Source organism: Chrysemys picta, chromosome 3, assembly GCF_011386835.1.
Source record: "Chrysemys picta bellii isolate R12L10 chromosome 3, ASM1138683v2, whole genome shotgun sequence".
In the NCBI taxonomy this organism is placed as follows: domain Eukaryota; kingdom Metazoa; phylum Chordata; order Testudines; family Emydidae; genus Chrysemys; species Chrysemys picta.
Window position 1 is genome coordinate 101,567,999 of NC_088793.1, and position 144,179 is coordinate 101,712,177.

At 42.0% G+C, this 144,179-nt stretch overlaps 8 protein-coding genes, 1 long non-coding RNA gene and 1 pseudogene across 13 annotated transcripts in view; 3 read left to right on the forward strand and 7 right to left on the reverse strand.

Annotated features, from left to right (window-relative positions):
- Positions 1 to 2,540: 2,540 nt before the first annotated feature.
- STX7 (syntaxin 7) lies at positions 2,541 to 46,598 on the reverse strand. 3 transcript variants are annotated; one of them, XM_008176623.4, is made up of 10 exons: positions 46,459 to 46,598; positions 36,133 to 36,295; positions 17,634 to 17,703; positions 14,487 to 14,577; positions 13,083 to 13,220; positions 12,104 to 12,156; positions 10,297 to 10,387; positions 8,418 to 8,490; positions 6,377 to 6,459; positions 2,541 to 4,014 (listed from the first exon to the last, which is right to left on the reverse strand). In XM_008176623.4, the coding sequence occupies exons 2-10, from the start codon at positions 36,215 to 36,217 to the stop codon at positions 3,922 to 3,924; spliced, it is 777 nt and encodes a 258-aa protein (XP_008174845.1). In that variant the 5' UTR covers positions 36,218 to 36,295; positions 46,459 to 46,598; the 3' UTR covers positions 2,541 to 3,921. The 3 variants fall into 3 exon arrangements, with proteins under 3 accessions (XP_008174845.1, XP_065444723.1, XP_008174847.1); XM_065588651.1 differs by lacking the exon at positions 46,459 to 46,598 and adding an exon at positions 45,826 to 45,961; XM_008176625.4 differs by lacking the exon at positions 46,459 to 46,598 and adding an exon at positions 45,647 to 45,782.
- Positions 46,587 to 57,942, forward strand: LOC135982353 (uncharacterized). 3 transcript variants are annotated; one of them, XR_010599661.1, is made up of 3 exons: positions 46,590 to 46,720; positions 56,144 to 56,425; positions 57,423 to 57,942. It is a non-coding gene; the product is annotated as an uncharacterized LOC135982353 (long non-coding RNA). The 3 variants fall into 3 exon arrangements; XR_010599660.1 differs by lacking the exon at positions 46,590 to 46,720 and adding an exon at positions 46,866 to 49,702; XR_010599662.1 differs by lacking the exon at positions 56,144 to 56,425 and having other exon boundaries at positions 46,587 to 46,720.
- Positions 57,943 to 62,302: 4,360 nt separating this feature from the next.
- Positions 62,303 to 63,468, reverse strand: LOC101953162 (trace amine-associated receptor 7a-like). The gene has a single exon (XM_005280467.4). It carries the CDS (start codon positions 63,372 to 63,374, stop codon positions 62,349 to 62,351), a length of 1,026 nt encoding a protein of 341 aa, XP_005280524.2. The 5' UTR covers positions 63,375 to 63,468; the 3' UTR covers positions 62,303 to 62,348.
- Positions 63,469 to 79,005: 15,537 nt separating this feature from the next.
- LOC101953458 (trace amine-associated receptor 7a-like) lies at positions 79,006 to 80,034 on the reverse strand. The gene has a single exon (XM_005280468.1). It carries the CDS (start codon positions 80,032 to 80,034, stop codon positions 79,006 to 79,008), a length of 1,029 nt encoding a protein of 342 aa, XP_005280525.1.
- A 10,108-nt stretch (positions 80,035 to 90,142) lies between these two features.
- Positions 90,143 to 91,271, reverse strand: LOC101953741 (trace amine-associated receptor 7a-like). Its single transcript, XM_005280469.3, has one exon. It carries the CDS (start codon positions 91,157 to 91,159, stop codon positions 90,143 to 90,145), a length of 1,017 nt encoding a protein of 338 aa, XP_005280526.2. The 5' UTR covers positions 91,160 to 91,271.
- A 9,824-nt stretch (positions 91,272 to 101,095) lies between these two features.
- Positions 101,096 to 103,184, reverse strand: LOC101954027 (trace amine-associated receptor 7a-like). The gene is made up of 2 exons (XM_005280470.4): positions 103,008 to 103,184; positions 101,096 to 102,542 (listed from the first exon to the last, which is right to left on the reverse strand). Exon 2 carries the CDS (start codon positions 102,433 to 102,435, stop codon positions 101,410 to 101,412), a length of 1,026 nt encoding a protein of 341 aa, XP_005280527.1. The 5' UTR covers positions 102,436 to 102,542; positions 103,008 to 103,184; the 3' UTR covers positions 101,096 to 101,409.
- An 8,554-nt stretch (positions 103,185 to 111,738) lies between these two features.
- On the forward strand, positions 111,739 to 112,767 carry LOC101930854 (trace amine-associated receptor 9-like). Its single transcript, XM_005280471.2, has one exon. The coding sequence runs from the start codon at positions 111,739 to 111,741 to the stop codon at positions 112,765 to 112,767; it is 1,029 nt and encodes a 342-aa protein (XP_005280528.1).
- Positions 112,768 to 123,284: 10,517 nt separating this feature from the next.
- LOC101931144 (trace amine-associated receptor 9-like) lies at positions 123,285 to 124,330 on the forward strand (annotated as a pseudogene).
- Positions 124,331 to 129,048: 4,718 nt separating this feature from the next.
- On the reverse strand, positions 129,049 to 130,763 carry TAAR5 (trace amine associated receptor 5). The gene has a single exon (XM_005280288.3). The coding sequence runs from the start codon at positions 130,703 to 130,705 to the stop codon at positions 129,680 to 129,682; it is 1,026 nt and encodes a 341-aa protein (XP_005280345.2). The 5' UTR covers positions 130,706 to 130,763; the 3' UTR covers positions 129,049 to 129,679.
- Positions 130,764 to 143,693: 12,930 nt separating this feature from the next.
- LOC101931425 (trace amine-associated receptor 4-like) overlaps positions 143,694 to 144,179 on the reverse strand; it is a 2,462-nt gene continuing 1,976 nt past the window's right edge. The window contains exon 1 of the mRNA XM_065587263.1: positions 143,694 to 144,179. This exon is cut by the window's right edge and continues 1,976 nt beyond it. The gene's annotated coding sequence lies outside the window, so the exon portion shown is untranslated.

Sequence of the window (144,179 nt, forward strand, 5' to 3'; positions counted from 1 at the left end):
GATAGCTAGGGGATTCTTCATGATGGCTCCTCTCCCCCTTTGTTCTCTTTCGCCCCTTTATATATTTTTGCATAAGGCGGGAACCCTTTGTCCTTCTGGGTTTCCACCCCCCTCACTGGAAAAGCACCAGGTTAAAGATGAATTCCAGTTCAGGTGACATGATCACGTCATTGCAAGACTTCATTGCCCACTTGCCAGCACACACATCTACAGGAAGACTAACAGGTAAACACAGCCATCTGCAGACAATGGTCCTGGTTAATCGGAGTCATCAAGATTCCAAACCATCATTAATGGCCCACATTTTACATAATTACAATAGGCCCTCTGAGTTATGTTTTATATTTCTAGTTTTAGATACAAGAGTGGTACATTTCTACAAATAGGATGATCACACTCAGTAGATTATGAGCTTTGTAATGATACCTTACAAGAGACCTTTTGCATGAAGCATATCCCAGTTGCATTATATTCACTTATTATCATGCTTTTATAAAACCATATAGACTGCACAACGTCACAATGATCATGGTGTGCACAAAATAAAATTTAGTATTTAAGTTATACCCTGAAAAGTAACTACATCTCTACTTCAATATAATGCTGTCCTCGGGAGCCAAAAAAAAAAAAAACCACCACAAACTTACCGCATTATATTGAACTTGCTTTGATCCACCGGAGTGCGCAGCCCCAGCCCCTCGGAGCACTGCTTTACCGCGTTATATCCGAATTCGTGTTATATCGGGTTGCGTTATATTGAGATAGTGGTGTAAGTAAAAATGGCACGGTGCTATTCATCAGATCTGCCCAGTACAAGTATTCAGAATGCTGTTTGCTTACAGCTAACTCCTCCACACAAGAGTTAGATGGTATATAAGGTTTAAAGTACCCACACAGGGAACTGTAATGTGATAGCAGAAGGCTCTTCAATCTAGCAACCACAAGTATAAACAAGATCCCATAGATGGCAGTTGAACCTAGACATATACAGACTAGAAGTTAGGCACACTTCTTTTTTTTAAAGCGGTAAGTGTAATTAGCCACCAGAACAATATACCACGAATAGTGGAGGATTCTCGATCACTGGAAATTTTTCAGTCATGACTGGATGTTTTTCTAAAAGATATGCTCTAGTTCAGCCATCGCTATTGGACTTGAAATAAAATTAATTTTGGGAAGTCGTATGGCTTGATTGCCATATTTGGGGTCAGGAAGGAATTTTCCCTGGGTCAGATTGGCAGGGTCCCCTGCACCCCCAATGCATGACTTGCAGGTTTAAACTAATATAAATGGTGAATTCTCTAACTTGAAGTCAATGGGAGCTGCGATCAGCTGAACCTGCAGATGCAGCAGGTAAACAAACCGGCCCGGCTTGCATGCCAAAGGTTGCTGATCCCTGCCATAGAGTTTAAAATCATCAAATTTTGGTGTAGACCCGTTTATAAGCCAACCCTCGCTCTTTGATGCGACACTTTTTTACCAAAAATATTCGGCATATGAACGAGTATATATGGTATGTGCTTAAATATTTGTAGTGGGATTTAGCTGCTTATATCATGCCAATCTCCACTGTATCCAAACTAAAAGAGCAAACTGTATCTAGTTTTAGCTTGTGCAGCAACAAAATTATCAACTAAACTCCAATTGCAAGTCCAAGTTCTGCCCTCAATTACACCCACACAACTCCCTTTGAAGGCAATGATTTTGCATAGGTGTAACTGATGGCAGTATGTTCCTGCAGAATTTTCAATACCAGGGAGTGGCGGGTGAAGGGATGAGTCACAAGATGGAGGGGAAAGAAGAAAGCTACTTTCAGATCCTAAATTTGTATTTACAGTTCTAACATTTAGGGAACCACAAGTATTTTTGTTTTTTTACTTACTGTATCCAAGTAATTGTGTAACAAACCCACAGTGATATTGGTACAGAGTCACCATACTCAGTTCTAACCAAGATTGCAAATGGACAAAGAAATTGGCCCAAATTCTTTTAGAAAAGCTTTTATAAAAAAATTAAGAGCAACAGAAGAGTTCCACAATTAAAGAGATTCCAATCGCCCCACCCAAAAAACACACAACCACAGGGTTTAAATAAAAGAACATATCCTGCAGTGTTTGAAACTCAAATACATCAGCACAAAGAACCTGACATTAAAGCTTATTTCTTCCAAAATGTAAACACACATCTATAGGTGCCCATCCTGTAATTCTGGGCTCCTATCTTATATATTAAAAATTACAAAGAACTGGTAATGAATACATCCTCGTGAACAGCCAGACTTCAGAAAGAGATGAAAACCTTGACCTTAATTTGCATTATCCAAGGTTGGGTCTTGACCCTGCAATCTGATGCATCTGGCTGAACTCTTATACACATGGAGTCCCATTTAAGTCAACAGGCCCACACACAGATGTGAAATCCTTGTGTGGACCAGATTGCATATTTGCAGCTTACAATTTGAGTTTGTCCCCCTTTAAATGAGTTTTAATCACTTGGTAAGTGATGTGTGCTAGTACAGAAAAAAACATTCTGAAAAACCCTCACTTTTAAAACAACATCTTTATTTTGGCTTCATGGTTACAATTTTAAGTCCATAGATACTTACAGTTAAATAGTTCTCAATTAGTAAATCTCCGCTTGTTATGTAAATAGTGCATTCTCTATCAAACTGCTGTACAATAACTTTATAAAATACAGATTAAGAGACATTTTCATCTGCACAATATTCTTGATTAGTGCACTATCGCAATATCAATTACAAAGGCAAATACATTACCGTTCTAATTATGGATTAGTATAAAATAGCACAAAAAGGAAAAAAATTGGAAAGCTGTAAGCATGGCCAAGCTTCTGAGCAAGTTGAGTCAGGTCAACTGATTGGCATTTGGAAGTAGAGATCTTAATCAGTCCTGGACACTAAATTTAACGATTAGTTCTCCTCTCTCTGATTGCATAAGAAACAAAATACATTTTTTACAAACTGGGGTCTGTACTGTTCAAAGTATTTGTACCATAACAGCAGGTTCAGATCACTGGAGTTCAAGTGCAATTCGGAAACTACAAATTTTCACTATTCCCAATATCATACTTAAGAGTTCACAACTAAAATTAGACCCAGATTCAGTCAAACATGTTCAATTGTGCATAATCATTTATCAACACTTATTTTAGGCATGAAAATACCAGATGTGTGCATAAGTTAGGTGCATGAATGCTAAGTAAAAATATGGCCCAAAGTCTCATTTCTAAATTTAAGAGTTTAATCAAAAAGCCTATATTAATAAATTATTGCCATCCATTTTACCTATAAAATAGGCTTTGCCTGGCACACGGATACCTACTGCCACATAAAGACAAATGAAATCTATGAAAGATTTCCTAGTCAATCAGAAACTGAACACCTAATCCAAAGGCTTCAATAGTGAAGGATAGTTTTCTGACGTCAACATGGTTTTATGTTATAATCTTGAGTAATCCATAGGAGACAGCGAGTGGGAAGACCTATTCACCAGTTTAAAAATAATTTGTGACAATAAGTGTGTTGTCCCAATTAGAATAAGGAGTTCAGAAAACTCTGTTTAGATTTGGCAACACTTAGAAATATCAAAGCAGATTATGCCCCACTTTATCAAAAATTCTGATTAGCCCGAAATATTTAGAGGGGTTTATTAAGTAAGTTTACCAACAAAAAAGTAAGTTTATAAAACTGACTGATTGTTGTCTTGCCAGTACAGCCAATCTCAAATCCAAGAATGGAAGGAAGTTATACCAACTAGTGGTACCAACAGTCATTTCTCAGGTTTTAAAAAAAAGCAACAGTGATAAAGTATAGAACCATCATTTACTGAACAGCTTCAGAAGCAGACAAAAACGAGTGTAGGAGTTTTCTTGCATAATTTAAATAATGCTCTTTCAACAGTCTTATCTCACAGATGCCCATATGATGAGTCCAAGAACCACTGCTCCAATGACAAGTACAAGAATGATGATGCACATTTTCTTTCGGGACTTGCGCTGTTAATACAAAAATTTGATTGTTGTGCAGTGTTCAGAACTACTTAGCAACTGTTCTGTGGTTCTGTTATTTACACAACCTAAATGAACAGTGTACTTAAAAAAAGACAATTAAGATAGTAAATGGTTAACAGGCAAAAGTCGTTCAGGAAACAAACAAAAAAATTATAACTTCACCCCTTAGATTTCAAGGGTATTTGGAATTCACATTGGAAAAATACATTCTCCCTGGCATCTCACAGGAAATGTAATAAGTATATAGATTTTTTTTTGTCTGTAAGGGGAGGGGGAGGGACAGTGGAGAGAGTAGACTGGGACAGAGGCAGAGAGTATGGGTGGAGATCGGGGCGATGAGCTGGTTGGGGGTGCAGGAGCCTGGGACAAGGAGCCAAGGTGTGTTTTGGGAGGTGGGGAATTAGGATGAGGAGTCCAGGGAGGAAGACAGACTGGGACTGGAACTTGGACAAGGAAGCCTGGAGGGGATAACTGGGATGAAGAACCAGGAGATAGGCATCTCCTCCTGGTTCTAGTCTTCCACCCCTCCCCTCAGTAGAATCTCAGGGTTCTCCCCTGACACCCAGCTGGCTCCCAGCCCCCCACCGCTCACAACACACTTTCACTCAGTCTCCCAAGCTGACTCCCAGTTTCCTTGTCCAACCATTTCCACCATCCTCTCCCATCCCCAGCTTCCAGTCTACTTACTGAGCCAGTTCTAGTTTCTCCCCCTGCACCCCTTCCAATCCCAGTGTTGTCGGACTCCTTGTCCCAATCTACTCCTTTCCCACATGGCAATCTGGCTCCCTCATCTCCCACCCCACAGATGAATCTGATGGCTTCCTCCTCCATGCTGCCTGGGTGCCAGCAGGGAAGTCATTGTGAATGCAGGAGACAAGCTCTCCATTCCAGGGCCTGACTCCCAGAATAGCTGGGATCAGCCATTACAGGGAATGTCTGGCTTTACTCTCTCAGCTCTGAACTGGAGGGAGCATACTCAGTTGCTCTGTGGGGATGGCATATATGCAATATGCTCAGCACTAGGGAGCTATGAGAGGCTTGAGCATGGTCAGTAAGGATGGAATCAGAGATTTTAGCTGCTAAAAAACACCCACAACCAACCAACCAAGTCTCTACTAAGTATGTAGAAACTGATCTTTTCAAAGGCTTATAACTTGGCCAAATTTGCACGGATTTTCACAGGGATAACAAAAGGCCCATCCTGACACAAAGGCCATTCCTCAGCCAAATTTCAAGTCCCTCTCCAAAATCCATGGGATTTTAAAACTTTTCAAATAAAAAGGTCACCAGAATTTTTTTAGCATGGACAAAAATTATGTATTTTCCTCTGTATTGCCTCATTCTTTGAAACAGATCAATCATTTTGGCTGAAGTTTTCCAAAAAATTTCAGGCAGGTAGACACTGGAATGAAAATTTTTATCTCAAATGGTTAAAGTTTGGGGGGGGGGGGGGGGAAGGTGTAACAAAACTTTAAAAAAAACTTATAAGCAACTGAAAACAGGGTCTTATAATGGGAACTGTTGGGCAATCTTAATAAGTGGTGCTACCAGCCCTGCCTATATTTTAGAAAAAAGTTGGCCACCTTTTGTCCCTTACAAGCCAGCAGACAAATCTAGGTTTAATAAAATTTTCCCCACTGATTCGTTTGCCTGGCTATAACTGCAATATGACTTTAAATGAGAAGGTCAACTTCAGCAGAGAAGTGTTCAAGGAAGAGGATGTATTACTAATAAGATTATCTCTAACACAGGCCAAAATTTAAGACTCTCTAAATAGACTTGAAGAAAAAAGAAAAAAAAAAAAAAAAAAAGAAAAAAAGTCTTTCACAGGTTTCTAAAACTTTGCTCTTTCATTTTATTTTTTAAGTCCGTGAACATGGCAGAACTGGAAAGCAAAGTCTTCTATGCACAGAAGAGATTTATGCAGCCTGAGCAGTAGCACAAAACTTCCCTATACTGCCCTACCAATGAACCCCAATCTTGATTTAGGGAAATTATGAAGCAAAGGATAGGTTCATTCTCCATGCACATTCAATACGTCCCTTACTGCACTGGCAATGAGAAGATCAGTTATGATGTTTTTTCATAGTATGGGACACCAGCCAGTTAATTTCACATAAGGCTGCTAAACTTTCAGAGGGCATTGATTTTTTGTTACTACCAACCTGGGCTGAATTTGGATTAGTGACCCAAAGATGCTATGCTATGCCAGTCTTGGGTCTTTGAGTAAGTCTCCAAACCATTAAAACAATTATAAGGAAGAATTAAACTACCATAATAAAAATTAAGACAAACAAGTGAAAGGGACAATTATTGATAGATGACTGGCAGTTTGCACTGATATTACCTGGTAGTCTGCTGCTCTTGATAGCTGCTGGTTTCCTTGCTGGACATGTACGTCAGCATTTTCTACATTGGCTTCTATGCTGTCTTTTTAAAAGAAAGAAAAAAAAAAAGTCATTTTCTCAATTAAAGCCTGATGTAGTAAAAGCCTGTGTTTGCCACTGTTACTAATTAAATTACAGCTGCTGCAGTTCTGATCTTCCACATTCCCAGAGCAGACATTTAGTCTCAGAACATTAAATCCCAACAAGCCTACCCTTAGAATTTCTATGTACAATTGGATCAGATTAAGTATCTACTGCAAGACAAAAAACACCACCCTCCTAATGATTAATGGCTAAAAATCAACAACATGGTATAAATGGACCTATAGGTAATAGTTTACCATCACCTCATGATATTTATTTTCATCTTACTTTCCTGAATAAAAAGTTAAATCTCTATCCCCTAAAAATCATTCAAACTAACTTTGATAAACACAGTAGATAAAACACTCAAATACACAGAGCAAAGTGCAAGAACAATCACTTTTGACTTGCATTTACCTTCACTAACACGCAAACATTATCCTACTGCATTATGGAAGTTTCCTCCTTTGTCATTTTCCCTATATGTACTGTAACAGTGACCAGGCTAACTTCTGAAGCACCCAGAGTATGCCAAGGTTTACTTCAGATATCATAACTTCTAAGTTCAGGTATTTTAGAAGTGGAGGGTTGGCTTTGGACATGGACCACTAAGGATAGTTTCTCAGGAAGCTGGTGTTTGAGAATAAACGAGAGAGAGAGAGAGAGAGAGAGAGAGAGAGAGAGAAGGATGGATGAAGAGCACCGACTGCTCAGAGAAAGACATGAGAGAAAAGTGGTGATAAATAGATGAAATGAGTGACCCAGAACTTTTTAAGAATACCACTTAGTACGAAATTCAATTGATGGAAATTTTGTTTGAAAGGTTTGGTGGATCAGTAATTATTAAGAGAGAAGGCTTTGTGGGCACAAAACCAATCATGGCCAGTCTGTGAATGTTGGTTAGAAGAGTGTTATTTAGTTGTATTCTGAGAAAATGGTGTGCGCTTAAATTTGCATTTATTGAAGTAACTAAGGGCTTACTCAAGGTACTTTACTGGCATTATCAAACCAACATTGTTACAACAGTAACTCCCTGTGTGGATGATCTTTTTTGGAATAACAGTGTCTGTTTTTGGGTTTAGCTTAGGGCAGGTCTACAATATGGGGCTCAGTCGACCTAAGTTATGCAACTCCAGCTATGTGAATAACGTAGCTGGAGTCGACGTAGCTTAAGTCGACCTTTCGCAGTGTCTGTACCACGCTGGGTTGACAGGAGAGTTCCTCCCATCGACTTACCTTATGTTTCTCATTCCGGTGGAGTACTAGTGTCGACAGGAGAGTGATCAGCAGTCGATTTAGCAGGTCTTCACTAGACCCGCTATATCGACCCCCGGTGGATCGATCGCCACACCCGGTAAAGTGGAGACAAGCCCTTAATTTGCTTTGCCCAACATAAAGAACCAAGGAAATAACTTTCCTATTGTTTCCCCCCCAGTTTCTTTATACTTCGCATTTTTTCCCCCATTTTAGGTTGGTCGATCACTCAAATGGGGAGTGAAAGACATTTTACAAAATAAGAAAACTGCAATTAAAAACTCACAAAAATTGGAAGCAAAACTCAAAATGAAGGAGTAGAACCTGAAACTACATTTAAAGCCATTTTCCCCAAGTGTACTGATTTCCTGATTGCTTTAACAGATCACCCAATAATCTCTGCCGATATAGAACACAACAGATTAGAACCTCAATCAACTTAAATACAGACAGTCAGCAGAGAAGGTACTCAAAAAAGCACCATCAAAAACAAATCTTATCTGGCTAGTTTCTGGAGAATCATGATTTTGTGGTTTAAAATTAAGATCCAAGCATTATACAGCATGATAAATAATCTACATAAATCAATGGGATATTATTCTCTCCCCCCCTCCTCCTAAATTTCATGTAAATTTTCTAAAATATTTTATGATCTGTGCTTACCTATCACATCACCTTGTTCATGAATCATCATTCCTAAATCTTTAAATATTTCATTGATGTCCATAATATCTGCCTGCAAGAGAAAATAATTTAAAAAACAGTTACCAAATACCATTGGAAACTCCTGTAGTTAGCCAAACATTGTGCATTGTTTCAGACTAGATAGCTATGGTTTCCTGCACCAAGAAGCTAATATAAATTCTTTTGCAAGCTCAGGTTTTAATTTGGATTAAAAGAATACTATCATATTCATCTAAATATCCAAAATCAGTTGCACTGCACATCCTACTAGTTAAGAGGCCAATTTCTAAGGTCTTCTCTACACACAAACTTGCAATGGCAAAGGTGTTCTTACACTAGTTTAGGGCTTGTCTATACAGAGAGTTAATGCACAGCAAGTTGGGGTGGAAATCTAGAGTGCTAGAGTCTGCTGCATGTTCACTCTCCATATAAACATGGCCTTAGTTAAACTAGTGCAAAATTCCTTCTGTCAGTTTAAGAGTAGCTTATGTCAAAAAGGCTTAAATAATTTCTTTAGTGACTTAAACCAAACGGAAAGAAATATCCTCCCATAAGGTTTTGCAGCAGTTTAACCATGTCCGTTTAAGTTAAAAGTTAAACTTGTGTAACTCTTATTGACCAGCCCTTAGTTACCAAAAAACAGTTTCATCTAGTAGAGGGCAGCGGCACCTTCTTGTTTTGCTTATAATTCCTATTTATCCACCTCTGTTTAGTTTACCCACAAAAGTAAGTTCTTATACAATCAGTACTGCAAAGCCTATAAAGAAAAAAAAGAGGACTGGATTCTAGTTGTCTCATTCGTCAGCAAAATTGCCTGTTAAAGGTCCAGCTCCAGACTCTTAGTTGCTGGTGAAGTTTGTTGGAGCTCAAAATATATAATTTCAGTCAGTCTGGAATCCATCATTCATTTCCACTGGTGTTTTAAAAGTCAATTACTTTTTCAAAACCCACAACAGCCACAATGCTATTAATCCATAACCTACATTTCGGAGTCATTTAATATGTTCATTAGTACTTATTTTGTTTTAAAATATTGGAATTTTCCCTGCCTCTCCCATCCAAGTTTTTTGTTTTGCTATTGGTAGATGAATGCACGGACAGATGGATTGTCCTCAAGCATTTCTGTTCAATTCCAGAAAAATTTAGTCATTACTGGAGTCAATATTTCATATGCCCAACTATTGGTACTTTTTATGCATATATAGTATAAATAGGAGTTACCCATTTTTATTACATTTAATATGTTTATCCTGCATTTCCAGACAATGATATTAAAAACAGCTGACACCAGGAAGAACTGAAAAATACCCCACCTGGAAAATTCCGTGGAGGGGACGTTTTGCATTTTATTTAAAATTTGCTTTTGAACTTAATGGGGGAACAAGCCATGGACAAGAATGAATGGCAATACTGTGCTACACTGCATGGTCTATAAAAATGCTTTGGGATGAGGAGAAGTCTTGGGGGGGGGGGGGGGGGGAAGAGGGAGGGCTCAGCTGGTGCCTGGAGCCGGCCGGGGGGGAGAGAAAGAGAGAACATTGCTAGGGATATTTGCATGAAAACCCAAGTTCTATCTTACTTGGTAGTCACATGGGTGGCTATTTATTCCTCAAGTGAAGTCAGGAGAGCTTAGTAGACCATGACACTGCGTAATAGAACAGTGAAAAGTGGTTTTTGTGTAGGGAATTCCACGTGCAGTTCTTTACCTACTGCATAAAAACAATTTCTGCATTAAAAAAATATTTTCTAACCTTTGATGATGGATTCCTCCCACTAATGCTAATGCCTGCTGCTTTAGGAAGTATCAGAAAAATATTCTCAAGTTTGTTCTAATGCTGCACATAGCAGCACTGCTTACCTCAAGCTGCCTGATGGAGGACTCTCTCTCCTCAATAAGACGGAGATCATCTTCTGTAATGTCTTCATCTTGCACTTGTGCTTGAGGTTGACTGTAAAAAAACCAAGAATACTCGAACCGGCTGAACTGCTCTATACACAAGGTTGAAATGCACTTCATGTTAAAAAGACTAAAGTACAGAGAATACACATTAAACTTGCACAAGACATGATGTTTTTACCTTTGCAAAAATCGATGTACAGCTGATGTGAAGGCCTGAATCCTCAGGCCTCAATAAAGAAAGTTATACAAGCATGATATTGAACAGCTTTGACATATGAAACGCCTTAAAACCTAGTGTTTTGGCTCAGCATTTTCTAACTGAGCATGCAGATATCAAACATCTTTCTATTTGGATTCTGAACTACCCTGTTTCCCCCGAAAATAAGACAGTGTCTTATATTAATTTTTGCTCCCAAAGATGCGCTAGGTCTTATTTTCAGGGGATGTTCTTATTTTTCAGAAATGAAAAATGCCTTATTATCGGTGGATGCCTTATTATCGGGGAGGTCTTATTATCGGGGAGATGCCTTATATTACAACGAGAGGCAAAACTGTAAGTAGCCTTATTTTCGGAGGATGTCTTATTTTCGGGGAAACAGGGTAAGTGTCCATTTGGAGTCTGGCATTCATTTTGGCTTTCCTCGTTAGTGGAGTCTGAATTAGAAGCCACTTCAAGAAAAATGCAGGTATTCAGTCTTATGGATTAATAGTTAAATATTTTGATCCAAGTTTTTAGAGACCCAGCTGTCCTAATCTGGAAGGATAAAAGACAAAAGGCTGCATTGTTTTTATGTTGTCCTCTACAGGCATAGTTGGATGAAAGCTTCTTACCACATCTCTTTCCTTCAGAAGGTCCTAACAAACTAGAGGAAGCACATTCCATTTTAATGTTTATTAATTCATGAGAGGTTTTTAAAAGTCTTTTTTTAAATTCGTCTTATGGGTGTGCATTTTTTCTTAAGGTTGTTAAACATGCATACATCCATTTACTAGCCTGTTCCTCCTCCTTATCTTGTAGTTGGTGGTTTAGTCTCTGAAAATAATCAGGAGGGGAGCAGTGGTTGGGGTTAGCTAAATCTAACCTGACTCAAACACACAAAACCCTTAACTCTGAGTCCATTACACATGGAAATAAAGGTTAATTTGGTCGCAGCAACTCTGTTTAGTTTTGGTTTAGGTGGGGGGGGGGGGGGAGGGGAGATGAGGGGGGAGAAAGGAGAGTTTGGTACAATGCCTATCACAATTAGGCTGTTATCTCTGTTGAAGCCTCTGGGCTCTATTGTAATACAATTCTATTACATTTTTTTAACAACTAATTTTAGTTTTCTATTTCCTTCTGCAGGAAAACAAACAAACCAAAACCAAAACCAAAACCAAAACCAACCAATCAATTTCCACTGTTCCAGTTAAACAGATCACATTAAAGGCCAGGAGACCCAGAAACTGAGTTTGATAGTGTTAAAGCAGTAACTCAAACAAAATAAAAATAGAAATTGATATTTTCAGTTCTAATTTTAACTTGTGATCATTAGCTTTCAGAGGGTCACAAAAAGCCAACAAAAAAAAACCCGAACACACAGCATGCTTTAACAAATAGATTTTTTTTAAATGCACTGTATAAGTGATCTTAATGTTGTTTTACCACACAAGTTCTCTTAAAACCATGGACTACAGCACAGAGTGCATCTCAAATAAGTCCCCATTATTGGAGTCAACCAATCAATTTACAAGACAGCTTATAAGGTTTATGGCACACCCGTCCTACCTGTCCCAAGAGACAAGTGTTCCTTCTTTGTAACCGTCTTCTGAAGGACCAGCCTGTAGGAAAAGCAAAAATTACCATTTTATTTGAGTGATGGGTACATAGTAAAATGTTGGTCGAAATTCCCATAATGAATCAAGATTAAGGGGGTTTTAAACTTCGGTAGCTCTAAAACAACATGGTCAGTTATATTCTTGGTGTGGGGCTGGTGTGTGTGGATATATATACACAAATAAACTGAGCTTGGTAGCAGCCTACAATATATTTTATGCCAATACACATTGCTGTATTCATGGAGTCAAAGGTCAGGACTGAGCCTATACTACTACTACAACAAAAACCACACACACCACCAGCATAATTTTGCATTTCCAAACTATGTTAAAATTTTAGTTCTCTAAAAGTAACCAAAGTCCAATTTAAGACTGACATAAGTAAAGACACTTTAAATGAAGGCTACTACTTTACTCAATGTTTCCTGCTTCATAGCCCATGATAGCCTCAATCCTGCAAAGGGGTCTAGCAGATGGATCCTTATATCCAAAAAGAATCCCTGTTGATTTAGGGGACACTATACACATACAAAGATCTACCTCTGATTCCCATAGCAAGATCAGGGCATATGCACTATGCGGAGTACCTATGAACCCCTTTGTAAAACCATACATAGGCACAAGGACAGAGTAAGTCTTTTAATAAGGAATTACTATGAAGTTATTTTTTCCTTAATCAAACCATTAAACTGAAATGCAAGTTTTAAATTTAATACCTTGTGTTCAAAGGCAAGCAAAAGTTTAAAAAAAATAATAAAAAACCACACAACTATGCTGGCATTGTGCGCACATTCTACATGCGTGCATTTATTTTATTTATCTCCTGCAATGGTGACAATCCTGTAAGAATGCTGCTCTCAAGCTAATAAAAAGAAGCAGGTTTTATGTAAATAGTGTTTGAGTTGAATAATATATTTCTGGATACTTACAGATACCCTAGAGCTGGCTCTTACTCTGGCTACAAGATCTTTTTCTTTCTCAGCAGCTTGCCTTTGGATCCTCTGGAAGTTGGCCAGTGCAGTGCTGAACTCCGCCACAAGACGATCTTTCTGTATTTTTCTTTGACGCTATTGGAGGAAAGCAAGACTGATTTTTATAACAACAAGCAAGCTTGCTCTTGTTCAAGGCTTTACAAATAAGTTATTTCAAGGGTGGTTTGTTTGTGTGGTTCCCCCCTTCCCGTTAGCATGGGCCTCACACTTTAAATAGAGTGTCTCATGGCACGTTCCCGCTCATTTGAGATTGTATGGACTACCTCCCATTCGGGTTCACATAACAACCCCATCACTATTACAGCAATTGTGGAAAAGTAGTATTAGGAATGCAATGTATTTTCAACTGTCTTATTGGTATTTAACAATTGGAATTAAGGACGATCCAGCATCACACATCCAGACAGCTTTCAGTAAGCTACTAGTGAGACCTTCTGTCTTATTTATTAACTAGATTCACAATTGCTGAATATTTTGATATTGTAAAATTTAAACTGTGTAAAAACAGCCCAGAGCATCAGGGGAGGAGGGGAAACTCACTGATTTAATTATAAGACAGAAGCGCTGAAGGTATGCCCTGAACTGTACCTGAGAGGAGAAATGACCTTGTAATCATGTTTTTATAAAAACATCAATTTCCAATTTTTACTCCTATTGAGAATGGACACGGTCAGGTCATGAGAGAATTTCCTCTCTATTTCCCCATCCACATAGATCACATTGCAAATTCAAAGGGAGTGTCAAAGAGCTACAACTTGCCCTTAGTCAATCACCTCCACTTTTCCATCTTGGAGTCACGAACAAGGGTGGGAGGGAACTCACTGGTCAAACAACATGGTTGAGTTTCTTACCACAAACTTTCAAACTCCAGGGCCAAGCAAAAGAGGCACTTCAATTTTTTTTCCTTTTTTGGGTCTAGGAGGTATTTATGTACCAAGTGCAAAGTTTAAGCAAACATGAATGAGACAGAAGTGATTAAATAGTTATAATCTGTTGACCATACTCACTCATTTTAAATCTCTTAATCCTACAAGTCACAATAACATACCATCAGCAGCAATAGTAATTACCATGTTGGTAGCAATTCTTGTCAGAGTGCTTTAGTTCTGATACACTGTAGGAGCAATTGCTTACAGAAAACTATTCTGCATTTTACTGCACTTGAGGCCTATTAAGTGACTTCTACATAGCACTGAACATTTGTTTTGAACACAGACTTCACTTGGATGTTGTCAACATCTAGTAATGACAGCAATAATATGAATACGTAACTGAAGCCATTCAGATACTTTACATCAGCCAACATTATGTTCAAATGATCCATGTTCTTCATTTTTATACCTGTTCACTTGTTGCAGGCAGAGACCCAAACTCTTTAATGTTCTTGTCAGTTTCTTTGGCAAGCTGGTTTGTATGCTGCTGCTTCTGCTGCCTAAACCAAACACAAAGTCTGTATTATAGCCACTGGATTATTTTGCTGGAACAATTTCATGGACGCTCAGGAGCAGTATTTTAAGAAGAAAGTTATCAATTATCTTACTAAATATTTATTTATAGGCATTTCTATTCATCACTATAATATCTATCAACTGATCACTCAGAAGGGTGTTGGATGAGACACAGACTCTGAAAGAAATGATGTTAAATTAGTGATATAGCAGTGGAATTGGCCACAAGAGGGCCACTGGCTATTGTACAGAAAAAGTTACAAATACCAGAGCCATTTTTGGAAATATCTGTAGGCAAAAATATTTGTAGAAAAATAAAAAGTAAGTTGCAGCCTCGTCAATGAAATGAATCAAGATGCTTTTGCGGTGGCCCCTGAACAATGAAGTACCATATAGCAGACTTCAGACACCCTCTAAAAAGAGGGGATCAGAAAAACTTAGTTTCCTTTTTTGATAAATCAAGCAGTCAAACTTTCATTTTTTAAATTGTGGTCTTTGGCTCAGGTGTAAATTTAGGACCATGCCCACCCACTCAATCTATAGCAAATTTCCTCCCATTGACATCAGGAAATTTGTACCAGTAAAAGGGGAGGATATGTCTTATGTGGAAACTAAACTTTGTATTATTTGTTCAGTATCTTTTAGTGGAGAAACATACTCACTGTTAGCACAGCTATTTATGCCCTTTGTTACTCTGCCTTCCTCATATTCCTTTCCTGCGTTGCCTTTTCCATGCCTGTAACTCTCCTTACTTTCCTTTTCTATTTCCTTCCAATTCCAATGAGATAAGAGAGGCCAGGAGTTCCCACCTCTCAGGGTAGGTCTTCACCAGCAATGTCAAAGGGCTGCTGTGGCAGTGCTTTAATGTAGCTGTGTAGTCGTGGCACCAGCGCTGGCAGAGAGCTCTCCCAGCACCACCCACATGAGGGGAATAGCTACCAGTCCTGGGAGCACGACTCCTAGCGCAGGTGTACTGTCTACACTGGCGCTTTACAGCGCTGAAACTTGCAGTGCTTGGGGGGAGTTTTTTCACAGCCCCGAGCGAGAATGTTGTAGCGCTGGAAAGTGGCAGTGTAGACAAGGCCTCTGTCACAATTTCAGTCTATCTGGAGACTGAGGAAAACAGCACTGCTTACGTCAACCATTCAAATGTGACTGGAAAGTGATCTTCACAGTCACAATTTAAAAAAAAAAAAAAAAAGAAAGCTTAGATTCTGCAGAATGACTCACAAACAGGAAAACATGAAGCATGTCAGACCCATCCCAAAGAGCAGATATTTTAAACATCTGCCACAATATCATTTTCCTGGACATTTAGAAGCCGCCAGAGACCTAAATGTATTCCCAATTGCAAATCTGTACAACAAAAACCACATGGCTTTCCTAAAAACTGGGGAACAGAGCATGACTCCTCTAGTATACATTCAAATTCCCGCCCCCATACCGCACCAGATTAATGTTGGTTTTGTAGATGTAGTTGTAGTCAGTTTACCCTCAATCCAAACAAAACATTGCATAAGTAGAGGTCCCCAAAGTGTGGGACACTGTGCGTAGGGGTGTGGGGGGCGCACAGCTGGGGCCCAGGCCAATCCTCACAGCCCTGCCCTCAGCCAGGGCCCCAGCCTTGGCCACCTAACCCCGGTCCACTTCCCTTCCCTCCCAGAGCTGCGTCCCCGCTCCTGGCCCTGGCTTGGGGGGCACAGATAGGGATAAGGGGAGGGCACGAGGTAAAGAGTTTGGGGACCACTAGCATAATCTGATCAAACCATACTAGCCAGGAGCAGATTTTCAACTAGTGTAGGTATGCAATTATGTGCCTAATTTTCAATATACACCTCTACCTCGATATAACGCTGTCCTCGGAAGGCAAAAAAAAAATCTTACCGCATTATAGCAAACTTGCTTTGATCCGCCGGAGTGCACAGCCCTGCCCCTCCGGAGCACTGCTCTACCGCGTTATATCTGAATTCGTGTTATATCGGGTCATGTTATATCGAGGTAGAGGTGTATAATCACTGCAATCCTATGTGCAAATGGCTAAAGAACAGGAAGCAGCACTAGAATGCCTAGCAGCATTCCCCCCCCCCCCCCCGAATGATGCCAAGTGCAAGAGTTTAGTAAACTTTTGAGTTTAGTTACTGTATAAGTGCTAGAGTTTACTTTCAATCACGGTCATCAGTAGGAAATCCATTGTGGATCCAGGGTAGTAGGTCACCAATTTTGTAGTCCTAGTTCAGAGTAATTTGTCATCCTGCCCAGAATGAATGTGATAAGCCTGGTCTAATATACATTTCCCTCCTGCCATTCAATGGCTACTGTGCTATATTAACAGCCACAGAGAAAAGTCTGCCAACTTTCTCATTCAATGAGTTCGTGCAGCACATGCAGCCTGTGCATATCTGTGTTAGGATTAAAGAATAAAAGTGGTAGAAAAGAGTTTGGTCCAAGTTGAATGAGCCTCTGTATTGGGAAACAGAGCGGCTAGTAGTCTCCTTCAATAGGACACGAACGAAAGCCCACATTCAGAGGGCTGAACTACAGCGTAACTTCTGACAACTGGCCTTATTTCACTTCTGCTTTCTCTAGTATTTTTGGCATATGTTCATCTTGTAATTTCACTTGATACTGTAGCTAGCATTGTTTAACAGTCTCACTTTGCCTTCTTGCAGTACCCCACAAAGGCACCTCCCTCTCCAGACCATACCACGTTGAATGCCCTACAAAAAATGTTCTGGAGGTTTTTGAATCCCTAGAGCCAAATTAGTACCTTCCAGTGCTGTCAGTTTGTCTGTGTTTACATGTAACACAGCACATGTTCAGCAGAAGTACTGAGAACTGCCAGTCAGATAGGTTAACATGGCAAGATCCTGTAGGTTACAAAGATACCTCAGATAATTAATTTTTTCATGTTTAAGCTTTAATACTTCTTTTCTACTTCCACCATCCCAACAAAGCTGAGCACTTGGCTAAAATCACGGTCACCTATTGAGGCAGTATTTACAATATCGTGAAATGAGAGATCTTCATGTGAAGTACTTACAGCTGTTGCCTCAATTCAGGCGTGTCTTGTAGTGTTCCAAGTTGATGCAGTATTCTTTGTATTTCTGCAGCTGTTAGTGAAAAGGAAGAGATTTTAATGACCCAGTTAGATATATTTCCCCCTTTAGTTTTATGCATTTTTGCTTGACAACTCTAACATATACACTTTTTGTCAATAAGTGTATGTACAACTGTGATAGGCCAAGCAAAATGTGATTTTCAAGAAGCCTACATTAAATCCTAGGTTATATTAAAAAGGAACACAACATGCTGAAATATCTAGGCAGAAAGTGGTGATGTAAGGATGAAGGTAGTTTAAGCCAGACTCCTTAACTCAAATTTATCTACAATTAATTTCAAGAAGCAAAAAAAAAAAACTGTGTACTGGTTTATTCATCCTGTGTGTGCTATATCACACAAACATCTGAAAGACTGACACAATATTGACATGTGTATAAATATTCATAACTAGTATGTTACTGACAACATCTCACAAAAAAAATGCCTAAGCTTAAAGTAGTACTGATACAAAATGAATATTGAGGGTTACATTTGAAGTTCGATTTATACCTTTGGTTCAAATGCTTTAAAAATTCATTTTCTTATGGGATACAATGAGTAACTCAAAGCCCCATGCCAAGCTTGTTACATAAAATGTATCTCAGCTCTGAATTAGCAAAATGAAGATGCACCCAAGCTTTCCTTTTAAAGTTAATGTGTCGGGGGGAAGGGTGGAGGGGGAGAAAGAGGAGAGAATGAAATAAGAGCTTTAATTTAAAATGTTAATTATTTGCAATGTGATCACTAGTCCAATTCCACAGTGGCACATTTTTAGAAGGCCAAGACAGGGAGAGTATTTAATAGGGAGAATCTATATTTGCATATCCTCAGTCAACTGTTACTTGTCTCCCCAAAACACATTTATCCCCATGCAGTCTAGTGCAGCCATCTAGGCAGCAGAAAATATGATGTAGAAGAGCTCTGGATTTGATGATTTCATGATATGTAATTTAGTGTGTTTAAAGGAACTAAAGAAAAATTGCAAAATTTAGATAAAGTGAGTTTGAGAAAGATGCTTTACTGTTTCTTTTATTAGTGATTAAGAACAGGAAAAATAAAGATTCATGGCATTATACATTCAAAGTCTACAAGACATTTATTATATAAACTAAATATTATAGCAAGGTGTTTATCCAATCACATAAAATAAAAAGAATGATAATCCCTTACTGAAACATTTTAAAAATACATTAGCAGTTGAGTGATTTTTAAAAGATATTTTTAAGAGTCCTCAGTGAATCATTATATTGTATTTATATGTTTATCTTTAGCATTCAGTATTGTTATTCAGTATTGTTAATATTCAGTATTGTTAAAGTGACTGATAATATAGAAAGTACTTAAATATTTTGGAAAAAACTGATTGTGCAATTTTTTTTTAAAATAAAAAAACGCGCATAACACAAATAAGCTTTCGGGAAGTTTGAAAGCAAATTTAAATTACACAAAAATTCGAGTATATAAGCTACTGATATAAAAAAGAACTTAATGGTTTTAAAATTTAATCAAATTAAACAGAACAGATGTAGAGAAAGTTCTAAGAAAAAAAATCCTGAACCAACAGCATAATTTGTGAACAAATGCCACCTGGTGGCAAGTTTGAGAGAGACAGCTTCTGTGGCCCAAGTCACATTAAATATCCCCTTGAGAACATGGTGTCCTAAGACATACAGACAAGGTTTACTGAAAATGAATGTTAACTCAAGTGTTGAATAATGAACTACTAAGCTGAAATATATTGTACTAGAAATCCTCTTTATTGGTAGTTAACCACAATAGTTATTTTTGATGTCTATTTTTTGGGGTCTAATATAACGAACTTATTAACTAATTACTTTAAAGGTAAAATATCATTTAAATTGGTAACTCATGCAAACGACCCTGTGAAATTAATCAAGATGTTGGTTGATTGGCTGTTATAGACTATTAGGTTTTACTGGGTACTAAACTCTCAAAGTAAAACAAACAATTTCTGATATTCTACCTATAGAAAGATATCTTGGACATAAGAATCAAGGTGCTCATACATTTACTGATAATTCATCTCCAGCGTGAAACATGTATTTTGGACATATAAGCTTTTAAACACTCTACTATATCTACATCTATTTGACAGATGTTTGAAGATTTACCAGTTTGGATTACCTTACTGCCATCTGGAGGATGAATTTTCTAACTGCAACAGAAGATTAAAAGCGAATGAAGGTTTAAGCAAAGGCCATCATATGTAAGTTACTCTGAACAAAGTCTGCACTTTCACTATATTTATTTCCAAATGCCACAGGCATGACTCTCAGATATCTGTTGTACTGTAGTTTTAATGCTTCCTCCTGAATATTTTGGTGACTGGAAGGGGGAATAGAGAACATGATGGGGGCGGGGGAGGTAAAACTTAGTCCCTATAAAACAAGGGCTGTATGTAAAAATTTCAGTTTCTCAGATGGGCAACCAGACCCCTCCCCCAAACCCCTAGGGTCAAAATGGTTTGTTGCTCACAGTTAGGAACATAAGTAGTACAAGACCACACCAATCTTAAAAAAAAAAAAAAAAAAAAAAAAGGCCATCTGGTCCATTATCGCAGTTCTAAAACTGATCACTACTGTACAATTCAGAGGATGTTTAAAAACCCTACCAGGCAACCGGTCAATAGTGTTACACTAAGTCAAAGAGGTAAATCTGTTCCAGCTTTATCCTTAGCTAACAGGATTTTTCTAAGTTACATTAACATGAACCTTGGATGGGTCAAGAGATTGGTATAGGTTAGAAGTCCTTCTTGTAGTGTTCAGTCCAGTTTTCATAAATACAGCCAGAAGGTACCATTGTGATCATTTAGTCTGATATCCAAAGTGATCAAAATCTTTTATGATCATCTGGTAGCTATTTAGAAGCCTTTGGGAAGCAAGTTTAATTTCAGTCTAGTTTCCAGTGGGCAGATATTGACATCACAAAAGTAACAACCACAAACAATACTCGGTTAGGCCTAAAACATGTCCACTCCACACTTGCCTTTCAACAAACAAACAACTTTCTCCCAAGAACCGTGTTTTGACACAGTAAAGCAGAAAGGTGCTAATGCAACGTGAAGACTTCATTTAAAAAAACCACGCACCTGAGAAAAAGAGCCAAGGACTGAATGGACAAAGACTCCAGAACAGGATTACAGCACTTTGGTAAGCAGTCTGGGAAAGATTTTACTACTATTGTCTTTATTACGTAAGCTTTATGAAAAGAATGCTTCAGTACCCAGAGCTGCCAATCTAGCAACATGATAAGAGAGCAAGGTGGGCATGGAAAAGCATCCAATCCCCAAGTACATATGCAGGGGGGGGGAAAAAAAAAAAAAAAAAAAAAAAAAAAAGGAACAGGTACATCTAATTTTAGGCCTACTATCTTGGCAGCATCCTTTTCAATACAATATGCCTATGTATAAGCCAAGAGCTCATATTTTCTATGTAAGCTGAGCAAGTCAGCGTACCAAGAAAGCCCACAAGACTCCAGTGCAATACAAAAAGGCCAAATGCTTCCTTGAGTTGTAATGGAGATGCCTGGGGTATAAGTCAGTGTAGAATTTTCCTTTTAGAACTAAACGAGGTTGACTATACACCATATATTTATCAAAAAAAAAAAAATCTTCAGATACAAGTTAATCAGGGATTTAACCCACATTTAGTGAGGCAACTACCCCCAGACCTTTTAAATCTTAACAGGTTTGTCAAGTCGCAGGGGTTTATAGTGGGTTTGGCAAATACAGAAAGTGTGACGAAATAAAATAAACTTATTTTTATAAGAGAAGTGGGAAGATTCCTACCCACACCCCGATACCTTAAAAAGACTGAACTGGTTTTAAAACAACTACCAGTAGTTTAAATTTGTTAGACTACTCAAGGTAAAGACAAAACAATTCTCAATGGAACTTTAAGATGGTCTATTTCCTAGGAGCAGATGGACCTAAGCTTCTCTTCCCCAAGGAAACTGGTAAGAAAGCTACACAGGAACACCCGGATTTGCTACTTTTTGTCACCAATTTCCTTTGAACTAGGCAGGTGGTAAGGCATAGGAGAGCGGCATCTTGGAAGTGGGCAAAGAGAAAAAGGAAGATAATAGCACTGGAAAGTCTGGGACCAGTTTTCAGACAGATGGGGTGGCCACAAAGCTTCCTTATTTACAGCAGCTGTAATACTGCTGTCTTGTGCTGTTCTATAACATCGGTCCATCCCCCTCAGTCTCCCTGCCATGAATATTACGAGACACTGAATAAAGCCATTTGGTGCTTTACTTAGGTATAGTCAAGAAATCCAACACACAGTCCTAGTAATTTCATCAATACTCTACATCCTGAATACACTGGTAATAAAAACCAGAGACCAATTAACACAGCATGATTTATGCCTGGTCTACACTGGGCAGAGGGTAGGGGCGGGGGGGTTGATCTAAGTTACGCAACTTCAGCTACGTGAATAACATAGCTGAAGTCGACGTACTCAGATCTACTCACCGTGGTGTCTTCACTGCAGTGAGTTGACTGCTGACCCTCCCCCGTCAACTCCACCTGCGCCTCTCGCTCCGATGGAGTACCGGAGTCGATGGGAGAGTGCTCAGGGGTCGATTTACCACGTCTAGACTAGATGTGATAAGTCAACCCCCACTGGATCAATCCGGCAGGTAGCATAGACATACCCTTAGAGTGGTTTCTCGGTTGCCTCCAGTTTTCTCTCCCCTACGGCAATTGAGGTTGGGTCCCCCTCCCCATCATCCTAGTCAGGATATGAAGAGAGACATCAATTCCAGCACTTTCATACCCATAAAATTGAGACTTTGCTTCTGCAAGGTTGTCAGTCAATTTTAAAAACAAGACAAGCTTGAAAAATGCACACACTTTTTATAATGAAAGTCACTACTATGAGCTCAGAGGGCAAGGCGCTGTTTAGTGAGGACAGGAAACAGGACAAACTCGTATGGATTACAGAATGCATTTTTCCTAGCAACTGACAGCTCACGTGCAAAAAAATTACCCAAGCCTCATCCTTTCCATCCCCAGACTGAGTGCTGCATTAAGAAGAGCTAATACAATTTTAGCAGTTAGATTTCAGTTACTAGGCTAGGGATGCTGTGAAGAGAGTCTTGCAGCAGTACAAAGCTACTGGCTGATTAAAGCTACTCTCCATTCAGTTACATCTTTAAAACTAGCCTGACTTGTTTAACAGCATATATGAGCCGAAAAGAGAATTGCAGAATTCAGTCTGGTTTTCTGCTCATAAAGTTGGGAGAAAGTCACCGCATAATTATGTGGCCAAATACCGGTTCAGGCCTTGGCTACACTTGGGAATTCACAGCGCTGCCGCGGCAGCGCTGTGAAGCGCAAGTGTAGTCGCGCCGCGAGCGCTCTCGTGGCGCGGTATGTACTCCACCTCTCCGAGGCGAGTAGCTTGCAGCGCTGCAGGCACTGATTACACTGGCGCTTTACAGTGCTGCACTCGCTGTGCTCGGGGGGGGGGGGGGGAAGAGAGCAGGGGGCGTTTTCACACCCCTGAGCGCAGCAAGTTGCAGCACTGTACAGCGCCAGTGTAGCCAAGGTCTCAGCTAGTCAACAGGAGTTCCACCACTGATGGCAAAGGGGATCAGAACATGGCCCACAGAATACGGATTTAGTCTAGCATTAAGTCTCACATCTCCTACACAAGGTGCAACTGTTAAGAAGGCATCAAGCTCTATTCTGAATTTACTGCTCTTCAACTAATCCCATTATTCACTCTTGATACACCCTACCCATTTTAGTAACAATATAGTTCCAGCCACACCAGGAGGACAGATTATCTTGTGGGTCAGAAAGGTTTTAAATTCTGAATCACAGACTTTCCTTGTCATACAGCATATTATTTTGCATGGACCAAGAAAAACAGTTTTAAGTTATATTTCTGTAACAATTGCACAAATTGCATTCTGCAGCAGCAGTTAGAATACCACAGTTAAAACTATGCGGACGTAGTTGATAATAGTGCTTTTTGAACAAGGAAGGAAGGATTTTAAACTGCTTAAGGAAATAGGAGTTTTACAAAATTAAAAAAAGAAAAGGATCAAAGAAGTCAACAGGGAAATAGTTTTCAGCCTTTAAGAGCATTAAAGGGAGTATGAACAGAGGAATCTCCAGTTCAGACTTCAAGCAAGCATGACTGCTCTGCACAGTCTGCAATGCACTAAGAAATCTTGGATCAGACCTTGACCTGTGGCAGAGAAGCACGTGGGGAAAAAAAAAAAAATCACAATAGGGAGTGCAAAAGGTGATCTAAAGCCACCTTTGTTCTCTGCCAAGACTAAGGATGTCCATGCACTGCACTGATCCCGAGCAGAAGTTAGAACAGTAGTCATCAACCGGCAGATCGCAATTGACTGGTTGATCCTGAAGCCTCGGACAGTCGATTGCGATCTCCGGCTGCTAAAAGTCTAGTGGTGTAGCAGGACTAAGGCAGGCTCCCTGCCTGCCCTGGCCCCGTGCTGCTTCTGGAAGCGGCCAGCATGCCCCTGCGAGCCCTGGGGGGAGGGCAGGGGTCTCTATGCACTGCTCCTGCCTGCAAGCACCATCCCTGCAGCTCCCATTGGCCGGGAACAGGAAACTATGGTGGCATTGCCTACAGATGGGGCAGTGTGTGGACCCACATGCTGCCACCCCCCTAGGGACCGCAGGGGTGTGCTGTCTGCTTCCGGGAATGGCGTGGGGCCGGGGCAGGCAGGGAGCCTGCCTTAACCCCACTGCACCACGTCCCGAGGTAAGTGCCGCCCAGCTGGAGCCCGCACTCCAACCCCCAGCCCCCTCCCAGAGCCAGCACCCCATACCCCACTCCTGCATCTCAACCCTCTGCCACAGGCTCAGCCTGGAGCCCCTCCCACACTCCGAACCCCTTGGCCCCAGCCCAGAGCCCGCACCCCCTCCCCCTGCCCGAGCCTGGGCCAAGTGAGTGAGTGTGGGGGAGAGCAAGCGACAGAGGGAGGATAGAGTGAGTGGGGCGGGACCTCGGGGAAGGGGCAGGGTAGATCCTGGGTTGCATGTAAATTCAAAAAGAGTGAGCTTGTGCATAAGAAGGTTGGAGACCACTGAGTTAGAAGAACCTGAGAGTGAATCTAAATTTATGCCAACTGCCAATGGTCCATCAGCCAAAGATCAGCTGGCTGTAAGAAAGTCTGGCCATACTGTTTCCTCCAGCTCTGCCCCTTATGCCTGAGGCTGGCAATGGAGTGAAGTCAAATCATTATACTGGCTCTATGCCATCTGAGACTTTAGCACAGCTTTGCACATGGAGAGTGATGGGAAACAGCCCAAATAAAACAGAACCTTTAAGAAGGCCCACAACATGCAAGTGCATAAAAACAATGTGAGACCTTATTTCTGAGCACCATATTTATGACACATAGCCCAACTATGCTATAATTACAACTATGTTTCTGTAGCCAGATAATGACACTCATCTGACACGGTTACTGAGTTCTGTCGGCACAACAGTAGTTTCTACTTTGATTTTTTTAAAAACACCACCACATATCAGCCATGTTCTGAAAACTGCAACAACCACATTGCCTAACTGCATCTATGCAGCTATCCTATAATGTCTCAATGGGGAGACAGTGCCTAGTGGACATGCACACAAAGCAACACCAGCAGCAGACAGAGCAATGAACACAGATGTCATTGTGCCCTAACACCTGATCATTTGGGGGGGTGGGGAGAAAGGAGAGAGAGAATGAATGTGTCCATATTACAAAACAACAGTGTTATGACCACGTTACAGGAAGATAGCCTTATTGGAGCCTAGGCCACTGGCAAGGGTGACATGTGATTAGCGGTCACAGTTACTAGTTGAATATTAACCATGTGGAATAGGGACCCAAGCCATACTTAGAGCTAAGCATTTCAGTAACCGATTCAAACTCAGTTAAAAATTAAAGTGTGTAGACAGGGCACTGATGCAGGTCTAAGATTTCCCATTCTAAACACAGCATGGGGCCAGTGAAATTAGTGTTCGAGATTTAAAATTGTCAATTTCAGTCACTTATAGATCTTGAGTCCAAGCAGATTAAGTAGAAACTGCAAAGTGTACTCATGTACATACATAATATATTTTCCCTTTCATCTGCTTTAAGAAAGGTTTTCCCTAAGATAAATCAGCAGTATATAAAATGCCACTGCACACATCTTTCACAAAGATTTAGACATTTTACTGGCACTGGTTGGGTAACAGTGTGTGGAAATACTTAACTTGTTCAACTGGAAATAAGAATTTGAATAAGTGGAATATCCAACTACAGATGAAGATGAAATCTAATAGTTTAAGATGTCACTTGGGAGCAGTCTACTGAAAATACAGAATGATTCTTGAAGTGTTCCCCCCCTACCACCACCCACCCACATTTATTTCTTTGGATAAGGGGAGGTAAGGGTGCTGGTTTGCATTATTTGTATCAGATTCAAAACATTTTCCTACTATTCCCTAGACCTGACTACTTGATTAAATAGATAGATACAAGAAAATATAAACTAATCCAGTAGACTTGTGTAAGTCTCTTTTTAAACTGTGATATTTGGAGAAATTTACATACCCACAAAATTTAGTTAAATAGTGAATTTACACTAGAGCGTTCCCCTGAAGGATTTCAAAGCATCTCACACATGTCAAAGATGACTTAAGCTCAACACTGCTGTGAGGTAGGTAGGCATCATTTCTGTTTTTAAGGTGGTGAAACTAAGGCACAGAGGTTAAACAAATCGCTCAAGGTCACAGCATGCCTGACAGAATTCAGATTTCCTCCTTTCCTCAGCTAGGATAGGCTGGTAGATACCATACATTTCTTGAAGAAACTGGGGTTGAGGAATAGGAAGAACTTGAAGTGACAGAATAATATAGTTATACTAGCACTAAGGGATAAAAACCCACACACCCCACTACCACACACAACAGTATTTAGTACTTTTATAATTTAGTATACAAAATAGTTATACCTGCACGCTATAAGTGACGATGACATAAGGCAACAGTTGCCTTGACTTCATAACAGCCAAAGGAAGGGATGGCACAATCTCTAAATCAGTGGGCCAATGCAGTAGACCTGTATGTTTAAGGTCTGTGACTGAGGAAAGATAACATTTCTAAATATCCCTGGTAACAGGATAGCGGGCCCCTTAAATGGAATTGGGCCCAGCTCTCCTGTTCCAGTCCAGCTTCACCCTAGTTTGGTGTAATGTGGAGTGTGGGGCTGCCTCTGGGAGTTACACAGGGGAGAGAGCCCAAAGGCAAGGAGAGATCGGAACACAGAGTCTGGAGTGAGAATAACAGAGTTCAGAATAGCAGAGCTTCAAGGAAGTGATGCCCCTGACGGAGAGATAAGAAGTAGACAGTCCCGGGGGGACGGGTGGGGTCACCTACAGACCTCTCTAGGCCAGAGACCCAAAGGCTGAGAGCAGCAGAGGCAGATGTCTACTACCTCTGAGCTGGAGAGCAGAAGCTGAGGAACAATGGAGGGGTGAGCCCACGGATGCTTCCGGGCAGGAGTTGGAACCATATCTAGGAAGAAAATGGGGCAGAAAAGCATGCCAGCTAAAGGGTCTGGGACCAGAGATGCTGGAGTTGTACTGGAGTACCGGACTGTGGTGAGAGACGTCCAACCTGTACTGGACTGTCAGAATTTGAATGACTGAATGTACTGTTTGGTCTGTGCTGTGGAATTCTAGATTACGGTTGAGACTTTTGTAACAAATTAACCCTGAAAAGGGCTATTTATACTTGGAAAGCTAGCGTGGAGTTATTAGGGACTCCAGAACAAAAGGGGACACTGAGGCACATGCACTGGTAATGCCATGGCCTGCTGCAGCACAGCAACCCAGGAAGGGGCCACCATATCACACACCTCTTAAGATTGTCAACTCAAATACATAACAATGACTGTTAATGTCACTTGAGTCTAGTTTCTGACCTGGACTCGTTCTGGGCCACCATAAAAAGTATAGAATAAGTTTTGACAGAGTCTGCAGAAGTGTCAGGAATAGAAGAATTGCAGCTACCAAGAAGATTTTTTATCTTCTCAAGTGTGACTTTGGAAAGATGCACTGGCCCTCACAGCCAGGCACTTTTGTAAGTTAAGGCCTGATGCCCCCGGCAGGCTGCACATACAAAAAGAGTTTGCAGGACAGAAACTGGCCCCTTTCCAGCTTTGTTCCAGAATGCCCCCAAATCCCATTCTACTTCCTGTTCTGTTGTGGTGGTGACTTCATAGGTTTGCTTTACCGATACCAGTACACGACACTCTTAGCTCATCAGAACTCTGGATTCTTGTTTTGCCTTGCTGTTGGATCATGGTTTTTTTTTATTTTTTTTTTTTGGACAGTGAACCGTATGGTTCTGCTCAATCTCACTTGGCTTTGCTGGTCTGAAATGTTGCAAATGGAGCTACATGAAGACAGGCTGCTGACTTTACATCTCCCTATAAGTATTCAGGAGCAGGCCATGGTGGTTTTTCAATGGATCACAACTTTGGGCAGTAGGTCTCGGCAGCTGGGACACAGACTCCCCTCCCCATCCCACCTCTTCTTTAGGGTGTGGAAGAATTACCTATTTTTATTATGACGTGTCAGTAAACTCCATTTCAGTATACATGCACAAATTCACAAAAACATATTTCCAATAATCAAAATTTACAGCTAGGCTAAAAAGATATACTTAAGAACAGAGTTAGATTTAAAGATATTTACTTTATATATTTTGACATGTGATGTTGACAATTGGTGTTTTAAGCTTTAATTTTTTGAATCGTCATCTACAATCACTAAATAAATTACCATCTGACCACCTCAATTTCCTGAAACTGGATTTTTTTTTTTTAAAGTGAAAAAAGGTGTAAAAATAGACAATGATATCCATCAAAATTGCAAATAAATCAAAATTCAGTTTTGCCAAGCCTAGTTATGTGACGCTTAGAGTAGGGCCCAAGGGCAATGCTCAGTACTAGCCTATTAATTAGAATCAGCTCTCCCTCATCAAAGGTGGACAGGGCTGATCTGCAGAGATTCCCAGGCACTTATGAGACTTGGTGGTGTTCTCAGAGTAGTAGCGTAACCAGTTTTTTTGAGCAAATAAAAGGCCTGGAATAAGTTGGGCTCTCAAAAGCTTTGGTTTAAGTGGGTCAGTTATATCTAAGAGAGGCTCTGGATTTGAGTCTTTAGCAGCGGTGGGAGGACTGCGAAGACCCAGGATAGACACTGTCTACTTTCCTCTTCCATAATTGCTATTGTACTAGGACAAACTGCCCTGCAGAATTTTCCTGCTTACGTTAGTCTATTTACATTTGCTCAATCCATAAAATTAGCAACCATCTGGCCAAAATTCCAGATGACTGACTGACTGCTCTCATTGGTCCCCTTAATATTTACAGACGATATTGTGGCTCCATGTATATCACCTCAACAATTTCCAAACCCAAAGGGCTCAGTTTACAAGTAACAGATGCTTTTTTCCTGACTTGAGGGGCAAGGTTAAGCATGCAGGGCTGAAAAGTCACACAGGGATTGTCTCTTCTTTCAGGCATCACCACCACTAATAAGGAGTTATGTAGATCAAATTAGGACCTCATTTACACCTATGAACTTATGCCATTTGTGAATGAGATTGCACAAATGCACTGGAATTTATGTTTGTGAGGCACATGATGGAATAGAATTCTCAGATCACTACCACAATACCATAGACCAAACACTGATAAGAAATAGCAGGAATAAAAAGCAGCAGAGGTACACTTTTGCCACTAATGTGAACAGATAAGACTGAATTCACACAAGACAGACATCTGTTACATACAGAGGTGCCATTTTTACACAGACTTTTCAGAGCAGAACCACACTTTAAGAACAGTATGTAAATAATTTGTCACAGAAAAGCTTGGCTTTTCTCCAAGTCTAATTTTAAATACAGTTGTACAAAACTATAGATAAGATGGGGACAAGAGACAAGTAAACTGTTTTTTTGTACCGGCTTAGACTTCAAAACATCAGTGAACTGAAGTACAGTAACTCCTCGTTTAAAGTCGTCCCACTTAACGTTGTTTCATTGTTACGTTGCTGATCAATTAGGGAACACACTCATTTAAAGTTGTTCAATGCTCCACTCTTACATTGTTTGGCTGCCTGCTTTCTCCACAGCTGGCAGCCTCCCTACGCCCCCCTCCCCACCCAGCACCTCCCCCCCCGCCAGCAGACTCTGCGGATCAGCGCCTTCCCCCTCCTCCTGCCTGCGACAATCAGCTGGCTTGCAGCTTTCGGGAGACAGGGGAGGGAGGGGGAGCCTGTGCGCCGAGTCCTCGCTCCTTCCCCCTCCCTCCTGCTTCCAAAATGCCACAAGCCAGCTGATTGCCCTGGACATTAGGGAGGTGGGAGGAGCGAGGACTCGGCACACCTCCACTCCCTCCCCTGCCTCCTGCCGGTGACAATCAGCTGGCTTGTGGCATTTTGGAGGCGGGAGGGGAGGAGCGAGGACTCTGTGTGCCTCCCCCCTCCCTCCCCTACGCGGCAATCAGCTTGTGGCATTTAGAAGAGAGGGAGAGGAGCCAGGACACAGCGAGCAAAGTAAAGGGGGAGGAGGTGAGGGGGAGAAGAGGCGGGTCAAGGGCGGGGGCTTGTGGGAAGGAGTGGAGTGGGTGGGCTGAAGGTTGAACCCCCCGCCTCTGGTGCTTGCAGAGTAGGGGAAGCTTCCCTGGAACCTAACCCTCCCTTAATTCTTATGGGGAAATTGGATTCGCTTAACATCGTTTCACTTAAAGTCGCATTTTTCAGGAACATAACTACAACGTTAAGTGAGGAGTTACTGTACCTCTCACATTTATATTTGTATTCCCCTTAAGCTAAGAGCAATTCTGCCTATATCACATGGACATCTCTAATTATATCATTGACCTTATTTATAAGATGGTCAAAGTGGTTTCATAAGAAGCAGTCAACACACCATTTTAAAACAACAACTAAAAGCCAGACATTTTCTATATTCCAAGAATCAATTTTTGTAACTTTACACTTGTCAGGACTGAAGTCACGTGGCAAATATAGTCCTGATTCATCTCATTTTAACAACACTTAGCAAAAAAAAAAAAAAAAAAAAAAAAAAAAAAAAAAAAAAAAAAAGCTTACTCCCAGCACACATGGAATATAATAAAAATATCTGACAGACTTGACCTCTCAGGACAGAAAAATTAAACAAGCTAAAATTGACCTTTAAGTATGTGCAATATGTAGTGATGGCTGTATTGCCTCAAAATCAACAGTAAGTGACTGAGGTAGGAGAACTTCTCCTTCTGGGAAAAAAAATCAGTAATGCTTGTGAGATGTCAAGGATTGACAGTCTCATTTTTTCTTTTTACCCAAGCGAGGATTATGCCTGTCTGATTATTGTAATCAATTTATAGTATCCAAAAAGCATATGCTCCCCTAGCTATGTTTCCTTTTGTAATGTATGCAACAAGGTCAAATACTGTATCAGTCACCTTGTGAGTACTGAACAAATTTAGTTGCAAAGTCAATAAGAACCATATGATTCATAATCTGCTATGGGTCAGAAGCCTGACAATCTTTTTAAATGGAAAAATAAAAATACTATGTGAATGGTAAATTTGAGATTACACACAAGAATCAGGAAGTTAAAGTTAGAGCTTCCATACCAACTCCAGCTCAGCCACACCACACATTTTCTATTATTCTAGTGTGGTACACAGGGCTTTGCCCTGCACCTACAAGCTTTGGGCAGTATGTTATTGCCCTGCCCCTAAATCAAACCAGAAGGCTGAAGACTTAAGCCTGGTCTATACTGAAAAATTACATCGGCATGGTTGTGTCTCTCAAGGATGTGAAAAATCCATACCTGAGAGATGTACCTAACCTAACCCTCAGTGTAGCCAGCACTAGGTTGATGGAAGAATTCTTTCATCGGCCTAGCTACCGCCTCTTGGGGAGATGGATTAACTACCGTGAGATGAAGACCTTCCCTGTGCTGTAGTGTCTACCCTGAAGTGCTAGAGTGGCATACCTGCAGTGCTGTAGCTATTCCACTGTAGTGATTTATAGTCCACTAAGTCTGTCTCCCGGCTTCCCCGTGTTTGGGGGAGGGGGAGTGTCAGGGTACTCTGTGCCAATTCTATACATGGTACAGTTTACTTCTCCCAGCACATCAATCTAACCAGAGCTTTTCAATTGGGTGATGGCAGCTCCACTCCCATTCTACCCTGTCCTGCCCTCTCCCACAAGGGGTGGAAATAACTACCTCCCAATGGAGGCTGCTGTCCTTTCTATGCGTTTACCACCATCCAAGTTAGGCCACAGTCTGGCCCGATGGTATTAGTGTTAATATTTTATAAAAGGACACTACATTCTATTAGTTGTCACACAGAAGAAAGCATCACTTAAAAGTTTAAACACAATATTTTAAAATAAAATGAAATAGTATACTTATAAAAAATAAATATATTTAATGTCCAAAATGCTAGGTGCTTTACAGACATGTAAGAAGAATGGCCAAAAAGAGCTTGCAACTTAAATTAACAAAATGTGGAAAAGGGACAAGGGTAGTACAAATGAGGAAGGGATGCTACACAGAACATTTTAAAAAGCTTTTCCCCTTTTGTGTGTGCATGCATGTACATACATACACAGTTTGTTTTTTCAATCAGGGCATATTTAGTAAGTGTCCATCTAGTTGCAGCCAAAGTACAGCATTTTTCTATAATACTGTATAGATCTGGAAGAGTTACAGTCGCTGTGAGAGGCAACACTATCAATTTGCATACAACTGTCACTTATTTTGAAACCAAGACATTAGAAGGATTGTATGGTACAGGGTTTGGTAATGAATATAAAACCTTCCCGCTCTACATCATTTGTTCATAACTAGCTATGTCGGTAGTTATCTATAAATAATGATGATTTTTAGGTAACGAATGCAGAGAGGCTAAGAGGTAAGCAAGCATGCAGACTGCATTACTTCCTCAAGCCTAGAGGTGGTTGCTGCAGGAGATGGGCAAAGCACAGTGGTGTCTCAGGGTGGTGATGGCTTTCGCTGCTCTTGGCTATGATTACCAGTTCTGTGCTCAGATGGAAGACTGGAGAACCCTGCACTGTCAATCCAACACCTGACAGTAACATGAATTTGTTATCATGGAGGTAGCCCGTTTAAAAAAAAAAAAAAGAAAGTACTATGTATGTGACTTTTCTACTTCTATACACACACACACACACACACACCCTCCCCCCATAAAGGCTTGGATATTTATTTTTTAACCTAAATTTTTTTAAACTATTTTCCTACAGTTCATTTTTTTGGCTAGAGACTCCAGAAATGGAATGGGAGCTTTTTTCAGACCCCAACTGAAGAGATGGGGGTGTTATTCCTCTAACAGAAAAAAAAAAAAATCTGATTTTATCTCGTTCTCACATTTGTCAAAAATTTTACTTCAACAGATAAACAAGCAAGAGTTTTAAACAGACTCTCTTTCAGTTGCTCAGATTTCAGTTTCTTGTGGTGTCATAATCTCTTTATTTCTTTAGTCCATCATAGAGGGTTCTTCTGCGAGAGTGAGAAAGTGAAGACCTAATATTTTTCTCTCAATAGACATACTTCTAATGTAACAAAATGACCTTAGTAAAAATAAATACAAAATTAGAAAGACTCAAGCCCTTGTATGTGATAACGCAGCAGACCGGCACAGAATTTTTGCACATCTTGTTTTTGTGATTTAGAATTCAGTACTATACAAAAAATTCTCCCCATCCCTTTCAGTTACAATAGTTATACAAATAACACTCTACAAGTATTGAATTTTCCACGACTAAATAGTGCCAAAATCTCCCCTTCTAGCCCCCAAAATAAACTGTATATGCACCCACACACAACACATTCAGGCTCGTTCCCTATCCTGTCTCCAGCCCCCTATTTATCCCAACATCCCAAAATTTGGCTGAGGATAGTTTTGTGAAATGGTTCTTTAAATATGAGGCAAGGTGTTACACAGTACAACAATATGATTTTTGTTGCCCTCCAACATATGCAATGAAGAATGAATAAGATAGAGCTCATCTTGTCATAAGCAAAGAAGTCAATAAGAAAAACTTAAATCAACAGGGAATATTTTCTAACTTTGTTTTCTGAATGGATTAAGAGATTTCAGTCCAGATTCACTAAAGCAGTCATTCAATTAGCATGTAATTGAGCATGTGTGATCTCTGAAGCCACTGGTGTTTTAAAATGGCTGTTCCTTTAGTAAACACTGATTAATTAAAAATATCTTGATGCTGTGGTTTATTTGTAAGGCCAGTAAGCTACAGACTTACACTTAGTTTGAGCTATGTGATTCACATAACTCTTTGAAGAAAAGAGTAGGGACAAATCTCAACCACTTTTAATTTAAACTGCCCAGCAGCACATGCCCACACAAACAAAACAAAAAATACCCTTCTATCCAGAATTGAACCATAACTACCATCCTTACTCATGGTGAGTAGTATATGTAGCCCTACTGAGATCGAGGTAAAATTCTGGCCCCACTGAAGTTAAAGGGAAAACTCCCATTGACTTCACTGGGGCCAGGATTTCACCTAGTGTCTCGACTGCTAGTAAAGAGCTATTCAATGTGAAGAGGAGCAGAAGAACCTGGTCCTATGGATTTTCAGAAATACCTTGCCTACACAATTATTTGCCTCAGACTGAACTATTCTTCTCCCTACACACCCAGAACTTCCCTCAATATAATACTGAGGGAAGTTATGTGCTGGTGTGGAAGAACAAACGGATTCCTCACAGCTACTTCCACACAGATAGTTACTCCAGCAACAAAGCGGTTCTCACTTTTATTGTTTTCCCACCCTCAGGCTAGCCACCAAAAATTTTAACTTACCATCAAGTACTTAGTTACAAGGCTAACCAAAGAACCAGGGCTTCATTTCCCTCGCATCCTTTCCCCCCCCATACAGGACACAATTCCCTGAAGTCACAATGAGAACGATAGGTGTATAGCACCTCAGGAAACAAACATCTCAAACCACTTTTTTTTTTTTGTAAAGGTCGCTAAGTATAGCCATAAGCAACTATATTTGCAAGTTTTGGTCATAGTGTTAGTGCTTTAATTTCCACCATCAGCAGCAACTTCACCAGGAGGGTTACTCTACAATAATATTTTCTGCTTTATAGAGGGTCGGAAGTGTTGGTTGCTGTATGTGAGGAAGCACCTGAAAAACTGCTTGAGTTATTTATGGGAGTAAAGTATGTTTTACAGATCTGTGGTTTGAAAACAAAAGGAAGAATTTAACTTTCTTCCTTTTTCTCTCTCGTTTTTAAAAACAAGTCACCCGTATTAGATCATTGTCTGTATTACAAGCTCACTTGTTACTGCCATTACCATTACAACCATTTAAGAGTCTGTGAGCTAGAAACTGTTTCTAGGGGATTATTTTATTCTGTCATAAAAATCTGCTCCAGGCTAAAGCCCAACATACAGAGTTTCATCTTGGGAATAGCTGTCCCTCCATGGAACAAAAATAAATAATAAAATGCAAGTTATAGGAGGGGAAAGATGAATTCTATATTTGAAATAGTAACTCAAAAGGCTACTTTCACATAATTTTATGTTTAATATAAACTAGGCTCTTTACATGGAAAAAAAAGCAAGGACAGAGGTGCTGATGATTTAGAGTTTTGTAATGGTAATACAGAGTGGGTGAAAAAGATCACTCCCCCTTTCTCTGCCACTTTTAGGTTGCCTGACACTCCAGAGTGGCTAAAAGGTGATGACCTACATGAAATGAGTTGGTAATCCTAGTGAGCGGTGGTGCTTATCACAAAAGCCACTATCACAAGCTGGTACTTTTGTTGATGGCCTCTTTCCCGAGACAAAAACTGAAACAGCAGACTCTTATTGAGTCAATATCAAGAGTTAGCACATAAAGGCATTTTTAAAAGCTTGACACCCCCCCCCCCCCCCCACACACACACATTGCATGTGTGGTTTAATACCATTAAACTGACTGTTCTAATTTATTTTTAATCCAAATATGTAGAGTACCCTTTAAATAGTATGCCCCCAACTTTTAAAGTGTGTAGCATCTTTCTTTTCCCCTGATGACACTTATAGGGATCTTTCAGGAAGGGAGAAAATGTACAATGAATTGACAAAAAATAAGTGTTGTCAGATGTATGAAGTATGCAAACTAAAAACAAAAACAAAACCCACCATAAACAAAAATGATAATTTATTATTGTAATTTAAAAAGTGTTATGTGCAAGCACAGGAGGTACAAAGTTACACAGAAATGTGATTCTCTAACTGATAGCATTCCTTTAACATCAACACAATTTTGTTGCATAGCTACAGGCATGGAAGTATTTTTAATAGGTTAGTTTAAAAGAATGTGTATTAATTCAACTTACTGCATTGGGTGATCTTCTGGATATTAGAAGTTATATGTTGAGCTAGCTGGGTAGGATCCCCCACAATGCCTGTACTGTACGACATGGCTGAATAGACTGTCCACTAAGAAGATCAAAGGCGTGAGAAGGTCAATCAGACAACAATTTCATCAAGTGAAGGCACCTAAAAATAAAAAGAAAGTAGTTATACACTGGTAATTCTGCAAGTCCATAATGCATTTTATCAGCTTAGAGCACACAGAGACCGAAATAACTCCAGCAAGATGAAACTCCACCATACAATCCTATTTTGCCTTTACCAAACAAGTCTGTTTTGAAAAGGGCATTTTAGAGAATGCTTTCTCAAACTAAAGTAAGTATGTGAAGCCATTTCAGAACCTGTTACAATAATAAAATGTAACTGATTAACATACATGAGGTAGGCCTGAGATTGTGACTATGACTATCAATTAGATCAGACTAGATGATCACAATGGTCATATCTGGGCTTGGAATCTATGAATCGGCAAATCACAGAAACAGCTTCCTATGAGAACAATTAGGCCAAATCTGTTAAGCTTAATATAAAAGATTTTTCCTACCCATACAAATAAGGAAACTCACATAAATTATTGAAAAAAAACAAACTCTATCCAGAGACACTACATTGTTCATTTTCTTGAATTTCTAAATATAAAAGAAATATTTACACTTTACTCCCTGTGAAAATTGAAGTCTCTGTTGCAACTTTAACTATGGTCTTATGACTACTTGTCCATAACATGCATATTATGGGAATGAACAATATGACCTATTATTTTTTAGCCTTTTCTCTGAAGCGATCCTAACTCTTGTAGTCTTATCTGTAATCTGATTTTCCTTTTAATGCTCTGACAGGCCATTTTACCCTATGTAAATGACACTATTTTTCAATATAGGGAAGTTTTTGTGCAACCTAGGGATACTACTTGAATTTTTAGTTACAATAATTCTGAAAAAGTATAATCAAAACAAGCCTTATGAATCTTTTACAAGATGATAGTCGCTATACATAAAATCTTCTACAAGCGTAGACTGCTTCCCCTAGTGGCACAATCGTAAATACCTGATCACCTAGGTGACTACAGTGGCTTGTACAAGGGGGGTCCTAATTCCTGTTTGGAGCCCTTTAAACATAACTGAAACTACACTCAGAGAAGCAGAATATAGAGCAGAGGTCCCCAAACTGTGGGGTGCGCTCCCTGGGGGAGGGGGGGGCACAGAGGTATGTTTGGGGTGGGCAGTGGCCCCCAGCTCTGCTCCTGGCCCTGTGCCCCACCCCCACCCCTCAACATACCACCACACCCCCCAGCTTGGGGACCTCAAGGAAATACTCAACAGTTCAGTTTATAAGACTACAAATACCGTGAATTTTTCATTAGTGCAAAGTAAGCTACTGAATGATAGACTAAATGCATTTCTCACAGTGTATATACAAAAAGAAGAACAGGAGTACTTGTGGCACCTTAGAGACTAACAAATTTATTAGAGCATAAGCTTTCGTGGACTACAGCCCACTTCTTCGGATGCATCCGAAGAAGTGGGCTGTAGTCCACGAAAGCTTATGCTCTAATAAATTTGTTAGTCTCTAAGGTGCCACAAGTACTCCTGTTCTTCTTTTTGCGGATACAGACTAACACGGCTGCTACTCTGAAACCAGTGTATATACAATCCTCTATTTTAAGAGCTTTTGGCCCAAGTTTTCAGAAGTGAGTGCCCAACTGGAAACACCTTTAAAAGATCTGATTTCCAATAAGTGGTGGTCCCGCTCATACTTGGAGAGCAATGTCAGAGCAATGCTGGAAAGAACAGCTAATGAAAGTTTCTTCATCTTTACTCAATTTTGTAAGAGCAAGAAAAGCCTGATTGCATTAGTATAAATAAAGGGTACAAGTCATCACAATGTGAGAACAGGTTAAATGGTTATTTTATTGCAATGAACTTTTTATGCAGACTGGCTCCCTATACACTTAACATAAATCAAGAGATTAGCAATGAAGACAAGGAAGAAAAGCTAGGTTTTCAATCAAGATCTGAAATGAAACCGCAAATAAATGAGGTGGCAATACACAGGAATGACATCCTAGCTAGGTACGTGTGACTGAGAAGATTCTCACACCAACAACACTTAGATTATGTAAGCTATTTGGGACAGGCACCATCTTTTTGGTGTGTTTACACAGTGCCTAGTCTGCTTTAGCCCATCAGCTGAAACTGACAACTTTCAGAGGGGCCATTCAAAAAATTATCACCTCTCAGTCAGTATCACAAATTCCTCAAGAAATATCCCAAAGGAGCATAAGCCAAAATCTGCAAGGCCTGATGAAAATGGAAGCTTTATGGCCTGTTCTTTAGTTTATAAGAAATAAGAAACAGGAGAAAACAAAATTAAGACAAGGCCTGAGAGCAAATGAGGTTGCTGGACCGTAACTAAATACATTCTGCAACAAACCCAATTCCAATTCTTAGAGCTTGTGACTGATAAACAAGGACAAGAATAGATCCAGAAAAAGCCAAAGCCACAAGCACCACCTCTGAGTGCTTCTCCATTCAGTACCATCTCAACTTGTTAATTCTGGGTTGCTCAAGTCTGCCTGTGAACACAATGAGTGAAATCCTGGCTCCACTGAAGTCAATGGGAATTTTGCTATTGACCTTGATGCCAGGAGTTCACCCGCTAACACAGAGGTGGGCAAACTACGGTCCGCGGGCCACTCCTGCCCAGCCCCTGAGCTCCTGGCCCGGGAGGCTCGCCCCCAGCCCCTCCCCTGCTGTTCCCCCTCCCCGGGGACCTCAGCTCACTGCGTCGCCGGCGCAATGCTCTGGGCGACGGGGCAGCGCAGCTGCAGAGCTGCTGCCTGACCCGGTGCTCCAGGCAGCGCAGTAAGAAGGCAGGGGAGTTCGGGGTGGTGGTCAGGGAGTGGGGGTGCAGATAGGGGGCAGTCAGAGGGTTGGGAACTAGGGTGGTTGAATAGGGGCAAGGGTCCTGGGAGGGCAGTCAGGATGGAGGGGGGGGTTGGATGGGGCGGCGGGGGGTTCCAGGGGCAGTAAGGGAGAAGGGGTGGCTGGATGGGGCAGGAGTCCCAGAGGAGGCTGTCGGAGGGCGAGAAACGGGGGGGGGGGGTGGGTCAGATAGGGGTCGGGGGCCAGGCCACGCATGGCTGTTTGGGGAGGCACAGCCTCCCCTAACAGGCCCTCCATTCAATTTTGGAAACCCGATGTGGCCCTCAGGCCAAGAAGTTTGCCCACCCCGCACAAAACAAGAAGTCAAGAAATGACCAGTTTAAAGTAACATTTACATATGCACCAAGTTGAAGTCTTATACCTTACCACTCTAATATCACAATACCAATACTCATTCAGATACCTCATCTCTACAGCAAACACCTTTTCACTTCCTATGTACAATCATCCACAATAGTCCCTCCCCCCCCCACAAAAATCTCACACACACACACCTTAACTACAACTTCAGCAAGATCAAGATAAAACTAAATACGTTTTGAACTTCTTGTCTGCATAACTTTTTAAAGTAAGTTAATATGCTGTATATTGTTCTTTGAGAAGGCAAGGTTGGAGAAGGGCACTTTCCATTGAAACCAGAATGTAGCAATGTTTGCAATAGTCCTTAGTTTCCCTGAGATAGATCTCCCTCAGGAGCTGACCCCAGACTGTAGAACTGTCTCCTTTGCCTTCCAGCCTTATCTTTGGGATACATATTTTCATACCGTTACCCCGTATTGAGTTTCAATAACTTGTGTTTTACTAAAGCATACCTTTCTGGATGGCATCCAGTCTTGATTTGAAGACATCAAGAGATGGAGACTACCACCTCCCTTGGTAGTTTGTTGCAATGGTTAATCACCCTCCCTGTTAAAAATGTGCACCTTATTTCTAACTTTAATTTGTCTGGCTTCAGCTTCCATCCATTGGTTCTTGTTAGGACTTACATGCTAAAAACCGCCTTGTGCCTGGACTTCCTTCCCTTACATATGGCACAGGACTCCACATTTAATAGAAAATATTCACATTTGAAAGCTCACTATGACAGGCACTGATGTGAGAAGCACAGAGCAAGTTTTAGATTTCAGCTTTGACAACAAAAATATTTCCCCCCCCAAAAGCAATCAGTTTCAATTATTTAGCCTCATGCCTCATTTAGTGGTTTGCTACTTTGGACTATGTAGCAGAGGGGGTCTTTCTTCTTGAAAACTACCTTATGTATGACATAATCAGAACTATTTACCAAGGCCCTTACAGTTTAAGTGACATTTAGGCCCTGACCTCGCAAAAAATTTATCCACATACAATTTTAAATATACAAGCAGTCATTGAATTCAATGGAAATACTCACATGCTTAAAGTTAAGCATATCTGAGTCTTGCAGGATCAGAGTTTTACTCAGTAAGTAGCTCTAGAGAAGTCAGTGGGACTCCTTGCTGAGTAAGGTACTATTCAGTGTAAAGGTGGTAGAATCAGCTCCACTCCAAGCAATTTTGGGGTTGTAATTTGACTATTTTCAAAAATGTAAAGACAAGAGAGATACACACACACCAACACACACTTTTGACCAATTGTCAAATAAATGTCATTTTTAAGTTTCTTTAACTGGGAAAGTATTTTGCTCAACTTTCTTCAAATTTTCTAAAATAGTCCTCACTTTCAGTAACCATTAATATTTTTTAAACAGGTGCACAAAAATTTTTTTACAGAAAAATTTGCCTCAAGATGGAACCAGTTGCAATAGGGTTGCCAGCCCTCCAGGTTTGGCAGGGAGTCTCCTGGAATTGGCATAGATCTCCCGGTGACTACTGAAAGAGATTTTAGTAGGATATTTTAAGAAAATGACATTACGTCGTGTTGGGGGGGGGAAAAAAACGCTCTCTCGGAATAGCTTCAGTCAGAGTTGACAACCCTATATTGCAACCTTAGCTGTAGAAAGACTATTGTCTTGCTATACTCATGGTAAAGCAACAAAGCATTATTCAATCCTCCTCATTCATATAGATTTCACCATTGTCTGTATAATATTTTGATATATTAAAATAAAAGGCAACTGAGATGTTCTTGAACCTAACTGACAGTGACATCCATGCCAGCCCAGCACCTATTACTGCCTTTAATGGTCAGTTTGGAATAGGTAATTTTTGTTGTTGTTATTTTTGAAAAGAATACATAAATTCTTGTTAGGATGAGCTTAAATAAAAAGTAAGTGAAGGGTTGAGAGCAGTATGCTACACTGTACTACAAACATTCCCTAGGTCTAGGAGTGAGTCAGACATATCCTCACAATTGACTGCTAATATTTAGCAACAAGCAGTTATGAGTAAACATTTAACCTTATTAGAGATCAGTATTTTTTCCAGTGGGGGAGGGAGGGAGTATTCAACCCAAAGTTTATATGTAAACTAAAAATTGTTATTTTTCCCTTTAAAAATTAAAAACCAATTCCCTTTTTATGATCAGCTTTTGGATACAGAAGTGTTATCAGAAGTCACCCAGTGCGGTGCCTTACTCTGTTCAATGTTGATAACAGTCGGCTGCGCGCGTGTGTTCCCTCTGTGTGCTGCCCCGGCTCTGCAAATCGCTGACACAGCAGACCCCGAGAGAACCCCCAATGACCACAGACTCTGATAAGGTACGAAGGCACCCGGCCAGGTTTATTGCCAAACAAAACACAGTCTCTAGCTCCCCAGATCAAATGTCTACAGTTCTGCTAGTACATATGTGCTCCCTGACAATGGACCGGCTCAGTCAATGGCAGGATTTACCTCTGCCCCCCTAAGCCAAACAAAGACATCCATTCAGGGATGCATTCTTATACACATCACTCCTGACGCATAGGGGTGCAACCTCTCACAAAACAACTCTACCATATTACCCTCCTGCCCGTCTTTATTTCCTTTCAATTCAAATTTAAAACATATATCCTATTGTGTATTTTTAAAAAGGTCCTAATTACCTAAGACATCCAGGTAATTCAAATGACCCTCTTAACTTCAACACAGCTGAATGTATGAAGATTTAAAAAAGCTAAACTTGCTTGTTATCAGACTGTGCAATAGGTTAATTGATTTAGTAGGAGTGTCCTCCAAAATTAACACTGTTTAAACCAGGATGGAATTGGAATCAGTCACATTGGTTATGTAATATTTATTAAGCACTGGTGATTCATAACAAAAAATAAATACTGCCCTTACCATTATTTATTTTCTCCTCCCACCCTTCTGTCCCACTTTTCCCTTCTTTTGAGGTCATGCTGAATGGAGGAGACATTTAACTGTGTTAGCATTTGGAAGTCTCACAGAACAACTGAGTCTTTAGGATAGATTTGAACAAAACGAAACTGATTGGAGGCCTAGCTAAATAGGATCAGGAGTTCAGAGAGAGAGAGAGAGAGAGAGAGAGAACGAGAGCGCGTGCGCGCATGGAAGGTGGTGCAAAAATGGAGTAGAAAAAGAAAACAAAAAGGCAGTAAAGCTGGTATAGTTAGGGTGACCAGATGTCCCGATTTTATAGGGACTGTCCCGATTTTTGGGTCTTTTTCTTATATGGGATCCTATTACCCCCACCCCCATCCCAATTTTTCACACTTGCTGTCTGGTCACCCTAGGTATAGTTGACAGTGAAGACAAAGAAAGGGTGCAGGAAAATATGACATAAAACTGAAGTTTCTTATATCTTGCAGTATCAGATTTCTTATCTGTACCCATTTTGAGGCAGATAACATCTGTACATCTAGCATAGTTGGGCCCTGATCACAATTAGGGCCTCTAGGAAATACTATACACCTCTACCTCGATATAACGCGACCCGATATAACACAGATTCAGATATAATGTGGTAAAGCAGTGCTCCAGGAGGGCGGGACTGCGCACTCTGGTGGATCAAAGCAAGTTCAATATAGAGCTGTTTCATCTATAACGCAGTAAGATTTTTTTGGCTCCCGAGGACAGCATTATATCGAGGTAGAGGTGTACTAAAGTATAATAAGCTCTGTTTCTAAGAGCTCCTCCTCAGATTAAAGTTAGTTCTGCTAACATGTAAAACCCCACCTGTCCTCAATGTAAGTCATGGAAGTAACTGTTTATTGGAAATAGCTAAATATGAAAAACATGAGGCAAAATATTATTTTATGGAAGGATATGGTTTCCATTTTGTGCATTTAGGGGAAGCCTCACTATATTGTTTCAGAATAACTTACTTTCAGTTTTAGTTTAGGGTATTTATGATTTGATTATTTTTACTAGCAGCATTTGTTTATATAATACCAGGATCAGATGCATTAGTTGTTGAAGGAGAACAAAGTAATTGTGAAACATATGTCAGTAAACCTTGTCCAGAGATATACTGCAGCTCAATTGGTCAGTGTGTTGACTATTTTGCACTGTGTGTACACTTATCCTGGCAACCCTGCAATGTATGAATAGATCCATTTAATGAACATTTGCTCTGAGGTTTTCCCATTAAAAAAACAAAAACAAAAACAAAACCCCCCACACACACTTTGATTTTACTTATTTGCATTTCAGAATGGACAATAAAACCAGACACATCAATTTAACTTTTGTTTCTAGATACTGTCAATATTTTGTTCTCATATTGTAGCAAAGCAATATACAATTTTTTCAAAGGTCACATTAGCATCATGCCAGGAGCCTAAAAGATGCACCTAATTTGCACAGAAAAATTAAATAAAATAAGTTAACACACATATACCCATAAAATTATAATTAGGGCTCCATATTTGTCATGGAGGTCACAGAAATCACGGATTCGTGACTTTCTGCGACCTCCATGCCTTCTGCAGCCACCAGCATGGCTGACCCTAGGGTCCCCCGGTGCCAGCTGTTCAGGTGGCTCTGGGGACAGCCACACCAGCTGCTGCTGGAGGGGCTTTGCAGCCAGTCGCTGGGGCGGCCCCAAAGACAGCGGCACTGGCCACTGCTCAGGTAGTCCCCAGGACCAAGCGAGCAGAAGCTGGTGCGGCTGACCCCCTTTCCTCCTCAAGATTTAATCAGGGATATTTATAATGTAAGTCATGGACAGGTCACAGGCTGTGAATTTTTGTTTCCTGTCTGTGACCTGTCCATGACTTTAGTAAAAATACCTGTGACTAAATCATAACCTTAATTATAGTATTTCCATCTCCATTAATATGTTTTATTCAGAAACAGCACAGGACTGAAATAACAGGACTGATGCATGTAAGGAATTAGGCACTAACAAGGACCACTGGATATCATCTGTATTAAAATTCACCAAAAACTGTGCTAATTGTATAGCACCTAGAACAACTGGGCCCTGATGGGCCTCTGGAAATTACTACACTATAAATAAAGTACAATTCAACAGAAAACTGTCCTAAAAGTAAGCTATTTAAATAAAATGTGACACTAGCTTCTTCAAGAGGAAACTTTATAAACTTTGGGACAAACAACCCTAAGTAACAGAAGAGCAAAACCATTACTTTGAAAAGATAGTATTAAGGAAACAGTATACCCTCAGCACACTTTTAAGACTCCAGTCACAGAATTTAATCTATTTAGCTTAACAAAAGAGTAGGTTAAGGGGTGACCTGGTTACAGGCTGTAAGTACCTACATGGGGAAACAAGTATTTAATGATAGGGTCTTCAATCAAGCAAAGAAAACAACAACATGATCCAATGGAAATTCAGATGGGAAAAAGCCAATTTTTTTTTTTTTTACAGTGAGAATAATTACCATTGGAACAGTTTACCAAGGGCCATGGTGGATTTTCCCACCACTGACAATTTTAAAGTCAAGATTGGATGTTTTTCTAATTTAAAAGATATGTTCTAGGAATTATTTAGGGGGAATTCTATGGCCTGTGTTTATCTCTAGATGATCACAATTGTCTGCTTCTGGCACTGGAATCCATGAATGTATTCGAGACCCACATCTCTCTGTAAGAACATAGGATTTTTTTTTTTTTAATATGTTGCATGTGGCTATATGACAGCAGGCCAAGCAGACTTTGAGCATATTCACTTATTTACACAAAAATATATATGCTTCACAGCACAAATCTTGAATGTGATAATGAACACAACATGAAAGATTCACTTCCTCAGGCTTTCACATGCTAACTTTCTGCGCACAGAAAGTCCAGCAATTGCCCAAGAACACTACAATGCCTGCTTTTCAGAGAGTGAAAGAAGTATGGGAAAAGGGGAAAATGGGAAAAAAGACTTATCTACACTTATTTTGAAGCAAACTGGGGTGTAAACTCACACCATGCTAGCCTGCCATGCACAATGTGGACCCTGCTGCTGCATACTAAAAACTAAGTTGTACGCTTTCTTCTATCCCACTTTGAAATGGAAGCAGATTAAAGTACGCAAGGAACCCTTTAGTGCATGGTAGCAGTTTCCGCATAGACAGCTGGTGCACAGTAGGCTACTGCAAGACAGCTTTATGAGCCAGCTTGCAGAAAACTGTTTGTGTAGACAACCTCTAAAAAGGGATACATACACGGATGTGTGTGTGCTTTAAATCTATAGCAGGAAGCCAGGCAGCAGGAGAGCTGGGCAAGATTTAGGCAGAAGTTCCACGGTCAAGCAGAGAAATAGCAGCTTTGGGGTAGCAGTGATTTCATGATTCTAATGAAGTTCCTTGAGCAGTCAGAAGAAAGGAATGCCGCAATTCTTTACCATCGCAACACTGCAGGGCTGCCAAGGAAGACAGAAGGGGCCGGGGGCCTTTGGCTTGGCGTGTGTGAAGCCGGTCTCTCTGGAAGTATGAGGCGCACCTGCACACACAGGCGTCTGCACTTGACAAGCACTGCCTGCACCCGAACGCGTCTCTCGCCGAACACACTGGGCGTGCACGGCACGTTCCAGCCATGGGCCACTCCTAGCTCAGGGAAAACAGTCCAAGAGGTGGAGGACTGGCGTGTTGTCCCCCTTCACGCTCCCTGGGGCTGCCGGGGCGGGCAGCACCATGGGTGAGCGAGGGCTGCCCGCTCTCCAGCCGGCTGCGGGGAGATGCAGAGCGCACGGAACTGCAGCAACTCGGCTGAGGGCCCCGGGAATGCGGAACTAACCCCTTCCCGCGGGCACGGCCGCAGCGTCAGCACGGCCCCTCCCTCTTCCGCGGGCAGTCCTGGGGGCTCGGGACTCGGGGCACCCCCCCCCCCGTCGTCCCCGCCTCGCGGACAGGGCGGCCCCGGCTGCCCCCCTTGCCGCGGAGCAGCTGCGGCTCGGGAACAGGGCGACGTCCACCCGAAACACCCACAGGGAAAAGCGAATCCCGCTGCGCCCCAGACTCCTCAAAGCGCCTCTTACCAGGCCCCAGCGGCTCTGCCTCCCAGCACAGCTGGACTCCGGACCCCGCAGTGCCGCCGCTCAGCTGATCGGCTACTCCCCCTGCTGCTGCTGCTGCTGCAGAAGTCCCCGGGAAAAGAGGCGGGGCTGAGGACACCGGCCCCGCCCCCTCTCCTTGGCCCTATAGCGAGGAGTGACAACGAAAGCAGCTGCCTTCCGCCCCCTACTGTGCTGAGACTTGAGAGCCGGTGCCTGCGGCATGTAAGCAGGTGCCTCCCCACAGGTAGGGGCGGCAGGTTTGTATAACTTTTGGTGGTGCCCAGAACGGGTCCAAGTCCTGCCCTCATCCCACACCCGCCTAAGGCTGTGGGAGGGGTGCGGACTCTGGGAGGGAGTTTTGGTGCTGGGTGCAAGCTCTGGGCTGGGACACGGTTGGGGTGCGAGAGGGGGTTTGGGTGCTGGGTGTGGGCTCTGGGAGGCGGTTTGGGTGCTGGGTGCAGGCTCGGATGGGACAGAGGGTTGGGGTGCAGGAGAGGGTGTGAGGCTGAGGAGTTTGGGGTGCAGCAGGCAGGCTGCCCCGGGGCTGGGGTGAGGGGCCAGAGAGGAGGACTCCCCCCAAGCCCTCTATCTGCCGGCAGTAGTGAGCTCGGGGGGAGGGAGCCCCCCCCGGCCCAACACTCACTCAAGCTCTCCCCTCCCCCCCAGGCTGCTGCTTAGGAGGTCCAGCCAAGATAAGCCCCCACCCGCTGCCCAGGGCAGGCAGGGATGCTCAGGGAAGGGGGCATGCGGGGGCAGTAGGTGGGGCTGGGGAAGAGACCCAGCCCCGAACATTGGTGGAGCTGGGCCCCCTGGGCCCTGAATTTGCTGGAGCCCGGGCACCACGGGCCCATACAACTCGCCGCCCCTGCCCACGGGCAGGCATCATCATAAGGGATCCTGAGAGGATTACTTCCTCATGGTTTGGGATCTCTTACCCCTTTAACTACCCAGCCAGCGCTCTCTCAGTGGGGATGCTGCAGCTAAGAGTAGAGCACAGCCCTGCAGTATGGCCTGTGGCTCATCTTCTGCAGCAAATTTCCTGGCTGTGGAGTTGGGCTGATTATCGTCCCCCTTGGGCTAATTTGTCCCAGTGCAAAGGAGCCAGGGATACAAGATGATGTGGAACAAGACTCCCCCAGCAGGATGGCACAGTGAGGCACCAGCTGCAGAAGTCACGGAGGTCACGGAATCCATGACTTGTGTGACCTCTGTGACAGACTCCTAGCCTTAACCATAAACAACATTAGCTTTCTGCTTATTGCCCTCCCACGTTGTCTGCGCATAACCTTGACCCCTAGGGTTTAATCTCTGAATCTGTTACAAATCTTGATTTCTTCAGTCATTTCATTTTGAATAAATAATGAATAGAATCTGAGGATTTGGGGGGAAAAATCATTGGTGCAAAGCTCCAAGTCAGTTAACACTTAAGTCTTGAAAATAAACAGCAATATTGTCCATGAAAATACATGAAAATAAATTTGTAATCTTTCCTTGGTTATTTTAAAAATACAATGCCAGAAATGTTAGAGCTGGTAAAGATGCATTGGCAGAACTGTGGGAAACTAAAAGGTTTCATCTTGTGTGTTCTTTAAATCTGTGCTAAAGTGTTAAAAGTTTCAAGGAGCCTTTTTGTTGTTGTTAATCCTGTGCTTGCACCTTCTGAGTTTCACACCGACTTTAGAATTTGAATGAATAAATGAAATTCTCAGAGCTGAACTTGGCTTGTACCACAGTGTTTAACACCTCCCACGCCCAACCTACACACTTTTTAGAGAACTTCCCTAATACACACGGGGAAGGAAATGGTTCTTTATGAAACTCCATCAAGGTTTATGAAAAACTTATCCTCAGTTCTCATAAAAGTTTTGCAAACCTTAGTGAAGGTTTCAGTGAACATACTTTGACTTTCAGATTATTAACAAAAGATCTTGGGATTTGACTACAAAGATACAGCTAACGTGAACAGATTTTCAAATTGAAATATTGGGCCACTTCCCTTGAAGAGGAGATAGCAAAAAACAGTTTTGGTAGGAGACAGATATAGAATCATAGGACTGGAAGGGACCTCAAGAGGTCTTCTAGTCCAGTCTCCTGCACTCAAGGCAGGGCTAGGTATTTCCCTGACAGGTGTTTGTCTAACCCTGTTCTTAAAAACTTCCCATGATAGAGATTACACAATCTCCCTAAGCAATTTATTTCAGTGTTTAACTAGATATGTGCATAGAAGGGTTTTCACAGGTAGGGTGAAGTGTCTTCATCCCAGCATGCAGCATCAGAATTTGGGCCTCATTGTGCTGGGTACTGTACATATATAAAATAAAAGACCCTCTTTGTAAACTATTTGGGGCAATCTACTAGAAACACATAGCATACTGTTCCAGATGGCTTTCAGACACTGGCCAAATACACCCAGTTAGAGAGAGAAAATTGTTTGATAAGTGTTTGAGGCTGCAGAGGTTCATGAGATTATTTGCAGGGTCTTGATTTCATGCTTGTGACAGACCACAATTCAGTGGTGACAAATGCATGATAATGCATATTGGAAGTAGTAATTGGAACTAATCATGCACATTACCGGGTTCTAAGTTAATTGTATCCACTCAGGAAAAATACCAGGGTATACAAGTAGACAATGTAATGGAAACCTTTGCTCAATCAAAAAGCAAACATAATGTTAGAATACATAAGGAATAGGATTAAAAATAATACTGAAAAAGTGATAATGCCATTACATAAATAAATGTGATGCCCTTGCCTGGAATTCTGTGTTCAGTTCTGTCACCTCATCTCCAAAAGGATATAGCAAAAATACAGGGGGATTGGAGACAAGAGATACATTATTAGAGGTATGTGATGGGGCGCACTTGCCCCGCACCGGACGGGAAAGGGTTAATGCCACATTGTGGGCTGAGGAAGCCATGCCCCTTTCTCCCTACTGGGCATGCTCCAGCTGTACCAGTATAAAAGAGAGCAGCCCAGCTCAGTCAGGAGGAGACACTGATGGGGGAAGGTTGTGTGCTAGGAGTACCTGCTGAGAATAGTCTCCAGCCTGTGCCAGAGGGGAGTGGAGATGTGGACCACAGCCTTGGATCCCAGCAGCCCATCGAGCCTCAGGGAGTGGCCAGTGCTGGGGAACTAAGAGATCGCAAAGCCTCCTGGACTACAATGCCTGAGACTGCGGTAGGAAGTGACCCGGGGCAGTGTCGGAGTGGTATCTCCTGCCGAGGTAAGCTTGGTGTGTTTCGGTAGGACTACCCACTGAGCAGGTAGTTGGTTGTTCCACCACTACTAGGACCCTGGGTTGGGGTCTGGTGGAGTTGGGTGGGCCTGAGCCCCCCCTACCTGGGCTGCTGGCCCTCCTGCCAGTGGCCCCCATGAACTTTGGCCATTGGGCCACACTGCCCTGACATTAGGGGCATGTTTCATGAACTCTGGCCACTAGGCTGTACTACCCTGAATGTGCAGGGGGTTTGCATAGACTCTGGCCATTGGGCCACTCCATCCCACAGCTAAGCCCAGATGTGTGGACTTGTACCTGCCTCTATTCCCTGAGGAAGGCAGGTGCATTCGACCCGCACTGGATGGGGCTCACCTTAATTGTGTCACGAGGTACCAAAAGATGGACAAGATTGAGATTGTAGTTTAGAGAAGACACCCCCCCGTGACCCTCCCCTCCCCCCGGAGTCTGACCTGTACCTCATGGTGGTGGAGGGGGTGTAACATCTGAGGTAGGGGGTTGCTCGTTGGTGCTATGCAATCAGTATCTGGTGTTAGGCAGGGTTGAGTTCTGGCCCCTGCACTCTTTTGTCGAGCAATGGATTTCATAATGCAGCATTCTGTCAGGTCCATAGGCATTGAAATCAGTGATCTCTCGCTCACGGACCTTCATTATGCTGATGCTCTTCTTTTAGTAAAGAGCCCCGACAGGTTTTGTGAGGCACTCCAGCATATGGAGGAGGAGTCGGCTCAGATTGGCCTCCATGTTTCATGGTCAAAGACAAAACTGCAAAATCTAGGACCAGGTCCAGTGACTCCAATCTCTTTGAACAATGAATCCCTCTAATCAGTTTCCAGCTTTTGGTACCTGGGTTCTATACTTACCTGCTCCTCCAATTCTCACACAGTTTCTCCATCAGATTGGCATTGCAGCATCTGCCATGGGCTGTTTACAACAGATATGGAATCAACATCATCTTGGTATGACAACCAAGTTCAGGATTTATTTGAGTTGTATCCTTGCCATACTGTTATACGGCTGTGAAAAATGGACACTATGCCACTCAGACTGGACAAAGCTGGAGGCTTTCCACACAATGTCAATGTCCTATATTGGGCATAAATTGGAATGACTTCCTCTGTAATGCAGATGTTTATGGTCACTTGGGTCTACAGACTACTGGGGTCATTGTCCGCAGGTGGTGCCTTATGCTTTTCAGACGTGTCACAAGGGTGCCACAATATGTTCCAGCGAACGCCATTCCGGGTGGCTTGTAACATCCGGGATAAAATTCCACCAACCGAGAGGTGGAGGCGGCCCAGAGGCAGACTCCGTATTACATGAGTTCATCAAGTCTGTTCCGATGTTGGACTCTCAGGCCATCAAGCAGTAAACTGTTGCGCAGAAATGGACCAAATGGCAAATGATTGCTACAGCCGACTGTCTAGCTAAGCATTGAAGAAGAAGTTTAGAGAAGAGACACATATGAGGGGTCATGACAGAGGTATACAAAATAATGAAAAGTATATAATGCATTTCTAGTTATCAAAAAGAACAGGAGTACTTGTGGCACCTTAGAGACTAACAAATTGCTTAAAGCATAAGCTTTCGTGGGCTTCAGCATCCGAAGAAGTGGGCTGTAGCCCACGAAAGCTTACGCTCTAATAAATTTGTTAGTCTCTAAGGTGCCACAAGTACTCCTGTTCTTTTTGAGGATACAGACTAACACGGCTGCTACCCTGAAACCTTCTATTTATCCTTTCTCCCAAGAACAAAGGAACTTTCAGAAAAATTGAAAGGCAGATAATTTAAAATTGAAAAATAAATTTGTTACACAAATATAACTAACGAGTGGAACTTACTGCCACAAGGATATCATTAGTAGGATTCAAAAAACAATGAGATTCTATGGATAATGTGAATATCCTCATTTAAATTAGATATTTTAAAATGGAAGTTTATAAACTCTTGTGCTTTAAGGCATAAGACAACCACTAACTGACCGGTGTTAGGAAGTGTTATGGACCAGGGTGGGGCAGCCAGGCCGAGTAGTTGGAGCATTGGTTCTCAAGACTAGTGATCAAAGGTGGAGTCAGAGGCCAGGAACGGCACTGAGGGTCAGTGCTGGACTCAGGAGTCAGAGCCGAGGGTCAGAGACAGAGTTGGGAACCAGGAGTCCAAGCTCAGGTTCAGAGCCAGAGACGGGAATTATGCAGTGGAGTGGACTGGAACAGGGGAGGAATGAGGCTGGGAACGAGGTCTGAGCAGGACTGAAGCAAGGCAGGCACGGGAGCAATCCTAGCTGCAGGTGTAACTCTGAGCAGGCACTAGGTTGGTACTGCTGTTGGGCTTTGAACAGTCCTGGTGCATAGGACTGTCAATTAATTGCAGTTAATTCACATGATTAACTCAAACTTAATAATCATTAATCAGTTTTCATCATATTGTCAAATAGATTACCAATTGAAATTTATTGAATATTCTTGGATGTTTTTCTACATTTTCAAATATATTGATTTCAATTACAACACAGAATACTATTTGAAAATGTACAAAACATTCAAAACTATTTAAATGGTATTCTATTGTTTAACTGTGCAATTAATCGCACAATTAATCACAATTAAATTTTTTTATCACGCAATTATTTTTTTAATAGCTTGACAGCCCTACTGGTGATGCTTGTCAGCCAATCAGTGGGTCTGGTCAATTAGGGTGTTCAGCTGTAGGTCAACTAGCAGGTTCCAAGCTTACCTGCAGGCCCTGATTCCTGACAGTACCATCCCCACTTTGAGGGCACATCCTAGGGATCTAGGGGCCTGGCTTCTCTGGATATGTTAGATGGAAGTCCATAGCAGGTCCAAGACCTGGATGTTCTCCAGCAGCTCCCAGCTGTCTGAACAATAGTCCTCCCATTTTACCAGGTACTGGAGTTTCCCCCTAACTTGCTGGGAGTTAAGAATTCATTGGACCAAATGTTCTTCTAGCTCTTGAACGATTATGGGCGGTGGCAGTAGCCATTGACTGGGATGAGGGTGGTCTAGTTTTGGATCACAGCAGGCCTCATGGTTGGAGTGGGTGACGGGCCTCATGGTTGAGGTCAGAGACACTATCAGTAGTCAGGAGCCAAAGCCAAGGGTCTAACTGGAAGGCAGAAACTGGATACCATAGCTGAGGGTCGACCAGAGTCCATAGTCAGGAGCTCAAATTGAAGAGCAGGAACTGGAGCAAGCAGGGTATCAGGCTAGGAGGGGTTCAAGACATGGGCAGGACAGAGGCTCAGGCAAGGCTGGGTAGAAAGCAGCAGCAGCTGGAACAAGGTAACATCTTGGTTGTGAAGAACTGGATCATTGGAAAAAATGAAGATATCCTTGGGGTAAATAACCACAAATTGGTGTAGCATGTCCCTAAAGATATCTCGAGTGAGCTGTTGGAAAGTCACTGGAACATTACACAGGCCAAATGGCATATCGAAGTACTCCGTGTCTGTACTATGCCCAAAAGGCGGTCTTCTATTTGTTTCCTTCTTGAATCCAAACCAGGAATAAGCTCCACAAACGTCTAACTTGGTGAAGACCTTTGCAGAGTGGAGTCTTTTAAAGAGCTCATTGACAAGGGGTAATGGGTACCAATTCTGGGTAGTAATGCTTTTTAATGCCTGTTGTTCCACACAAAGCCACAGGGAGCCATCCTTCTTACCAACAAAGAAAGTAGGAGCCTCTTGGAGGAATGGATTAACCCCTTTTTTTCAGGCTTTCCTGTATATAGCTCTGGAGAGTCTGTAGCTCAGGTTCTGAGAGAGAATAGATGCACCCGGTAGATACACCTCTGCTCCAGGCTGAAGGTCAAAGGGACAGCCATAACTGTAGTGAGGTGGCATGATGTCAGCTTTCTTTTTGTCTAACATGTCAGCAAAGTCTCAGTATTTGGCGGGTACTACTGAAGCTGTTAGGGATGCCACAAGGGTTGCCAAGGATCCTGGGAGACAGGCAGAGCTGTAGAGGATTTCTGGTCTATGGTTGGATTTTTGAGAGGCAAGTCTTCTGGCAGTATGATGAACTAAAATGCAACATTCCAGACACGACAGTCTGCCACAGGATACGTGGGTCACAGGTATATACTGAGGTCAACTGGGGAATGGTGCATACAGATCAATCAAAATGGAAGGCTTTCTCAATGACATGGGACCTGGAAGTGTAGTGACTTCTAGGGGGGGCAGTTTGTTGAGTGACTGGGCCCAAAGAGAGGTCTGTCAATTGACTGTATCAAGTTGGGGTGGGGGGGACTTTGAACTGGGTGGGGACATTATGTGCTTGAGCAAATTCCAAGGCCATAAAATTGCTTAAGGCGCCAGAGTCCACTAGTGCTTCCTGGTTAACCTCCAACATCATGGGGTGCTGTAGCTGTAGTGGGAGTTGGGCCAAACACACTTCCTACAAGCCATCACCAAAGTACCAGCAAAAATATGTTGGTGTAGGGTCTTGGAGTGAGGAGGCAAATGCCAACCCAGCCCAGATCCCTCTCTTGTGGCTGGGGCTTGGAGTTTCCCAACCAGGATGCAGATTGTGTCCCAGTTCTTCACTGCATAAGCATAGGCTGTGATGTTATTGACATAAACTGGGACCATATAGATCATTGTTGCAACCAAGGTCCTGTAGTGGCACCCAAATCTTGTATAAAGGGGGGCAAATGGGGTGTGTAAGACAAGGTTATGGTTTACTGGTTATGATTATGCTGTCTAGATGTGTGTATCAGTTTTGTAGTTAAAGTTATGAATATTGGCTCTATACTGTATACTGTATGGCAAACTTATGCTATGCTTCTAGGTGACATCCCAGACAAGCTGGGATTAGCTCTGCCTAGCCAGCTTGATGGCCCATTAAGGACCATCAGCTATACAATGGACCCATTGAGAGAAGGCAAATATGCCTTCAGACTCAGCAAAGTATGCAAGAACTGGCCCATGTGACTCAAGACTCCATCTTGCTGTAACTTTCCACAGTAAGAACAAAGGTGTTCTTACACCTAGAAAAGACTATATAAGGCTGATGCCTCATCTCCATTTTGTCTTCAATCCTGCTTCTTACCTCTGGAGGGACTTTGCTACAAACTGAAGCTCTGAACAAAGGACTGAGGACCCATCCCAGCTGGGGATGTATTCCAGAGACTTGATTTGAACCTGCAGTTTATTCTATCGCGGCTGCAAGCCTGAACCAAGAACTTTGCCATTACTGTATGTAATTGATTCCATTTAACCAATTCTAACTCTCATCTCTATCTTTTTCCTTTTATGAATAAACCTTTAGATTTTAAAGGATTGGCAACAGCGTGATTTGTGGGTAAGATCTGATTTGTATATTGACCTGGGTCTGGGGCTTGGTCCTTTGGGATCAGGAGAACCTTTTTTCTTTTATTTGGGTATTGGTTTTCATAACCATTTGTCCCCATAACGAGTGGTACTGGTGGTGATACTGGGAAACTGGAGTGTCTAAGGAAATTGCTTGTGAGACTTACCGTTAGCCAGTGGAGTGGGACCGAAGTCCTCTTAGTCTGGCTGGTTTTGTTTGCCTTAGAGGTGGAAAAAACCCAGCCTTGGGCTGTAACTACCCTGTTTGAGCAATTTGTCCTGAGTTGGCACTCTGTTGGGTTCCGCCAGAACCGCATCGTCACATAGGCCCAACACTTGTTTTTCTCCAACTTGGAGAGGTGAGGCCAGGCTTGGTCGAGCTGCATGGGTTCAGGCTGTGGGGAGGGTGCAGATGGTTGGCGCACCAGAGACCGCAAGACTAGTAGGGGTCGGGAAGTTGACCTTCTTTCTTGGTTTCTTTCTATCAGGCAGTTGTCAATTTTAATGCACAGTTTAATTAGGGTGTCCAGAGTGGTTGGACGCTCCACCAGTGCCAGCTTCTCTTTGAACTCATCTAGGTCAAGCCAGTAGTGATAGTGCTGCATGGCCTCATTCCATTTGGTGTCTGTTCTCAGGCATTGAAATGCCATGGCATAACTAGCAGTTGGCTGGCACCCCTCCCGCAACATCTGGAGTGCAGCCACTGCTGTGTGCATGTGACTTGGGTCACCAAAAAGCAATGCTGTGGCTTGAACAAAATTCTCAGACTGGTCCAGGAGAGGGCTAGATTTCTCCAAGAGTGGACAGGCCTGGGCCAAGGCCTCCCCAGTCAGAGGGGTGATAAGTCCCACATGGGACTTGGTTCATGGGGAATGACTATGGATGCAACAGAAATAGGAGCCAGCACTAATTCAGCAACCCAAAGAATTTACCGCAGCTGCTGGCATACTTGTCCAGCTGGGGAATTTTGGGTTCTTGAGTGGCCTGTTGGAGTTGTGGGCAGCATAGCCTGTGTCCGTAGTGCCACACTTTGTGGCTGCAGGACCACAACCTGAGTCTGCAGGTTCTGCAAGAAGCCCACCTGTCCCTTCTCTCTTTCAAAGGGTTGCTGTTCAAACAGTCACAGACTGGGTTACGGGTGATGAGGCCTAGTGATCGGAGCAGTGGGAGTCATACCTAGTGGTCAGAGTCAGAAGCCAGGAACAGCACCAAGGGTCTGAGCTGGTGTCAGGAATCAGGAGTCAGAGCTGAAGGTCAGAGCCGGAGTCAGGAACCAAGCAGGGGTGGAGTGGGCTCACCATCGACTCCGGAACTCCACCAGAGCGAGCGGTGGTAGCGCAGTCGACGGAGCCGCGGCCATCAATCCCGCGCCATCTGGACCCCAGGTAATTCGATCCAAGATACTTTGACTTCAGCTACGGGAATTGCGTATCTTGGATCGATTTCACACACACCCCTCCCCCCCAGTGTAGACCAGCCAGTACTGTGGAGCTGTGACCCCAGAGCATGAGCCTGGGAACCCTACAGGACGGGTCCTGGAGCCTGGTAGTTAGCAGAGCAGTTCACACGTCCGCCCTCTTCTGTCTCCAGTATTTTTAATTAGAGTTGTCTTCTGTCTTCTCATCCTAGTCTTCTAGGCAGTTCTACAATTTTATTGTTTCCTAGGGGATATCAAGAATCTTAAGATTCTCAACACTACCTTATTCATTTTTACAATAAAGTGTTCATTAGAGTCTGAAATTAGAGTCTAATGTCTCTTGTATCAAAGATGAGAAAAAACCTTTCCAAATATGTTATGCTTATGTAAATACAGCAGAGTGACAATGTTACTTAACCTGTGAGCTCTTCAGGATAGACACTATTTTTTGTTAGGTGTTTGTGCCTAGCACTGTGGAGCCTTGATCCCTGATTGGAGCCCTTAGGTGCTACCACAATACAATCGTACTCAGAGGAAGTTCAAAAAATTTAGAAGAAAAACCCAAACGAAAAAAAATTAGCTGAAGTTCTGATATCAATACTCATTCCACATCACTCTTCCATCTTGTTGACTGTTTCAGACCCGGTGCCCTCTCTTCAATTAACTGAAACAATGTGATAGTGTTTAGTCTTATTTATTAAAGCATGCCAGAGAGGAGTCATCCCAGAGGTGGAACAAAGTAGATTGGCAGGGCTTAGGTGCGGTCTTTATGCCAGCTATTTGGAATTCAGTTGAACAGAGATAGGTGCTTTTTGATATTTTTATACATTAAAAATGGCACTCTCATGTATCTGCTATCATACGCTACATAAATTCTGTATGCATGCTGACTGTGGGTTTAATATTTCATTTTGATTAGCCATGATTTTAATGCTGCTATTTGTATTGTTTTATTTCTCTTACAGTTGAAATATTCAGGATGACCCAGTATTATCCACTAGATGGCACAACAGTGACATTTTACTGATCTCCTCTGCTAGCTGAAGATCTTGGGCTTGATTTTGATCTCACATTGGTTTTACACCAATATAACTCTACTGATTTCAGTACCATCACTCCTGATTCAGAGACTCAGCTGAGATCAGAACCCCTTCTCTCAAAGCAATATACCTACCAGTATTTTGTTTTGGATTTGTATTTATGATCAAAAATGTCCTTTTCAGAGAATAAACTTTGGAATTTGAGGGACAATTTACTTTGATTCACAGCATATGGACAGCTCTGTCTACTTTTCATGTCTTCTGATGGTAGTGTGTGATGCCTATGCTATAAAGCAGAGGCTCCTAAACTGTGGTTTCCAGGCTGTCAGTGGCCCATGGAGATCTTCCGAGTGAGCACAGGGTGCTGGCTTCTCCTCCTCCTTATCTCCAGCAGCTATTTTATGTTACAAGACTGATAAAGATACATTAAATATTTACCTAATATTATTCTTCCTTTTAACCAACTGTTGTTGTTGCCCCAATGATGTCACAGGATGGGAGGAGAGGTAGATCACAAAACAAACCCAATCGCCCCAAGAGGGGGGGGGGGGGGGGGAACAAATGCTTCTGAGCAATACCATCTGTCAGACTGTCTCATCAATTTATTGCTAGAGCTTCCAGCTGTGTAGCATTTGGGTGCTGAGTTCAGGGTTAATTAACTGTCTGATTATGTACCATTTTCACTGATCCTCTTGAGGCAAAATCATGTTTCATGTGCCCATATTAGGCAGAGAAAAACTAAGAGGAAAAACAAGGGGAGGGGGGCTGATTTTCAGAGGTACTAGTCCCCAAAATTCTTTTTGAAGTCAATGGACGGTGTGGGTACTCTGAATCTCTGAAATTCAGACCCTAGGCCATTCTGTATTCCTCCTTATTGTGGGAAAGGCTGCATGAAGAAGTGTGTCTTTCCCAGTGTCCAAAATGAGGATGATTATTCCATACATTATTCCATGTATGATGTTCTGAAAGTGAACTGGAAACAGAGTAATGTGCTTTTGAACTGATCAGACTCTGCTGCGCAGACTGGTCATGCAAAGTTTCATTGACCATTCTGCAGTACAAAACTCTGAGTGCTTGTTAGAGGTCTCCAGGATTGATCAGTCACAGCCCTCTTATCCAAGGAGGGCTGTCATTGGCCCATGAGTACTGAAGTATCATACAAGGGTGTGTGGCCCATCCCCTTCCACCTTCTTCCTCCCCCCGCCCCCCATTCTAAAGTCTCCTGCCAGCCAGGAAGGCTGGCAGCCCTTTCTGTAATACATATGGTTCACAGCTGTTTGCCCACATTGTTAGTGAACACTTTCTTTATAGAGCTTCAGTGATACAGAGGGCCTTGTGTACCAGCGTGAATTTTATCCTCTAATTACGCATCTTTTATCTTCAATTTTGAACAATAAAATTAATGATAAATGCATGAAATGATAAACTGTATAGCAGATGTTTCCAAGGCAGTTTTTATTAGTGTGGCTCATCAGAATGAATAACAATTATTTATTTATTTGTATTAAAGTAGTGCCTAATGAAATCTGAGCGTGCTAGGCTCTGTACAAACATATGGTGGAAGATGGTCCCTAGCCCAAACAGTTTACAAGCTAATTACATGTATTGCAAAAACACCTAAACAAATTTACACTCCATAGTGTTTTGCATATTATTTAGAGTGGGACTTAATCTTCAACAGCAGCAGAGTTAGGCCAATGCTGGGTGCTTTCAAAAATCCCACACTATATTCTTAATTCTGTGCTCAAGTATCCTTCAATCTCCCTACCTTGCCCATCCTCTAGTTTGTCTCATCCATGTGTTGTATCATATCTATTAAAACACAAGTTCTTTGGGTGGGTAGGGACTGTCACTTACTGTTTAACTGCATAGTGCCCTAGCACAATGCAGCCCCACTCTGAGACTTCTAATTTTTCTTCATCATTCTAAAAAATCACTATGACTTTATATTTCACTTTTACTTTATTTCACCTTAAAAAAAGAAAAACCACACATAGTTTTAAGAGATGAAGAGTAGAAAGGTGATCTGGGGTAACTGGCAGACAAGGATTTAGATGTTGTACAAACACAACATCTAGACAGATTTTCAGTCTGAAATAAATTCAGTTTTCAACAGTCACCAGTTATTTCAATTTTAGGAGTTATTTGCACTGCTTCTTAAGCAAAGATAAAAGCTGGCATAAATCACAGGGTTCACAGAGAATTTATAATTAACAAAATTACCAGCCCACAAGCATCAGCAGGACTTTCAGATCAAGAACATACATCTATTATGTTGAAAATGGTGATCAAAACCACAGAAAATCTCCCCTGGATACTAACAGAGCTTTACTTTCTCTCCTTTCGCTATTACCTGTTGTGTTTTTTGTGATTGCGACTGGGTTTTGATTGTAATACATCTGCTAATTCAAGTCTGTTGTTCAGCTAGCACAAACATTTTAAAATAAAGAACTAGCCAGTGGATCCTGACATTGTGGCTGTATGGATATTTCCTGAGCTCTGGGCTTCCCCAGTATTTATGTCTCAGAATGTACCATAGTTTTCAAACACTGAATCTTGCAAGATTTACCTATGGAGTTGCAGAAAAGTGGTGTTCTGTGACCTACTGTGGTAGGAACCAGTGAAGAGGCTACAGGTGGCTGCTGCTAAAAGGGGCAGGATGAAGTGGGCTACCTGCCTATCCCAGTCAAAAGGCTGTGCCATGAGAGGGGGGGATAGATAAAACGTTATTTATTCAACTGACTACTAAAAGTCAGTTGCGATCCTATCCTATCTGTAGCCAAGTACGTCGTCCCATTCCTATGTGTAGCCAAGTACATTTTCTCGCAGTGGCTGTAAGCCACTGATGAAGTTGGTTAAAGACTTGAGTCAGTTAGACATTTATAAAATAATGTCTCATGCTCTCATTAATGATTTGGATATAAGCAGGCGGCACAGTTTTTCCGTTGGTATGATGCTAATTTTTCTCTGCCGAATCCGTGACACTGTTGTGTGTTGTTTGTTACTTCCTTTACCCCCAGACTGGAGTTAGCAGTGGCTCTTAAGGTAGAGGGATGTATGGCTTGGGACAGAGAATTCCTACAGGGAGAGCCCTGAGAACTGCCAAGCCGGGGGAGAAGGTTTGGACTGAAATTTATTATTAATTTCTTGTTAATAACCTTAGGCCTCAGGAAGAGGGAGAGTTTCACCCTATACAGACTGAAGCAGGCAGGGAAGATCTGCCACGGAAATTGAATTAAAAAAAAGAAGTTATTTTGGAATTTGTAAATTGAACTTTTAGAAGTTTTTATTAACAAAATCCTAGTTAGTTCCTGTGATACACAGTTAACTTGCCTGCTACAGTAAAATCAATGGCATGCTCCTACTTCACTTACAATTTAGCAAACCAGATAATAAGCAGTTATTGTTATTATAGAGGAATGTTGCAAACTAACAAATATTTCTCATTCACAACTGGCTTGTCCAGGGCTTCTGTAGCAAGTGTTTGAAATCCAGATCCCTTGCTGCCAGTAGGAAATATCTTAGGGCATGTCTACATGCGAGGTTTACGGGAATTGATATTGCAGAATAACAAGCTATTGCACTTTAAATTCACACCTTATTTTAAACCAAAATAACTTTCAAGTATAGACAAGCCCTTAGAATATTGCTGTGACACAGGAGATTGTTCTTTCTCCTGTAATAATGGAGATATCCCATCTCCTAGAACTGGAAGGGACCTTGAAAGGTCATCAAGTCCAGCCCCCTGCCTTCACTAGCAGGACCAAGTACTTATTTTGCCCCAGATCCCCAAGTGGCCCCCTCAAGGATTGAACTCACAACCCTGGGTTTAGCAGGCCAATGCTCAAACCACTAAGCTATCCCTCCCCCCTGGAAAGGACAGTTTTTTCTCAAAATAGCAGAGGTCCCATTAAATTCAATGGGAGTTTTACCATTGAATTCACTTGTATCTGGATTTCACGTTAGGTTATTGTTTTCTTTTAGTGTCTGTTATTACTAGAACCCTCCCTCGTGTGAGGAATCCTTGTGCACATGAAAGAGTCTTATTTCTACTCAGTACTTCCCCAAGAGAAAGTTTGGTTTTGTGGTTAAGGCACAGAAATGGACATTTCCTGTGTGAATATGGGTAAGTCAGTGCTGGCTTATTTTTGCTCCCATTAAAAGTCAATGGGAGTTTTACCTCCAGTTTAAAAAGTAGCAGGATTGGGTCCTTGATCTCTTTGGTTGGGTTTTTTAAAGGTGCCTAAGAGAGTTAAAAATCCATCTCTCTTTGAAATTCATAATTCTTATCCATTAAATGAGGATAATAATATCCATTCCATATGGATGTTGGGGGACTTAATTCAGTAGCATATGAAAATAATTTGAATACCCATAGGCTGAGAGTAATATAAATATTAATATTTTATACTTATATATTACTGATTTGGTAAATGATACCATATAGGTTTTAAAGTGATGGAAAAACATTTCTGTTTTGAGTATTGCTGGTACTTCCTAACACATAGAGATGAATTTCACTGAAAACAAATATTTTTGATCTTTCTTTTTTTGCCTTTGTTTAATTCCGGATGGCCATTTTATCTTCTAAGTGACACAATTACAACCAATGGATATTGCTCTATTATTATTTCATAGCATAATCTAGTATTAAATTAACAGTCTCTGTAAATAAATTGTCTTGATATGATGTGATAAACCAGTTTTTCACAATGATAAAAAGCTATACAAAGTCTAATATCAAGATGACAATATTTCATCCAGAAAAAGAAATACACAGCCAGATTTTATGAACAGGGCAACGTCTGTGAAATGTGAGGTGAGTAGCTCTGTGCAGGATTGGATAGGTTTTCAGTTTGGAAATAAATTCATTGTTGAACAGTCAAGCCGGAGCATTTTGAAGCTCACAATCACTTTCATTGCTTTTCGAAACCAAGGATAAAAGAGAGAGTAAATCAAAGGATTAATGGCAGAGTTGGAATAAGTGAACCAAACCATAATGTCAAAGAGAAGGGGTGGAGTTATGAAGTTAAGAAAAGCATCAATTATTACACTTATAAAAAAGGGTGACCAACATACCAAAAAAGCAATCGCAGCTATACCCAGGGTTTTAGCAGCTTTCCTCTCTCTTTTCCTACCTCTGTCACTGTAATTACCAAATGACTGGATGTTGTTGCTCATCATCTCTATCATTCTAGCTTGTCGTTTAGCCACAGCAAAGATTTTGCTGTAAAGTGCTATCATTGTAAAAAAAGGTATTAGATAAAGGAGAGCAGATACAACCACCCATGTTTTGTTGAAGACAAGTTGACAGCTCCCTACACAGGAGAGGGCATTTACTAATTCTTGTATCCCTTTGTCATTAGCCCCAGTGAAGACAACAGAAAAACTGTATACTAATGAAAATATCCAGGCAATAGCTATGAACATGCCTGAAACTGGCACTGTGAACTTGAGAGGGTAAATTAAAGGATCAGTAACCGCAACGTAGCGATCAACAGAGATGAAGCACAAGTGAAATATTGATGAATAACAAAAGGATGCATCTAAACAACTGTGAAATCTACAGAATGTTTCCCCAAAATACCAGCATGTTTCAACAGATCTTATACTGCTGAAGGGCAGCACAGTCAGACCCAAACAAAAATCAGCACATGCCAAGGAGGCAAGCAAGATATTTGTAGGAGAGTGAAGCTGTTTGAAATAAGCAATTGAAATCATTACCATTAGGTTTCCACCTAGTGTAAGAATTGTCAGAAAACCAAGCACAACATACAAAGTTATCCGGATTCCAGAAGACCATGATGTTTTATGGCAAGATCCATTAATATTCTCAAAGCAATATTGTGCTTCTTCATTCTGAAGCACTGAAGTCATGTTGTGCTTTTGTTGTCAACTATTCTGAACTTTTTAGTTTTTGAGTTTGTATACCAATGGTGATGATGTGGCACCAGTTGGTGAAGCTCTTCAGTTTTTAAGTCTTTCTGAAAAAGAGAATTAAAGTTGACATGAGTGAGAGTACAATAATTCCAAAGTGTTCTATTATGACCATCAATATACTAAAAGTGTATGTGTATAGGAAGTAAATAAAACATAGCAAAATATCTCTTGTAACTACAGTTTTCAATGGCATTTTGAAATAAAAAAGTAAGAAAAATACTTTATAATTGAAAAGTTTCTCCTGTGCTATAACATAGAGTTTAGTTTTACCTATTTATATTTATTTAAATTTCCTCGATGCCTCATCTTTCTGTTAAGTCAATTGCAAAACTCCAATTGACTTCAGTGTAATTGGATGGACTCCTAATGCCTTACCTTTTGAGAAGCTTTTCTTCAGATATAATCCTGGATTAAAATGTCAATAGAAGGCAGGAAGAGATGCATGTTTCAGTAGTGCTTTATCCTCTGAGTTGTTTTAGCAAAGTTAATGAGAAAGTACTTGCATGCTGTTCTCTGAAAAATGAGGGATGGGGTGAGGGGAAAAACAGGAAACACAAGGGAAATTTAGTAATCATCCCATAAATTGAAATCCCTCTAGTAAAGGGTGTAAACACTGACAGATACTTAGTTTGAAAAAATCCCATCATTAAGCAATCTACTTTGATTTATCACAAGACAGTCCTTTATTTAAGTATATACTGTCTTGCATATGTTTGAACTAAGTCTCATTATCAGAACCTTCCTTTATTTTTTGAAGGCAAATTTAACTGGCTCCCACAGCTACCAGGTGTTATATAAGTATTATTACTGTAAATTACTTTGTCAGGAATACTGACTGAGGAATCTGAGGTCATAGATAATGGTACGTGTGTTAAAGAAAATCTATCCCACCTTTATTAATCTTGCAGTGGGGTATTTTTATTTCTCTCTCTCTCTCTCTCTCTCTCTCTATCTCTCGCTGTCTCTCATATTTTGGCCATTTTTCTACACTGTGGGCCAAACTCTTTCCAGTGCTAAGAATGGAGGAATGATTGAGGCAGTTTGTGTCATCCCTATGTGTCTGCCGTGGTCCAGTCTAGCCCACAGTGCAAATTAGGACAGCCCTAAATTGCACTATAGTTGCCATGGATTCTATGAGCCTTCTGGTACTCTAGCTACATCTGACTAGGTTGCCAATATACCCCTTCCCTCCTCTGGCCTATCCCCAGTGTGCCACAGAAGTTCCCCTGCCCCATGGATTTCTGCAAAGGGAGAGTTGGTGGAACAAGCTCTGATCGTCTCTAAAGGCCACTCGCTGGAGGACTGTGCATCTGCTGTGCTGGTGAGGGCAAAGGAGCTGTGGTCCATATATGATTTAGGTCCTGTCTTCTTTCATGAGTTTGAGTAAGTGGAGAAGTATGGTTGAGATGGCGCTTCCATTCCAAACCTATATTTTCCATGGCTTATACATTCCTCAAAAATGTAGGTCGATCCTTTAGTAGTGTTCATACCCTTAGGCCTGATGTATATTATGAACTTATGTCGGTATAATTTCATCGCTATGGGGTATGAAAATCCACACCCCTGAGCTCTACCGCAGTTAAAGCAATCTCATCTCCAGTGTGGACAGCACTAGGTCGATGGAGAATTCTCTCATCAGCCTAGCTACCGCATCTTGGGGAGGTGGGTTACCTATGCCAATGGGAGAACTGCTCCCATCTGCAGAGGTAGCGTCTTCTCTGAAGCCTTACTTTTGCCCTGTTCCCCCACCCCCGCTAGCAGGAGGACGTGCTGTCTTTAGCCTCCTTCTGCTAGCCAGGAGGGGGATTCACTGTTTTTACCCAACCCCGCTGGGAGGGGGACATGCTGTTTTCATTCACACACACACTCACACACACACACATCTCTGCCCAAGGAGGGGTTCAAGGTTGCAAACTCATTCCAGGGCTCAGTAGGGAGCTTAGCTGCTGCTGAATCCTGACCTGGAGTGTCAGCTGCTAGATCTGGAGCCCAAACTGTGCTTTGTTCAGAGTTAGAAACATTTCAGAGTTACGGACAGCCTCCATTCCCAAGGTGTCCGTAACTCTGAGATTGTACTGTTCTGCCACCTAGCTAGTTTTTCTGCATTTGTTAGTTGCAGGGCCGGCTCCAGGCACCAGCTTCTCAAGCAGGTGATTGGGGCGGCAGCACCAGGTATTCAGCAGCAATTCGGCGGACGGTCCCTCACTCCGCCTGGCAGTGAAGGACCTCCCGCCGAATTGCCGCCGGAGATCGCGATCACGGCTTTTTTTAGATTGCGATCACGGCTTTTTTTGTTTGTTTGTTTTTGTTTTGGCTGCTTGGGGTGGCCAAAACCCTGGAGCCGGACCTGGTTAGTTGTGCATTTGATTTTTTTCCTTTCTAAGTGAAATACTTTGCACTCGTCTTTATTAAATTTCATCTTGTTGAATTCAGACCAATTCTCCAATTTGTCAGTCATTTTGAATTTTAATACTGTCCTCCAAAGTGCTTGCAATCCCTCGTAGCTTGGTGTCATCAGCAAATTTTATAAGAATATCCTCCACTCCCTTTTTCAAGTCATTAATGAAAATGGTGAATAGTACTGGACCGAGGCCTAACCCTTACGGGACCCCACTAGTTATACCCTCCCAGTTTGACAGCAAACCATTGATAACTACTCTTTGAGTAGGGCCTTTCAACCAGTTATTCACCCACCATACAGTAATTTCATGTACACTTCATTTTCCTAGTTTGTTTAAGAGACTGTCATGTGGAACTGTGTCAAAAGTCTTATTAAGATGATGTTAAAAAAAAAAAGAAAAAGTGAACAGAGTTTGAGCATAGAAGTTTCTGGTTATCAGGGAATAATCAGGTACAGATTATCGAGGGTGCAAAGTTTGGTTTAAGATCAGATGGCATAAGGAATACATAATCTGCAGTATCCCCGATTGGGGGTAAAGGGTTGATGGGTCAAAGTACAGGCATTGAGATATGAGGGTACTCAAATCAAGACATATCATGTCCACTGCTTCCCCCTTATCCAGTAGGCCAAAGAAGGAAATTAGATTGGTTTCGCACGCTTTGTTCTTGACAAATCCATTTTGCCTATTCCTTATCTTATTATCCTCTAGGATCTTACAAATTGATTGTTTGCTAATTTGTACTAGGGCTGTCAAGCGATTAAAAAAGTTATTCTTGATCAATTGCACAATTAATTGCACCGTTAAACAATAATAGAATACTATTTTTAAAAAATATTTGTGGATGTTTTCTACATTTTCAAATATATTGATTTCAGTTACAACACAGAATACGAAGTGTACAGTGCTCACTTTATATTTATTTTTTATTTCAAATATTTGCACTGTAAAAAACAAAAGAAATAGTATTTTTCATTTCACCTCATACAAGTACTATAGTGCAATCTCTTTGTCATGAAAGTTGAATTTACAAATCTAGAATTATGTAGAAAAAGTAACTGCATTCAAAAATAATACAATGTAAAACTTTAGAGCCTACAAGTCTGCTCAGTGCTACGTCAGCCAATCTCTCAGACAAACAGGATTGGGGACAATTTGCAGGAGCTACTGCTGCCCGCTTCTTGTTCACAATGTCACCTGAAAGTGAGAACAGGTATTCTCACGGCACTGTTGTAGCTGACGTTGCAAGATATTTACGTGCCAGATGCGCTAAAGATTCATATGTCCCTTCATCTTCAACCACCATTCCATAGGACATGTGTCCATGCTGATGATGGGTTCTGCTCGGTAACGATCCAAAACAGAGCAGACCTATGCATGTTCATTTTCATCATCTGAGTCAGCCACCAGTAGAAAGTTGATTTTCTTTTTTGGTGGTTCGGGTTCTGTAGTTTCCACATCTGTGTGTTACTCTTTTAAAACTTACGAAAGCATGCTCCACACCTCATCCCTCTCAGATTTTAGACTGCACTTCAGATTCTTAAACCTTGGGTCGAGTGCTGTAGCTATCCTTAGAAATCTCAGATTGGTACCTTCTTTGTGTTTTGTCAAATCTGCTGTGAAAATGTTCTTAAAATGAACAAGTGCTGGGTCATCATCTGAAACTGCTATAACATGAATATATGTCAGAATGCGGGTAAAACAGAAGAGCAGACATACAATTCTCCCCCAAGGAGTTCAGTCACAAATCTAATTAACACATTATTTTTTTAACAAATGTCATCAGCATGGAAGCATCTCCTCTGGAATGGTGGTTGAAGCGTGAAGGGACAAACGAATGTTTAGCATATCTGGCACATAAATACCTTGCAACGCCGACTACAAAAGTGCCATGCAAACACCTATTCTCACTTTCAGGTGATGTAAATAAGAAGCAGGCAGAAGTATCTTCCATAAATGTAAACAAACTTGTTTGTCTTAGCGATTGGATGAACAAGAAGTAGGACTGAGTGGACTTGTAGGCTCCAAAGTTTTACATTGTTTTGTTTTTTAGTGCAGTTATTTAACAAAAAAAATCTACATTTGTAAGTTACACTTTCACGATAAAGAGATTGCACTACCGTACTTGTATAAGGTGATTTGAAAAATACTATTTCTTTTGTTTATCATTTTTACAGTGCAAATATTTGTAATAAAAATCATAATATAAAGTGAGCACTGTACACTTTGTATGCTGTGTTGAAATAGAAGTTAATATTTGAAAATGTAGAATAACATCCAAAATATTTAATAAATTTCAATTGGTATTCTATTTTTAACAGTGCGACTAACTAAAAAAAATTAATTGTGATTAAAAAATTAATCATGATTAATCGCGTGCGTTAGCTGTGATTAATCGATAGCCCTAATTTGTACCAATATCTTTCCAGGTATCAAAGTTAGACTGACTGGTCTATAATTCCCTGGGTCCTCTTTGTTCCCATCTTTAAAGATAGATACTATGTTTGCCCTTCTCCAGTTTTCTGGGACCTCACTCATCTTCCAGGATTTCTCAAAGATAATTGTGAATGGTTCTGAGATTGCTTCAGCTACTTCCTTAAGTATCTAAGATGAACTTGAGTACATCTAACTTATCTAAATATTCTTTAACCTCTTTGTTCCCTACTTTGGCTTGTGTTCCTTCCCTCTTGTTGTTAATATTAATTGAGATGAGTATCTGGTCACTATTAACCTGTTTAGTGAAGTCTGATGCAAAATAGGCATTAAATACCTCAGTTTTCTGGATGTCATTAGTTATTATCTCTCCTTCCCCGCTAAGTAGAAGACCAACACTTTCCTTCATCTTTCTGGCACTGGCTGACAGTAATATATAAGTATAAAATATTAATATTTATATTACTGATTTGGTAAATAATGATACGGTATAGGTTTTAAAGGGATGGAAAAACATTTCTTTTTCCAGTATTGTTAGTACTTCCTAACAAATGGAGATGAATTTCACTGAATAACTAATTTTTGATCTTTCTTTGTTTGCCTTTCTTTAATTCTGGAGGACCATTTTATCTTCTCCGTCACAAAATTACAACCAATGGATATTGCTCTATTATTGTTTCATAGCATAATCTAGTATTAAATTAATAGTGTCTGTTCTCTCAGAAAGCACAAGAAAGCAGGTGGAGTATTCACCATTCCAGTCTTGCACTCCTCTTCCTTACTGTGGAGCTGTGACTGCAGAGCATGAACCTGGGAACCCTGGGTGCTGAAGCCTGGTAGTCCTGTCTTTTCAATATTGTTGTTTCCACCCACTGTCTTCTCTTCCGAGTCATCTTAGGATTCTAGGCAGTTCTACAATTTTATTATTGTTTCTTAGTTGGGATATCAAGAACCTTAACATTCTCATCACTGCCTTTTTATTTTTAGAATAGTTAAAGTGTTCATTCACAGTCTGAAATTAGAGTCTAATGTCCGTTGTATAAAAAAAAATAAGAAAAGAGAAAAACCCTTCCAAATATATGTTATGCTTATGTAAATATAACAGATGTTACTTAACCTCTGAGTTCTTCAGGGCAGAAACTGGTTTTTGTTATGTATTTATGCGTAGCACTGTGAAGCCATGATCCCTGCTTGGAGCCCTTAAGTTCTATCACAATAGAATACTATATACACAATACAATACACAACACAATACAATACACAATTGTAAATACATATAACCCTTCTGCCCATCTAAGTTGGCAGCAACAAGGGCCGGGTTCTGTATCTAGGGGTTCCATTTCAATAACACAATGCAAAACCGGCTCGAGCCCCCACCCAGTGACCTGGGACAATTACATACCACCCCCTGGGTGCCTCTAAGAGGCAATACTTCCCCTCTCGCAAGCACGGAGTCTGAGTGTAACAGAAAATGTTTAATAACAAGAGGTAAACGACATCAGCATTAAATTGGAAAAACACCACAAACAGGATTCATAACACAAACCATGAGCAAAAAAACCCACCCCAGCAAGTTGGGCTGTATCCTTTCCCTTGGGTTCTTGAAACCAGCAACCCAAGGATCACCAAAGTCCCAAAAGTCCAACAACCCCCCAAAGTCTCTGTCCCTGGTCAGTGCAGCCCCAGAGTTATGGGGGGGCCCACGCAGGGTGTTAAGGGGCACCTTACGTGATCCGAGGCTCACGGGGTTCTGCCGCAGCCTTCACCACGAGCCGCTCCACTCCACCAGCTGCCCCGTGAGCTGCTCCCGCCGTCCCACGAACTGCTCTGGCAGCTGCTCCACTCTGCTCACCGACCTGTGAGCCGCTCAGCTCTGCTCCACTTCAGCCGTCCCTTGGGCCACTCCCACAAGGCTCCGCTCTGCTCCGCTCCGCTCACCGACCTGTGAGTTGCTCAGCTCCACTCCAACCGCCCCAGCAAGGCTCCACTCTGCTAGCTGCTCCGCCAGCCGCTTAGCAATATAGCTTCAGGCTCCCCCACTAGTTAACACAGCCTCAGTGATCTCAGCTCTTAATAACTTTAGCTCTTTTGTGATTTCAGCTCTTAGCAATTTCAGCTCATAGTAGGGGAGCCCCAGTGCTAGTGCACCATTGGCCCAAAGTGAATTCCGCTCAGCAGTCTGTAACTAGACTTGTAATGGAATCAAAGTTAGCTCTGACATTCAACAGTGGAGAGAGGAGGTAGTGCAATTGGTGTTTCAACCCCTCAGAGAGGGCCCATACCATCAAGTACAAATACCTGTCCCCAGCCTCTCCCTATTCACTGGGTTTTGTAACCCATGCCCCTTGTCAAGCAAGTGCTACTTAGGTAATGGTGAAGGACTCACTCAGTCCTTCTGTCATACAACAGTTTCACTGGCCTTGATTCACAGAATCAGGGTAACAAAACTTTATTCTTCCTGTCCCAATAACAGAGAAAACTGGGGATCCCACACCAGCCAAAGTAACCACTTTGAGTTGCTGTTGTTTCATGCCAGGCGAGTGGGTGTGCCTTTGCAAACAAGATCAGCGCCTGGAGTTCTTTTCCACACTCGCCATAATTCACCACCAGATGTCAGGGTAGAGCTCATCCTGACTCTGCTTACATACATAAAAGGTTGTTACAAGAAGGAGGGAGAAAAATTGTTCTTCTTAACCTCTGAGGATAGGACAAGAAGCAAAAGGACTGTCAGAATGGTTAAACATTGGAATAAGTTGCCTAGGGAGGTTGTGGAATTTCCATCATTGGGGATTTGTAAGAGCAGGTTAGACAAACACCTGTCAGGGATGGTCTAGATAATACTTAGTCCTGCCTTGAGTGCAGGGGACTGGACTACATGACCTCTCGAGGTCCCTTACAGTTCTATGATTCTACGAATAATACTAAGAGGAAGTTCAAAAATTTAGAAGAAGAAAAACCCAAACAAACAAAAAAAACATTAGCTGAAGTTCTGATATCAATACTCATTCCACATCACTCTTCCATCTCGTTGACTATTTCAGACCCGGTACCCTCTCTTCAATTCATTTAAATAATATGATAGTGTTTAGTCATACAGTAACTCCTCTCTTAACGTTGTAGTTATGTTCCTGAAAAATGCGTCTCTAAGTGAAACAATGTTAAGAATCCAATTTCCCCATAAAAATTAATGTAAATAGGGGGGGTTAGGTTCCAGGGAATTTTTTTTTTGCCAGACAAAAGGCATTATATACATTTTAAATGAGCAATTTAATACAGGTATAAATTTTAAACAATTTTAAAGAAACAATTTAATACTACAGTCATCACTGCTGAGTATGAAGCTTGGTTGAGGTGGTGGAGTCAGAGAGTGGAAGAGGATGGATTGTCCGGCTGCTCCTCTTGCTGTTCTTGCAAACACAGGCACTGACTTTGCCGGGGGCAGGGGGCTCAACCCTCAGCCCATCCACTCCACCCCTTCCCCCAAGCTCCCACCCTTGACCCACCTCTTCTCCCCCCCACCTCCTCCCACTTTACTTCGCACGCAGCGTCCTCACTCCTCCCCCCTCCCTCCCCTCCCTTCTGAACCCTGCAAGCCAGCTGATTGCCGCAGGCAGGAGGCAGGGGGGGAGGGGGGGAGGCATGCCCAGTCCTTGCTCCCCCCCTCCCTCCTGCCTGGGGCAATCAGCTGGCTTGTGGCATTTAGGGGACTGCGGGGAGGAGCGAGGACTTGCCGCGCAGGCTCCCGCTCCCTCCCCCCTAGGTTGATCAGATAGCAAGTGTGAAAAATCAGGATGGGGTGGGGGGGGAATAGGTGTCTATGTAAGAAAAAGCTCCAAAAATCGGGACTGTCCCTATAAAATCAGGACATCTGGTCACCCTACTCCCCCCCCTCCCCCGCCTCCTGCCCGGGGCAATCAGCTGGTTTGCGGTGTTCAGGAGGCAAGGGAGGGAGGCGGAGCCTGCGCACCAAGTCCTCACTCCTCCCCCCTCTCTCCTGCCCCTTAAATGCCACAAGCCAGCTGATTGCCACGGGCAGGAGGCGGGAGGAGGAGGGGGAAGGCGCTGATCCTCAGGGTCCACCAGCGGGTGGGAGGCACTTTGGAGAGGGGGGGTAGGAAGGCTGGCAGCTGTGGAGAAAGCAGGGAGCCAAACAACGTAATAGTGGAGCATTGCACAACTTTAAATGAGCATGTTCCCTAATTGATCAGCAACGTAACAACGTTAACCGGGATGACTTTAAGTGACGAGTTACTGTATTTATTAAAGCATGCCAAAGGGAAATCATCCTAGAGGTGGAACAAAGTAGATTAGCAGGGCTTAGGTGAGGTCTTTATGCCAGCTATTTGGAATTCAGTTGAGCAGGGATGGTGCTTTTTGATATTTTTTTACATAAAGAGTAATTTTTACATAAAGAGTAATAAAAATAGCGTGTGATAGCACTCCCATGTATCTGTGCTATCACACGCTACATAAATTCTGTATGCATGCTGACTGTGGGTTTAATATTTCATTTTGATTAGCAATTATTTTTATGCTGCTATTTGTATTGCTTTGTTTTTCTTACAGTTGAAATATTCAGGATTACCCCGTATTACCCACTAGATGGCACAACAGTGACATTATCCTGCTCTCCTCTGCTAGCTGAAGATTTTGGGCTTGATTTTGATCTCACATTGGTTTTACACCAATATAACTCTACTGATTTCAGTACAGTCACTCCTGATTTATGGAGACTCAGCTGAGATCAGAATCAACCCTTTCTCTCAAAGCAATATACGTACCAGTATTTTGTTTTGGATTTGTCCTTTTCAGAGATGACTCTTTGTCTGGAACCTGGGGGACAGTTTACTTTGATTAACAGCATATGGACAGCTCTGTCTACATTTCAGAACTGGAAACAGAGTAATGTGCTTTTGAACTGATCAGACCCTGCTGCACAGGCTGGTCATGAAAAGTTTCATTGAACATTCTGCAGTATAAAACTCTGTTGAGTGCTTGTTAGAGGTCTCAGAATTGATCAGTCACAGACCTCTTCTCCAAGGAGGGCTGCCATTGGCCCATAAATACTGAAGTATCATATAAGGGTATGTGGCCCATCCTCTTCCACCTCCTCCACATTCTACAGTCTCCTGAAGAAGACTGGCAGCCCTTTCTGTAGTACATATGGTTCACAGCTGTCTGCCCACATTCTTATTGAACACCTTCTTTTTAGAGCTTAAGTGGTACAGAGGGCCTTGTGTACCAGGGTGAATTCTATCCTCTAATATCAAACATTTGATTACACTTCTTTTATCTTCAGTTTTGAACAATAAAATTAATGATACATGCATGAAATGATAAACTGTATAGCAGATGTTTCCAAGGCAGTTTTTATTAGTATGCCTGATCAGAATGAATAACAATAATTTATAATTATATGCATATATTTATTTATTTGTACTAAAGTAGTGCCTAATAAATTCTCAGCCTTCAGTGTTGTAGGGTCTGTACAAACATATGGTGGAAGCTGGTCCCTGGCGCAAACAGTTTACAAACTAATTACATGTATTGCAAAACCACTTACACAAATTTACACTCCATAGTGTTTTGCATATTATTTAGACATAATCTTCAACAGAAGCAGAGTTAGGCCAGTGTTAGGTGCTTTTGAAAATCTCACTCTATATTCTTAAATCTGTGCTTAAGTATCCTTCAATCTCCCTACCTTGCCCATCCTCTAGTTTGTCTCATCCATCTGTTATATCGTATCTATTAAAACAACTTCTTTGAGGGGCAGGGACTGTCACTTATTGTTTGACTGTATATTGCCTAGCACAATGCAGCCTTACTCTGTCTCTTAATCATGCTACAAAATCACTACGACTTGATATTTCAAATTTTACATTACAGTTGCGCAACCCTGATGTGGTCCTCAGGCCAAAAAATTTGCCCACTCCTGATCTATTATGTTAAAATATGATGATCAAAACCCCAGAAGTGCTCCCCCTGGCTACTAACAGAGTTTTACCTTTCTCCCTTTGCTATTACCTGTTGTATTTTTTGTGATGGTGACTGGGTTTTGCTTGCTATACTTCTGTTCATTCAAATCTGTTGTTCAGCTAGCACAGACATTTTGGAATAAAAGACTAGCCAGTGGATCCTGCCATGCATGGATATTTCCCTGAGCTCTGGGCTTCCCAAGTATTTATGTCCCAGAATGTACCATAATTTTCAAACACTGGATCTTGTGGAGTTGCAGAAAAGTGGTGTTCTGTGAAATACAGTGGTAGGAACCAGTGAAGAGGCTACAGCTGGCTGCTTCCAAAGGGAGTAGGATGAAGTGGGCAACCTGCCTATCCCAATGAAAAGGCTGTGTCATGAGAAGGGGGAGTAGACAGCTACTCTATTTCCAACAGAGGCACTATTTATATGATATTTGATTAATATTAAGCTAAAACATTATTTATTCAACTGAATACTAAAAGTCAGTTGTCATCCTATTCCTATGTGTAGCCAAGTACGTTTTCTCGCAGAGGCTGTAAGCCACTGATGAAGTTGGTTAAAGCCTTGAGTCAGTTGGGCATTTATAAAATAATGTCTCATGCTCTCATTAATGATTTGGATATAGGCAGGCAGCACAGTTTTTCTGTTGTCCTGATGCAAATTTATCTCTGCCGACTCCATGTCTCTGTTGTGTGTGGCTTGTTATCTCTGCTGTGAGTGTAAAGGAAGTAGGAGTGGCTCTTAAGGCAGAGGGATGTATGGCTTGGGACAAAGAATTCCTACAGGGAGAGCCCTGAGAACTGCCAAGCCAGGGGAGAAGGTTTGGACTGAAATTTATTATTAATTTCTTGTTAATAACAGGGCCGGCTCTGGCTTTTTTGCCGCCCCAAGCAAAAAAAAAAGAAAACCTGTGGGGCGGGCCGGAAGCAGGGTGCAGGGGGACTCCCTGCACTGCAGACATGCCCCAGGCAGTGAAGTGCGAGCCCCGGCTAGCGGGGGGGAGGGAGAGAGAGCGGGGGGGGGGGGAAGAGAGAAGGGGAGTGGCCAGGGCATCATTCAGCGGGGTGCTCACCATGCGGCCACTCCCGCTGCACCGCCTGCTGGGAGGGCTCCGCGCCGCTCCAGTCGGCAGGCAGGGAAGGGCGCGGGCTGCCCTGCCAAGCTTGCTGCAGACCTGGCATTGGCTGGGGCAGATGGAGCGCGCAGCCTGCTCCCAGCAGGGCGCTCCCCTCCTCCGCGCCGCTGCCCCCTACAGGGCCGCCGGAGCGGCGAACCAAAAAGAAAAAAAACCTGCGGGGCGGCCGGAGCGGCAAAGCGCAACCCCCCCCCCCCCCCAAAAAAACAAAAAAAACCTGCAGGGCGGCAGGAGCAGTGAACCAAAAAAAAAGGATTGGAGGGAAGCCGCCCCTTAGAATCCTTAGAATCTGCCGCCCCAAACACGAGCTTGCTCGGCTGGTGCCTGGAGCCAAACCTGGTTAATAACCTCAGGCCTCAGGGAGAGGGAGATTATCACCCTATACAGCCTGAAGCAGGCAGGGAAGATCTGCCACGGAAATTGATTTTTTTTTAAAGTTATTTTTGGAATTTGCAAATTAAACTTTTAGAAGTTTTTATTAAAAAAATCCTGGTTAGTTCTTGTGATACACAGTTAACTTGCCTGCTACAGTAAAATCAATGGCATGCTCCTACTTCACTTACAATGTAACAAACCAGATAATAAGCAGTTATTGTTATTATAGAGGAATATTGCAAACTAACAAATATTTCTCATTCACAACTGGCTTGTCCAGGGCTGCTGTAGCAAGTGATTGAAATCCAGATCCCTTGCTGCCAGTAGGAAATATCTTAGGGCTCGTCTACATGGGAGGTTTACCGGAATTGATATTCCAGAATAACAAGCTATTGCACTTTAAATTCACACCTTATTTTAAACCAAAATAACTTTCAAGTATAGACAAGCCCTTAGAATGTTGCTGACTCAGAAAACTGTTCTGTGATTGGATTTTCTCCTGTAATGGAAAGGACAGTTTTCTCTCAAAATAGCAGGGGTAAAATCTTGGTCCCATTAAAATCAATGGGAGTTTTACCATTGAATTCACAGGTATCTGGATTTCACAATTAGGTTATTGTTTTATTTTTGTGTCTGTTATTACTAGAACCCTCTCTCATGTGAGGAATCCTTGTGCACATGAAAGAGACTTATTTCTACTCAATACTTCCCCAAAAGAAAGGTTGGTCTTGTGGTTAAGGCACAGAGATGGACATTTCCTGTGTGAATATGGGTAAGTCAGTGCTGGCTTATTTTTGCCCATTAAAAGTCAATGGGAGTTTTACCACCAGTTTAAAAAGTAGCAGGACTGGATTCCTAATCTCTTTGATTGGGTTTTTCAAAGGAGCCTAAGACAGTTAAATGTCCATCTTCCTTTGAAATTCAACTTTCCTATCCATTAAATGAGGATAATAATATCCATTCCATATGGGTGCAGGGAGACTTAATTCAGTAGTATAAGTAAAGAATTTGAACACCCATAAACTGACAGTAATATATAAGTATAAAATATTAATATTTATATTGTTTATTTGGTAAATAATGATATCATACAGATTTTAAAGGAAACCTATTTTTTAAACTTTTTAAACAGAAAAAAATTTCTGTTTCTCAGTATTGTTAGTACTTCCTAACAAATAGAGATGAATTTCACTGAAAAACTGATTTTTGATCTTTCTTTCCTCACTCCTCCCCCCTCTCTCCTGCCCCTTAAATGCCACAAGCCAGCTGATTGCCACGGGCAGGAGGCGGGAGGAGGAGGGGGAAGGCGCTGATCCTCAGGGTCCACCAGCGGGTGGGAGGCACTTTGGAGAGGGGGGGTAGGAAGGCTGGCAGCTTGCTGCAGACCTGGCATTGGCTGGGGCAGATGGAGCGCGCAGCCTGCTCCCAGCAGGGCGCTCCCCTCCTCCGCGCCGCTGCCCCCTACAGGGCCGCCGGAGCGGCGAACCAAAAAGAAAAAAAACCTGCGGGGCGGCCGGAGCGGCAAAGCGCAACCCCCCCCCCCCCCCCAAAAAAACAAAAAAAACCTGCAGGGCGGCAGGAGCAGTGAACCAAAAAAAAAGGATTGGAGGGAAGCCGCCCCTTAGAATCCTTAGAATCTGCCGCCCCAAACACGAGCTTGCTCGGCTGGTGCCTGGAGCCAAACCTGGTTAATAACCTCAGGCCTCAGGGAGAGGGAGATTTTCACCCTATACAGCCTGAAGCAGGCAGGGAAGATCTGCCACGGAAATTGATTTTTTTTTAAAGTTATTTTTGGAATTTGCAAATTAAACTTTTAGAAGTTTTTATTAAAAAAATCCTGGTTAGTTCTTGTGATACACAGTTAACTTGCCTGCTACAGTAAAATCAATGGCATGCTCCTACTTCACTTACAATGTAACAAACCAGATAATAAGCAGTTATTGTTATTATAGAGGAATATTGCAAACTAACAAATATTTCTCATTCACAACTGGCTTGTCCAGGGCTGCTGTAGCAAGTGATTGAAATCCAGATCCCTTGCTGCCAGTAGGAAATATCTTAGGGCTCGTCTACATGGGAGGTTTACCGGAATTGATATTCCAGAATAACAAGCTATTGCACTTTAAATTCACACCTTATTTTAAACCAAAATAACTTTCAAGTATAGACAAGCCCTTAGAATGTTGCTGACTCAGAAAACTGTTCTGTGATTGGATTTTCTCCTGTAATGGAAAGGACAGTTTTCTCTCAAAATAGCAGGGGTAAAATCTTGGTCCCATTAAAATCAATGGGAGTTTTACCATTGAATTCACAGGTATCTGGATTTCACAATTAGGTTATTGTTTTATTTTTGTGTCTGTTATTACTAGAACCCTCTCTCATGTGAGGAATCCTTGTGCACATGAAAGAGACTTATTTCTACTCAATACTTCCCCAAAAGAAAGGTTGGTCTTGTGGTTAAGGCACAGAGATGGACATTTCCTGTGTGAATATGGGTAAGTCAGTGCTGGCTTATTTTTGCCCATTAAAAGTCAATGGGAGTTTTACCACCAGTTTAAAAAGTAGCAGGACTGGATTCCTAATCTCTTTGATTGGGTTTTTCAAAGGAGCCTAAGACAGTTAAATGTCCATCTTCCTTTGAAATTCAACTTTCCTATCCATTAAATGAGGATAATAATATCCATTCCATATGGGTGCAGGGAGACTTAATTCAGTAGTATAAGTAAAGAATTTGAACACCCATAAACTGACAGTAATATATAAGTATAAAATATTAATATTTATATTGTTTATTTGGTAAATAATGATATCATACAGATTTTAAAGGAAACCTATTTTTTAAACTTTTTAAACAGAAAAAAATTTCTGTTTCTCAGTATTGTTAGTACTTCCTAACAAATAGAGATGAATTTCACTGAAAAACTGATTTTTGATCTTTCTTTTTTTGCCTTTGTTTAATTCTGCAGGGCCGTTTTATATTCTCAGTTCCACAATTACAACCAATGGACATTGTTCCATTATAGTTTCAAAGCATAATCCTGCACTAAATTAATAGTATCTGTAAATCTATTTTCTTGATATAATATGGTCAAGCCGTTTTTCACAATGATAAAAAGCTGTACAAAATATAAAATCAAGATGACAATATTTTATTCAGAAAAAGAAATACACAGCCAGATTTTATGAAAAGGGGAAGGACTGTGAAGTGTGAGGTGAATAGCTCTATGCAGGATGGGATACGTTTTCAGTTTGGAAATAAATTCATTGTTGAACAATCAAGCTGGAGCATTTTACAGCTCACAATCACTTTCATTGCTTTTCGAAACCAAGGATAAAAGACAGAGTAAATCAAAGGATTAATGGCAGAGTTGGAATAAGTTAACCAAACCACAATGTCAAAGACAAGGGGTGGCGTTATGAAGTTAAAAAAAGCATCAGTTATTACAATTATAGAATAAGGTGACCAGAATACCACAAAAGCAATCACAGCAATACCAATGGTTTTAGCAGCTTTCCTCTCTCTTCTGCTAACTCTGTCACTGTAAGTGTCAGACAAATGGGTGTTGTTGCTCATCATCTCTATCATTCTAGCTTGTCGTTTAGCCACAGCAAAGATTTTGCTGTAAAGTGCTATCGTTGTGAAAAAAGGTATTAGGTAAAGGAGAGTGGATACAACCACCCATGTTTTGTTGAAGAGAATCTGACAGCTCCCTACACAGGAGAGGGCATTTACTAATTCTTGTATCCCTTTGTCATTAGCCCCAGTGAAGACAACAGAAAAACTGTATACTATTGAAAATGTCCAGGCAACAGCTATGAACATGCCTGAAACTGGCACTGTGAACCTGAGAGGGTAAATTAAAGGATCAGTAACAGCAATGTAGCGATCAACAGAGATGAAACACAAGTGAAATATTGATGAATAACAAAAAGATAGTTCTAAAGAACTATGGAATCTACAGAATATTTCCCCAAAATACCAGCATGTTTCAACAGATCTTATACTACTGAAGGGCAGCACAGTCAGACCCAAACAAAAATCAGCACATGCCAAAGAGGCGAGCAAAATATTTGTAGGAGAGTGAAGCTGTTTGAAATAAGCAACTGTAATTATTACCATTAGGTTTCCACTTAGTGTAAGAATTGTCAGAAAACCAAGCATAACATACAAAGTTATCCGGATTCCAGAAGACCACGATGTTTTATGGCAAGATCCATTAATATTCTCAAAGCAATATTGTGCTTCTTCATTCTCAAGAAGCGCTGAAGTCATGTTGTGCTTTTGTTGTTAACTACTCTGAACTTTTTAGTGTTTGCATTTGTATGCCAATGGTGATGGTGTGGCACTGGTAGGTCAAGTTCTTCAGTATTTAAGTCTTTCTGGAAAAGAGAAGGTCGACATGAGTGAGAGTACAATAATTCCAAAGTGTTCTATTATGTCCATGAGTATACCAGAAATGTGTACGTAAATAGGAAGTAAATAATAGAACATGGCAAAATATCTGTTGTAACTACAGCTTTCACTGGCATTTTGAATTAGGTAAACAAGTAGCAAAAATACTTTATAATTGAAAAGTTTATTTAGGGTTTAACTGTATTTTTACCTATTCATATTTATTTACATTTCCTCGATGCCTGATCTTTCTATTTAAGACAATTGCAAAACTCCCATTGAGTTCACTGTAGTTGGATGGACTCCTAATGCCTTACCTTTTAAGAAGTTTTTCTTCAGATATAACCCTGTATTATAATGTCAATAGAAGGCAGGAAGAGATGCATGTTTTCAGTAGTGCTTTATCCTCTGAGTTGTCTTAGGAAAGTTAATGAGAAAGTACTGGCATGCTTTCCTCTCAAAAATGAGGGGTGGGGTGATGGGAAAAACAGCAAACACAAGGGAAATTTAGCGATCATCCCATACAGTGAAATCCCTATGGTAAAAGGTGTAAACACTGAAAGATACGTAGAATCTGGAAAAAAACATCATTAAGCAATCCACTTTGATTCATCACAAGACAGTCCTTTAACTAAGTATATACTCTGATGCATATGTTTGACCTAAGTCTCATTATCAGATCCTTCCTTTATTTTTTTGAAGGCAAATTTAACTGGCTCCCACAGCAACCAGGTGTTATCTCAGTGTTATTACTGTAATTTTTTTTTGTTAGAAATACTGAGTAAGGAAACTGAGGTCATAGATAATGGTACGTGTGTTAAAGAAAATCTACCCCACCTTTATTATTCTTGCAGTGGGGTATTTTTCTTTATTTCTCTCTCTCTTTCTCTTTCTCTCTCTCATATTTTTGGCCATTTTTTCCAAACTCTGGGTCAAACTCATTCCAGTGCTAAGAATGGAGCAAGGATTGAGGCAGCTTGTGTCATTCCGATGTGTCTGCTGTGGTCCAGTGCAGCCCCCAGTGCAAATTGGGGGGGCTAAATTGCTCTCTCGTTGCCATGGCTTCTATAGGCCTTTTGGCTTTGGAATAGTCAGGGTGCAGAACTTCCCTAACTACACCCGGCCAGGCTGCCAAAATCCCCCCTCCCTCCTTTGGCTTATCCCCAGCCTGCCCCAGAAGTTCCCCTGCCCCATGGGTTTCTGAAAGTGTCAAGTTGGTGGAACAAGTTCTGATCTGCCCTGGAGGCCACTTGCTGAGGGACTGTGCAGCTGCTGTGCTGGTGAGGGCAAGGAGCTGCGGGCCATATATGATTTGGTCCTGTCTTCATCAATGAGTTTGAGTAGATGTAGGCGTATGGTTAAGATGGCATTTCCATTACAAACCTATATTTTCCATGGCTTATAGGTTCCTCAGAAATGCAGGTCAATCCTTTAGTGGTGTTTAGGCCCTTAGACCTAGTCTATATTATGAACTTATGTCGGTATAACTACATCGCTCAGAGGTATGAAAAATCTACACCCCTGAGCCTTGCCACAGTTAAAGTGATCTCACCCCCAGTGTGGACAGCATTAGGTCTATGGGAGAATTCTTCCATCAACCTAGCTACCGCCTCTCGTGGAGGTGGATTACCTACGCCAACAGGAGAACCCCTCCCGTCTGTGTAGGTAGCGTCTACTGTGAAGCATTTCTTTCACCCCTCGCCCTGCCACCGTGGGAGGACGTGCTGTTTTTCCCTCCTTCCCCCAGCCAGGAGGGGAAAGCACTGTTTTTACCCCCACCCCGCCGGGAGGGGGACATGCTGTTTTTACTCACACACACGTAGCCAGTTATTGTATGTATGTGTGTAAAAGCTGAGTTCTCTTAGGCTGTGGCCCCTCCTGTTATGGAGGGTCTCTGGGAGGGCAGGTGGCCTCTATCTGCTTCCAGCTGAGATCTATAATATTGGCAGTTGTTGTTGAGAGGGGAAAGGAGTTGGATCTTCTCTCCCTGTTCTCCTGTGTTTTGGATCTGCTTCTGAGGGTCCTCAGGATACCTGGGGGCTGGCTCTTCTCTTCCTTTCCTCTGGGGCATTAACACCATTAGGAGCTCTTTAATGACGTGAAATTCAAATTCAAAAAGAAAGCCTACAAAAAGGGGAAACATGGATGAATTGCTAAGGAGGAAAGAACAGTACAACCATGTAGGTACAAAATCAGAAAGAGTATGGCACAAAGTGAGTTACACCTAGCAAGGGACATGCAATACAGGATCTTTAAATACATTAGGAGAAAGAGAAAGATGAAGGAAAGTGTTGGTCTTCTACTTAGCGGGGAAGGAGAGATAATAACTAATGACATCCAGAAAACTGGTGTATTTAATGCCTATTTTGCTTCAGACTAAAAAGGTTAATAGGGACCAGATACTCAACTCAATTAATACTACAAAAAAGATGGAAGGAACACAAGCCAAAGTAGCGAACAAACAGGTCAAAGAATATTTAGATAAGTTAGATGAATTCAAGTTCATTTTAGGTACTTAATGAAGTAGCTGAAGCAATCTCAGAACCATTCGCAATTATCTTTGAGAACTCCTGGAAGATGAGTGAGGTCCCAGAACACTGGAGAAGGGCAAACATAGTACTTATCTTTAAAGTGGGGAACAAAGAGGACCCAGAGAATTATAGAGAAATCAGTCAAACTCTGATACTTGGAAAGATACTGATACAAATTATTAAACAATCAATTTGTAAGCTCCTAGAGGATAATAAGGTGATAAGGAATAGCCAAAATGGATTTGTCAATAACAAAGCATGCCAAACCAACGTAATTTCTTTCTTTGGCCTACTGTATAAGGGGGAAACAGTGGACATGATATATGTTGATTTTAGTAAGACTTTAGACCAGAGGTGGGCAAACTTTTTGGCCCACAGGCCACATAGGGGTTGCGCAACTGTTTGGTGGGCCGGGTAGGGAAGGCTGTGCCTCCCCAAACAGCCTGGTCCCTGCCCCCTATCCATCCCCTCCCACGTCCCGCCCCCAACTGCCCCGCTCAGAGCCCCCAACCCATCCAACCCCCCCGCTCCTTGTCCCCTAACCGCCCCCCTCCCGGGACCCCCACCACCTATCCAACCCCCCTGCTCCCTGTCCCCCCCAACACCTATCCACACCCCCACCCCCTGACAGCCCCCCCCGGGACTCCCACCTATCCAACCGCCCTCTGGTCCTCGTCCCCTGACCACCCCCTCCCAGGACCCCCCGCCCCTAACTGCCCCCGGGATCCCAGCCCCCCCGCTCCCTGTCCCCTGACTGCCCTCCTGACCCCTATCCACATCCTCGCCCCCTGACAGGCCCCCCCGACAGGCCCCCGGGACTCTCACTCCCAACCCTCCCTGTTCTCCATCCCCTGACCGCCACCCCAGAACCTCTGCCCCATCCAACCTCCCCCTCCTCCCTGACTGGCCCCCAGGACACCCTGCTCCCTTACCCAACCCCCCCGCTCCCCGCTCCCCGCCCCCTTACCAGCAGCAGGAGCCTGCAGCCGCGACACCCGGCCAGAGCCAGCTGCGATCCCCACTCTGCCCAGCATGAGCGGCGGGCCAGATCGAAGCCCGGCTGCGGGGGAGGGAGGACAGCGGGGAAGGGGCTGAGGACTAGGTTCCCTGGCCGGGAGATCAGCGGCCAGGCAGGATGGTCCAGCGGGCCTGATGTGGCCCGTAGGCTGTAGTTGGCCCACGTCTGCTTTAGACACAATCCCACATGACGGTCTCTTAAACAAATTAAGGAAATGTGGTCTACATGAAATTACTATCCAGTGAGTGAACAACTGGTTGAAAGGCCTACTCAAAGACTAGTTATCAATGGTATGTTGTCAAACTGGGAAGGTATATCTAGTGAGGTCCCACAAGGGCTAGGGCTTGGTCTAGTACTATTCACCATTTTCAATAATGACTTGAAAAAGGGAGGGTATTCTTATAAAATTTGCTGATGACACTAAGCTACGAGGGATTGCAAGCACTTTGGAGGACAGTATTAAAATTCAAAATGACTGACAAATTGGAGAATTGGTCTGAATTCAACAAGATGAAATTCAATAAAGACAAGTGCAAAGTATTTGACCTAGGAAGAAAAATTTAAATGCACAACTAACAAATCGTCTGAAGCAAAATAGGCATAGTTTTCTGGATGTCATTAGTTATTACCTCTCCTTCCCCGCTAAGTACAAGACCAACACTTTCCTTCATCTTTCTCTTTCTCCTAATGTATTTAAAAATCCTGTATTGTATGACCGTTGCTAGGTGTAACTCACGTTGTGCCATACTCTTTCTGATTTTGTACCTACATGGTTGTACTGTTCTTTCCTCCTTAGCAATTCATCCATGTTTCCCCTTTTTGTAGGCTTTCTTTTTGAATTTGAATTTCAGGTCATTAAAGAGCTCCTAATGGTGTTAATGCCCCACAGGAAAGCAAGAGAAGAGCCAGCCCCCAGATATCCTGAGGACCCTCAGAAGCAGATCCAAAATGCTGGAGAACAGGGAGAGAAGATCCAACTCCTTTCCCCTCTCAACAACAACTGCCAATATTATAGATCTCAGCTGCAGGGCCGGCTCCAGGCACCAGCATTCCAAGCAGGTGCTTGGGGCGGCACTCCACAAGGGGCGGCAGTCTGTGTGTTCAGCTGCCCGCGGCGGCAATTCGGTGGCTTCTGTCTTCCGGCTGAAGACAGAAGTTGCCGCCACTGCGGAAACGTGCGTGCCGCCCTAACGGCACACGGACTGCCCCCGCCGTCCACAGCGGCAATTTGGTGCTCTGCTTGGGGCGGCAAAAACAGTAGAGCCGGCCCTGCTCAGCTGGAAGCAGTTAGAGGCCACCTGCCCTCCCATAGACCCTCCATAACAGGAGGAGCCACAGCCTAAGAGAACTCAGCTTCTACACACATACATTCTCTTTCCCAGAGGGTGAGCAGGTTAACCTAGTCTCCAATTTTGGGATCTTTCTGTACCGCTGGACTCTGTTCCCTGAGAAAGCACAAGAAAGCAGGCAGAGTATTCACCGTTCCAGCCCTGCACTTCTCTTCCTTACTGTGGAGCTGCAACTGCAGAGGATGAGCCTGGGAACCCTGCAGGACCAGTGCTGGAGCCTGGTAGTCCTGTCTTTTCAATATTTAATGACAGTTATTTCACCCACTGTCTTCTCTTCCCAGTCATCCTAGTTCTACAATTTTATTATTGTTTCCTAGTGAAGATATCAAGAATTTTCACATTCTCATCACTGCCTTTTTAATTTTTAGAACATTTAAAGTGTTCATTCACAGTCTGAAATTAGAGTCTAATGTCTGCTGTATCAAACAAAAATAAAAACAAAAAAAGAAAGAAAGGAAAGAAAAGAGAAAAACCCTTCCAAATATATGTTATACTTATGTAAATACAGCAGAGTGACATAGATGTTACTTAGCCTGTGAGCTCTTCAGGGCAGAGACTGGGTTTTGTTATGTGTCTGTGCCTGGCACTGTGGAGCCTTGATCCCTGCTTGGAGCCCTTAGGTGCAACCACAATGCAATCATACTGAGAGGAAGTTCAAAAACTTACAAGAAGAAAAACCAAAACAAACGAAAAAAACATTAGCTGAAGTTCTGATATCAATACTCATTCCACAATACTCTTCCATCTCATTGACTGTTTCAGACCCGATGCCCTCTCTTCAATTCATTTAAACAATGTGATAGCGTTAAATCATATTTATTGAAGCATGCCAGAGAGGAGTCATCCCAGAGGTGGAACAAAGTAGATTAGCAGGGCTTAGGTGCGATCTTTATGCCAGCTATTTGGAATTCAATTGAGCAGGAATAGGTGCTTTTTGAAATTGTTTTATGTAAAGAGTAATACAAATGGCACTCCCATGTATCTATGCTATCATACTCTACATAAATTCTGTATGCATGCTGATTGTGGGTTTAATATTTCATTTTTAGAATATCACATTGTTTAAATTAATTGTATTAGTATTAGGAGCAGCTTTGCCAGCAGATCGAGGGAAGTGATTATTTCCCTCTATTCGGCACTGGTGAGGCCACACCTGGAGTATTGCGTCCAGTTTTGTTACACCCCGCTACAGAAGGGATGTGGACAAATTGAATAAAGTCCAGCGGAGGGCAACGAAAATGATTAGGGGGCTGGGGCACATGACTTACGAGGAGAGGCTGAGGGAACTGTGGGAGGAATAACTCAGTGCTTTGAGCATTGGCCTGCTAAACCCAGGTTGTGAGTTCAATCCTTGAGGAGGCCATTTAGGAATCTGGAGCAAAAATCTGTCTGGGGGTTGGACTATATGACCTCCTGAGGTTCCTTCCAACCCTGATATTCTATAAAGTGGGGTTATTTAGTCTAGAGAAGAGTGAGGGGAGATTTGATAGCAGCCTTCAACTATCTGAAGGGGGGTTCCAAAGAGGATGGAGCTCAGCTGTTCTCAGTGGTGGCAGATGACAGAACAAGAAGCAATGGTCTCAAGTTGTGGAGGAGGTCTAGGTTGGATATCAGGAAACACTATTTCACTAGGAGGGTGATGAAGCCCTGGAATGGGTTACCTACAGAGGTGGTGGAATCTCCATCCTCAGAGATTTTTAAGGCCTGGCTGGGACGATTTAGTGGGTGTTGGTCCTGCTTTGAGCAGGGGATTGGACTAGATGACTGCCTGTGGTCTCTTCCAATCCTAATATTCTATGATTCTTTTATTTTGATTAGCAATTATTTTAATGCTGCTATTTGTATTGTTTTCTTTCTCTTACAGTTGAAATATTCAGGATAACCCAGTATTACCCACTAGATGGCACAACAGTGACATTATCCTGCTCTCCTCTGTTAGCTGAAGATCTTGGGCTTGATTTTGATCTCACATTGGTTTTACACCAATATAACTCTACTGATTTCTGTACAGTCACTCCTGATTTACAGAGACTCAGCTGAGATCAGAATCAACCCCTTCTCTCAAAGCAATATACCTACCAGTATTTTGTTTTGGATTTGTCCTTTACATGGAAGACTCTGTCTGGAACTTGGGGGACAGTTTACTTTGATTCACAGCATACGGACAGCTATGTCATGTCTTCTGATGGTAGTGTGTGATGCCTATGTATTAAAGCAGAGGTTCCCAAACTGTGATTTGCAAGCTACCAGTGGCCCATGGGGATCTTCCTGGTGGGCATATGATGCTGGCTTCTCATCCTTATCTCCATCAGCTATTTTACATTACAAGCCAGATAAAAATGCATTAAATAGTTACCTAATATTATTCTTCCATGTAAGGAATTGTGTTTTTTTTTCCCACAAGGATGTTAGAGGATGGGAGGAGAGATAAATCACAAAACAGACGGAATTGCCCCAGGAGAGGGGGGAAAGAAATGCTTCTGAGCAATATTATCTGTCAGACTGTCTCATCTATTTATTTCTAGAGCCTCCAACCCTGTAGCATTCGAGTGCTAAGTTTTGGTTAAATAACTGTCTGATTATGTACCATCTTCTCTGCTGCTCTTGAGGCAAAATCATGTTTCACGTGCCCATATCAGGCAGAGGAAAACTAAGGGGAATGAGAGGAAAAACAAGGAGGAGGGGGGCTGATTTTCAGAGGTACTGGTCCCAAAAATTTTTCTGAAGTCAATTGAAGGTGTGGGTACTCAGCATCTCTGAAATACAGACCCCAGGCCATTCTTTATTCCTCCTTATGGTGGGAAAAGCTGCATGAAGAGGTGTGTCTTTCCCTGCGCCCGAAACGAGGCTGAGTATTCCATACAGTGTACGGTGCTCTGAAAGTGAACTGGAATCAGAGTAATGTGGTTTTGAACTGATTGGACCCTGCTGTGCAGGCTGGTCATGCAAAATTTCATTGGACATTCTGCAGTATAAAACTCTGTTGAGTACTTGTTAGAGGTCTCAGGATTCATCAGTCACAGCCTTCTTCTCCAAAGATGGCTGCCATTGGCCCCTGAGTACTGCAGTATCATAGGAGGGTATGTGTCACACCCCCTTCCACCTCCGCTTATTCTACAGTCTCCTGCCAGCCAGGAAGACTGGCAGCCCTTTGTGTAGTACATATGGTTCACAGCCCTCTGCTCACATTCTTATTGAACACCTTCTTTTTAGAGCTTAAGTGGTACAGAGGGCCTTGTGTACCAGGGTGAATTCTATCCTCTAATATCAAACATTTGATTACACTTCATTAATTTAATTTACAATTAATAATACTTTATTTATTTATTTCTATTATCTATTTATTTATTTATATTAAAGTAGTGCCTAGTGAAATCTCAGCCCCAATCTGCTAAGGCCTGTAAAAACATATGGTGGAAGATGGTCCCTGGCTCAAACAGTTTACAAGCTAATTACATGTATTGCAAAACCACTTAAACAAATTTATTCTCCATAGTGTTTTACATATTATTCAGAGTGGGACTTAATCTTTAACAGGAGCAGAGTTGGGCCAGTGCTGGGTGCTTTTGAAAATACCACACTACATTAAGTCTGTGCTCAAGTATCCTTCATCCTCCAGACCTTGCCCATCCTGTTGTTTGTTGAATTTAAAAAAAGTTATTTTTGGAATTTGTAAATTAAACTTTTAGAAGTTTTTATTAAAAAAATCCCAGTTAGTTCATGTGATACACAGTTAGCTTGCCTACTACAGTAAAGTCAGTGGCATGCTCCTACTTCACTTACTATTTAGCAAAGCAGATAATAAGCACTTACTGTTATTATATGGCAATATTGCAAACTAACAAATATTTCTCATTCACAACTGGCTTGTCCAAGGCTTCCGTAGCAAGTGTTTTAAATCCAGATCCCTTGCTGCCAGTAAGAAATATCTTAGGGCTTGGCTACATAGGAAATTAACTGGAATTGACATTGCAGAATAACTAGCTATTGCACTTTAAATTCACACCTTATTTTAAACCAAAATAACTTTCAAGGATACACAAGCCCTTAGAATGTTGCTGTGACTCAGAAAACTGTTCTGTGATTGGATTTTCTCCTGTAATGGAAAGGACAGTTTTCTCTCAAAACAGCAGGGGTAAAATCTTGGTCCCATTAAAGTCAATGGGAGTTTTACCATTGAATTAACTAGTATCTGTATTTCACCTTCGGTTATTGTTTTCTTTTAGTGTCCGTTATTACTAGAACCCTCCTTTGTGGGAGGAACCCTTGTGCACATGAAAGAGTCTTATTTCTACTCAATACTTCCCTGAGAGAAAGGTTGGTCTTGTGGTTAAGGCACAAAGCTAGACATTTCCTATGTGAATATGGGCAAGTGAGTTCTGGCTTATTCTTGCTTCCATTAAAAGTCAATGTGAATTTTGCTATCTATTTAAAAAGTATCAAGATTGGATCCTTGATCTTTTTGGGTGGGTCTTTCAAAGGAACCTAAGAGAGTTAAATGTCCATCTTCCTTTGAAATTCAATTTTCTTATCCATTAAATGAGGATAAAAATATCCATTCCATATGGGTGCAGGGAGACTTAAATCAGTAGTATAAGTAAAGAATTTGAACACCCATAAGCTGACAGTAATATATAAGAATAAAATATTAATATTTATATTGTTCATTTGGTAAATAATGATACCATATTGGTTTAAAAACACCTATGTTTCTCAGTATTGTTAGTACTTCCTAACAAATAGAGATGAATTTCACTGTAAAACTAATTTTTGATCTTTCTTTTATTGCCTCTGTTTAATTCTAGAGGGCCATTTTATCTTCTCGGTCACAGAATTACAACCAATGCACATTGCTCAGTTATAGTTTCATGGCATAATATAGTATTGTATTAAATTAATAGTATCTGGAAATATATTGTCTTGATATCATGTGGTCAAGCTGGTTTTCACAATGATAAAAGGTTGTACAAAGTTTAAAATCAAGATGACAATATTTTATTCAGAAAAAGAAATACACAGCCAGATTTTATGAACAGGACAATGACTGTGAAATATGAGGTGAGTAACTCTAGGTAGGATCGGATAGGTTTTCAGTTTGGAAATAAATTCATTGTTGAACAATCATGCTGGAGCATTTTACAGCTCACAATCACTTTCATTGCTTTTCGAAACCAAGGATAAAAGACAGAGTAAATCAAAGGATTAACGGCAGAGTTGGAATAAGTGAACCAAACCACAATGTCAAAGACAAGGGGTGGCGTTATGAAGTTAAAAAAAGCATCAATTATTACAGTTATAGAATAAGGTGACCAGAATACCACAAAAGCAATCACAGCAATACCAATGGTTTTAGCAGCTTTATTCTCCCTTTTGTTAACTCTGTCACTGTAAGTGTCAGGCAACTGGATGTTGTTGCTCATCATCTCTATCATTCTAGCTTGTCGTTTAGCCACAGCAAAGATTTTGCTGTAAAGTGCTATCGTTGTGAAAAAAGGTATTAGATAAAGGAGATTGGATACAACTACCCATGTTTTGTTGAAGAGAATCTGACAGCTCCCTACGCAGGAGAGGGCATTTACTAATTCTTGTATCCCTTTGTTATTAGCCCCAGTGAAGACAACAGAAAAACTGAATACTAATGAAAATATCCAGGCAACAGCTATGAACAAGCCTGAAACAGGCACTGTGAACTTGAGAGGGTAAATTAGAGGATCAGTAACAGCAACGTAGCGATCAACAGAGATGAAACACAAGTGAAATATTGATGAATAACAAAAAGATAGTTCTAAAGAACTATGGAATCTACAGAATGTTTCCCCAAAATACCAGCATGTTTCAACAGATCTTATACTACTGAAGGGCAGCACAGTCAGACCCAAACAAAAATCAGCACATGCCAAGGAGGCGAGCAAAATATTTGTAGGAGAGTGAAGCTGTTTGAAATAAGCAATTGAAATCATTACCATTAGGTTTCCACCTAGTGTAAGAATTGTCAGAAAACCAAGCACAACATACAAAGTTATCCGGATTCCTGAAGACCACGATGTTTTATGGCAAGATCCATTAATATTCTCAAAGCAATATTTCTGAAGAAGCACTGAAGTCATGTTGTGCTTTTGTTGTTAACTACTCTGAACTTTTTAGTGTTTGCATTTGTATGCCAATGGTGATGGTGTGGCACATGTAGGTCAAGTTCTTCAGTTTTTAAGTCTTTCTGAAAAAGAGAATTAAAGTCGACATGAGTGAGAGTACAATACTTCCAAAGTGTTCTATTATGTCTATGAATATACCATAAATGTGTACGTAAATAGGAAGTAAATAATAGAACATGGCAAAATATCTGTTGTAACTACAGCTTTCAATGGCATTTTGAATTAGGTAAACAAGTAGCAAAAATACTTTATAATTGAAAAGTTTATTCAGGGTTTAACTGTATTTTTACCTATTCATATTTATTTACATTTCCTCGATGCCTGATTTGTCTATTTAAGACAATTGCGAACCCCCATTGAGTTCACTGTAGTTGGATGGACTTCTAATGCCTTACCTTTTGAGAAGCTTTTCTTCAGATATAACCCTGTATTAAAATGTGAATAGAAGGCAGGAAGAGATGCATGTTTTCAGTAGTGCTTTATCCTCTGAGCTGTCTTAGGAAAGTTAATGAGAAAGTACACACACCCCCTCCTTTCAAAAAATGAGGGGTGGGGTGAGGGGAAAAACAGCAAACACAAGGGAAATTTAGTGATCATCCCATACAGTGAAATCCCTCTAGTAAAGGTGTAAACACTGACAGATACGTAGAGTCTGGGAAAAAACCTTCATTAAGCAATCTACTTTGATTTATCACAAGATAGTCTTCAACTAAGTATATACTCTGATGCATATGTTTGACCTAAGTCTCATTAGAAGATCATTCCTTTATTTTTTGAAGGCAAATTTAACTGGCTCCCACAACAACCAGGTGTTATCTCGGTATTACTACTGTAAATTGCTTTGTGGGGAATACTGACTGAGGAATCTGAGGTCATAGATAATGGTACATGTGTTAAAGAAAATCTATCCCACCTTTATTAATCTTGCAGTGGGGTATTTCTCTTTCTCTCTCTGTCCCTGGGTATGTCTATACTTACCTCCGGGTCCGGCGGTAAGCAATCGATCTTCTGGGAAGTGCTCACCGTCGACGCCGGTACTCCTGCTCTGCGAGAGGAGTACGCGCAGTCGACGGGGGAGCCTGCCTGCCGTGCCTGCCGCGTCTGCCTGCCGCGGTAAGTTCGAACTACGGTACTTCGACTTCTGCTACATTATTCACGTAGCTGAAGTTGCGTATCTTAGTTCAAAGTGGGGGGTTAGTGTGGACCAGCCCCCTGTCTCTCTTTCTCATATATTTTGACCATTTTTCCACACTCTGGGCCAAACTCATTCCAGTGCTAAGAATGGAGCAAGGATTGAGGCAGCTTGTGTCATCTCGATGTGTCTGCTGTGGTCCAGTGCAGCCCCCAGTGCAAATTAGGGGGGGCTAAATTGCACTCTTTTTGCCATGGCTTCTATAGGCCTTCTGGCTTTGGAACAGCCAGGGTACAGAACTTCCCTAACTACACATGGCCAGGCTACCAAAATTCCCCCTCCCTCCTCTGGCCTATCCCCAGCCTGCCCCAGACGTTCCCCTGCCCCTTGGGTTTCCGAAAGTGTCAAGTTGGTGGAGCAAGCCCTGATATGCCCTGGAGGCCACTTGCTGAGGGACTGCGTAGCTACTGTGCTGGTGAGGGCAGGGAGCTGTGGGCCATATATGATTTAGGTCATGTCTTTCTCAATGAGTATGAGTAGGTCGAGAAGTATGGTTGAGATGGCACTTTCATTCCAAACCTATATTTTCCATGGCTTATAAATTCCTCAGAAATGCAGGTCGATCCTTTTGTAGTGTTCAGGTCCTTAGGCCTGGTCTATATTACAAATTTATGTCAGTATAACTATATCGGTCATGGCTATTGAAAATCCACACTCCGAGCTCCGCCGTAGTTAAAGTGATCTGACCCCCCAGTGTGGACAGCAGTAGGTCTATGGGAGAATTCTTCCATCAACCTAGCTACCGCCTTTTGTGGAGGTGGATTACCTATGCCAACATAGAAGGAGAACCCCTCCCATCTGCGTTGGTAGCATCTTCTCTGAAGCCTTTCTTTCACCCCTCGCGTTCCCGCCAGCAGGAGGTCATGCTGTTTTTACCCTCTTCCCCCAGTCAGGAGGGGGACACACTGTTTTTACCCCACCCCATCCTGCTGGGAGGGGGACATACTGTTTTCACTCACACATATACACCTAGCTAGTTTTTTCTGCATTTGTTAGTTGTGCATTTGATTTTTTCCTTTCTAAGTGAAATACTTTGCACTCGTCTTTATTGAATTTCATCTTGTTGAATTCAGACCAATTCTCCAATTTGTCAGTCATTTTGAATTTTAATACTGTCCTCCAAAGTGCTTGCAATCCCTCGTAACTTGGTGTCATCAGCAAATTTTATAAGAATACCTTCCATTCCCTTTTTCAAGTCATTAATGAAAATGGTGAATAGTACTGGACTGAGGCCTGACCCTTGTGGGACCCCACTAGATATATCCTCCCAGTTTGACAGCAAACCATTGATAACTACTCTTTGAGTAGTGCCTTTCAACCAGTTGTTCACTCACTGGATAGTAATTTCGTGTAGACCACATTTCCTTAATTTGTTTAAGAGACCATCATGTGGGATTGTGTCTAAAGTCTTACTAAAATCAACATATATCATGTCCACTGCTTCCCCCTTATCCAGTAGGCCAAAGAAGGAAATTAGGTTGGTTTGGCATGCTTTGTCCTTGACAAATCCATTTTCCCTATTCCTTATCACCTTATTATCCTCTAGGAGCTTACAGATTGATTGTTTAATAATTTGTACCAATATTTTTCCAGGTATTGGAGTTCGACTGACTTGTCTATAATTCGCTGGGTCCTCTTTGTTCCCCACTTTAAAGATAGGTACTATGTTTGCCTTCTCCAGTGTTCTGGGACCTCACTCATCTTCCAGGAGTTCTCAAAGATAATTGCGAATGGTTCTGAGATTGCTTCAGCTACTTCCTGAAGTACCTAAGACAAACTTGAATATATCTAACTTATCTAAATATTCTTTGACCTGTTTGTTCTCTGGCTTGTGTTCCTTCCATCTTTTTGTTAGTACTAATTGAGTATCTGGCCCCTATTAACTTTTTTAGTGAAGTCTGAAGCAAAATAGGCATTAAATGCCTCAGTTTTCTGGATGTCATTAGTTATTATCTCTCCTTCCCCGCTAAGTAGAAGACCTACACTTTCCTTCATCTTTCTCTTTCTCCTAATGTATTTAAAGACCCTGTCTTGTATGTCCCTTGCTAGTTGTAACTCACTTTGTGGTATAGTCTTTCTGATTTTATCCCTGCATGCTTGTACTGTTCTTTTCCCTTAGCAATTCATCCATGTTTCCCCTTTTTGTAGGCTTTCTTTTTGAATTTCAGGTAATTAAAGAGCTCCTATTGATGCTAATGTCCCAGAGGAAAGGAAGAGACAAGCCAGCCCCCAGGTATTCTGGAGACCCTCAGAAGCAGATCCAAAACCCAGGAGAACAGGGGGAGAAAGTCCAACCTTTCCCCTCCCAATGACAACTGCCAATATTATAGATCTCAGCTGGAAGCACATATTGGCCAGATGCCCTCTCAGAGACCCTCCATAACAGGAGGGGCCATAGCCTAAGATAACTCAGCTTCTACACACATACATTTCTCTTTCCCAAAGGGTGAGCAGATTAAACTAGTCTCCAGTTTTGGGATCTTTCTGTGCAGCTGGACTCTGTTCCCTCAGAAGGCACATGAAAACAAGAAGGCGGAGTATTCACGTTCCAGCCTTGCACGGTTCTTCCTTACTATGGAGCTGTGACTCTAGAGCAGGGGTCGGCAACCTACGCCCCGCATGCCAAAGGTGGCACGTGAGCCGATTTTTGATGGCATATGGCGGCGGGTTGAGCCGCTCAGCCCGCCGCCGCTTTGGGGTTCCCACTGCTTGCCTTGCCAGCTGGGGTCCCGCTGCTGGTCCCACTCAGCGCCCGCTGCTGGCCTGGGTGAAGGAACCCCAGGCTGGCAGCGGGCTGAGACCCTGGCTGGCAGGAGCTGGCGGCCAGAACCCCAGAGCATCGGCGGGCTGAGCTGCTCAGTCGCTGCTCTGGGGTTCCGGCTGCTGGCCCCTTGCCAGCTGGGGTCCTCGCTGCAGCCCCACTCATCTTGCTTCCAGTGGGAGTTCCAGCACAGGCCCCCTGCCAGACAGGATCCAGGCCTCTGGCCCTGCTCAGCCCTACCAGCCGCCAGCTCCACTCACCTCAGCTGCCGATCTGGGGTTCCAGCCGCTGACCTCCTGCCAGCCGGTTAACACTGATCACTCAGAAGCCTGTGTGCAGCTTAAAGTATCCAAATACGTGCCAGACATTGGAAAACTCAGCAAGGAAAAGCAAGGGAAATAAAAACAACCCAGGAAACTACAGACCAGTTAGTTTAACTTCTGTGCCAGGGAAGATAATGGAGCAAGTAATTAAGGAAATCATCTGCAAACACTTGGAAGGTGGTAAGGTGATAGGGAACAGCCAGCATGGATTTGTGAAGAACAAATCATGTCAAACCAATCTGATAGCTTTCTTTGATAGGATAACGAGCCTTGTGGATAAGGGTGAAGCTGTGGATGTGGTATACCTAGACTTTAGTAAGGCATTTGATACAGTCTCGCATGATATTCTTATCGATAAACTAGGCAAATACAATTTAGATGGGGCTACTATAAGGTGGGTGCATAACTGGCTGGATAACCGTACTCAGAGAGTTGTTATTAATGGTTCCCAATCCTACTGGAAAGGCATAACGAGTGGGGTACTGCAGGGGTCTGTTTTGGGACCGGCGCTGTTCAATATCTTCATCAACGACTTAGATATTGGCATAGAAAGTACGCTTATTAAGTTTGCGGATGATACCAAACTGGGAGGGATTGCAACTGCTTTGGAGGACAGGGTCATAATTCAAAATGATCTGGACAAATTGGAGAAATGGGCTGAGGTAAACAGGATGAAGTTTAACAAAGACAAATGCAAAGTGCTCCACTTAGGAAGGAAAAATGAGTTTCACACATACAGAATGGGAAGAGACTGTCTAGGAAGGAGTACGGCAGAAAGGGATCTAGGGGTTATAGTGGACCACAAGCTAAATATGAGTCAACAGTGTGATGCTATTGCAAAAAAAGCAAACATGATTCTAGGATGTATTAACAGGTGTGTTGTGAGCAAGACACGAGAAGTCATTCTTCCGCTCTACTCTGCTCTGGTTAGGCCTCAGCTGGAGTATTGTGTTCAGTTCTGGGCACCGCATTTTAAAAAAGATGTGGAGAAATTGGAAAGGGTCCAGAGAAGAGCAACAAGAATGATTAAAGGTCTTGAGAACATGACCTGTGAAGGAAGGCTGAAAGAATTGGGTTTGTTTAGTTTGGAAAAGAGAAGACTGAGAGGGGACATGATAGCAGTTTTCAGGTATTTAAAAGGGTGTCATAAGGAGGAGGGAGAAAACTTGTTCACCTTAGCCTCTAAGGATAGAACCAGAAGCAATGGGTTTAAACTGCAGCAAGGGAGGTCTAGGTTGGACATTAGGAAAAAGTTCCTAACTGTCAGGGTGGTTAAACACTGGAATAAATTGCCTAGGGAGGTTGTGGAATCTCCATCTCTGGAGATATTTAAGAGTAGGTTAGATAAATGTCTATCAGGGATGGTCTAGACGGTATTTGGTCCTGCCATGCGGGCAGGGGACTGGACTCGATGACCTCTCGAGGTCCCTTCCAGTCCTAGAATCTATGAACCTATGAAAAAGGGCAAGGATCACACTAAACTGATAAGATCTGCATTTTAATTTAATTTTAAATAAAGCTTCTGAAACATTTTGAAAACCTTGTTTACTTTACATATAACAGTAGTTTGGTTATATAATAAATAGACTTATAGTGAGCCCTTCTAAAAAACGTTAAAATGTATTACTGGCACGTGAAGCCTTAACTTCTGAAAGGTTGCCCACCCCTGCTCTAGAGCATGAGCCTGGGAACCCTGCAGGACGGGTCCTGGAGCCTGGTAGTTAGCAGAGTAGTTCACACCTCCGCCCTCTTCTGTCTCCAATATTTAATGACTCTTGTTTCCACCCACTATCTTCTTTTCCCAGTCATCCTAGGCTTCTAGGCAGTTCTACAATTTTATTATTGTTTCCTAGTGGGGATATCAAGAACCTTAATATTTTCATCACTTTTTTTTTTAATTTTTAGAATATTTAAAGTGTTCATTCGCAGTCTGAAATTAGAGTCTAATATCCGCTGTATTAAAAAAATAGAGAGAGAGAGAGAGAGAGAGAGAAACCCTTCCAAATATATGTTATGCTTATATAAATATGACATAGTGACATAGATGTTACTTAACCTGTGAGCTCTTAAGGGCAGAGACTGTTTTTTGTTATGTGTTTGTGCCTGGCACTGTGGAGCCTTGATCCCTGCTTGGAGCCCTTAGGTGCTACCACAATACAATCATACTAAGAGGAAGTTTAAAAAACTTAGAAGAAGAAAAACCCAAACAACTGATAAAATATTAGTTGAAGTTCTGATATCAATACTTATTCCACAACACTCTTCCATCTCATTAACTATGACTAAACGGTATCAAATTGTTTAAGTTAATTGAAGAAAGGGCACAGAGTTTTTCAGATTCTGTGCCCTTTCTTCAATTAATTTAAACAATGTGATAGCGTTTAGTCATAGTTATTAAAGCATACCAGAGAGGATTCATCTCTGTAACAAAGTAGATTAGCAGGGTTTAGGTGAGGTCTTTATGCCAGCTATTTGGAATTCAGTTGAACAGATATAGGTGCCTTTTGATATTTTTTTTACAAAGTAATGAAAATGACACTCCCATGTATCTGTGCTATCATGCGCTACATAAATTCTGTATGCATGGTGGCTGTGGATTTAATATTTCATTTTGTGTAGCAATTATTTTAATGCTGATATTTGTATTGCTTTGTTTTTCTTACAGTTGAAATATTCAGGATCACCCACTAGATGGCACAACAGTGATGTTATCCTACTCTCCTCTGATAGCCGAAGATCTTGGACTTGATTTTGATCTCACATTGGTATTACACCAATATAACTCTACTGATTTCTGTACAGTCACTCCTGATTTACAGAGACTTAGCTGACATCAGAATCAACCCCTTCTCTCAAAGCAATATACCTACCAGTATTTTGTTTTGGATTTGTAGTTATGATCAAAAATGTCCTTTTCAGAGAAGACACTTTGTCTGGAACTTGGGGGAGACAGTTTACTTTGATTCACAGCATATGGACAACTATGTCTACATTTCATATCTTCTGATGGTATTGTGTGATTCCTATGAAAGCAGGGGTTCCCAAACTGGTTTGCCGGCTATCAGTGATCCATGGAGATCTTCCCAGTGGGCACATGGTGCTGGCTTCTCCTCCTTATTTTCAGCAGCTATTTTACATTACAAGACAGATAAAAATCTATTAAATATTTACCTAATATTATTATTCCTTGGAACCAATTGTTGTTGTTGCCACAAGGATTTTACAGGATGGGAGGAGAGGTAGATCACAAAACAGGTCACAAAATTGTCCCAAGAGAGGGGAAAAAGAAATGTTTCTGAGCAATATTATCTGTCAGACTGTCTAATCTATTTATTTCTAGAGCTTCCATCCATGTAGCATTAGGGTGCTCAGTTCAGGGTTAAATAGCTATCTGATTATGTACCATCTTCTCTGCTCCTCTTGAGGCAAAAACATGTTTCATGTGCCCATATTAGGCAGAGGAAATCTAAGGGGAATGAGAGGAAAAACAAGGAGCAAGGGGGTGGGAGGGTGGGAGGCTGATTTTACTAGTCCCCAAAATTCTTTTTGAAGTCAATGGAAGGTGTGTGTACTCAGCATCTCTGAAATTCAGACACCTGGCCACTCTATATTCCTCCTTATTGTGGGAAAGGCTGCATGAAGAGGTGTGTCTTTCCCAGACCTTGAAAAGCGAATGAGTATTCCGTACCGTATACGGTATTCTGAAAGTGAACTGGAAAGAAAGTAATGTGCTTTTGAACTGATCAGATTCTGCTGTACAGGCTGGTCGTGTAAAGTTTCATTGACCATTCTGCAGTATAAAACTCTGTTGACTGCTTGTTATAGGTCTCAGGATTGATCAGTCGCAGCCCTCTTCTCCAAGGAGGGCTGCCATTGGCCCATGAGTACTGCGGTATCATAAGGGGTGTATGGCTTGTCCCCTTCCACCTCCCCCCATTCTACTGTCTTCTGCCAGCCATATGGTAGTACATATGGTTCACAGCCATCTGCCCACATTCTTATTGAACACCTTCTTTGCAGAGCTGAAATGGTACAGACTGCCTTGTGTATTTTATCCTCTAATATCAAACATTTGATTTACGCTTCTTTTATCTTCAGTTTAGAACAATAAAACTAATAATAAATGCATGAAATGATAAACTGTATACCAGAGGTTTCCAAGGCAGTTTTTATTAGTGTGTCTTATCAGAATGAATAACAATAATTTATTTATTTATTTATTTGAATTAAGGTAGTGCCTAATGAAATCTCAGCCCCCAGGGTACTAGGGTGTGTATAAACATATGGTGGAAGATGGCCCCTGGCCCAAACAGTTCACAAGCTAATTACATGTATTGAAAAACCACTTAAACAAATTTACACTCCATAGTGTTTTGCATATTATTTAGAGTAGGACTTAATCTTCAACAGGAGCAGAGTTAGGCCAGTCCTGGGTGCTTTTGAAAATACCACACTACATTCTGAAGTCTGTGCTCAAGTATCCTTCATCCTCCCTAACTTGCGCATCCTGTTGTTTGTTGAATTTTTTAAAAAGTTATTTTTGGAATTTGTATTAACAAAATCCCAGTTACTTCATGTGATAAACAGTTAGCTTGCCCACTATAGTAAAGTCAATGGCATGCTCCTACTTCTGTTACAATTTAGAAAACCAGATAATAAGCAGTTATTGTTATTATATGGCAATATTGCAAACTAACAAATATTTCTCATTCACAACTGGCCTGTCCAGGGCTTCTGTAGCAAGTGTTTGAAATCCAGACCCCTTGCTGCTAGTAAGAAATATTTTAATATTTGTCTACATGGGAAATTAACTGGAATTGACATTGCAGAATAGCTAGCTATTGCACTTTAAATTCACACCTTGTTTTAAACCAAAATAACTTACAAGTATAGACAAGTCCTTAGAATGTTGCTGTGACACAGAAGACTGTTTTGTGATTGGATTTTCTCCTGTAATGGAAAGGACAGTTTTCTCTCAAAACAGCAGGGGTAAAATCTTGGTCCCGTTGACATCAAGGGGAGTTTTACCATTGAATTCACTGGTATCTGAATTTCACGTTAGGTTATTGTTTTATTTTAGTGTCTGTTATTACTAGAACCCTCCTTTGTGTGAGGAACCCTTGTGCACATGAAAGAGTCTTATTTCTACTCAATACTTCCCTGAGAGAAAGGTTGGTCTTGTGGTTAAGGCACAGAGCTGGACATTTCCTATGGGAATATGAACAAGTCAGTGTTGGCTTATTCTTGCTCACATTAAAAGTCAATGGGAGTTTTGCCACCAATTTGAAAAGTAGCAGGATTGGGTCCTTGATCTCTTTGGTTGGGTTTTTCAAAGGAGCTTAAGGGTGTTAAACGTCCATCTCACTCTGAAATTCAATGTTCTTATTCATTAAATGAAGATAATAATATCCATTCCATATAGGTGTTGGGGGACATAATTCATTAGTATAAGTAAAGAACCCATAAGCTGATAGTAATGTATAAGTATAAAATATTAATATTTATATTGTTCATTTGGTAAATAATGATCCATACAGGTTTTAAAAGACTGGAAAATCATTTCTGTTTTTCTTTATTGTTAGTACTTCCTAACACATAGAGATGAATTTCACTGAAAAACTAATTTTTGATCTTTCTTTTTTTACCATTTTTTATCATTTTATCTTCTCAGTTCCACAATTACAACCAATGGACATTGCTCTATTATTGTTTCCTACCATAAGCTAGTATTAAATTAACAGTATCTGTAAATAAATTGTCTTGATATTACATGATAAACCAGTTTTTCACAATGATAACTAGCTGTACAAAGTATAAAATCAAGATGAAATATTTCATCCAGAAAAAAAAATACACAGCCAGATTTTATGAAAAGGGGAATGACTGTGAAGTGTGAGGTGAGTAGCTCTGTGCAGGATTGGATAGGTTTTCAGTTTGGAAATAAATTCATTGTTGAACAATCAAGTCGGAGCATTTTACAGCTCACAATCACTTTCATTGCTTTACGAAACCAAGGATAAAAGACAGAGTAAATCAAAGGATTAATGGCAGAGTTGGAATAAGTGAACCAAACCACAATGTCAAAGACAAGGGGTGGTGTTATGAAGTTAAAAAAAGCATCAGTTATTACAGTTATAGAATAAGGTGACCAGAATACCACAAAAGCAATCACAGCAATACCAATGGTTTTAGCAGCTTTCCTTTCTCTTTTGCTAACTCTGTCACTGTAAGTGTCAGACGACTGGGTGTTGTTGCTCATCATCTCTATCATTCTAGCTTGTCGTTTAGCCACAGCAAAGATCTTGCTGTAAAGTGCTATTGTTGTAAAAAAAGGTATTAGATAAAGGAGGGAGGTTACAGCCACCCATGTTTTGTTGAAGAGAATCTGACAGCTCCCTACACAGGAGAGGGCATTTACTAATTCTTGTATCCCTTTGTCATTAGCCCCAGTGAAGACAACAGAAAAACTGAATACTAATGAAAATATCCAGGCAACAGCTATGAACATGCCTGAAACTGGCACTGTGAACTTGAGAGGGTAAATTAAAGGATCAGTAACAGCAACATAGCGATCAACAGAGATGAAACATAAGTGAAATATTGATGAATAACAAAAAGATACTTCTAAAGAACTATGGAATCTACAGAATGTTTCCCCAAAATACCAGCATGTTTCGACAGATCTTATACTGCTGAAGGGCAGCACAGTCAGACCCAAACAAAAATCAGCACATGCCAAGGAGGCGAGCAAGATATTTGTAGGAGAGTGAAGCTGTTTGAAATAAGCAATTGAAATCATTACCATTAGGTTTCCACCTAGTGTAAGAATTGTCAGAAAACCAAGCACAACATACAAAGTTATCCGGATTCCAGAAGACCACGATGTTTTATGGCAAGATCCATTAATATTCTCAAAGCAATATTGTGCTTCTTCATTCTGAAGCACTGAAGTCATGTTGTGCTTTTGTTGTTAGCTATTCTGAATTTTTTAGTGTTTGCATTTGTATACCATTGGTGATGATGTGGCACTGGTAGGTCAAGCTCTTCAGTTTTTAAATCTTTCTGAAAAAGAGAATTAAAGTCGACATGAGTGAGAGTACAATAATTCCAAAAAACAACAAGGAGTCCGGTGGCACCTTAAAGTCTAGTCTTTAGTCTTTAAGGTGCTACCGGACTCCTTGTTGTTTTTGTGGATACAGACTAACACGGCTACCACCTAATAATTCCAAAGAGTTGTATTATGTCCACCAGTATACCACAAATGTGTAGGTAACTAGGAAGTAAATAATAGAACATAGCAAAATATCTGTTGTAACTACCGCTTTCAATGGCGTTTTGAAATAGGTAAATAAGTAGCAAAGAATACTTTATTATTGAAAATATTCTCCTCTGCTATAATATAGAATTTATTTTTTACCTATTCATATTTATTTATTTAAATTTCCTCGATGCCTGATCTTTCTATTTAAGTCAATTGCAAAACTCCCATTGACTTCACTGTGGTTGGATGGATTCTTAATTCCTTACCTTTTGAGAAGCTTTTCTTCAGATATAGCCCTAGATTAAAATGTGAATAGAAGGCAGGAAGAGACGCATCCGAAGAAGTGAGGTTTTAACTCACGAAAGCTTATGCCCAAATAAATCTGTTAGTCTTTAAGGTGCCACCAGACTCCTTGATGTTTCAGTAGTGCTTTATCCTCTGAGTTGTCTTAGCAAAGTTAATGACACAGTACACGCACACTGTCCTCTCAAAAATGAGGGGTGGGGTGAGTGGAAAAACAGAAAACACAAGGGAAAGTTAGTTATCATCCCATAAAGTGAAATCCCTCTGGTAAAAGGTGTAAATACTGACAGATATTTAGAGTCTGAAAAAACATCATTAAACAATCTACTTTGATTTATCACAAGACAGTCGTTTAACTAAGTATATACTGTCATGCATATGTTTGAATTAAGTCTCGTTATAAGATCCTTCCTTTATTTTTTTGAAAGCAAATTTAACTGGCTCCCCCAACAACCAGGTGTTATCTCAGTATTATTACAGAATTGCTTTGTCAGGAATACTGACTGAGGAAACTGAGGTCATAGATAATGGTACGTGTGTTAAAGAAAATCAATCCCACCTTTATTAATCTTGCAGTGGGGTATTTCTCTCTCTCTCTTTCTCTCTCTCATTTTTCTACACTCTGGGCCAAACTCATTCCAGTGCTAAGACTGGAGGAACCATTGAAGCAGCTTGTGTCATCCCGATGTGTCTGTTGTGCTCCAGTGCAGCTCCCAGTGCAAACTAGGGCAGCCCTAAATTGCACTCTAGCGCCTATGGCTTCTATGGGTCTTCTGGCTTTGGAATAGCCAGGGTGCAGAACTACCCTAACTACACTGGCCATGGTGCCAATATATCCCCTCCCTCCTCTGGCCTACCCCCAGCCTGCCCCAGAAATTCCCCTGCCCCATGGGTTTCTGCATGTGAAAAGTTGGTGGCGCAAGCTCTGAACATGGCAGGGTTCGTCTGCCCGGAGGCCATTTGCTGGGGGACTGTGCATCTGCTGGGCTGGTGAGGGCAAGGGAGCTGTGGGCCATATATGATTTAGGTCCTTTCTTCCTCAAAGAGTTTGAGTAGGTATAGACGTATGGTTGAGATGGCACTTCCATTCCAAACCTATATTTTCCATGGTTTATATATTCCTCAGAAATGCAGGTCGATCCTTTAGTGGTGTTCAGACCCTTAGGCTTAGTCTATATTACGAACTTATGTTGGTATAATTCTATCGCTCCAGGGTATGAAAAATCCACATCCCTGGTTGCCACAGTTAATGCGATCTCTCCCCCACTGTGGGCAGCAGTAGGTCGATGGGTAGGTGGATTACTTATGCTGACGGCATAGGTAGCATCTTCTTTGAAGCGCTACAGTGGCACCACTGTAGCAGTTTATGTGTAGACAAGCCCATAGAGACCCTTATTCAGGTGGCATAAGTTAAAGCAGCTGAGGGCGCAGGATTGGCACAGGCTCAGAAAGCCAGAACCATCTCCCTGAGAACATGTAATGATTTGGGGAATTGTCTGTACTGTCACCAGGGCAACTGCAACCCATATCCCACCTCTGTGGTTCCTCAAGGGCACCCACTCTAGGCTCCCAGCATCTCAGCCATCACCTAGCTTGGGAAGAGACTTGCATCTTTCGTCCTCCTGACCAGGGTTTTTCCAGGCTGCACATTTCCCTGCTTACACTATGATATCCCCAGCAAGCCAGGCTGCCTAGATAGGCCAGCATCTGTGCTTTGCTGTCTCTCTGAAGGCTCTGAACATCTGTAATTGCCAGCTGTTACAAGTTACCACACAGGTATTTATAAACAAGCACTTTAGTCTTAAGGTGAAAGTATTACCGAGAAAACATATTAAAAACAATGAAAGTTTACCAGAAGTAATGCATGTTAAAAAGCTTCCTAGAGGACACTCCAACTCCATCCTTGGGATCAGTCCTTCAAAACTCACAATTAGGGTTTTCCCTGTGCCTACTAGTTCATAACTGTCTCAGATTCAGAACCAGAACAACCATGAATAGTTTAGTCTTTCCTTTATATAGCTTTGGTCTTTGAGCTTGGCCTTATGTGATCAACAGACAATGGCTCACTCCTCAGGACATAGCTTCAAAAGGCTGGATTGTTGCATAACCAGAGGTTGGGAATTTGCATACACCTCTTCTTTATATCCCAGGAAGTTCATTTCACACATATTATCCCCAAAGTCCATTTTTGTCATGCACATTGTCCAATATAGTTTCTTGAGCATTCGGGCCTTACATCACATCTCCCAACTAGAGAGGTTACATATGATCCTGGCCCAAAATTATACCTAAACCATTATTTAACAAAATGGATCCCCAAGATACTTAAACTTAATTCAGTAAAGGTTTTCAAGGATTTTGCAGGATATTGCTGTATCTTTAACATGTGTGAGATTATCAGATCTCTGTATGTATCCTTAGCACGCTGCAAAATGCATTTTGAAGGTGCAGCCTTATTTGTTCTTTGTTGTACTTTCACCTTCGTGTGTTGGACTGAAATTGCAACAAGTTTAGTGGCAAAGGCCTAATAATAGAGGGTCACTAAATATTCAAAAAGAAAACACCCTAGACAAAAGACTGGCTTCTACCCTGGAGAATTGGTTTGTCAGGGGAGAAGTTGCCTGATAACAAAGTTACTTAGTATAACCCTAAGGTCATCTGTTAAGGCTGACCAGGGAGTCACAAGTTTGAGGGACTGGAAGGTTATAAAAGGGCAGAAGCTGCTCTGTTTTGGATTTGTTGGCCATTTTCACAAGCTCAGGATGAGGAAAACTACTGCAAGAGCCTGCGGGGGTGGGAGGGTGGGGGAGTGAACTCTATCTACCTGAATACTGGTCCCCTAAGGACTTCCAAAGGAAGGGTGAGCTAGAATGAGGAGCATTGTGTTCAGGATGTTTGTTGTTTTCTATATGATCTGTAATTTGTATTTTCTGTGCTTAAATAAAGAGCAATAATGCATTAGAATTCTGTGAAAGGTGTTTTTGTGTTATATGCTATACCCACCACGTGGCCCTTTGAGGAGGTAACCCATAAGGCTTACACTTATGAGTGGAGTTCTGAGAGAGGGTGTGTTTTAAGCTACAGAAGAACCTGAGGAGTCAGCACAAAGCCCAGGTGCTAGGCAGCTGGGCCATGTGGTCACAGTTCTCAGGAGGGGATGCTAAACAGCTGCCATGGCTTCCCAAGAGTCTGCACCCCAAGAGTGTGCCTAAAGACTTCAAGACAGGGGCAATGACTGGACCCTGTTCAGAGTCTGAGGGGCTTAAAATACCTGGAGTCCAATGGCTGGGTCACCTCACAGCTGGCTAAGCCACCAGTAGATGAAGCCCAATCAGATCTGTGCCCAGGCCCTCTTCTGTTCCTGTGCCCATGCTCATCATTGTTATTACTCATCTGCATATGTGTTTATAAGTTTGGGGCCTATGCTTCAGTGTTCCAGGTAGGGATAGGTTTGTCTGAAATGACTGAGACAAAACTCAGTATTTCAGAAAGTCATTCCGAAATGTTACAAGTCCAAGCCAAAATCTTATGTGCTGAGAATAAACATTGTTAAAGAAAAAATGGTCTTGAGTTAGCATCTGTACCTACTCATGACACCACTGCTTGAGTTTCCTTTACATTAGTAAACAACATAAGAATGGCCATACTGGGTCAGACCAATGGTCTATCTAGCCCAGTATCCTGTCTTCTGACAGTAGCTGATGCCAGATGCTTCAGAGGGAATGATCAGAACAGGCCACTTATTGTGTGATCCATCCTCTGTTCTCCAGTCCCAGCTTCTGGCAGTCAAAGACTCAAGGACACCCAAAGTATTGGGTTGCATCCCTGACCATCTTGGCTAATAGCCATTGATGGACCTATCCTCCATGAACTTATTTAGTTCTTTTTTGAACATAGTCATACTTTTGGCCTTTACAACATTCTCTGAGAAGAAGTTCCACAGATTGACTATGTGTTGTGTGAAGAAGTACTTCTTTTTGTTTGTTTTAAACCAGCTGCCTATTAATTTCATCAGGCAATCCCTGGTTATTATGTTATATGAAGGAATAAATAACATGTTCCTATTCACTTTTTCCACGCTAGTCATGATTTTAAAGACTTCTATCATATCCCCCTTTAGTTGTCTCCTTTCTAAACTGAATGGTCCCACTCTTTTCAATCACTCCTCATAAGGAAGCTATTCCATACCCCTAATCATTTTTGTTGCCCTTCGCTGTACATTTTCCAATTCTAATATAACTTTTTTTAGATGGGGGTGACTAGAACTGCACACATTATTGAAGATGTGGGTGTACCATGGATTTATATAGTGCCATTATGATATTTTCTCTTATTATCTATCCCTTTCCTAATGGTTCCTAGCATTCTGTTAGCTTTTTTGACTGCTGCTGCACATTGAGCAGATGTTCTCAGAGAACTATCCAGGATGACTCCAAGATCTCTTTCTTGACTGGGGACAGTCATATAGACCCATCATTTTACATGTACTGTTGGGATTGCTTCCCAATGTGCATTTAGCAACACTGAATTTCATCTGCCATTTTCTTGTTCAGTTACCCAGTTCTGTGAGATTTCTTTGTATCTCTTCACAGTCAGCTTTGGACTTAACTACCTTGAGTAATTTTGTATGTCTGCAAACTTTGCCACCTCACTGTTTATCTCTTTTTCCAGATAATTTATGAATATGGTGAACACCACTGGTTCCAGTACAGATCTTTGGGGGACCCCATTACTTACCTCTGTCCATTGTGAAAACTGACCATTTATTCTTACCATTTGTTTCCTGTCTTTTAACCATTTACTGATACAAGAGAGGGCCTGCCCTTTTATCCCATGAATGCTTATTTTGCTTAAGAGCCTCTAGTGTGTGACCTTGTCAAAGGCTTTCTGAACGTCCAAGTACACTATATTCAATGGATCAATTTGTCCACATTTGCTGACTCCCTCAAAGAATTCTAATAGATTGGTGAGGTATGATTTCCCTTTACAAAAGCCATGTTGCCTCTTTCCCAGAAAATTGAGGTCATCTATGTGTCTTATAATTCTGTTGTTTATTATAGTTTCAACCAATTTTCCTGGTACTGAAGTTAGGCTTACAGGCCTGTAATTGCCAGGATTGCCTCTGCCGCCTTTTTAAAAAATTGGCATCACATTAGCTATCCTCCAGTTACCTGGTACAGACGCTGATTTAAATGGTAGGTTACATGCTACAATTAGTAGCTTTGCAATTTCATATTTGAGTTCCTTCAGAATTCTTGGGTGAATACCTTCTGGTCCTGGCAACTTATTGCTGTTTAATGTATCAATTTGTTCCAAAACATTTTCTACTGACACCTCAATCTGAGAGAATTCCTCAAATTTGTCACCTAAAAAGAATGGCTCAGGTGTGGGAATCTCCCTCACATCCTCCACAGTGAAAACTGATGGAAAGAATTCAAGTAGCTTCTCCACAATGGCCTTGTGTTCCTTGAGTTCTCCTTTAGCACCTCGATCATCCAGTGGCCCCACTGATTGTTTGGAAGGCTTCCTGCTTCTGATGTACTTAAGAAAAATTGCAGTTAGTTTGTGTCTTTTGCTAGTTACTCTTCAAATTCTTTTTGGCCTGACTAATTATAATTTTACACCTGACTTGCTAGAGTTTACGCTCCTTTCTCTTTTCCTCAGTATAACAGTATTGAAATTCATATTGTTTGTCTACTCTGACAAAATCCATGAGCAAATTGTTACAAAAAAGATAAAAACTGAGACTAGTAATTGGAATACCAAAAACTTATCTGAGGCAGTTAAGGAAGCATTGTCATTCACATAGGAACTAGTGTATTTTAGTCACATTTTATACATAATCTTGGTTTGTGAAGTTTGTTCATTTGGATCAGGAAATGTGATCTCATATATATATATATTTTTGACGACGGAGGAACAAAAAAAAAAGAGAGTAATTTCTTCTGAGCAGGTTAAATAACCATCTGTACAGAAGGCTAGCATATAAGGCCCATGTACTATTTAAGGTCCACTTTATACCCTATTTTGAGAACATAAGTGGTTCCTAGGCCTTTTGCTGTCCTATACACATTTTGCTCAGATTGGGAGAAAGGCGTAAACCCGTAAAGTATAGTGTTTGGCATAAATGCTGCCTATATGGTAGATAAATTATACTGATAATGTGCACAAAACCCTACTTATCTATCTTTGAATACTCCAGCCTGTATTCTATTTGGCATACCTGTGGCCTGAGTTTGTAGAGACCTTAGCATTTTATAGCACTTCATTTATTCAGACCAGAGCTCTCATTGAAGACAACCACTGCTGTGAGTTATCAGCACTAGTGAAAATCAGACTTGAGTCTCTCAAGTTGGGCACCCAGAAAAGGAGGACCACACAGTTAGTGTGAAAAGTTTGGTTTAAGTGATTTGCCCAATGTCACATAGGAACTCTGTAAGTAGAGGCAGGAATAGAATCTACTTCTCTAGTCAGGTACCTTCCTTCCCACTTCTCCTTGTTGCTGTCTAGGCACCAGCATGGGGACCATTGAGAATACATGAAAGGAAGTTTCCCTGCTCTCAGTTCCTGTGTCTTGTGCCACAGCTGCCAGTGGCAGCTGTGAGGAACAATTTCTGGGGAAGTGCTTCTGAGCCCTTGCCGCACTTAGCTTGAGCATGCTCGATCATTCTTTGAGAATGTCACAAGTGAAGTCTGGTCAGCAAATAGCCCACTGCAGATGGAATCTTCAGAAGTTAACTGCCAAACTAACAAGTCTCAACTGAATATGTGTGAACTGAGATTTTCAAAGGCTTGTAACTTGGCCAAATTTGGGTGGATTTTCATGGAGATTTTCATGGCAAAAGGACATCACCCCACCCACTGCCAGATTTCAAGTTCCTGCTTAAAACATGAAAATGCTAGAATTTCTCAATGAAACAGTTAACAATTTTTTTAACATGGATGAAACAACATATTTTCCCCTAATTTACTTCTGAAAAACAGCAGAACCATTTTTGCTGAAATTTTCCAATCAATCAATTAATCAATCAATCAATTTAAGCTGGAAGCATGGAAAATTTCAGCCCAAACTGTTATTTTAGCAAAATTATGAGCAACTGTAGAGGGGTCTTATAATAGGAAGCATCAGGCAATGTTAACACAGATGTAACTACCTGCACCACCTATAATAAAGTAAATTACACTTAGAATATACCCTGATTTTGCATCCTGATTTCTTATCGGCTGGGAAGCTCATTGGCAAAGAGTTGCTGATGGTGTTGGAAGAATGGGCTGCAATATTGTGTTGATATGTTAACAATAAAAAACTTCATTTGAACATTGTAACACATGCCTGAAAAAAATCCAGGCTCTTGAGTGTAACCTGATATTTTGACTATAGTGCCTTCCAGAACAAGCTGTATTCTTTAATGTTTATTGTGTGGCTGGAGCAAGAGAAACTTGATTACAGGAAAGCTAAAGAATCTCCTTGCTCTGGTAACAGTGAAAATAAATGTATAATGATTCAGATAGATCAGATGCCACCTAATTACTCACATATCTGGAGAGACAGAAGTAACAGGGTCTGGTTACCAATAATTACTGGTAATGACACATATGAGAATTTAAGGGCCTGATTCTTCACATTGTCACACCAATTTTATGCAATGGCATTACACTGCTGACTGGCATAAAACTGGTGTAAGGGAGTGGAAGATATAGCCCTAAATGTTACTAAAAAAGGCCATGAGAGTTTACTGGGTTTGTAGATAGTAGGATTATTAAACTCAGTGGGGCTACTTATGTAAGAAAAGCAAAACACTACAGCAGCATAGCTCTTAGGTGTAAAGCCTATCTACATTGAGGAAAGGGGTGCTCACATCAGGGTGGGAGAGGTGGTAGATAGGCCAATGGAAGAATTCTTCTGTCACTCTAGTGCTGTCTATATGGGGATTTAGGTCGGATTAACGACTCCGCTCGGGGTGTGGATTTTTTTACACGTCTGAGCAGCACCTTATACTGACCTAATTTTCTAGTGTAGATCAGTCCTGACTTAAATATGGGTGGAAAGGAAATTTCCTGTTTTCTGCCAGATATTCCAGAGATACTGGAAAGTGTGATAGTAAATTATTGTTTTTCTGCACAAACAATTTAACAAAACTTTTTACACCTCATTTTCAACTTATTGTTCCCACCCTCCATCACAGGGACTTCATTATTTGGAAAGATCAGTGAGTCTGATTCAGATATATTGTTTTTGCTTTGGGAAAAGAGTGAACAGGCTTTGTCATTAACTCTGACACAAGAGCTCAGGGGAGAAAACACTAATATAAATTGCAAGCCTTTTCTAGTATTCATACCTCAATTCAAATCAATTTATGAAAGGGAGTTTCTCAGAAGATGAGGCATTAGCAGGCAGAAATCAAGTAAGAATGACTCCTACTATTGAATCCAAACACAATAACCACAATAATTTATTTTTTCTTATTTTAAACCACTAGGGAAAATCTGCTGCTACTGAGATCTTACATTTTTACATTTTTTTTAACTTTCTGAATTCATCATAATTTCTGTGTTAAAATAAGTTCGTGGAGTTATTCTATTAACATGCATATTTATTTTTTCCAGGAGAAGTTGCAAACAGGAGCATATTATCCCTTTCCTAGATCATAAACATCAGTTCAGGAATTCAAAAATAAGACTTTGAGGGAAATAATGAACTCAACGTTTTTTGATAAGGAAGATTTGCAGTACTGCTTTGAAAATATGAATGAATCTTGCTATAAAACACCATTGTCTTCTGGACTCCGAGTAACCTTGTATATTGTGCTTGGTTTGCTGACGATTCTCACTGTGGCTGGAAACCTACTGGTAATCATTTCAATTGCTTATTTCAAGCAGCTTCACTCTCCTACAAATTTTTTGATCGCCTCCTTGGCATGTGCTGACTTTGGTTTGGGTCTGACTGTGCTGCCCTTCAGAACTGTAAGATCTGTTGAAACCTGTTGGTATTTTGGGGAAACATTCTGTAGATTTAACAGTTGTTTAAATGTATCTTTCTGCCTAGCATCAGTATTTCACTTGTGTTTCATCTCTGTTGATCGATATGTTGCTGTCACTGACCCTTTAATTTATCCAGTTAAGTTCACAGTGCCTGTTTCAGGCGTGTTCATAGGTGTTGCGTGGACATTTTCATTAGTATACAGTGTTTATGTTGTCTTCATTGGGGCTAATGAAGAAGGGCTACAAGAATTAGTAAATGCCCTCTCCTGTGAAGGGGGGTGTCAGATTATGTTAAATAAAATGCAGGTGGTTGTATCCTCGCTCCTTTATTTCATACCTTTCTTTACAGTGATAGCACTTTACAGCAAGATCCTTGCTGTGGCTAAACGACAAGCTAGAATGATAGAGATGATGAGCAACAACACCCAGTCATCTGATAATTACAGTGACAGAGTTGGCAGAAGAGAGAGGAAAGCTGCTAAAACCCTGGGTATACCTGTGATTGCTTTCTTGGTATTCTGGTTACCTTTTTTTATAACTGTAATAATTAATGCTTTCCTCAACTTCATAATTCCACCCCTTGTCTTTGACATTGTAGCTTGGTTTGCTTATTCCAACTCTGCCATTAATCCTTTGATTTACTCTCTCTTTTATCCTTGGTTTCGAAAAGCAATGAAAGTGATTGTGAGCTGTAAAATCCTCCGCCTTGATTGCTCAACAATGAGTTTGTTTTCTGAATAAAAATGTATCTTGTACTGCTAAGTTCTGATTCCAAGTCACCGTCTTCCTCTGTCTGTTTTGTTGTTTTTCCTTTCAAATAATCTCCCAGACTTTTATAGCTGTATACTTTGAATCCTAATGGAAATCATGTTGAGTTATTTTTAGTAAAGTCCATTTCTATTTTTTGTAATGTTCTGATTTAAAGTGTCAGTGAATATCTTTTTTTTTTAATGAGGCTGAATAAAAAAGGGAAATTTTGCTTAATCAACTATTCTGTGTGTTATATAGCATTATTTTTGTTAAATATAACATTATTATATAGTATTTCTGACAAAATTACAATACATTGCACTATAAACACTAGATATATTTAGCACTGATTGGATAATTTTATTTTGTATTTTTCTGTATCGCTGGTTGGCTTAGAAACTCTCTAGGCCCTAGAATAGGCCACTGTGAACAATAGGAAACATACAGAGCCCATGAAAAACCAACTTAACAGAGATGGGGATGGCGGTGGAGGGATGGGGGGGGGGTATAGGTATCTTATGAAACTAGCAAATCAGATGCAAATAGGACATAATAGTTGTTGCAGGGAAAATTGAAGTCATAATGGCAACTTCAAGATGTCCATAATTCCAATCCACACCATTTTCTTCAAAGCTACTGGACCAAAAATAATGTAGATAGACAGAAAGTACATGCACACCAATGAAGGTCTAATTAGATTCCATCTAGTGTCAATGCCAAAAGTCCTATTGATTTAATGGTAGTCAGATCATTTCCTTAGTCAGCAATAATGATTAAAAGATCAAAAGTGTTATGATGCTTTATGCCCTCCATGACTTTCTCAGTGACTGAATGGACTATACCAGTCATTTAAAGCTTTTGAGACAACTCATATAGACCAACTCTGTCCCAGTCCAGGGTCACCTTTAAAATATCTGAATGACAGGTGATTACTGAGAAGAAGTAGGTGATCTCAGGGAAGCAGGCTGGTGTTTATAAAGAAGCCCATTCTGATAATCCTGTTTTTAGAACCCAAAGCGCCATTCTGTGAGCAGGGTGGACTACAGGTCCTCTATGTGCCGGCTACTTTTTCTCTCACAGAACCAGGAGAATCGAACAGGTGAGTTGTTATGGCAGAAATAACTGCTCCTAATCTGGTAGAAGGCATGCTAAGAAACAAAAGGTCTACATAAGCCCCCACCACTTTCCACAATCAAGGAGAGAACCACAAGGAAGAAGGTCATGCTAATGGGCAAATTGTTGAGGCTGATTAAAATGTTGTCTTATAATTCCCTTTTAAAGAATAAGCTCTGCAGTTAAGTTACCTTCATGTAAGTTACCTTCTCCTCTGTCTGGCTTGAAGTAGCTCCAGTGCTGTTGGTATGAGTGTGATAGCCTGAAATTTTATTATCCCTCTGTGACGTTGTACAGTCTATATGGTTTTATAAAAACATGATGGTAAGTCAATATAATGTAACTGGAATATGCTTCATGCAAAATGTCTCTTGTAAGGTATCATTACAAAGCTTATAATCTACTGAGTGTGATCATCCTATTTGTATAAATGTACCACACTTGTATCTAAAACTAGATATATGAAATATAACTCTGAGGGCCTATTGTAATTATGCAAAGTGTGGGCCATTAATGGTGGTTTGGAATCTTGACGACTCCCATTAACCAGGACCATTGTCTGCAGATGGCTGTGTTTACCTGTGAGTGTTCCTGTATATGTGTGTGCTGGCAAGTGGGTAATGAAGTCTTGCAGAGACATGTGATCATGTCACCTGAACTGGAATCCATCTTTAACCTGGTGCTTTTCCAATGGGGGGGGGGGTGGAAACCCAGGGGGACAAAGGGTTCCCGCCTTATGCAAAAGTAATATAAAGGGGTGGAACAGAACAAAGAGGGGAGAGAGGAGCCATCATGAAGAATCCCCTAGCTACCACCTAAGCTGGAACAAAAGCTGTACCAGGGGAAAGAATTGTGCCCAGGCCTGGAAGGTGTCCAGTCTGAGAAAAAACTTACTGAAGCATCTCTGAGGGTGAGATTATCTGTATTCAGTTTAATTAGACATAGATTTGCGCATTTTATTTTATTTTGCTTGGTGACTTACTTTGTTCTGTTTGTTACTACTTGGAACCACTTAAATCCTACTTTCTGTATTTAATAAAATCACCTTCTACATAACTCAGAGTATGTATTAATATCTGGGGGAGCAAACAACTGTGCATATCTCTCTATCAGTGTTATAGAGGGCGAACAATTTATGAGTTTACCCTGTATAAGCTTTATACAGGGTAAAACGGATTTATTTGGGTTTAGACCCCATTGGGAGTTGGGCATCTGAGTGCTAAAGACAAGCACACTTCTGTGAGCTGTTTTCAGGTAAACCTGCAGCTTTGGGGCAAGTAATTCAGACCCTGGGTCTGTGTTGGAGCAGACGGGAGTGTCTGGCTCAGCAAGACAGGGTGCTGCAGTCCTGAGCTGGCAGGGAAAACAGGAGCAGAGGTAGTCTTGGTACATTAGGTGGCAGCTCCCAGGGGGGTTTCTGTGATCCAACCTGTCACACCCTCCTCAAAGAACTCTGAACTTTTCCTGCAGTTTTTTGTTTTTGTAGTTCAAATAGCAGCAAAAGGATTTTAATAATATATGTTAAATCAATTCTCTCTCCAACCAAATGACTGGGTATCGTGATTTTTGGAGGAAATAGTTTCCTGCACTTCTAGTATCAGGCTGAATTACAGTAGACCTTTATGGATTTCACAAACAAAACGAGGTCAGAAACACTCAAGGCCTAACAAATGCTTCCCCTGCAAAGGGTGGGGGCTAGTTCTTCTATCTGGACCTTTAAGGGCATTAGGCTGGTGTTATAGCTGGTCCTATTTTTTCTGAATTTGTTCACTCATTCCATGGCAGAAGATGAGGGGGTAATAGTAGACTCACCATTCTAAAGGGGCAAGAATCTTTCTTTCTATGGTCTTCTATGCCCAGGATTTAGACAGGGTTCCAAAGGGTGTGGAAGGAAAGAGGTCCTGTGTTCTACATATCTCCAGATAAGCTTTCTGCAACATTTTATATCCCCCTTGGATATACATGGGCTGAGATTAGGATGTGGGCTATGCCTGTGTCCCTCTATGCCTGGAATTTATTCCCATTAACTTTCACTGTCTGCCCCCATCGGGGATCCATTGTTTCTGTTCCCATTTGGGTACAGCAGGACTAATGTACCAGGGTATTAGGAGTTAACTCCTAAGCACATACACTGTATGCCCTAGATGAGCTGGTTGGGCAACTTCCTCCCTCCAGAGGCTGAGTCACACAGTTAACTCCTTAAGTTTGAGATGCAGGCTGTCACTCTAGGACCAGACTTATCCCTAATGGATGAATTGGGCAATTCCAGATGATATGATCCAGTTTATTACAGATATGACACCGCTTCTCCCCACTGTCTCCGGGGTTCCTCAGAGCTGGCTTCCCTCCCATTGGAGTAGGTCTTGTCTCCTGGGTGAGTTTACCCATTTCTCATATGTGAAGCGTACTCTGATGAGTTGTCCCTCCACTTTGGGTTCAACGGGTGGGCCATTCATCCGTGGACTTCCTCTCAGACCCAGACCTGCCATCCACATAGCCAGCCACTTAGCTTGTGGCAAAGAAGTCTCTTGGCTTCTTATCCACCAACAACATTTAACATCATGGGAACAAATCATAAAACTGTTCCAGCCGAACCATTTCATACAGCTCATTCAATATACGGCTCAAAAAAATCAATCTGGTTTAGAGGGAAATCAACCTGGTTTAGAGGGAAGTCAAAGAAGCTAGGAATTGTAGAAAATTGATAAGGGAAACAAAGGGACACAAGGAGAACTTTATGACCATCAGAGTTAAGGACAATAAAGAGGAGGTTTTTTAAAGTATATTAGGAACCAAAAATATCCTAACAATATTATTGGTCCATTTCTAGGTGGAAATGGTCATATTATCAATAATGTTGTAGAAAGGAGAGAAATGTTCAATAAATATTTCTGTTCTGTATCTGGGGGTTGGGAAAAACAACAGATGATATAGTCATATTAGATGGTGACACTCTTTCCATTCTACTAGTATCCTGGAAGGATGTTAAACAGCAGTTACTGAAGTTGGACATTTTAAAATCAGCAAGTCCAGATAACTTGCATCCCAAGGTTCTAAACGAGCTGACTAATGAGCTCATTGGATTATTAATGTTGATTTTCAATAAGTTTTAGAACACTGGGGAACTTTTAGAAGTCTGGATGAAAGCTAGTGTTTTGCCAGTATTTATAAAAGATAAACGGGTTGCCCCAGGTAATTATAAGCCCACCAGTCTGACATCTATCTCAGGCAAGATAAAAGAGTGGCTGATATGGGACTCAATTAATAAAGAAATAAAGGAGGGTAATATAATTAATGATAGTCAATATGGGTTTATGGAAAATAGATTTTCTCAAACTACCTTGATATCTTTATTTTTTGATGAGATTATATAGTTGGTTGGTAAAGGTAATAGATCTAATATACTTAGACTTCTGCAAGGCATTTGACTTGATGCCACACAACATTAAAATTGATTAAAAATTAGAAATATATAAAATTAACATGACACATATTAAATGGATTCAAAATTGGCCAACTGATAGGTCTCAAAATGTAACTGTAAACAGGGAATTGTCATCTAGTGGGTGTTTCTTAGTTCTTAGTCCTACATTATTTAACATTTTTAGCAATGACCTAGAAGAAAATATAAAATCACCACTGATAAAGTTTGCAGATGACACAAAAATTTGGGACGTGGTAAATAATGAAGAAGACAGGTCACTGATACAGATATATCTGGATCGTTTGGTAAGTTGGGTTCAAGAAAAATATGCATTTTAATATGACTAAATATAAATATACATTTAAGAACAAAGAATGTAGGCCATCCTTACATGATGGAGGACTCTAACCTGGGAACCAGTGTCCGAAAAAGATTTGAGGTCATGGTGGATAATCAGATGAACATGAGCACCCAGTGTGACTCTATGGCCAAAAGGGTGAATGAAATCCTTGGCTGTATCAACAGGGAAGTCTAGAGTAGGAATAGAGAGTTTATTGTACTTCTGTATTTGGCACTAGTGCAACTGCTGCTGGAATACCTTTCTGGTGTCCACAATTCAGTAAAGACATTGTGGAATTGGAGAGGGTTGAGAGAAGAGCCACAAGAATAATCAAAGGTTCAGAAAATATGACTTATAGTAGCAGTTCTCAATCAGGGATACGCGTATGCCTGGGGGTATGCAGAGGTCTTCCAGGGTATATATCAACTCATCTAGATATTTGCCTAGTTTTACAACAGGCTACATAAAAAGGAAGTCAGTGAAAGTCTGTACAAACTAAAATTTCATACGACACTAAAAATTCAGACTGGAAACAAGGTGTAAATTTTTAACAATGAGAATAATTAAACTTTGGAACAATTTACCAAGGATCATGGTGGATTCTCCATCACTGGCAATTTTAAAATTAAGATTAGATTTTTTTTCTACAAGATCTGCTCTAGGAAGTTCTATTGACTGTGTTATACTTGAGGTTAGACAAGATGATCACCAGGGCCGGCTCCAGGCACCAGCTTAACAAGCAGGTGCTTGGGGCGGCCAAGGGAGAGGGGCGGCACCTGCGGCAATTCGGGGGCGGCAGGTCCCTCACTCCTTCTTGGAGCGAAGGACCTGCCGCTGAACTGCTGCCGCCGATCGCGGCTTTTTTTTTTTTCCCCCAATTGCCCAATTGCTGCCACCGATTGCGGATTTTTTTTTTTTTTTTGCTTGGGGCGGCAGAAATGCTGGAGCCGGCCCTGATGATCACTACACTCCCTTCTCACTTGGTAATCTTTGAATCTATGAATCTTTTCCTCATTTGCAGAGAGAATCCCTCAGCTGAGTCAGGGAGTGGGGTGGTGGAAGCTTGCTGTGAATGGTGGGAGGGAGAGGGATAGAAGGGGGATTGAGGGGAGTTACTGAGGCTCTTTGGAGCGGGTGCTGTCACGGATTCTGGGAGTGCAATGTGGACCAGTAAGGGGTTGTGTCACCACTTGCACTACAACCCTGGGTGCCTTACAATGCTTTGCTGCTGTAGCTCCCAGCCTGGGACACTCACAGCCAGCTCACAATCATGCCATCACCACCCTGGGTGTCTGTGTGCTAGACAGCCCTGGTTCAGCAGCTCCGACTTCAGCCGCCGGTCTACAGCCTCACAGCCCCACTGTGGCTTCCACCAGCCCTCATGACAACCAGCAAGGTGGCCCCAACACACTCCCAGTCCCCAGTTTCCCCAAAACTCTGTGCCCTGAAGTGTCCAACCCTCTCCTGGACAGCTCAGAGAAATAATAAGGTTCATTTGTTTCTGTCTCCCTTTGTTTGGGCACAGGCTGTAAAGCCTAATTTCAGTGAGTATCTATAATTCCTGATCAGGGCTGGCTCCAGGCACCAGCACAGGAAGCAGGTGCTTGGGGCGGCCAATGAAAAGGGGCGGCATGTCCGGGTCTTTGGCGACAATTCGGCGGTGGGTCCATCAGTCCCTCTCGGAGGGAAGGACCGGCCGCCAAATTGCCACCGAAGAATGAAGCGGCGTGATAGAGCAGCCGCCGAAGTTCTGCCGATTGCAGCTTTATTTTTTTCCCCCTCTTTGCCGCTTGGGGTGGCAAAAAAGCTGGAGCTGGCCTTGTTCCTTTTAGAGTGTTAATATACATATTGTATGATGATATTAATCACCTGTGTGTCACAGGCTTTTATAAAACATCTCACTTGATAAACTTTTAGAATACCCTAATATGGTATACAATCAGTTGATTCAATTGCTGCTCACTTGAGGTTCAGCCCGCGGTCTGTAGAGCCCAGATAATATTTCACTTCCTTCCTCAAAGCTGTCTCCTCCCACATTTGTTAGCTTGTTAGCTCTGCTTACCTAAATGAAGATCCATTTACACATGTCTCTGCCTGCTCACCAAGCTGGTTAGAAAAACAGATGCATATTCCTTTTCCTAGGATGGACCAGTTTACCAACTCCCCCTGACTTGCCTGGCTTAAACTCATTTTAGCCATCATTCCAGCTTATATCTAATACTCTAAATATACACTGCATACATACATCACCCAAGAACATTAATGATCAGTGAGTTATTAGTTTTCCATTGACATATTACGTCATCTTTTAGATAACTATCATGACACTAGTGTGTGAGGTGTAGTGAGTATGTCAGGCCTGACAAAAGTTGCTGACAGACTAGTGAGCCACAAATGGGCCTCTGTTGCACTGGTGCCCTGTGCTTCCCTACCCCTCAGTGGCTGGTGCCCGGTGCAACAATGTTCCCTTGCTGCCCACTAGGTGCTGGTGTCCTGTCTCCCACCTCACCCTGCTATCACACTTGCTTCAAGTCCTGCCCCTCTCCTGAATGTTCTCCACCTGCTCCCCTGCAGCCAATTTAATCTCTTGTGCTGCTGCTGCTTCTTCAGGCCCTCCTCTGGGTCCTGCTTTTGCCTTTCCCTCATAGGTTGTAGGTGAGGCTTCCCCTGCCCACTTCTTACAGCCAAAAGGCCACATCCTCACGTGCTGCTCTCAGCCCTCCCCCGTAGCTCTGGCCAGGGCAGGGAGGGCTGCGAGCTCGGCCCCTCACCCCATGGCCCTGGCTAGGGTGGGGATCGGAGGGGTTGAGAGCTTGGCCTCGGCTGGGATCAAGCGCTTGGCTGGGAGCGCTGTGGCGCTCTCGGCTCTGGCTAGAGCTCTGAGCCCACAGTCCCTCCCCCAGTCCACCCCTTGCACCTGAGGCCCCGCCCATGGCCCCACCCCATTCTGCCCCTTCCCCCGCAACCCAGCCCTGTTCCACCCTTTTTCCCACAGTCCTGCCCCTGTTCCACCCACTGCCCCATCCCCGTTCCACCCCTTTCACTGTGGCCACATCCCTGCCCCGATGCACTGCCCCCTCTCACCCCGGCCCGAAGACTGGAAAAGCTCTGGGGCCATGGTGGGGGTAGATTTTTCCAGGAATCCAAAATGCACCACTGCACCACCCCAGCAGCGCGAAGTTTGGGGAGGCTTAGCCTTCCCCAACCTCCATTATGCACCACCTATGTTCTGTCCCCCCAGCCCTCCACGCCCCGTGCACATGCACAGGGGGAGAAACATAGCTGTGACCCACTCTCACCTCTGTGAGATAATGTGTGGGCCGAAAATATCAGGAGGGTGGAAACATAGATCCGCTTCCCCAATATTTCCATTGCAGGGGCTCTAGGTCCCCTCATTCCCACCACCCCTGAGCTGAGGTAGGCAAGGTTATCCTTTTGGACCCCCAACCCTGCAAAAAAAAAAAAAATCCGAAACAACAAACCCTTTTCCTTGTGTGTCTCTGCAGTCTGTACAAATCTGAGGCGTAAAGCTGCTTTAAATTGTTTGTAGTCCCCACAGCCTGTCCCAAACATTTGACATTAAGCATCTATGGTGTTACCTCCCAAATAAGGGCAATAGAAAATGGAACTGATCTGCAGAGGGAACTCATTTTAAATCACAAGTCTTCTCAAAAGCAGTGAAATAGACGTCAATATATCATCCTCCTTAAACCGGGGAAACAATTAACCATCTATACTCCCTGTGGAATTGATACTCTGTGTTGTGTTCCCATTTACTGAATCATCAGGTCCCTGGAGCTACAGTCGTTTTCTCTGTCAATCTCACTCTGATTCTCAGACTCCCCGTCAGTAAGCAGTTTCTCATTCAGGAACAGCTTCGTCTTCTCCAGCTGTAGCTTCCTTCATTCCAGGTCCTACTAATTTGGGAAACATGGTCTGGATGGGACAGAATTACTCCCCCAGTTGTTGCATACACTCCAAACATCTTCCTCCAGGTCATTGTCCTCAGGCTTTCCCCGTCCTGCTAGTTCATACTGGCCTCTGTTTTTCCTCAAACTCTCCTGGCAGACAGTGTCCTTCCCACAAGCTCACCCAGTTCTGAACCATGATTCCTTTTCCTGTACAAAAAGGTGGTCTAGTGGGACTCAAAGAAGATTTCAGTTCAAGTTCCTCACCGGCCACACAGACTTTCCAGGTAACCACTTAATCTGTGTATTTCAGTTCCTTGTCGGTAACAGGGGGATCATAATACTTCCCTACATCACTGGGATGTGGTGATAAATATGCTGAAACAAATGAAATCACCTGAGCATCATCTGATAATGAGTGTAGCGCTTTTCTTTCCGAATGAAAATGCATTCCTTAAAAATATGTAGACTGGAGCAGTTAAAGGAACATGGGAAAGTAAAAAAGAAAATAGAAAGCCTTGGCCTATGTGACCTGGGTCACTCTTGGGCTCAGGACAAACCACTACCAACACCTTGGTCAGGTGTAACAACACAAAGAGGGTTTATTTGGCTGTCACAGCCTTACCCCACAGTAACAAGCACAGCACTGACAGCCAAGAGTAATCTTCATGGAGGCTCTGGCAGGTAGCAGTCTCTCAAGAAATTCCTGGCCCCTATCCAGGCCCCTCTCACAGAGGTCAGCCACAACTGGTCTACATTCCCCAATTTCAAACCCTCCTTCCAAGCCTGACACTTACTGCAGGTGCAGCAGAGCAGGACTGACTGAGCCCACAGCTGCCTGTTAACCCTTTCCTCACCAGGGTGGATTTGCAAACCTCATCACAGTCTGTTAACATATTTTGTAGAAATACATGTGCAAAGACTCATAAGAATCAGCATCTGCAGAGTCAAAAGAGACAGGATCTGGCTAAGAAGTTCCATACCTTGCTTTTGATGTTACTTATGAAGATCTCAGGCCCTGATCCTCACTCCCTCATAACAATTTGACACCGTGGAATTACATGGCATAAAGCTGACATAAAAGAAAGGAGACGGTGGCCCTACATTTTGTTACTGAAAAAAGCTGTATGATTTTCAGGTCTGACATGATGATACATCATATTTTGCAGCACAACTTAATAATGATTTTTACAGCTTATTGTCATCTCAGTTTTCCCACCTGTCACCACACAGACTTTATTTAGGAAAATCAGTGAATATGCCTCAAACTTTTTTTCCTTTGGGAGAGGAGAGAACAGGCTTTGTCATTAACCTGAACATCAGAACTCAGGGGAGGCCAAATTACTATAAATTGAAGCCTGATCCAACATTCTCTTCACATCTCAGTTCACATTGATTTGTGAAAGGGAATTTCTCAGATGGGTTAGGCATTGGAAGATTCAAAGGAAGTAAGAATGAATCCTTAACTCCAGATACAATACATTAAAATAATTTCTTTTTCCAGTTATTTCACTTCTTATTTTAAACCAGAGAAAAGTGGTTGCTGCAGAAATCTTCCATTGTTGTAATTTTTTAAAGTTGTGAATTAATATTAATGTCTGCATTCAAGATCATATTGTGGAGTTATTATATTAACACCCATGTTTACTTTTTTTTCAGGAGAAGTTGGAAATAGGCGCATGTATTTCCTTTACTAGATCTTAACCATCAGTTCAGGAATTCAATTTTGAGGGAAATAATGAACTCAACCTTTTTTGATCAGGAAGATTTGCAGTACTGCTTTGAGAACATGAATGAATTTTGCTATAAAACACCATATTCTTCTGAACTCCAAGTAACTTTGTATATTTTGCTTGGTATGCTGACGATTTTTACAGTAGGTGGAAATCTAATGGTAATTGTTTCCATTGCTTATTTTAAACAGCTTCACTCACCTACAAATTTTTTGATTGCCTCCTTGGCATGTGCTGATTTTGGCTCGGATCTGACTGTGCTACCCCTTAGCATTGTAAGATCTGTTGAAACCTGTTGGTATTTTGGGGAAATATTCTGTAGATTTCACTGTTGTTTAGATGTATCTTTCAGCCTAGTATCAGTATTTCACTTGTGTTTCATCTCAGTTGATCGATATGTTGCTGTCAATTATTCTTTAATTTATGCAGTTATCTTCACAGTGCCTGTTTCAGGCATATTCATAGCTGTTGCCTGGACATTTTCTTTAATGTACAGTTTTTCTGTAGTGTACACTGGGTCTCATGACGAAGGGCTACAGGAATTAGTGAGCACTCTGTCCTGTGAGGGGAGTTGTCAGATTTTTTTCAATAAAACGTGGGTGGTTGTATCCTCTCTTCTTTATTTCATAACTTTCTATGCAATGATAGTGCTTTACAGCAAGATCTTTGCTGTGGCTAAACGACAAGCTAGAATGATAGAGATTATGAGCAACAACACCCAATCATCTAATAATTACAGCGACAGAGTTGGCAGAAGAGAGAGGAAAGCTGCTAAAACCCTGGGTATACCTGTGATCGCTCTTTTTTGGTATTCTGGTCACCTTATTTGATAACTGTAATAATTGATATTTTCCTCAACTTTATAACTCCACGCCTTGGCTTTGACATTGTAGCTTGATTTGCTTATTCCAACTCTGCCATTAATCCTTTGATTTACTCTCTCTTTTATCCTTGGTTTCGAAAAGCAATGTAAGTGATTGTGAGCTGTAAAATCCTCTGTCTTGATTGCTCAACAATTAGTTTGTTTTCTGAATGAAAATGTATCTTGTACTGCTAAGTTCTGATTCCAGGTCACCGTCTTCCTCTGTCTGTTTTGTTGTTTTTCCTTTCAAATAATCTCCCAGGCTTTTATAGCTTTATACTTTGAATCCTAATGAAAATCATGTTGAGTTATTTTTAGTAAATCCATTTATTTTTTTTAAATGTTCTGATTCAAAGTGTAAGTGCGTATCTTTTTTTTAATGAGTCTGAATAAAAAAGAAAAATTTTGCTTAATTGACTCTTTTGTGTGTTATATAGCATTATTTTTGTTAAATATAACATTATTATATAGTATTTCTGACAAAATTACAATACATTGCACTATAAACACCAGGTATATTTAGCACTGATTGGGTAATTTTATTTTGTATTTTTCTGTAACAGACGAAACACAGAAAGGAAGAACCTTGTCTGGATGTGTTGGTGGGCTGAGAACACATCTGTACAGAGCCATGGGACAGACAGACAAGTTCTCCCACATACACTGCATACCAAGACCTGGAGCAGCTCCAGTTGGCAAGGTGCTAAGAACCCTAGGATGCATTGCACCCACACAGATCCCAATGTCAGACACATGTCTGTGCAGTGCCAGTGTGGATGTGGCTATATGGGCATGAGGTGTGCATCCCACTGCAGTGTAGATGTTAGCAAACATGCTTGGCAAGCACTGGTTCGCTGGTGCAGGTGCCTGGACATGGATACAAAATGCAGTGGAGACATACCCCAGGTGTTTACTGAAGGGAAGCTTAACTTGAGACATTCTTTTTCCTTCCTGCTTATTTTTCCAAACAGCTGCTTTCTTTCCTGATTGTTTTACCCTGTATTAAACTAAACCAATACATTAATACACTAAACATCCCAATAGCCAAAAGTAATATAAATTATTCATAAATTATTACAGAGTAGTTCTATATCTAGCCTAGTTGTTTCTATGGAAATTTACAAACACTGGAATTTTTCTTTTTTCAGAGTCTCCTTTCAAACTCTGGGTTATTTAGAACAGTGGGTGTTTTTATGGGTATTAGATGACTCAGGAGATTGGTAATAGGATCATGTCTATTTTGGATTTTTCTAATGTGCTGGCCATCATGGTATCTAGGTTCCAAATGCACAAGCTATGTATTATTTCAAATTATGCAAAGTCTCCTCAATTCTAAAATGAGATTGTACAAAAAGACAATCCAGTAGTTAAGACACTCTAGTGGGACTCAAGAAGATTGGATTCAAGTTCTTCCTCTGTACACAGACTTCATTTCTACGGATTTCATTTCCCTGTCAGTAAATATGGGGATAACATTACTTCCAGGGCCGGTTCCAGGCATCAGCCTGGCAAGCAGGTGCTTGGGGCAGCCGCTCCGGAGAGTGGTGGCACGTCCAGGTATTCGGCGGCAATTTGGCGGACGGTCCCTCACTCCCGCTCGGAGCGAAGGACCTCCCACCGAATTGTCGCTGCAGATCGTGATCGCAGCTTTTTTTTTATTTTTGCTGCTTGGGGTGGCCAAAATCCTGGAACCGGCCTTGATTACTTCCCTGTCTCTTTGGAACAAGGTAATAAATGTGCGTGTCCCAGGGGTCGCCAGAGTTGTGAGGCATCTCACTTCTATCAGTCTTTAACATGAGGTAGTCTTGTCTGTATCTGCTGTAGGCCCACTCCCTGACTCCAGCAGCCTCTGGCAATACAAGCACTACCTTGAATCCAGGCCTTTGCAGGCCTCACTCTCTCTACACAGGTTAGCAATAAGCACACACCAACCCTATCCTTTGGGCATCTCTCTGGGGTGTCCAGTAGGGTTACCATACGTCTGGATTTTCCCGGACATGTCCGGCTTTTTGGTCATCAAATCCCCATCCAGGGGGAAATTCCAAAAAACCGGACATGTCCAGGAAAATAGGGAGGGGTCATGGGGCTTGGCTCCGCGCTGGGGCCGGAGCCACTGGGGCCGGTGGTGCTTGGCCGCCGGCCGGCCGGCGCCGCTTGGCCGGAGCTCGGGCCGGTGCTGGGGCCGGGGCCAGACGGGCTGGTGACCCGGGGCCCGAGCCGAGCTGGAGTCGCCGGGGCCGGAGATGCTCAGCTGGTGCCCTGGGCCGGAGCCACTCGGCTGGGGCCGGTGCCCGTGCCCCGGGGCCCGAGTTGAGCTGGAGCCGCCAGGGCTGGGGCGGGCCGAAGCCGCTCGGCCGGAATCAGGGCCGGTGCCCCGGGGCCCGAGACGAGCCGGGCTGGAGCCACCGGGGCCGGAGCCGCTCGGCCGGGGCCGGTGCCTGTTTCCCGGGGCCCGAGCCAACCTGGAGCCACCGGGACCGGGGCGGGCCGGGGCCGGTGCGCTCCGCCGGGGCTCTTTTGCAGCACATACAACTTAATAATGATTTTTACACCTTGTTGTCATCTTAGTGTCCCCATCCTTCACCACAGGGATTTTTTTTACTTAGGAACATCAGTGAGCCTGCTTCAGACCTTGGGCTTGTCTACACTAGAAACTTGAATAGGCGAAACTGTACCAATGATATAAACGGATTTTTTGTTCATAATGTTTCCCAGATGTACTTAAATTTGATTCAGTTCTATGCTTCATTGTGGCCCACTGTACACCGCTCCGGTCACTCGGACTTCGTGTCCAATGCGTTCTTTTGCTTATTTGATTGCTAAGTTTGATGCTCACACTATAGGCAATCTCCAGGTGTGTGATGGGGGTAATGTTTTTATTTTCTACTGATGGATGGAGTGGACAGGAGGATGAGGATAGAGTTTTTGATTTCTGTCCAAGGCAAGAGAAAGACTCAATCTAGCATGGCAGCTTGCCTAATGTACTTGGGTTTGATATACTATCAGTACTTCTTCCAGTGGAGAATTCAAAGAAGTTGATGTCACCTCCCAGATGACCCCATCATGTGATTTTTTTTCTCTCCCCTGTTGCTGGGGTAAAAGTGTAAGATTTATTCAATCCCCTCTCAAACCAGTTAACTGTGATTCTTGCTGGTTGGAGGAAGGACCGGCTCCGGGGTTTTTGCCACCCCAAGCGGTGGGGAAAAAAAAAAGCCGCGAACAATTGCGATCAGCAGCACTCCGGGCAGCAGCTCCACCGCGCTGCTTTCTTCTTTGGCGGGAATTCGGCAGCAAGTGCTTCCCTCCAAGAAGGACCCGCCGCTGAATTGCCGCCGAACAGCCCGACGTGCCACCCCTTCCCCTTGGTCACCCCAAGCACCTGCTTACTGAGCTGGTGCCTGGAGCCGGCCCTGGTTGGAGGAAATAATTCCTGCACTGTTAGTTTTTCTTCTTTTCCTGGAATTAGAGTGGCTTGTTACTTCAGCAGTTTCCAAAATAAAACTGAAGGAACAACAGATGGTGAATAAATGAAGTGAAGTTGAATGTCAGTGTCGATAGAAGTAGTGAGTATCATAGATGCACTGATTGAGAAAAACAATTACACACATTCTTAAGTGCATCTCTATTCAGGACAGCCCATAAACATGTGCTTTAGGGCTGTCTTGAATATGATTGTTTTCCTGAATTGGGGACAGAGATTGTGGACTTCTTAGATTAATAAAAATGGCATGCATTGTGAAATATTCAGATGCTGGGAATGTACTTAGTGCGATAGCCCAGTGACCTACCCCAGTTGTACCTTGGTTGGAAAGTTCATTAGGCAAACTGTATTCTTGTCATGCAAAAATGTTTACTAATATGAAACTCTGTTGGGGGCAAAACATTATGTTATTTGGCTTTGTTTTGTTAAATATGCTGATTATAGTATTCAAGCAACTAAGTAATTCAGTTCCTACTTTATACTGTACTGATTTCATATGTAACGCTTGCTAGTGTGAACCCCTTTTGTTGTATTTCTACATATAAGCCCTCATTTGTTAAGTCAATTAAAAGCTTCCTATTGACTTCAGTGTGTTTCGCATCTGGTTCACACTGATTATCTTACTGTTAGCTATATGCAAGCTGTTCTTTAACTGTAACTGTACAATCATACACCACACTTTGTACTTTACCTTGTTTGTGATGCAAAAACATATGTACAATCTGACTGACGTGCAGTGATTTTAAAAAAAACAACTATGCTACAGACCAGTTTTCATATCTAACAATACGTTTATATACAAATAAATAACCAGTAGAAAACACGTAGAAAAAATACTTAAGTAAGTATTTAGTTACTCTTTTATTTTATAAAGAGATTTTACTATGTTTTTTTAAAAAGGACATTTTCTGGTAAGCACATTCATAGGAGCCTAGAGATGTGACAAGATAATTCCCATAGGTCTGGTTAGAAAGCTGTAATGCAGAACTTGCAGCAGACCAGATGTCTCAACTTTTTCTGACCCTTTTATTAACATTTACACTGTAAAAGCATATAATCATAGCCAGAAAAAAACTGAAAGTATAGACTGAGGCCACATTCAGCAAGATACTTAAGCATACACCTAACTTTAAGCAGGTAAACAGTCTCATTGACTTCTTTGGGACTAATCATGTGCTTAAAATTGGGAATGTGCTCAAGGACCTTGCTAAATCAGGGCCTAAAATGTTGCTTAAGAACATGACAATTATGTGTGATTACAAGGTAACCTATACACTATCATGGTTTTTTTTTTAATATATTGCTGATTTTATATCACATGCCACACAGAAAAATGATGATTAACTTGGTGATGAGAGAAGAGGAAACAATTTACCTTTGCTTTTAATCAAACAGCATTTTTCTCATTCAGGAACATGGGGGAAGGAGGGATGCAAAAACCATTCTATTTCAGAACCAGATTGGTATCCTCACAGTAGGGTGGTTATGTTATTCTGCACAAACTGACAATATTACTGCTTTAAAAGTTTAATAACACCATAACAAAAACAAAAGGCATTGACAATTTATATGCAGATACGATCGTTCTGGAAGCTAAGTGACAAGTATGTCTAATATGTGAAACCCAAGTCAGAGTCTGCACGATCTAGCTGCTTTGAGAAAGATGGACACTGAGTTGAATAATGCCAGCTCATGGAATGTTCCAAAAACCATTATGAGAACTGCTTTGATGATTTGTAGTTCACTATTTTTCTGTTGTTGTCTTTCAGGATTTCGGTTCAGATTTTCAAAGCTGCCTAAATAAAATTGACAGGAATTGGGCCTCCCAACTCTGTTGGTTGCTTTGAAAAGCTCATCTTTCCATTGGGCAGAAATAATCTGTCAGTATCCTATCCCAGAGTTTTTATTTCTTATCATGTTCTCAGTATTGCTTTTCATTACTTACCACTTTAATACATAACTAAAAGGAAAGGGTCTCCTCCTTGAGGCCATATTTATGGTTGTGAGCTATTTTCACATACAGCGTTATCTAAAAGTTCTGGTCATTCCTGGTACAAGTCTACGGTAGATGTCCCAGAACCAAACATGTTGCGAGTTAAAATTAGTTTCACTGCCTTCCTGAACCAACGGTAGGAAAACACATAAATCAAGGGATTGCAGGCTGAATTAAAGTAAGCAAACCAGATTAGGATATCAAAGAGAACCGGTGGGGTAATGAAATTTAGAAGACAGTCTACCAGAGTGTCTATAGTAAAGGGCAGCCAGCACAGGAGGTAGATTCCTACAGCTATACCGAGTGTTTTAGCTGCCTTTCTTTCCCTCTTTGATGCTCCTAAGTGTAGTCCAGATCCAGCACTCATGCTGCTTATCTGTCTAGCTTGTCTGTTTGCCACAATAAATATTTTCACATACAAAGTTATCGTTATGAGGCAAGGGAAGAAAAAGAGAGGGAAGTTCAACCAGCCCCAAAGTTTGTTGAACAGCAGCTGACATCTACCAACACAGGGCATGTCTTGTAAGAAATGGCCCAACCCTTCTTCAATTGCATCGGTATAGAGCAAGACAAAAGTATAAATCATGGGTACTCCCCACCCTATCACTATATATATGCATGCCACTCTTATAGTAAACTTAGTGGGGTAGAGCAAAGGATCACAGATAGCATAGTGACGATCAATGGAAATAAAACACAGATGAAATATGGAGGTCAAACAAAAGACAGTGTCCAGAAAGGTATGCAGCCTACAAAAGTCATCTCCAAAATACCAGCAGCTCTCCACAGATCGGATTGTGCTGAAGGGCAGCACCGTTATCCCCAGGAGGAGATCTGCAAGGGCCAGGGAGAGTAGTAAGAAGTTGGTGGGGGTATGTAGGGTATTGAAGTGGGAGACTGCAATTACCACCATCAGGTTCCCCAGTACTGTGAGCAGCATGCCCATGGCACAGGCCATGTAGATGGCCAGCTGGACGCCAAAGGAATGAAGCGTTCTGGAGCAGGAACCATTCACTTCATAGCACAGTGGAGTGGACACCACTTCATTAGCACCGGGCTTCTGGACAGAGTTCATTTCTTCCTTACCAGCTGTCTACACCTTCTCCAGCTCTTCCACACTTCCAATAAATGACTCAGCTTTTAATGGGGATCCAGACACTTTATCTTCTATGTGAAAAAGAATAAAAAATAAGGTAGGAGGTAAAGAAAACCAGATGTTCATGAATACATTGGAGAGTTTCTATCTTTCAAATGAAAAAGGCCAGTTCTTTGATGAATTTTCCTATAACTTTTTAAGGCGTAGTTTTTCATATATATTTTCCATTTACTTTCTCAGTCAAAAACATTTATTTATGCAACTGCTTGGAATAAATGAAGGAAATATAGCAAATTAAACCAAAAGGGAGATTGAGTAAACATTCTGTCATGGAAGTATATTGAGTACAATTCTCTGGAAGCTGGGGTGTGTGAAAAGGTCTTTATAGCTGACCCTATATAATATGTGAATTTCCACCAGCAGTGATGTTTTCCTTCAATTAATTTTTTGAGAAGTTTGCAATCAGTAATGAAAATAATTATTTTTATTGTGAGACTGACTAGAAACTGTGTTTGTTTCTTATGGACAAATTATCTTTTCTTACAAAAAAGCCATGCCATATTGCAGATGGAAAATACAAAAGGGCAAATTGCTCATTTTTGTATACTTCCAGTTACAGAGATGAATCTAGAAAACCAGTATAAGACTGAAAATTCCACATTCAACTAACCAATTGTAATGACTAGCAGACTTCCTAAAACACTATCGCTTCTTTTCTCCCATGTCGTTGCTATGTAACTCCTTATTCAACAGGAAAATTAACCATAATAAATATAGACGTACACATGAGAATTTTCAATGAGTATTTTTAACGAATCAAATAATTAACCAATATGATTTTAAACACATATTAATTATGTTCCTTGAAAGTTACATTTAGACAGATGTACTTAAGTATATATTTTCCTTTATTTTATTTCATTTTTTAATAATCACTAAGTTTGCAGCCAGAATTAGTGAAGGAAGTTAATTTCTGAACAAACACACACACAATGATGCTGGATCTCTCTTAACTGAAATAAAATATAATTATAAAACTATGCTTATAAATCAGTGGTACTTACAGTAAAATAGAATCACCTATTGTTGTCTCATGTGATCTATATTACAGTGAGTGGATCCCTCTTCTAATGATGTATCCATTGGCATATCTGGGAGAGGTGAGATTAATCAACTCTTTATATAATCCAGATGGAGAGATGGGTCCCTCAGATGAATAGCATGCCTGAGGGAATGCACAAAGCATTATTTGTACAACAGAACGTCACTTGTTTTAAAGAACAATGAGTCTTAAACACACTCATGCTCACTTGCCCATAGAATCTATCAACCCCTTTCAGAGGATGCCCATTAACCTCATTGCCTATGGCTTTCACTTGGAAGGGTTCTAGTAGCTCACGACCATGTCTTCTTGTAACATCTCTCCATCCCCACTCATTCCTGCAGATTCCAGCCCTCCTTTGACTTTTCCTCCACCACATGGTAATAGGCTCCCAATGTCCATCCCTTTTACCGCAAAAACCAAGCAAGAAATCACAACGCCCCATGATCTTCCATATTTCATTGTGAGAGCCTGTCCTGCCCCCAATCCCACAAGAAGTTCCTGACTAACTAAGATTTTCTCATCACCCAGAAAAGGTGATTATTACAACCTTCCCTCCCAATAGACTTGCTGTGAATTTTAAAACAGGCTCCTGGCTCCCAGATTAAACCCTTCATAGCCACAAATCCCTCCCTCCTTTTTTGATCTCAAATTCATGACCCTCTGACTACCCATAAATCTTTTACAGACTCCCTGAAAATATTCTTTCTCACCTGGACTCTCCTCACAATATCTGCTGCCTTGACCTGCAGCTCTAGGTTCTTTATGTGCTCCCTAAACAAGATCTTTGCCCTTTGCCACACTTCCTCCCTACTTCTGGTCCCCTCGCTAACGTGCCTTCAGTTGCCCATGGCCTTTCCTCACCAGAATCCATTGTGACCAGCGTCCCAGGGGAGCCAACTGAGGTCACTCAATTAGTTTGAAGTGCAAATAATGGGGCAGACAATCCCCAAAGCTGGTGGATATTCCAATATTTAGATTTACCAAGCCAGCACAAAACAGCCTCTATAATACCTCACTGATTACCCAGAAGCCAACAACACAGTTCCCTTAAAGCGACCCAGCCTCAGGCCTCCACCCAGACACCCAAGTCAAATATGATGAGGATCACTGAAAATCTTCATAAAAAAGTTCTATCAATCCCAAAGGATCGGACACATTACCTCCCAGGTTAAATGAATATTCCAGATTTTGCCCAAATACATGCTTACAGCCAATTCTTATGAACTAAACTAAAATTTATTAAAAAAGAAAAGAGCGTATTGGTTAAAAGATCAGTATATATACAGACATGAGTACAATTCTTGAGATTCAGATTCATAGCAGAGATGGTGAGCTTTGTAGATTCAAAGAGTTCTTTCAGAATTAGTTCATAGGTTATAGTCCAATGTTTATATTCAGGGTTGTCCAGTCAAGACTGGGATCTCAGACTTGTGGCTTAAGCTTCCCCTTCATGAAGCACCAAGCAGACCTGAGATAAAAAGGATTGGGACCCAAACATCTTTATACAGTTTCAGGCCTTCTTGTGACAGTTCAGAGTTCTTCGTTGAACAATAGGCAATAATGGGGACTTTTGAAGTAGATTCATTTCCTAAGCGTTGCCAGTAATTAATTACATGGATTTACATAAGGCAATTTATCCATTAGGCAGTCTATCACAAACTTTAACTGACATATAGACAATGACATTATTTCACCCAAGATTCATGTAAATGTTAATATTCCCTGTTGATCTCTGAATCAATAGCTATAGTGACAGACAGGAAGTGTCTGTTTATGACTAGCATTTAAGATATAAGTAAACACTCACAATTAGTATCATCTCTAATTCTCTAACAATACAGGTTTGCACTTCAAAGTTCTAGCCTATCTACCATGGAATGGCCCTAATTACCATTTCTAACATGTCTCTACAGGTTGACCCTGGGTCAGTTAGCCTGCAGGATGCTTAACCCTTTCTGGCCATGTGTCACACTCTGTATAAGATTCGTTGCAATTATATAACAGTGGTAGCAATAATAATTTGCATGGTTATATTTTAATTAGACAACATCACACTCCCATTTCCCACTCCCTTGATGTTGTCTTGCCTCTCATTCCCTCGGCTTCTGCCAAGTGTTTTCCAAATGCACCGTGTAGCAGAGCAAACAAAAATGCGAAAGAAAGTGTGGAGGTCCCACAGAGAGATTGCCATGGTAAAAGTGGGAGGCACACCTTTTATATGGATCTTTAAGAGGGGATTATGCTGAAGTTGGAGCCAGTTCTTATCTTTCTAAACTGGTACACACCCCATGGCAGATCTCAAGAATTGATACTAGGTCCTCTACCTTGAGTGGAAAAAAACTTCCCAAAAACTTTCTTCATACAGACTATAAGGGCAAGGCCTTGGACAATTTTTCCAATGGCATTTGAAGTTTTCCATTTGTGTTTTTGCAACATGAAAATTTCTGCCCTATATAAAAAAATTCATAATGAAAAAATGGTGATTTTTTTCATAGCTTTACCAACTGCCAGAGAAAAAGGTTGCTGCCATGTCAATTCCAAACACTGGACATATATACAGAGAGAGAGAGAGAGAGAGAGAGAGAGAGAGATTATGTTTAGAATATCAATAGCTCATCAGATTACTAATATAGTATCTATCTGTCTTTGTTGTTTCATCATCTTCACTATCTTCATATTCTTCTACGTTTTAATATAAAATGAATTCAAGGTCTCTTTCCAATTCCAAGTATGAATGTATCTACATCAGAATAATAATCCTCTCTATCTAAGTATATATCTATCTGTAGGGACAACGGCATGGGCAGTTATGTCTAATGGTTAGTCAGGCATCTGGCAACTTGATCAGAGTCAGATGCGAACCCAAAGGTCAGATCCAGAGATGGGTCAGGAGTCAAACCAAAGGTCAGAACTGGAGTCAGAGTGAGGACTCAAGCCAGGGATTGAAGTCAGAGTCAGTGTCAGGGTAAGATGTAGAAGCAGGAATGGTGAGCAAGGCAGGAAAGAAAGAACCAGGAACAGATGGGGGAATGGGTTAAGAAGGGCAAGAACCATAACCAGGGTGGACAGCAGGGCTTAGGAATCAGGCAAGTATACAGAGTCCATACAGCAGCCATCCAGGGATTCACCTAGTTTCTCAGACAACTTCCTGGGCCTATTTATGGTTTACATAGTGCGAGCCAGTCAATCAGTGGGGCTGGATGACTCCCCCAATAATGAGTTTTGTGGATAAGGCCTTTGTGAGCTAGAGCTTGGCCGGACTTCTTCTCCACTGGTTCAGATGAGCTGCTGGATGGCGGCCATGGTCTGAACACCGGGGTTTGAGGCTTGCAAACTCTTACATCACCCCCCTCCTCTTCAAATATGTGGGTAGTGGTCTGGGCTTTCCATAGTGTTTTTTTGTGGAAAGCATTTACCAGGTGAGGAGCCTGGACTTTCTTGCCTGTTCCCAGAAGCACTCTTCAGGACTGTAGCCTTCCCAATCTACCAGGGTGGTGGTTGGAAGTTGTGAGGGAATGTGGGGCTTCAGAAACAGGCAGGAAGGCAGGGCTTAGGAGTCAGGCAAGTAGGCAGTGTGCATAATATGAGCCAGCCAGGGAATCATCTAGTTGCTTAGACAGCTTCCTGTGCCTCTTTCTGGTTTAAGTATTGCTTCCCAGCCAATCAGAGGGGCTAGATGATTCCCCCAGTTTAGAAGCATTGTGGGTGGGGATTTTGTGAGCTAGAGCTTGGCTGGCCCTCTTCTCAACTGCTTTGGTAAGCTGGTAGGTGGTGACCATAATTTGCATACTGGCTGGGGGCCCATGGGCCTGGTTTTGTGGCTCGCAATCCCTCACATTATCTATCTATGATATTTCTAAAGTTTTCATCACCATTGTATTTAGGTAGCAAATATCAAAACTATAGACAGGTCTTAACTGTCCAAAGCAACTTCAATTGTCCACTTCACCATTATACATTTGGGTTTTTCTCTCCCCCCCCCCCTTTTATTTCTTTCTCTTTCTGCTTCCCAGCCATGTGACAAGAAATCATCTAATCAATGAGAGACGGTGTCAGGGTTCCCTCCCCACTCTGAACTCTGGGGTACAGATTTGGGGACCCGCATGAAAGACCCCCTACGCCTGTTTCTACCAGCTTAGGTTAATACTTCCCAAGGCACAATCCTTTCCTTGTTTTTGGACAATATTGCTGCCACCACCAAGTGATTTCAACAAAAATCCAGGAAAAGGGGCCACTTGGAGTCCCCGTTTCCCCAAAATATTCTCCCAAGCTCCTTGACCCCCTTTCCTGGGGAGGCTTGAGAATAATATACTAACCAGTAGGTTACAAAGTGAGCACAGACAAAACCCCTTGTTTTTTAGGACACTGGAAATCAATCAGGTTCTTAAAAGAAGAATTTTATTTAAAAAAAAAGTAAAAGAATCACACCTGCAAAATCAGAATGGAAGGTAACTTTACAGGGTAAATAAAAAGATTAAAAACACAGAGGATTCCCCTCTAGGCTTAGCTTCAAAGTTACAAAAATAAACAAAACAAAACAGGAATAAAACTCCCTCTTAGCATAGAGAAAATTCATAAACTAAACCAAAAGATAATCTAATGCATTTCCTTGCCTTTACTTACAATTTCTGTAATTTTAGATATATCATTTCAGGTATCTTTTCAAGAGATGGTCTATCTGCTTGGTCTCTCTCGCTAGTCAGAGAGGGAACAAACAAAGAGAGCACAAACAAAACCTCTGCCCCGTCCCCCCCAGATTTGAAAGTATCTTTTTTCCTTATTGGCCCTTTTGGTCAGGTACCAACCAGGTTATTTGAGCTTCTTAACCCCTTACAGGTAAAGTGATTCTGTAACTCTGCTAAGAGGGATTTTATGTTACTGCATTACATAAAGGTTGTTTCCCTTCCCTTTATATTTATGACAGAAGGTTTTCACAAAAAAAGCGGAGTTGCGCATTATGTTCTGGAAAAGGCGAGACGTGGTCTACACATTTCTTATATATATATATCTTTTATTTGTTTGAGCAAACAGAGGCATCTGATTTCCAGTGCAGTCAATATGGCACATTTTGTGTCAGTTTTTCAAAGAGTGACTCAGCTGCTGAGCCCACAAAAATCTGCACACATGCAAAATACCTAACCGAACATTACGCAGTTTTTGCAATATCATGCCCACGGATCTGCCATCACCTGATGTATGCAAATGCCCACTTAATTGAGCAAATGATGTTGGGGGGAGTGGTTGTGAGTGTGTTGCATCCACAGGCATTTTTGCTAGCACTTTCAATACATCCTCTGCTGATGATTTAGTCGTGTATGTTTAAAGAGTGCTATTTTAAAAAACAATCTCCAAGCGGGGAGTGGAGGAGCTAAGAGTGCACTGGCTTTGCCTGTTAGCTGTGGATGCAACCAGCTCGACGAACACTGCAGACATCTGACCAGCAGAGGAAATACAAAAGATACGGGAGAGAGATTGTCATGCAGCGTTCTCTTTCTTTTGCAGGCAATTCCTGGGACTCAAGACCTTACTGTATAATAAGAAAGTACACATTCTGTCCATTATTTGGGAGCCAAAATTTATCAAAGAGTTCTGTGTGAAACAGTTTTAGTCAAAAAATTCTTAAGAAGAGTCACGCTAATTATGGGTGTTTAAGATCATGTAAACTCTGCAAAAAGACTGTTTGTTAATGAGACACCCGTTATATCCTCTCCCCAGAGCTCACTCATTCCCTTTGCTGTTTTTCTGCATTTTGCGGCTGACTGAACATGAATCTCACATGGGAATCCTCAGACAAAAACAGCTTCTATAGGTCTATTCCCTGAGCTCTGTCTGATGTCCTGCTCAGTGTTCAAGTTTTTAAAAAACATTTTTAAGCACCTGTGAAATCGCACTCCATAGCAAAACTAAATACTGAAATTATTTTAAAAAGTCACTTTTAAACTGGGAAAAAGAAGCCACTAACATGCTGAGAGGCATGGCACATTAAAGGCAAAATGGTAGACTTTCTGAATAACAAGGACTGAAAGATCAGATTCTGCAGTCTGCTTTGACTTACATAAGTGTAAGCAGCACAAAGTGGCCTTAAAGCCTCTGGAGGTGGCCAGCCTAGAGTTCCCTTTAAAGAAGGAAATTTTGCATTGGCATAAATTTGGCAGGAGTAGCACAGCTGCCTCCTGCATCAACTGCTCCCACCCCAAAGTGCCCAGCATAAGGAGAGGGAAGGTCCAATGTGGGCTGGGATAATGATATTTTATGTCCAGTTCTCCACTGGCTTAATATCACTGTGCAGAAATAACTTGCACAGTAGCTAGGCAACTTCAGATCAGGGAGCTACAGCCAGTTCTCTGTGGCTCCAATCTCTAATCAAGCCCTTTATGTCTAAGTATTACTCCTGGGGGAATTCTGCACCAATGCGCACATGCAGAATTCGTGTCCCCCACAGATTTATTTGCTTCCCTGCAAAAAAATTACTTTCTGATGGGGAAGCAAATGGAAGCCACAAGAGCAGTCATGTGCCCCTCCCCTAAGCATGGACACATGGTTTTGGGCACCTGGAGCAACTGGTGGTGCAGCAAATCACTGTGGTGGAGAGTGGGCCAGGGGCTAGGTCAGACCCCCCCCCCCCCGTCCACCAATCCCCCATGCATCCAGACCCCTACTGGTGTCTCCCCCCCCCGCACCAGAATCCCCCCCACCAAGCCCTCTGCTGAGCCCCACACCTCCTACACCTGGCCCTTCCCAGCCACAGCCAGTGGCTCCTACTCTGCACTGGGCTCAGCTCCTATTCCCAGCTAGGCTGGGGGAGGGGGAGGAGTGCACTTCTCCTACACAGAACAGCCAGACCCGAGTCAAATCCAACTCCAGAAAACTGACCTGTCTCCAAACCCCTCTACCCTGCTTCCTGCCTCATCTCTCCTCAGCCACCGGGAGAGGGGTCACTGTACTGGGAGCTGCTCCCCCATCTGCCCAACCTGTCCCATTGCCCCTGCACTCAGACTCCCCACCATGAGCCCCTGTGCATCCAGATCCTCCCACATCTGGACTCCCCCACTGAGCTACCCACACCCAGATTACCCAACACCTTGATCCCCCCACACTAAGCCTCTCCACACTTGAATCCTGCCTGTCTGCCTACACCTGGTATACCTAGCAGATAGGGACAGGGCCCTGGGGTGTTACAGTGGCAGGCCCAGCCCTTGCATTATTTCGGGGTCAGGTACAGCCTCACCATCAGGTCCATGGTCTGGGTGGAGGGTGGGGCTGAAGGGTGATCTCCCACTTCCATGTAGCCAGTGGCATGTGCTCCCCACTGCCATGCTGGAGTCTCCACATTATTTATTGACAAATAAAATTTGCAGAATTTTGCAGAATTTTAAAATATTGTGCACAGAATTTTTAATTTTTTGGTGCAGAATTCCCTGGGGAGTAAAGTATACAAGGCCAGTAGAACCAGGCTCACTTCACTCCTTCTCGGCTGCCTAGGGTCAGGGGGCATGTTAGGAGGCAGCAGGGAAAAGAAAGGGATCTTCTGGAGAGAGGCTCTTCCAGGAGCCCTGCGATGCAGGGAGCTGAAAGTGGAAGACCCAGCCACCAGCCGCCGGGGACTGACAGGGAGAGCCCCAGCTGTCAGCAGCCCAGGACTCCTGGGGTCTGACAAAATTGTAGGGGAAGCCTAATATTGTGGGATCTGCAATGTCTCCACTATTGCAAATTAAGTAGGGCATTATATATAAGACATTTTATTATTTTTTTATTTATTCCCAGTGTCTAAACTTCATCTTATCATTGTTGTCTCTGGATGAACATAGTTTCATAAGCAGTACAAAATTAGTATGGTAAATATGAACTAGCGCTAGCCCTTCACCACAAAAGGTCTTCTTTGTCTTCTTTGTCCTGCTGACAGAAGCCAGCATAAAGAGGTGGAGTTTGGATTGGACCGTAAAAGAGAACAAACTTAGGCACCACCATCTGCCCTCTTTCAAAAATGCAGCCATACTGTGTCAGACCAATAATCCATCTAGTTCTGTATCTGGTCTTCCAAGAGTGGCCAATTTCAGGTGCTTCAGAGGGTATGAACAGAACAGATAATCATCAAGTGAGCCATCCCCTGTTGTCCACTCCCATCTTGTGGCAAACAGAGGCTAGGGACCCTCAGAGCAGAATGTTGCATCCCTGCCCATCCTGGCTAATAGCCATTGATGGATCCAGACCCCTAAGAACATATCTAGTTCTTTTTATGAACCCAGTTATACTTTTGGCCTTTCACAACATCCCCTGGTATCCTCTGAGCTCCAACATATTCATTGGGACTGCTAAGGTTCTCAGCTGATCTCAGTTACTTTGGTAATGCATAGAGACAGAGGTGATTTCTCAAGTGCAGCAGCTACAACCCAAACTGAACACTGAATCAACAAATATTCAGAACACTTTCCCGCTAGAGACTTAATTACTCATTGATTGGTGTGTATGAGACTGGCTTGTGTAGCTTGCATGTAGATAAAGATCAGTTATTCAGTCAGAGAAAACATTTTGGGCTTAGTTCTGTTACCCTTATACATGCTGAGAATTAGGGTATGTCTACACTATGAAATTACTCTGATTTTACAGAAGTCGATTTTTGGGAACAGATTGTATAAAGTAGAGTGCATGCATCCACACTAAGCACATTAATTCGGCGGTGTGTGTCCATAGTATCGTGGCAAGTGTCGACATTCCGAGCGGTGCACTGGGGTAGCTATCCCACAATTCCTGCAGTCCCCGCTGCCCATTGGAATTCTGGGTTGAGCTCCCAATGCTCCCAAAAATTTGTCCTGGGTGGTTATGGGTAAATGTCGTCAGTCAACCCTCCCTCCATGAAAGCAACGGCAGACAATCATTTCAGGCCCTTTTCCCTTGGCTGCTCAAGCAGACGCCATAGCACGGGGAGCATGGAGCCTGTTCAGCTCACCGCAGCAGTTATGAGCATTGTAAACACCTCATGCATTATCGTGCAGTTTATGCAGAACCAGAAGCTGAAAAACCAGGCCAGGAGGCGACGGCAGCATGGTGACGAGAGTGATGAGGACATGGACACAGACTTCTCTCAAAGTGCGGGCAATGTGGACATCATGGTGTTAATGGGGCAGGTTCATGCCGTGGAACGCTGATTCTGGGCCCGGGAAACAAGCACAGACTGGTGGGATCGCATAGTGTTGCAGGTCTGGGATGATTTCCCAGTGGCTGCGAAACTTTCGCATGCGTAAGGGCACTTTCATGGAACTTTGTGACTTGCTTTCCCCTGCCCTGAACCGCAAGAATACCAAGATGAGAGCAGCTCTCACAGTTCACAAGTGAGTGGCGATAGCCCTCTGGAAGCTTGCAATGCCAGACAGCTTCCGGTCAGTCAGGAATCAATTTGAAGTGGGCAAATCTACTGTGGGGGTTGCTGTCATGCAAGTAGCCAACGCAATCACTGAGCTACTGCTATCAAAGGTAGTGACTCTGGGAAATGTGGAAGTCATAGTAGATGGCTTTGCTGCAATGGGATTCCCTAAATGTGATGGGGCGATAGACGGAACCCATATCCCTATCTTGGGACCGGACCACCAAGGCAGCCAGTAAACTGCAAGGGGTACTTTTCAATGGTGCTGCAAGCACTGGTGGATCACAAGGGACATTTCACCAACATCAACGTGGGATGACCAGGAAAGGTTCATGATGCTCGCGTCTTCAGGAACTCTGGTCTGTTTAAATGGCTGCAGGAAGGGATTTACTTCCCAGACCAGAAAATAACTGTTGGGGATGTTGAAATGCCAATAGTTATCCTTGGGGACCCAGCCTACTCCTTAATGCCCTGGCTCATGAAGCCATACACAGGCACCCTGGACAGTAGTAAGGAGCTGTTCAACTATAGGCTGAGCAAATGCAGAATGGTGGTAGAATGTGCATTTGGACGTTTGAAGGGTCGCTGGAGCAGTTTACTGACTCGCTCAGACCTCAGCGAAACCAATATCCCCATTGTTATTGCTGCTTGCTGTGTGCGCCACAATCTCTGTGAGAGTAAGGGGGATACGTTTATGGCGGGGTGGGAGGTAGAGGCAAATTGCCTGGCCGCTAATTACGCACAGCCAGACACCAGGGCGATTAGAAGAGCACATCAGGAAGCACTGTGCATCAGAAAAGCTTTGAAAACCAGTTTCATGACTGGCCAGGATACCGTGTGACAGTTCTATTTGTTTCTCCTTGATGAAAACCCGCCCCCTTGGTTGACTCTAATTCCCTGTAAGCCAACCTCCCTCCCCCCTTTGATCACAGCTTGGAAATAAAGTCACTATCATTTAAAAACCATGTATTCTTTATTAATTGATTATAAAAATAGGGAGATAACTCACAAGGTAGCCTGGGTGGGGTGTGGGAGGAGGGGAGGAGGGAACGAAAAGGCCACTTCCATACTTGTTGAATGACAGCCTTCTGTCCTCTGGGGTGGAGTGTTGGGTGCCCGGAGCCTCCCCCGTCCCACGTTCTTGGGTGTCTGGGTGAGGAGGCATGGAACTTGGGGAGGAGGGAGGGCGGTTAAACAGGGGCTGCAGTGGCAGTCTCTCCAGCTGACATTCCTGAACCTCAACCAGATGCCGGATCATGTCCGTTTATTCCAACAGTAGCCCCAGCATTGCATCCTGCCTCCTCTGATCTTCCTGCCACCACGTCTCCTCACGTTCACTGGCCGCTTTCTTGTCCTGTGCTATTGTGTCCCTCCACACTTTCTGCTGAGCTCTTTCAGTGTGGGACGCCTGCATGAGCTCAGAGAACATTTCATCGTGCATGCATTTTTTTGGCCACCTTATCTGAGATAGCCTTTGGGACGGAGGAGGGAGGCTTGAAACATTTCCAGCTGTGAGAGGAAAAAAAGGTAGAGAAGTATTTAAAAAGATACATTTTACAGAACAATGGGTATACTCTTTCACGGTGAACAACACTATTCACATTACATAGCACATGTGATTTCGGTACAAGGTCATTTTTTGCATCTTATATTGAGTGCTTGCGGCTTTGGTGTTAGAGATCAAACATACCGGGCAACAGAATTGGGCTTGCAGACGGCCATGGTAAACCATAGTCTTTTGGCTTCTGCAACCTTCATAACAGCAGCACCCTCCTTTCCCATACCAAGCAAAGCCCGTTGAGTTGTCCATTTAGGGCTGCGGTTTTCGTGTTAACATGCAGCAGCAGAAACCAAACTAATACCCCCCACCCGCATCTTTTCTCTGCGATGATCGCTTTAACCCTTCCCCAACCGCGTGGCTGGTATCAGGGAAGATCCCTGCTAGCCAAACGCGAACAGCTCAGCGCCAATGGCCCCCTCCCCCACCGCTTTGCTAACTGCGGGAAGGATTTCTTTTCACCCACAGGCAAACAGCCCAGTAGAAACAGCCATCTATGAAGGTCCCCTTAATTAAATTCCCGTATTTCAACCAGGTTACCATGAACGATATCACTCTCCTAAGGATAACACAGAGAGATAAAGAACAGATGTTGCTTGAATGCCAGCAAACACCGGGACCATACGCTGCCAGGCATGCAATGATACCAAATTACTTGCTACTAGCATGGCGTGGTAAAGTGTCCTACCATGGAGGATGGAATAAGGCTGCTTTCCTCAGAAACCTTCTGCAAAGGCTTTTAGATACCTCCAGGAGAGCTTCATGAAGATATCCCTGGAGGATTTCCGCTCCATCCCCAGACACGTTAACAGACTTTTCCAGTAGCTGTACTGGCCACGAATGCATCCCAAGTCCTCAGGGCAAATTAATCATTAAAAAACACTTGCTTTTAAACCATGTTTTAGATTTACAAAGGTACACTCACCAGAGGTCCCTTCTACGGCTTCATGGTCTGGGATACCGCCTTGGGAGGGTATTTCAGTCAGGGTGAGAAAAAGATCCTGGCTGTCGGGGAGAACGGTGTGCTGTGTGCTATCCTCAACCTTGTCCTCCTCCTCCTCATCTTCCCCGTCCATAAAATCCTCAGGCATGGCGACTGAGAATACCCCTTCATTGGAGTCCATGGACAGGGGTGGGGTAGTGGTGGCGGCTCCCCCTAGAATTGCCTGCAGCTCAGTGTAGAAGCGGCTTGTCTGCAGCTCTGTCCCGGAGCGTCCGTTTGATTCTTTGGCTTTCTGGTACGCTTGTCTCAGCTCCTTAAGTTTCACGCGGCACTATGTTGAGTCCCTGTTGTGGCCTCTGTCCATCATGGCCTTGGAGATTTTTTCAAATGTTTTGGCATTCCGTCTTTTGGAATGGAGTTTTGATAACACGGATTCATCACCCCATCCAGCAATCAGGTCCAGTATATCCCGTATGGTCCATGCTG

What these genes read in the sequence shown, in the direction of transcription:
- LOC101953162 (XM_005280467.4), bottom strand. Translation starts at nt 63,374, where the DNA reads ATGACTTCAGTGCTTCAGAATGAAGAAGCACAATATTGCTTTGAGAAT.
- LOC101930854 (XM_005280471.2), top strand. Translation starts at nt 111,739, where the DNA reads ATGAACTCAACGTTTTTTGATAAGGAAGATTTGCAGTACTGCTTTGAA.
- STX7 (XM_008176623.4), bottom strand. Translation starts at nt 36,217, where the DNA reads ATGTCGTACAGTACAGGCATTGTGGGGGATCCTACCCAGCTAGCTCAA. An exon ending in CCAGAAGATCACCCAATGCA is followed by an intron (nt 17,704 to 36,132) that starts GTAAGTTGAATT and finishes TTTCACTAACAG; the next exon opens with CTGCAGAAATACAAAGAATA. An exon ending in GAGCCAGCTCTAGGGTATCT is followed by an intron (nt 12,157 to 13,082) that starts GTAAGTATCCAG and finishes CTTTTCCTACAG; the next exon opens with GCTGGTCCTTCAGAAGACGG.
- LOC101953458 (XM_005280468.1), bottom strand. Translation starts at nt 80,034, where the DNA reads ATGACTTCAGCGCTTCTTGAGAATGAAGAAGCACAATATTGCTTTGAG.
- LOC101954027 (XM_005280470.4), bottom strand. Translation starts at nt 102,435, where the DNA reads ATGACTTCAGTGCTTCAGAATGAAGAAGCACAATATTGCTTTGAGAAT.
- TAAR5 (XM_005280288.3), bottom strand. Translation starts at nt 130,705, where the DNA reads ATGAACTCTGTCCAGAAGCCCGGTGCTAATGAAGTGGTGTCCACTCCA.
- LOC101953741 (XM_005280469.3), bottom strand. Translation starts at nt 91,159, where the DNA reads ATGACTTCAGTGCTTCTTCAGAAATATTGCTTTGAGAATATTAATGGA.